This window comes from Neodiprion pinetum, chromosome 1 (assembly GCF_021155775.2).
Source record: "Neodiprion pinetum isolate iyNeoPine1 chromosome 1, iyNeoPine1.2, whole genome shotgun sequence".
Classification (NCBI taxonomy): Eukaryota; Metazoa; Arthropoda; class Insecta; order Hymenoptera; family Diprionidae; genus Neodiprion; species Neodiprion pinetum.
The window spans coordinates 2,338,013-2,443,423 of NC_060232.1; the positions used below are offsets into that span (position 1 = coordinate 2,338,013).

The 105,411-nt window shown below is 38.5% G+C and overlaps 10 protein-coding genes across 28 annotated transcripts; 5 read left to right on the top strand and 5 right to left on the bottom strand.

The window, feature by feature from the left end:
* Nucleotides 1-731: 731 nt before the first annotated feature.
* Nucleotides 732-3,891, bottom strand: Atac3 (Ada2a-containing complex component 3). 3 transcript variants are annotated; one of them, XM_046609147.2, is made up of 8 exons: nt 3,644-3,891; nt 3,077-3,176; nt 2,810-2,968; nt 2,511-2,708; nt 2,024-2,387; nt 1,674-1,946; nt 1,312-1,592; nt 732-1,224 (listed from the first exon to the last, which is right to left on the bottom strand). In XM_046609147.2, the coding sequence occupies exons 2-8, from the start codon at nt 3,137-3,139 to the stop codon at nt 964-966; spliced, it is 1,599 nt and encodes a 532-aa protein (XP_046465103.1). In that variant the 5' UTR covers nt 3,140-3,176; nt 3,644-3,891; the 3' UTR covers nt 732-963. The 3 variants fall into 3 exon arrangements, with proteins under 3 accessions (XP_046465103.1, XP_046465102.1, XP_046465104.1); XM_046609146.2 differs by having other exon boundaries at nt 3,564-3,891; XM_046609148.2 differs by lacking the exon at nt 3,644-3,891 and having other exon boundaries at nt 3,025-3,146.
* A 209-nt stretch (nt 3,892-4,100) lies between these two features.
* LOC124210790 (ADP-ribosylation factor-like protein 13B) lies at nt 4,101-6,549 on the bottom strand. Its single transcript, XM_046609150.2, has 8 exons — nt 6,360-6,549; nt 6,210-6,280; nt 6,007-6,140; nt 5,786-5,901; nt 5,206-5,382; nt 4,943-5,120; nt 4,824-4,857; nt 4,101-4,758 (listed from the first exon to the last, which is right to left on the bottom strand). The coding sequence occupies exons 1-8, from the start codon at nt 6,527-6,529 to the stop codon at nt 4,469-4,471; spliced, it is 1,170 nt and encodes a 389-aa protein (XP_046465106.1). The 5' UTR covers nt 6,530-6,549; the 3' UTR covers nt 4,101-4,468.
* A 182-nt stretch (nt 6,550-6,731) lies between these two features.
* CCHa1 (CCHamide-1) lies at nt 6,732-27,566 on the bottom strand. Of its 4 annotated transcripts, none has more exons than XM_046609155.2 (6): nt 27,548-27,566; nt 15,334-15,618; nt 9,324-9,359; nt 8,898-9,189; nt 7,961-8,201; nt 6,732-7,889 (listed from the first exon to the last, which is right to left on the bottom strand). In XM_046609155.2, exons 2-6 carry the CDS (start codon nt 15,449-15,451, stop codon nt 7,863-7,865), a joined length of 714 nt encoding a protein of 237 aa, XP_046465111.1. In that variant the 5' UTR covers nt 15,452-15,618; nt 27,548-27,566; the 3' UTR covers nt 6,732-7,862. The 4 variants fall into 4 exon arrangements, with proteins under 4 accessions (XP_046465111.1, XP_046465109.1, XP_046465110.1 ...); XM_046609153.2 differs by lacking the exon at nt 27,548-27,566 and adding an exon at nt 16,592-16,721; XM_046609154.2 differs by lacking the exon at nt 27,548-27,566 and adding an exon at nt 16,592-16,714 and having other exon boundaries at nt 15,334-15,728.
* On the top strand, nt 27,207-32,680 carry Mtl (Rac family small GTPase Mtl). The gene is made up of 4 exons (XM_046609158.2): nt 27,207-27,400; nt 27,605-27,755; nt 28,712-29,048; nt 29,180-32,680. Exons 2-4 carry the CDS (start codon nt 27,640-27,642, stop codon nt 29,312-29,314), a joined length of 588 nt encoding a protein of 195 aa, XP_046465114.1. The 5' UTR covers nt 27,207-27,400; nt 27,605-27,639; the 3' UTR covers nt 29,315-32,680.
* A 522-nt stretch (nt 32,681-33,202) lies between these two features.
* On the top strand, nt 33,203-40,723 carry EMC1 (ER membrane protein complex subunit 1). Of its 3 annotated transcripts, XM_046609131.2 has the most exons (15): nt 33,203-33,421; nt 33,586-33,701; nt 33,892-34,075; nt 34,580-34,633; nt 35,061-35,231; nt 35,336-35,672; nt 35,765-36,068; nt 36,316-36,336; nt 36,709-36,881; nt 36,955-37,116; nt 37,226-37,706; nt 37,793-37,990; nt 38,097-38,222; nt 38,308-38,535; nt 38,618-40,723. In XM_046609131.2, the coding sequence occupies exons 1-15, from the start codon at nt 33,279-33,281 to the stop codon at nt 38,776-38,778; spliced, it is 2,859 nt and encodes a 952-aa protein (XP_046465087.1). In that variant the 5' UTR covers nt 33,203-33,278; the 3' UTR covers nt 38,779-40,723. The 3 variants fall into 3 exon arrangements, with proteins under 3 accessions (XP_046465087.1, XP_046465088.1, XP_046465089.1); XM_046609132.2 differs by lacking the exon at nt 36,316-36,336 and having other exon boundaries at nt 33,204-33,421; XM_046609133.2 differs by lacking the exon at nt 34,580-34,633 and having other exon boundaries at nt 33,204-33,421.
* Tti1 (Telo2 interacting protein 1) lies at nt 39,652-45,289 on the bottom strand. The gene is made up of 14 exons (XM_046609124.2): nt 44,809-45,289; nt 44,597-44,733; nt 44,332-44,509; nt 44,064-44,241; nt 43,677-43,996; nt 43,373-43,587; nt 43,106-43,288; nt 42,803-43,018; nt 42,479-42,718; nt 41,806-42,342; nt 41,397-41,697; nt 41,069-41,297; nt 40,821-40,958; nt 39,652-40,694 (listed from the first exon to the last, which is right to left on the bottom strand). The coding sequence occupies exons 1-14, from the start codon at nt 45,000-45,002 to the stop codon at nt 40,608-40,610; spliced, it is 3,153 nt and encodes a 1,050-aa protein (XP_046465080.1). The 5' UTR covers nt 45,003-45,289; the 3' UTR covers nt 39,652-40,607.
* A 144-nt stretch (nt 45,290-45,433) lies between these two features.
* On the top strand, nt 45,434-54,727 carry AP-1sigma (AP-1 complex subunit sigma-2). 3 transcript variants are annotated; one of them, XM_046609159.2, is made up of 5 exons: nt 45,434-45,977; nt 46,082-46,260; nt 46,489-46,597; nt 46,909-47,046; nt 53,582-54,727. In XM_046609159.2, the coding sequence occupies exons 1-5, from the start codon at nt 45,975-45,977 to the stop codon at nt 53,645-53,647; spliced, it is 495 nt and encodes a 164-aa protein (XP_046465115.1). In that variant the 5' UTR covers nt 45,434-45,974; the 3' UTR covers nt 53,648-54,727. The 3 variants fall into 3 exon arrangements, with proteins under 3 accessions (XP_046465115.1, XP_046465117.1, XP_046465116.1); XM_046609161.2 differs by lacking the exon at nt 53,582-54,727 and adding an exon at nt 51,831-52,764 and having other exon boundaries at nt 45,440-45,977; XM_046609160.2 differs by having other exon boundaries at nt 45,446-45,977; nt 53,603-54,727.
* Nucleotides 54,728-55,947: 1,220 nt separating this feature from the next.
* On the top strand, nt 55,948-79,619 carry LOC124210784 (diacylglycerol kinase theta). Of its 6 annotated transcripts, none has more exons than XM_046609125.2 (18): nt 55,948-58,553; nt 66,021-66,100; nt 67,152-67,254; nt 67,536-67,756; nt 67,869-68,040; nt 70,112-70,255; nt 72,049-72,177; nt 72,271-72,405; nt 72,500-72,617; nt 72,694-72,881; nt 72,999-73,214; nt 73,306-73,440; nt 73,527-73,701; nt 73,830-74,152; nt 74,230-74,518; nt 74,608-74,764; nt 74,937-75,044; nt 76,340-79,619. In XM_046609125.2, exons 1-18 carry the CDS (start codon nt 58,418-58,420, stop codon nt 76,451-76,453), a joined length of 2,943 nt encoding a protein of 980 aa, XP_046465081.1. In that variant the 5' UTR covers nt 55,948-58,417; the 3' UTR covers nt 76,454-79,619. The 6 variants fall into 6 exon arrangements, with proteins under 6 accessions (XP_046465081.1, XP_046465083.1, XP_046465082.1 ...); XM_046609127.2 differs by having other exon boundaries at nt 55,949-58,553; nt 75,578-79,619; XM_046609126.2 differs by having other exon boundaries at nt 55,949-58,553; nt 73,002-73,214.
* Nucleotides 79,620-79,898: 279 nt separating this feature from the next.
* On the bottom strand, nt 79,899-99,724 carry Lerp (lysosomal enzyme receptor protein). 5 transcript variants are annotated; one of them, XM_046609137.2, is made up of 17 exons: nt 99,255-99,630; nt 98,926-99,133; nt 98,513-98,664; nt 98,145-98,428; nt 97,873-98,026; nt 97,644-97,780; nt 97,442-97,557; nt 97,079-97,320; nt 96,797-96,994; nt 96,482-96,628; nt 95,849-96,019; nt 95,460-95,637; nt 95,276-95,349; nt 82,066-82,219; nt 81,819-81,967; nt 80,842-80,891; nt 79,899-79,996 (listed from the first exon to the last, which is right to left on the bottom strand). In XM_046609137.2, exons 1-16 carry the CDS (start codon nt 99,324-99,326, stop codon nt 80,859-80,861), a joined length of 2,469 nt encoding a protein of 822 aa, XP_046465093.1. In that variant the 5' UTR covers nt 99,327-99,630; the 3' UTR covers nt 79,899-79,996; nt 80,842-80,858. The 5 variants fall into 5 exon arrangements, with proteins under 5 accessions (XP_046465093.1, XP_046465095.1, XP_046465091.1 ...); XM_046609139.2 differs by lacking the exons at nt 80,842-80,891; nt 99,255-99,630 and adding an exon at nt 99,687-99,724; XM_046609135.2 differs by lacking the exon at nt 80,842-80,891.
* On the top strand, nt 86,073-94,108 carry Tl (toll like receptor). The gene is made up of 5 exons (XM_046609119.2): nt 86,073-86,456; nt 89,201-90,454; nt 90,718-91,021; nt 91,481-92,074; nt 92,178-94,108. Exons 2-5 carry the CDS (start codon nt 89,247-89,249, stop codon nt 93,381-93,383), a joined length of 3,312 nt encoding a protein of 1,103 aa, XP_046465075.1. The 5' UTR covers nt 86,073-86,456; nt 89,201-89,246; the 3' UTR covers nt 93,384-94,108.
* Nucleotides 99,725-105,411: the final 5,687 nt, after the last annotated feature.

Here is a 105,411-nt window from a genome sequence, read left to right on the forward strand (position 1 = left end):
TCTGGTTTACCTCAAATTTTTTTTTTTCGTTTTTGTTTCTTTCACCGAGTGACAAACGACGTTACGTATATATTCCTCGGACGAATTTTTGCATAAGGCGAAATTGAAAGGGTTGACCTAGATCGAAGGGGCTGACAGACGCCAGTAAGCCTAGCGTGGAAAGTGAGTCTTGTGAGCCTGTGCTGGATGTTGGACGATAAAACTGATCCGTACACTCGCTGTATAGTCAAGCCTTCTGACGTATAAACGGAAGAATTTTCCGCGCGAAAAAAACTTCACCAGCCTTTGAAAGATCATTTATCATACCGGCAGAGACGCCAGTTTACTGCCCCGTTAAACCGGCGTTGATGGAAAAGCTTCCTTCGGTGATTTATTTAGTGTTTCCAGGGTTTTTAGTTACAAAAATATAACACTTTCGATTCACCAAGATGCAATACGATTTCTTCTATGAGAAATTTAACATTTCTAATACCAATCATTCGTGTTATTCGCACCGACTCCCACTTTCCGGTATGCGGTAAACATAGTTCGTAAAATAATCACCAGGGTGGCATTACTTACTAGATGATTACGTGAATCATTAGACAGTATCTAACGATCCACCGGTCGCATATGATAAGGCGCAATCGGTCGAGCAAATCTTGAATTTTTAATCTGGTCGCACTGTCTGACCTGCCGTGGATGAGGAATGGTTGAAAAGATTGAATAAATCTGATTACTTTTAGTATGAAATTAGTTTTTTTTTTTCTTCTTCTTCTCATTATTACATGTATCAACGTTTAGAGAAATAAAAAATATCGTAATCTATAACACACTTTGTTTCCCGACACGAGCACGATTTTATTTCGCGCCAATCACGATAATTGCGATTAAAATCTATTTCGGATGATCGGTCAGTGTGATCTTAGTACCACATCAGCGTGAATTTGTCGTTATAAAATCCATAGCGGACAATCAGGTGAATTATTTCGTCGCAGTTTGAGCAGTGATGGACTTTAGTTGTTGTTTATATTTTTCCGCCTCCTCCTCTTTCTTCATTAATTGCTTACGATATTCGGCAGCTTGTCGACGGGCCTCGGCCAGTTGTTTGTTGAGCAATGCGATATCCATGACTTGTTCGACAGCACTGTCGCCGGAATTATCCTCTTCCGTAATCTCCTCGATATCGTCGTTCAGTTGCAGTATCGTCGGCTCGACTGTTTTAACTGGCGACGCTACTTTACGCTGAAACAAACAGGAAACCTTCGTTTCAAATCTGATATGCGAAACTGTTTCACGTCAAATATTCTCATTGTAATGTAAACTCGTTACCTTAGGTGTGGAAATGATATTTTTTGCTTGCGTCAGGGTCGGTTTTGAGGAAGTTGTGTTGGCAAGAGAAGCGAAAAATAACTTCCCAGCCTTATTATCCATCGTGGTTCTCTTTAGTATATTCGGTCCCCGTGACGTGAGGCTAGAATTAGCTTGTCCTAATATTTGGTCCGCTCGAATGGCGATAACTTTCCGCGAAGATCCTCTTCTTCCCGTGACGTGTAATCGCTTCATCCCCATGTGTTGCGATCTCGTCAAATTAAGGGCCAATTTCCCAGCTTCTGTTGGAATGAAAGAAAAACCGGTAACGTGGCGAGTACTTACAATCGCTTGCTCATAAACATTCATTCCAGGCCACTTACCAGTCAATACTACAGTTTGCCCACTCTCCATAGCATTTTCTACTATAGTAGAATCATTATCTACCGGTATCATGGTAATACCGTGAGCTTGAAGTAACCTTAAGGGCTGTTCAACGCCGCTAATCATTTCAGCCCCCTCCTCCCCTTCCAAGTCTTCGTGACTCTGACTTTCGTTGTCATCCGTACCTATCATCTCTCGTTCTTGTTCCTCGTCGCTAGCTGACGGGACTCTGATTTGTTGAAATATCATTCTCTGTTTCTTTCCCGTTTGAGCTGAAAAAATAAAAGACAATTTTATATGCAGTGTCTTGACGGTTTTACAGTTTGATTTTTTGCAAAACTCATTTTACCTGTTTGTAGTTTTCTTTTCTGCTGTTGCTGCTGTTGTTGTTGTAGTTGCTGTTCTTCCTGCTGTTGTTGAAGTTCTAATTGTTGTTCCCGCTCTCTTTCTGCCTCAAGTTGCATTAAACTGTGCGTCGCAACCTCCAGTTCCGCGGTACTGGCTTGATTCTGATGCTGAGGATGTTCTCCTAATATTTCTCGCTCCTGTTGAAGTACATCGACTAAATCGAGCCTATTGTGCTCTAGAGCTAGGCTGATTGGCGTTTTGTCAAACTTGCTTGTCGCGTTTGCGTCAGCACCGTGTTCCAACAAAACATGCATAACTTCAGCATGTTCTCGTTCCACCGCCCAGTGGAGTGGCGTCATTCTCAGCTGGACAAAGAACATCGGGATACTGAACTTAATCTGGGTAGCAAATTCTTGAATATTTTTCCCCCAACTTCATTGACATGTACGAAGCTCTTGAGCAACGTGCCTTTTGAGAAATTTCCTTACCATATCTCTGCTGTCTACATCGGCGCCATAGTCAAGCAGCAGCTGCGCCATCTGATGATGTCCCTCGTATGCAGCCATGTGAAGCGGCGTACGATCAACCTTCGTTCTTGCATCTCTGGAGATTCCAGCTCTAAGCAATACTTCGGCTGTTTCTGTATGGTTATTTTGAGCTGCGAGGTGAAGGGCACTTGTACCGAGCTGCAAATCGGGAATCGATTACTTTACATAATAATGCAGTAAATCGTTGGAGCAAGAGCGTATTCTGGCTTTTGAAAGATGTCGATTCTAGCATAGCTTACCCAGTCCGTTGTGAACGGCGCGCCTCTACACATCAGGTCACGAACTGTTTCCGTATCGCCATTTCGTGCGCCAAGCAAAAGTTGCTTCCCTAGCTCGACTATCGACAACGCCTCCTGCGACCTTGTGCGTTGCGGCCCGTCGCATGAAACGATCTCAACCTGGAAAAAGATGGTCGCTGATAGAAGAAAGCTTATCGATAACATGTCTGCATTACTTTGTACCACAGATGAGACGACGGGGAATCTTGATGACCGATGGTAACTCACCGGAATGAGAGTATCCGCATCGAGTCCTTCAATTTCATTGCCACATATACTTTCAGATTGCATGGTTGTGACTTTGTCCTAATCGCTGGCTCCCCAAGCCCTAAAACCAAAGGGATTTAAGACTGTTGAAGAGATTTCCGTAACGTATTTTGAAAAATTCATCGCGATCCATTCCTCGGCATGAAATACATCCATGCGACCTTGTAATTTTCGTGTGTACGATAACCGGAGAATGGTAAGCGAAATAAGATTGTATCGGTGTTAATAGGAGCGATGACATGTCTGGTTATGACCCCCAAAAAATACTCGAGTTTATTTTTCGAAAATTTCATCTGTACAGGATGTTTTTATTTTGCCATCTGAGAAACAGAGATGAACTTCCTGTTCCTGTCCATTAAACGGAAGTCCCTTGTCATAGGCCCTGAGATAATCCACCGATTAACAGACAGGCGTTGCGATAAACTATCCTAGGACGATATTTACTTACAGGGGACACATTATTTTCGATTTATAAACAAGTTTACGACACTTTTCTAACAACCACACGCCGTTTATTGGGATTCTTACTTTCCACAGCCTTCTCAATTCACTCGCTTGCCACACATTCAGTGACATGGCGACCATTCCGCGGCCGTTTTACTCAACTTTAATCAAAATCCTTTTTTACTCTTCGTTTATCACATCTTCGCATTCATTATACGTCCAGAAATTAACCCTACTGCTGGGCAGATTTGCATTTTATTTCTATTTATATTTCGTTAAAATTATCATTGTTTATTGATATCGCCCAGCAGTCCCTGGACGTTCAGTGGCGCCGGGCTAACTCGATGCGACGAGAAAATAAGTTTGCCCCACTATCGCGATGCTGATTAGTCATTTACCGGTAACGTAGGATTTTGTACGGTCAGTTCAACGAGGATTTCAATTTCTCCTGAAGCGTAGAATGCGGCACCCGACGCGTGGTGATATTTCAAATCAGGTGTGGCAGTTTGATAAGTTACTCGTAAATAGATTAATGTCCACGTATAAAAGTATATTTATATTTCACTGTTTCACACATTACACTCATGTATACATCATAGTACTCATAAAATTATATTAAACTCAGATTCGGTTTGCTCTGAGCCTCCTTTACGACGTCAAAGTTTGGTACTATCTGTACCAACCAGTTAGAAAAATAGTTAAATAAATAGATGTGCAAGGCACGGAATGATTCTGACTTGAATAAACGTCTATACAATAATAACTCTTATTTTTTTCTTTCACAAAGTTTTCACTACTAATTCCAATGATACTGTAACAAAGATAAATTAGAACGCTGAAATTGTATACCAGTTGCTCAGCAGTATTCGACAATGCTTAGCTTGTATTCCTTGGACGTGGTAACGCCAACTACCGCTGGTCCTGAATTGTTGATATCGTTACCTCAGTTTTTATCCTAGAAAAGTTATCCGGAGCTGTGAATGGCCGCGTGTTGGTCACTCCGGGTTTCAATTTCAATGGGTTTAAAATAACTGTCTCCTGACGATTATTCTCAGCCACTTGAAAGATCGTAGAGTCGCAGTCTGTTCGCTGTAGAGCCAGGTCAGGCTCTTCCGCTCGATCTTCAATGGGCATAGGTGTTGTCTTATTTGTACACGTAGCAAGCAGTCTTCTCAGAGGTATTATTTTCCCATTTGTACCTGTTGGATTTTGTTCAGATTGTATCGGATTTCAAAAAACAACCGTCGCCATTTCCTGCACTTACCATTCTTTACGCAATTCGACGATCCCGATAGTTTCTGTATCATAGAAAAACAAATGGACATTTACAAGTGTATATTGAGTCAAGATGTTGCAGAATGCAAAGAATCGAATAACCCTTACATTTTGTTTTAACAAACTATGTATTGGTTTGAACGGGTCAGAGTTCATAGATTCAGTCTTTGACGGTGTTGGAGACGAGGTGATTGACCTCACTGAAAATCCGTTACGGATTGGTGGCTCGCTTTTCACTTGGCTGTTGAGCGTTTGATAATTCTTCATTATTGTGTTCAGCAACCATCTGCAATACAGATGAATATTAATCTCTTGATAACGGGAACAGGTTCAGTCCAATTTCGGTCAAGTTTGATTGAATGAAAACTGACTTGTAACCATTGATAATCCCCTCTGTACTTTTCTGTGACTTCGTCATGGCATAAAAACAGGAACAAGTTTCTACGCGAGTGGGACAACGCATCTCATTTGCCACACGCTCGACGTCTAAATTCTCAACCAGGTCTAACTCATCTAATGCTCCGTCTAAATCCTGCTTGTTAGCCAACCTGTTACAGCGATAAAAAAAACAGTGAGGATAGTAGTTTCTCTAGTATGCGACTGAAATACAGAGGAACATTTATTTGTCATGCATAGTGATAGAATTTTCAAAGAACGGCAGAAGCTGGTGAATTTATTTAACGAACGCAGGTGCTGAAATCAGATTTCGTTCAACTGTAGACCACTTGGGAAATATTCGCTTTTTTTGGTTCGAAGCTCCTAGCAATATGTAAGATTTGTTTGCCAACTGAAATCCGTTGTATTTGCCCATTTCAGTAAATAGAATTTGTGGAACTTGTGCAAAATACATAAATATGAAAAATTTGTCAAGCAAGGTTGATGAAAGTGCGTAGTAGATTAACAAGAGTGAATATATAATTGTATACTGATTTACGCATGTATTGTTCTCACAGTAATAACGGTTTGCCTGAAACATTTTCATGCGATATTAAATCTCCGAGAATAATTCGATTCTCTGTAAGACGGGACGTATCGCTAGCATCGACGACATAGACGAGGCCATGCACCTAGAATTGTTTAGAAAACAAGTAGTAGACTTTTGCTTGGAAATGCTTTGCATTTTCATCAGCTGAGAACGTGTTTGAATCAACAGTCGATATTGCTTGACTTACATCGTTGTAGTACCTCGGCCATATCGAACGAATTTGTGGGCTTCCCCCGAGGTCGTAAACCTTAACGTTGCACGATTTGTGTTTCAAGGATATCGTACGGAACCCCATCGTAGGTACAACGTTTTGCTCCAGATCTGAATAGAGAAAAAGACGTTAGCTCCGGTCAATTCTAAAACTGATCATTGACCGAACTGTGGATTTACCTCCTACTATACGATTCAAAATTAGCGATTTTCCCGCACCGTCGAGCCCGACGAAAAGTATGACAATGTTCCTGGAAGTAAAATTTCGTTAAATATCTGTCGCCTAGAATTCCAATTCTTGATGACGGAAAACCTCGTTTCAGTACTTGCTTTTCATTCCGCGGTTTTCTACGAAATTTTCTCAACACCGCACGAATGCAATTTCCCATATTAGACTGATCGCCTTTGTTCGTAGCGTCTATAACCTCATTACCATGCAATTTGTTCAACGATGTTTTTTGTTTTGACAGAATGAATTTGACGTGTGCCGTGCCGTGCATAGATTCGTACTCCCAGCCAAGGATGTTTGAACCAGAAGTCTTCCTCCACTGTTAGATGGTGCATCACGTCGATTCTGAACTCTGTCGGTAAGTTTGTCTGCTCACGTCAATTTTAAATTCTGTCGGTAAGTCGCGTGCGTCAAATAGCGGCAGGTTTTATTCGGTTCGAATAACAAGTGCAGGATCAACGTATAGATCTCTTCATTGTGTTTTATTTAAACAAGTTTAGTTAAAGTATACGGTAGCAAACAATTTTGCATATTATTATACAGTAGTTCATAACGTATATTCATGTGTATATATATATGTATATATATTTCGATTGAACAGTGCCACTGATTAAAGATACTTAGGCCCGATATATTTCGTTTCGTAAAGGCCAATTAATTCAACGACAGACTTCTCATTAAATGATTCGACACCTGATAAAGAAACAATCAATGTCATCAACTCTATATCTTTGCGTTTTATGTGATTTTTTGTTTCAAACAAAACTGCGACGCAAAAGGTCCAGCCTTTTACCTTTGGCGCTAGTTTAGAGCATCGGATTACTCACAGATCCATAAAATGGTGGGAAATTAAATTGTTCAAGTTTCGCATTTATCGAACCCTGTCTTCCAGAACGTTCTTGTTACTACGTTCGCTAACTTTTTCAACACAATTCGTGTTATTTGATTGCACGACCGCACTTTAATGCCCTCTCCATATTCGAACATCAGTTATTCAAGTGTTCACATAAATTTCCAGAAAAATTCTTTCAGACGCGTACGGTATAAACCAATCGATTTGGCGAATAACGTAGCTGGGGAATCATTGTGACATTATAGCAATGACATATGACGTATCGAATTTCAACATCCACAAATTTCAAATTAAGACCGAAATTCTGTTCTACAATATTTATCCATCAATATGAGCCAAGAATGAACTGTCACCGCGTGACAATAACACAGATGTGGTACACTGCATGTGTAGATATAGAATACTTCACTCCTCTTCCATTTTTGTAATACTTGAAATATTGTTTTGGTATTCGTGATTATCACCCATAATTTAGTAAATTATTAAATATCTTTTTAAAAGGAAAAACAGCAAACTCTACGTCATTCACGTGCAATATACAAGAATACAATCCGCTTTCATTTAATTAAATACAAATTACACATCTGCGGAGCACCTTGAAGTTGATAGAACGAATAACAATTCATAATAATAATAGTTCAATATAGCAACAATATTATAACTTGTCAATAAATAAATTTATAAATTTTCTTTTCTCGTAAATAAAATATGCCGTCAGTAGTCGCGTTGCGTTAGCCATTTCGCCATCTTCTTACTTCAATTTTCCAGCTGATCCGTTCTGAAGGAGAAAAAACATCAAGTATTAAAATAAGAATCTATGCTTTGATATTTTCATCCGGAAACACTCACCAAAATCTTGAATAATCTCAGCCTGTGCGATTGTCCGATCGGTTTGAAACGGCTGTTGGAGGGTGGCAAAAGTACCAGTTCATCGTCGTCCGAAATGTCTCGCGATTCCAAAACCTGCTCTCGTGTCTCCCGCGACATAACCCGGGGAACAACGACCTCCTCGTCGCGTATTTCCTCCTCCCCCTCCTCATCCTCCTCCTCGTCGTCGTCGTCGTCGTCGTTCTCGGCCTCCACTTCGTCTCTGTGAAAGAGAGAGAGAAAGAGAGAAAGAAAATCAGACGATAACGAACAAGGACAGAACTTTGCGGGTGTGTTCGGTGAAATATTGAAAATTAGAGGAATTACAAAAAAGGTGGCGGGATCGAGGTTCCAAATTTGAGATGTTCCGAAAGCATCCGATTCCGAATTATTCGATGGCAAAATTCGAAGTAAGGAAATTAAACTTTTACGATACAGCAAAGTTTCGAATGCTCGGAAACCCGGTGGCTCAAAGTTCCAAAATGCTAGATTCTGAAGATTGAAGTTACGATAGAGAAAAGTTCGGAAAAATAAAGTTTCGGTAGAGGAAAATTCCGAAAATAAAAATGTACTCATACAGCGTAGGTTACTCGACGAGTGGGTGGGAAAAATGAGAAAAACCGAAAATCCAAATGACCACGACTCCGAACGTAAGAATATCGAATATCGAAAGCAAAGATAGATCAAAGCGGTGAAATTTCACCAAGGCAGAAATTCACAGAACTGAAAGTTTTCGATGTTTCAGATTTATGAATTTTCACATTTTCGGAACTTTGAGCGCCGCGTTTCGGACCATTCGAAACTCGGATGTTTCTTGAAAGTTTTACTTCTTTGCTTCAAATTTCTCCCCGAAAAAATTCAGACTTTGGCGCTTCCGGAGCATTTGAAATTTGGAAATTCCACCCTGCCCCGTTATTACCGTCGTAGAGCTTTCACGCTTTCGACCGGTGAAGAGACGCCGACGTCGTTAGAGTCCCAGCTGCGACCGTGCCCTCGTCCTTTATTCGAGTTGTACCAATTTTCTTGGAATTCTTGCGCCCCTGCGGGGGCGGAAAGCTGGCGTGTAACGAGTCGCGAAAGCACCCACCGATCCTGCAGCGACTGACCAGCAGCTTCGTTTCCAGAACCTCCCGGAATCGCCGGACGCTCGTCGTTCTCCGGATGGTTACCACCGGCCGGGTAATTATGCTGGCCGCTTCTTTTCCCGTGAGCTGTACAATATTGCCGCAATAACATTTAGCCTCGCGTCGCGGATAAAAATTTTCTCAAAATAAGTTTCAAGCTCAGGCTCGCAAAGTGGTAAGTGAAAGTAGGGTAGATATAATGAATCTGAAGCAATGCGTACCGCCCCAACACGAGTGTCCGTAGCTGAGACAGGAGCCTGAAAATAAAGAAATAAGAAACGTGACGGAAGACAAGATTCAGCGAATATTTTACACCCATCGAAGAAATCAGACGTTGTAAGAGCAAGTGAAGTAAGCCACATTTCGCCTCAAAGGGCTTCGGAATTAAATAATGAAACGCAATAAAAAACCCTCGCGCCGCGATCCTGGTGCCCGAAAGTGGGTTTCGATATATATCTCGCGTCGTATTATTTCATACGGTGTATTACGGTGGCTGCAAATTTCGCGAAATATTTCAGACGGCCCATCGACGGCCGTCACGGTTCTACGATCGCTCAACCTTTCGTCACCTCGCGTCCTTTGCGGTTCCGCAAATTTCGCTGCATAATTTCTGACCCCGCTGGCGTAGCACACGGAGCGTATAAATTATAAATCCGGGTACAACGAAAGCTGTGGAAATATTATATCCTCGAGCCCAAAGCACGTAGGTCGCACGGTTAAACTAGGACTTAATTAATTCCCCGACAGTTGGCAAGCTCGGCGGGCAGAGCAATTAATAATTATGTACGTCCCTTTTTCAGCCCGGTATTTTCGCTTCGCATAGTTCGCAGAATAATAATTCCAATTCGTTATTTACGATCTTTCTTGCCACATTGTATATACACGAACAGGCATCCCGGTGTGTAATGTTGCGAGCGATCTCGAGAAAAACGAAAATTCTACGGCTGATTGTATAAAACACTTCGCGTTACGCAAGGCGCAAGATTAATTGGCCCAACGAGCCAATTATTATTTCTCAATAATGACATCATAGAGTACGAGGATCATTGATCGCTGTTTGCCTTACTGTATCCACCCTGGAAGAACCCTTCGCTATCACCGGATACATCTGCAAGCTCACGTAAGCTTTGTATACACAGAAGCCGTGAATTTGACTCGGCGCGCGGCTGTGTTGGCATTGAATCGCAAATATTTGCAGAATCTCATCGACTCAAACAGCGGCTGTCTCTCTCTCTCTCTCTCTCTCTCTCTCTCTCTCTCTCTCTCGCGTTTCCGCATGTACATGTGTGTATATACAATACATACCTGTATACGGTGTACCTAAACTGGCTATCCTACGGACAGTACGCGAACCAACAGGTGGTTGGGTTGCTAATTTATTGAGTGTGTTTGCAGTTTGGCCGTTGGTGCAAAACAACCTTACGTAGAATTTTTTACCGCGCACCTTTTCGCATTCCCTCCCTTGTCTTTCCCTCAGTTTTCTACGCTAATTGTCTCCTCCGGATTAAATTTCTCAGGTGAAACTTGTAAATTCTGGTCGGATCATGCGGCGCGTAACATGCGTCGTATATTACGTATAATTTTAACGTTGTTATACCTAGACTGCGCTGTAGACACTAAGAATGACCAAAAATAATGGATTTTCGGTTGAATTGACTATTTTTCATAACAATCGATTTTTGTATTTTACTCGCGCGAACGACGCAATGTAATGTCAATTTACTTGATTAAAGTGTTAATTAGTATCATTGTCTTACTTACTAAGTACCTATTTCGCGTAACGAGTGAAAGATGAATAAATATTTTTACCTGAAATTGAAAAACAGTTTGAAATGAAACTATAAATTATAAAAATAAACTTTTCCGCTACTGCGTATTGAAATTCACGCAACATTTGTTTCAAACGCACCGTTTAAAACAATACGAAATAATTGATTAATCGATCAATTTTTACCGATTCAATCGAATCGTGTTCGATTATTTTTTTCGACACAAATAAATAATATAAAATAGCTCGGTGACCATCCGTAGTAGACACCCGTGTGTGCAACGAATAGAAGCCGAATACACGTACATGGAGTCATATTATAAAAGTTTGCACTGCGTATAGTATATAAATATATACATGTGTATGAACCGTACTTATATACCTATATACAGGTATACATATATATACACCTATGTACAATACATATTGTATGTAAAGTAGCTGCAGCGATCCCGGAGGGTGACCGCATATTATGCATAAAAATATAGGAATAAATATCTTGTTACGAACTTGTAGTTACACGCCATTATTGCAGCCATTGGAAAATTGTGTAGGTAAACTTTTTACTTTACCGCAGTTAATGCTGCAGATAAAAGTTTAAGGTCTTAAACTCTCGTTCAAACGAATTGCATCTGCAGCCGCGAGGTCTTTAATTTAATTTTTCTCGTGAAAAGAAACCGCTGTAATTTCATTGCCCAATTGCGTATTAGAGACGTTTCGTAGTTAACGGATGAACGGAAACGATTGCCAAATGTTCGTTGACGTTCTTGTGTCCGCTGCTGATTTTCACATTATTTTCGCACCATCTTACGTTCGCGGTTATTAGAATTATACAAATGTATGAAGGAGATATTTATAAAACGATATCTGTATAAATGTAACGTAATTCATTCGTTAATTTTCACGCGGAGGCGGAATCGCGTTTGGATATTCGCAATCATCCTCTCTAGTTCGAAACCAGCGGACCGTAGAGTCGAGACTCGTGCATCCGTGCCTGTTTGAATGAGTTGATTTTTCATTAGCAGCTCTTGATAATTTTCTTCCAATTTTCTTCCTTACATATGTACGAATCATTCGTAGAAATTCACACCCTCACAATTTTTTTTGTTCTTCGCCATATATAACCCTGGACCATAAATTATCGTCTTACGGTTACACGTGTGTAAATGTGTAAATAGAGTAAAACTCAAATGTTTGATTTACCCTTGCGCGTGTGTGCGTATTTTCGTTTTCGACTGCACGATGTAATTTCTACTCTGCGATTCATATTTGCGCCAACGATTCGTTTCACGATCGAACGAAACTTTCCTTTACAGCTCTGAGCTCTGATTCCGACAGAATCTGTCAATTATTCTCATTATTATTATTATTATTATTATTATTATTATTATTATTATACGCAAATCGCGGTATTTCACATCGGTGGTAATTATTGTACCGCAGGTATGCCCGTAATATCGATGAGTAAGTATTCGAAATTTGAAGAGGGTTTTGATTTCGAAGCTCACATCGAGTCACTCGTTCAAAGCCTGAGGAGCGTTTGAAAATTAGACGTATTAATTAAACAGGCCATTAAGTAATTGGGCGAACGCAACATCCCGAGGGGCGGGCGAACCGTTATACGCACTTCAATTAGAAATGGAAATATCTGCCACTTCGTGTCACATGCGTTACACGTGAGGCGATGCTCCCACTGTACAATGACAATAAACGTTTCGCAATTTTTGTATTTCACGCCCGCGTACGGAAGAAGCGACGACTGTAGCAATAATCTGAGTTGGTATAAAAATGCGAGAGGAAATTCGCGCTGCGTTGCACTTTTTTAAAAAAGGAGAAGCGACGAAAACACATTGAAATGAAAAATAAGTGCAGGGATCGAAGAAATCTAAAATGAATCCTAGCCGTATTGTACACCGAGAAACGCGTATTATACGCTTAACCATTTTGCGCTATCGTCGATCCTTTTTTGCTAATTGCAACGCAAAATCAGTGTAGTTGTACGATTGTGATACGATATAGAATGAAATAACAAAGGTGCCGGTACGAGGCGTGCATACGTCACACGTCGCGCTTCAAACACCGGCTCGGATTAATGCTCTATTCTAATTATTTGTTTTATTTTTCAACGTTTGATCGAGTGGCCATCGCTATCCGTATACGCGCGTTTATTCGTGCACGCGGTATAAGTCAAGGTAAATATAAATTTTATGGCTCAAGTATTAATCTGAGGCTAAGCGGCGCTAGAATCCCGTTCTAAATCCCTGAGGATCATCCTTGCCGGTCCTGTTTATCAACCACAATCAGCGATCCTCTCCCCCGCGGGTCACGCTCAATATTCATATCTAATTTCACGGTAAAAACGGTGATCGTGTTTACAACTGCGACGACGAGTGATCGAAGCGTTTATCCGAAATTGTATGTATACGATAAGGTAAATAGATATACCGCGATATAAAACGCGCAATTTATGAAATTCGTCGTCGCGTGATTTCGCGGAGACAACCCTGTCGATACGCGGGTTTTAAATTGACTCTGCTATCAGGGTACGTTTCGTGTTACGGCGATGGCCACTGAACTGAAAATAATCGGTCCGTCGATTAACCGATTACAAAAAAATAATCCAACACGACTCGATCGAATCGGTAAAAATTAATCGATTGATCGTTTATTTCAGTTTTACTTTTTTTTTTTTGAAACGGTGGACACGAATCCAAAATGTCCTGAATATCAGTATGTAGTCTTATTAGCGGACAAATTTTGGGTAACTTGTAGTTTCATTCAAATTATTTTTAAATCTCAGGTGAAAATATTCATCTATCTTTTCTCTAATTATATCAAATAGGTATAATAGTAAGTAAGAAAATGATGATAATTAATACCGTGATCACATAAATAAATATCGTACATTGCGTTGTTCTTGGTAGTAAAATAACAAAAACCGATTGTTAGGAAGAATAATCGAGTTTGAAAATTTGATTATACTCGATAAATCGGGAAAATATAATCGATTTTATTTGGTCATTCCTATTTCGCGTACGTATAAGGTATACGTATGTGTTTGAATAAATTCGCGAAACTCTCTCGCGCATGCACTCTTGGAAATTTGAAATTAGCTTAATTACCCGCCTAACTTTGGCATACAGCGTACGATAACTGGTCACGGATATGAACGTACTGTTTTACTTTTTTTCCCCCCTCTTTTTCAACCATCCTCCTCGTTCGCGAAGCGCTAATCATTTTAATGATTTGAATTCGTCCAGCATGGCCGGTCGATTTTAACGAGATACCAAATTACACGTATTCTTTTCCTCTGAATCGTATTCTTGCAGGATTTCTTGAAAACCGCGCGTCGAGTTGTATCCGTGTATATACGTACATATGTATATATATATATATATATATGTATGCATATATATGTATTCTTCCTTCGTTAACAGCTCGCCGGGAGTCACAATTTAATTAACAACCGATAGACAAATGGATCAAGCTTATTAATCACGTTACGGAGCGAGATGTCGGTGTTATAAGTATAACGTATAGACACGTATACCGCACCTGTACAATATTAATACAATATCAGCGAAAGCCAAACCTACGTGAAACAATTTTGCGTGTTGATTATGAAAATCGCCCAGCGGGCTGGCCTCTGAAGAGATTATTACAGACGGTACGATGTTGTAACTGCGCGCGTATCATTGCGTGCTTTGATATCTACATTATACGCCTCGTCACATTTCATGATTATTAAAATAAGCCCGTCGCAGCGAAACAAGCGACACCGCATGCGTTGACCTCTTTTTCGCGATTATTAAAAAAGTATTAACGCGAATCAGCAATTATTCGAAAGTATTCATTTCTCGGTATTCGTTAAATCGATCGAATATTTTCAAAATACCGTTTCGCAGCGTGCTGCTGCAAATTCTCTGGTGAAGTAATTTGCCCATCCAAATTCCAAGTGTCAACTTATTTGCAAGCGCGTCGCGGGCGGTTTAGCCAAGTCAAGTTTTAATCAAATTATGTTCCCCAACCGTGCAACACCGCGCGAGGGAAAATCATGTTTACACGTACACAATAGACCTGATTGTTCCGATTTAATTCTTCGATACGTAAAGGACTTAGTTGGTACGAAACTTGGACGGTTTAACATCCCGCGACGTTTCAATTATAACTCATCGCATCACGACTTATCGGTGTGATTTAATAATCGTTCACGCGTACCTACATACATACACATAGACGTGCAGAACTTTGATCGAGCAAAAAAACGTCTGTAAAAATTGCACGAAGACAATTAAGTTATCAATCACGGATTGCGATAAACAAATTTTTCATCGGAACTCGAATTCATCCTAAAAATTGTATAAATTCGAGTAACAACACTCGGCAATTATCCGATTTCCGTTTTCGCGGTATTAATTAACACAATCGTTACACCTGCGGCAAGCGCATAATTAATTACTCACCAGCGGCGCATCCGGCGAAGCAGAAAACAAGCATGAACATTAACGATCTCGTGACCGCGTTGAGGGCAAAAGCGTGGCCTTTACTCGACGAGGAAACGTTCGCCCGATTTTCCTGCATCTCGTCTCTGACTCTATCGATATTACTTCTTCACTTTTCCTTCGCACAGGTACGACAGACCGATCCAGGCGTGAAAGTTCCGCGTGTCCGACCCTTTGAAGCCTTATCCGCGTCCCTCCAACTTCCACAGAGTTTTCCCTCGGCCTTCAGTGTCCAGCGCAGCTATGCTGCAGTTTATACACACGTATATATGTACGTATATTTACATGGTATATGATGGATTTACGATGGACTCTATCCCCCCGGATTCCTTCGTCCTTTCTGCCTTCCCGTTGTACTATCCGACATACCCAAGAACAAAATAGAGAAGAAAATTTCATCACTCGAACGGGGTCTCTACCAGTCACAACCGTATCGATGTCGATGTGTCGCTTTTACGCGCCTGTTGTACGTATATTCTGTGCCTAAGAATCGTATTTCACCGTTACGCCGATGATGGTGTGAGAACAAAATTACAAAAACGAAAAAACCAAAAATTTGTAACTGCGTTACAAGAAGAACAAAAAAAAAATAAAAAATAAATTAGAACAAACGGATGCCTTTCCACACGGTTCAAGAATGAAATACAACGAAAATATTTGTGCAACGAAAACGGTGATACGCGTCGTTTAAACGCGAGTATAATAACGCGTATAAGCGAGTTTTTTTTTTTCATATTCTTTCTTTACCGTGTAATTAAAACTCGGTTGATTAAATTCTTGTAACGTTTATTTATATATTTTTTTCCTCCTTTCCCTCTAACCGCGAGGTGAAAATCTGCAACAGGTTGACCCGCGGATACTCGTACATGTTACATACGTTGCAGAAAAGGGTTGGTCGGAAGTTGTTTTTTTTTTTATTTTTTCTTCTTTTTTTTTTTTTATTCCTTTTTTTGTACTCCGAGTAACAACGACGCGCGGCGCCGCGCCTGTTATGACAAATTTCACCGAAGAATACGTACCTTGGATTCAATTGTTGCAAGAAATTTAACGTGCTTCCGGCGGGGGACAGAGGAAAGAATTAAAGAAGAAAAAAAAAAAGCCGAAAAACATCCACCACCATCGGTAATTCTTTCCGCGAAATTTGAAAACAGCGTCAAGTGTAATACAACGAATAGAACGAAATCGAGTCAAACTTGAAATAATATACGTGTAACCGTACCTATAATTATACTTGAATTAAATTCCTCTTGCAGAAGATTCGCGGGATTAGTCGTACGAAAAAATGTCTAATCGTACGATATGCATACCTATACCTAAACACACGCGTTTGCACCTGAACTCGGGCTGCTCCCTCGTTCTGCCGATCCTTTTATAGAGGTGCCGACTGTCAGGTGCCTCTTTCTCTCTCTCTCTCTCTCTCTCTCTCTTTCTCTCCCTCTCTCTCTCTCTCTCTCTCTCTCTGTCCCACTCTCTCTCTCACTGCCGACCCGGGGGTCGTGGTGGGGTTGCGCGCCGACGACCGAGCAAGGGATGCCCTGCCTGCACCCTTCGCATGCGTGGCTACGTACGTATGTAGGTAATGTAAGCATGTAATATCGCATCCCACAGGTGAAACGTACGTGCGTCAGTATTAACTCCGGCACTTTATAGCACCTAGGCTATTTCACTTTTCGTTGCCCCGACTAGGCCTCGGTTTTTCCATCCTTCAATCGCGATCGATCCGCCGATCGCAACTCGACTCGTGAAAATCGACGTTGTCGTTGCATCGTGCAGTATTTTGAGAAAAAACTCATTTCACACGCACAAACTGCGGATGCAAAATATGAAGAAAAAAAAAATAAAAATAACACAATTTAAAGAACAACGCAAGTTCGTTGAAACATGTTGCAATCAACGTTGTAGATGTGGATTTATGCAGAGACGGTAAGTTGTTTTTCGTGTTTTTACCCTAATTGAAGGAAAAATTTTAAATATTGTCTTATACTAGACGTCTCGCATCTTTATGCCTCATGTGTTTGGATCGTAAACTTACGCATACCCGAGTCTTACGGGAAAAATTTTCAGCTAAAGAGTTTATACGATCTGCGCAGGGCGGAAAAAATCTACCTGTTTACCGAAAATCGTGTGAATTATGTAACCCAAATGCCTGAACAGCTGGAGAATAATTGAACGATATCGTTTTTCAAATTTGTGAAATTTATGATTACGTTGAATCGATGTCGTTACTTTATTTGGACACGTTATTATATTGCGAGGAAAATTTGTATGACGCGGTAATTGTTATGGGTTTTCTTATTTTTCATGAATTTTTAGAGATTGAACGTTTTCTGTGTTTCGGGATTTTCCAATATTTATTCTGAGTAGGTTTATACAACGAGTAAAAAAATTCTCGTTAAAAATAAAATCCTCAAATACGCCCGAGTGTCTCGGTTTATTTAATTAAACTATACAATACCTATACCTATACGTAATACCTACGTATATTACATATATATATATGTATATACGTTGTACATCCCCTAAGCCGATTATTATTATCTAAGCGAGATATGCGTGTGATAATTATCGGAGAGAAAAATGTTTAATATGGATAAAATGATACACGATGCACGTGCAGGTATATGTAAATATAACCTGCGTACGATCATTTTGCAATAAAAAAAAAAAATACGATGTATCGTTGTTAAAAATCAATCTGTAACTACTTAGCGGGTCAGATTTGAATGTCGTGCATTTGCAGATAAAAAATAAATTGCCTACATTTGATTAATTGTTTGATAATTATTTCCGCAGTGAAAAAATTATTACGTACCGATAGAAAATAATTTGCCTTAATTCTACGGTAAAAGAACTTGACTAAAATAAATTGTTCGTTACTGCTGTATCAAGCGACAATAGTTGATTCCTTGAAATTGAGACGGTTATTTTACAAAATGATACGAAATTAAAAGGCGTCCGAATAATGGTGACAAAAAATGAGTGAAAAAATAAATTCCCTATAAACGGCAAATAAACATGAAGAATTTCATTGAATCGTCGAATCACGTTTCATGAAATATTTTTCTTATACCGCGAGCGAGGAGAAAACAATTGTCGAAAGATAGTCACGTATGGTTTGAAATAAACGGAATATATTTTTCCTTGTTTTTCCGTCAGTCGTCTCTCGCGTGATATTGAAACGCGTACCTACGTATGCATGTACGGAGCCCCTGTAGATATTGCCCTTATCTCTCCGCGCCTTCAGCGATGCTTGGATAAATTCTGCAGACATTTCGAAAAAATACAAGTTTAAGGTAAACACGCGAATCTCGCCGCACGGTCCAACGGACAAAGTATTAGGGAAAGGGAGGTGAAAAAAGGAATATTCCAACCGCGCACTTTTCGCCTCACGAAATTGCAATCAATTATGAGTTACAACGGCGCTTTTCCCGGACCCTTGAACCAACAATGTAATCATTTAAAAGCCCGCTCTGTCCCATAACATTTGCACCCGCGGAAGCATTTCCACTTCTCGAATCGAGTCGTATATACGTACACGTACATATCGTTCTATATTACATATATATATATATATATATATATATATATATAGGTATAACATGTGGCGTCCCAGCCGCCGGTTAAAATCGCGCAAATTTTCGCAAGGAACTTAATAAAGGGCTGAGAAAACAGCGTCGAACGGAACGGGAATTGTCACGAGGCTTTTGAGAATAAAAATGACGGAGAAGGAGGTGAATTGAGAAAAGAAGAAAATGGGTTAAAAATAATAGAAATGAAAAAAAAAAGACGAGGAAACGTCGACAAGAGAGTGCCTGATAATTTTTTATTGAATCGGGGCCGATCGTGCGTTAATTAAGTCGTAGTTAATATTGTAGGGGAAACCGACAATAGCCGAATGTATCATGTTTCAATTAACGCGCGAATATCCCACGTCTCCTACCCTCGAACAATGGGCAACAATAACGGGCCTAACGTAGAAATGCCTGTTCGGGTCCGTGAGGCCGCCGTGTATATCCGAATTTTGACGGGTTTTACCCCATTCCGCGTGCATTAAGGTATACGGGGGGCTTACGGGGGCGGGGTTCGCGTGTCATCGAAAGAGTAGGCACGTAATTAAATTGCCGCCCCTGTAAAGACACGGGGTGGTCGTATTAGCACCGCGGTCGAGAAGCCAGAACCCGCTGTCTCGAGTCGTTTGACAATTTTGTCCGAATCCGCGATAATCCTTTGACTCAGCCGACGGCTTGAAAGCTTTTCGTATACACGGAGCGCGAGACGCGCGGTTAAAAAATTGCCACGTTTCGTTTCTCCTTTTCCCCATTATTTGCAATTATTCACGCGGTAAGCGTACGACAAAGAGGGCATCCATAAATTACGACATTTGAAGTTTGAGGTTTTTTTTTTTTTTTTTTTTATTCATTTTGTCATTTTCTGTCGGAGTTAAAGCCCCCCCCTCCCTTCAAATGATATAAGAAAAATTTCGACGCAACAATTTCCGTATCCCCTGAACGCCCCCCAAGCACGTTAGCTGTAATTGTGCAATAATACGGTGTAACCGCATGGTGTGGCGTTACGGGTATGCAGGTAATTACATAAGGCGAGTAGAACAGTGCTTCGCGTTTCGCGTTTCTCGGTATCTCATCCCGCAAACGCCTCAGCCATGTGGGATCCGAGCTTTACTCGCGGTTTGTCGTTTCTGATCCCCCGGCGCATATGCGGGAGGAAGTGCTTGCGGGTTGAACTAAGGTCGGCGGTTGCTCAGGTGTCGAGTTTCTCTTAATATTTGCCCTCTCTCTCTCTCTCTCTCTCCCTCTAATATTCGCGTCTTATTACGCCCCACCTGGCGCAGGTAGCCAGACAAAGCGGGAGCATACATTCAGGAAGGATCTTAACACCCCCGTTATAATATTTTTACCGCCTGCCTGTATCGCGTATATGTAATGCAAGCTGCAACGTTGCGAAATTAATCATCCCTCGTCCTGGATCCTGGCGAAAAATTTCTCACATCGCTTCTCCCGCGCAGTTGCGGCAGACCTGGAACCCGTTCCTTCGGGGCGCTAATTAAGCTTGATTTAACGAGTGACGGCACTCTCTCTTCCCCTCTCTCTCTCTCTCTCTCTCTCAGAGCACAGTAAAACGGCCGTTTCGCAAGTTTTCTCGACGTTTGTCACCCGACGAACGACGATCGCCATTCTTCGTAGAATCGCGCTGTCTACCCCGAACGAAACTCTTCCACCAATCATTGATTTATCGGGGAAAATTATTTCGCTGATGGGTCCCGCGGCGAACCGCTTCCGGTGTAATAGTTCCGCTAATTTATTACCGTATTTCTACCTGCACTCACTTCTATGTTATACGCCAAACTTGGAACCGCGTGGCGATGAGGCGGGAAAAACGTCAATCTATAATATAGGTAACACACGCATTGTTGTACGTTTTGGCATTTGGTACCTACCCTTTGTTTTTTTTTTTTTTTTTTTTTTTACAGCTATTTATATACCTGTAAATATATTTTTAGCAGCGGTTTTAACGATCAAACACAGGGTGTACGGTCAGGCCCGGATTAAGGGGGCACGCTCTACAAAAAAAGGCCGAATGTCGGTCCTGCAAGATGGGCCGATAGGTTGAATTAAAATATATTGTATTACGATATTGAGTAATTATATTTGATTTTTTTTTTCCCGCCTTAATGCGGGCATAATCATCTTTTACATTTTCAAAATCTAAATTACGAACGATATTACTCACTTTGCTCGACAGAGACAAATCGTTTAGATTTTCCTGTGATAATAGGGAAAAAATTAGCGGTTTACGATATTTTTTACACGTGTGTACATAAAGTTTACGAACTTTGTGCAGATCTTTTGTTGGTAAAGATCAATAAGAGTTCACGTTTCCTATTTTTTGAAAATCTTGGTACTATTGTAACAAATTGTGATTTTGAAAACTGAAGGGCCGAAAAGTTCTAGGGCCTAAAGCTATAAACTTTCCAGCCTTACGGTTAATTCGGGCCTGAGAATTTCTCCATAATATGAGAGGAAAAATCAAATCCGTTCTTTCGGATTTTCCATCCTTCGCGCATCGGGCATATTATTGATCATCGTGTTCGCGGAATAATTCGACTCCGGATTAAGCATCTGACTGCCGACGTATTGGATAAATTGTCGACAAGTTAGAGCTAGGAGCAGATTCAGTAATTCGCAGGCAGAGAGCGGAGCTCCGGGAATGCCAAAAGGATCAGTGGGTGAATTTTAAGGGGCGATGGAAGGATCAGGTGCAAACAACGACACGGATCGTAATTTAAGAATCTGTTGGCACGGTTTAATTCTTGCAGACCGTCCCGAAGCGTCTGTGTGCTTTGCGGGCCGACGCGACGTAGACGTCGTGCAACCTCGTGCGTCGAGGACGTCGGACTTTCGCTTTTGGAGAAAGTCGTAAAGCTCTCCCTCTGTCTCTCTCTCTCACTCACTCACTCACTCACTCACTCTCTCACTAGAGATCAGCGGGGTCGAAGGATGGTACTCGAGGATCGAGGATCGAGGCGACGCCGAGGGAGAGCTTGCGGAGACGCAAAATTAAGTTAACCGAGTACCGGGCAGTTAATCTTCCCACGGGACTATCAATAATGGTCTTGTCGTCGAGTTGACGCTAATACTGTTTACCCGAATGCATACGTATAGTCGAAAACACTGACCGTACAAGTTCACAGACCAAAAGGGCCCGGAAAGTGAAATTTCGTTAAACTCTCCTCGTTTTCAAAATCTTTCGTTGAACCTTCGTTCTCTTAACGAGAAAGAATTTAAAAGGTAATACGTTCTATATCCAAAAAAATAAATAAACAAGTAACACAAAAAAAAAAGAAAAATGAAAAATTCAAAAACGGAAAACAATGAAAAATGTAAAAAAGTAGCTAGAAAAACTTTGTACGTCGTAGTCGTTAGCTCTGGGTAAAGCTGAAGAAATGTCTTAAAAATTTGTTTACACGGGTTCGTTAATTTATATTCGCTTGAGTGGATCGGGCAGGAAGCTGATAATTCGTCCTTTTGGAAAGGGGGGTCACGTAATCTTGGCCCGGGGAGCCAGTGGCCAATGGTAAACCGGCACTGTTTCCAAACGTATAATATTTTTACAACACGCATCGAGTATCATTATAGACAGCGTCGATATCGTCTCGTATTTCCCCATGGCGTATTTCGCGCGTTGTTTCATTCGATCGGTTTTGAAAACGGATCAGTTTCACGCCGCCTGCGTTATTCCTCCCATTTGTATTATACATATACGTATAATGTACGTAGGTATATATTTAACCAGTAGGTGCGAATGTTTGAAGAAGCAACGCAACGCGTCGAGAATATATTAAATAAAAGCTGTGTAATTGTGTAATTGTTCGATTTCATTGATCTACGTCTGTTCTTTCCGTCCGCGGCTTCGAACTTCGCGAAATTTCGTAAATTTTTCACCGTCGTGTGAGAAATTGGAGGAATATCGACGTGGGTACGTCGCGTACGTCAGGCAGTTATTACTCTATTTCGAATTTAATTTGCACCCGCCGCTGCGGAGGCTGCGGCTTCTAAGTTTCGACTCGGAGATTCTCGGCCGAGTACGACTGACGAGTGTGTTGCTCGCGTAAAGTTTGCCAATCGAATTCACCACCTAGGCATCAATGTAGGGTACCTACAACGCGTTAATTACGCCCGCGGCAACGTTTCTCGATCCCCGAAGACCAGACAGCCAATCGAGTTACGGTCAACAATCGCCTCATCCAAGTTAATCGCAAAACGAACGGTTAAACCGCGTATCGTACGGGCGTTTGATTTTCCCCCAACTCCCGTCAGCTCTGAATAACTATTCGGGCACTTATCGATTCCGAATAAAAGAAAATTACACCCAATAATTGAGACTAGCCAGAGGGATAAATCGGAGATCTGGGGCACCGAATTTTTCAATCTTCGGGGTTCCTTTCTTCGCGATTTCTTTTCCTTCAATTCCCAAGCTACGCGAATTGACTCGTTTGCCGCGATAAACGTTCTAAATAATCGGTCAAATATTCGCTTCTGTTCAATTCTCGCTTCGTTTTTAAATTTACTCGTAATTTCTTTCGCGCAAATGTTCCGGATACACGCGCGTCGCTGCTGCGCCCACGCACTGCGATAAACGGTAATACAGAAGGTATAGGTATGTGTAGGTACAGTAGTGTAATAGTACCTGCGTAATTCGGATCTTTGACCTGCTATTTCGTGGGTGAAATTTCAAACTCTTGCAATAGAAAAGTGCATCCGGTATGCGAAAAAATTAATTCAAGATTGTAAAAATATAAAAATCGGTAACAAGTTTTTTAAAAAAAATTTTTTTCTTTTTTTCGTTCAGACAATTTGCAAGTACACAACTTGATCGCGTATAGAAGTCTCTTTTATTCCAATGGGTAACCGCTCTTCGTAATTACAGATCTCTTGATTCGTCGACGTTGGCGTATACGGCCATCCGTAAATGTATCCCACGGTTAATATAAAGGAAAAAAGGCCCGACTGGAAGGCCAGGGACGCGTTTGTGATCCGCCCGTTTTCACGGTTGCCGAGTAAGCGAGTTGATAGGCATGGTTTTATACCCCTTCTTGGAATTACGAGTCACCCTAATTTTTTCCTCTCAGGCAGGCTAACAATATTATTATACATATACGCCGTCGACAAGAGTGACTAATTTTTTATCTGTGTAATTTAGAAATGGACATCGCGTGTGCGTGCTGCATGCCTTATAGGTATAGGTTCATCCATATGTGTGTGTGTGTGTGTATTGTTATCGTTATTAAAATATCATAGGATAGAATTTTACCTCTAGAATAAGCCGGAAAATTTTACAAAGATTCAAAATCATCTGCATTATATTATTAATCACAGGCGTATAAATTCAAGTGAAAAAGAATTTTTATTCGAATTCTCGTCTATAAGCTATGAACACATGTACAGGAAGATTGATTTTTATCACGTCACAAATGAATGGCACCGCGTTACTTTAATGACTGGGATATTTTTTTTTCACCCTTTCCCCTCGCCCCTCTTTTTTTTCATTTTCCACAAAAGAATTAATTGCAAATAGAAAAAATTACACCATGGATGTCAACCCGGAAAAGTAATGTGGCATGGTTATACAAGCCATTTCCTGCCTAACGAACGATTTCCCAATAACGATGAACAAAACGAAAAATATATATATATATATATATATATATATATATATATATATATATATATATATATATATAAATAAATTTAAAAAAAAATGTAGACGAACGGCTTCCGTAAAATAAAATTCCGATTGATCCGCCGGACTATAACATCATGTATCATATATCTACGTTGTACCTACGCATCGCAGGTACCGCAATGATTTTTTTAGCAATAAAACTATAAAATGTCAACTATCCACACGCGTGCGCCTTCATACAAATTAAAATAATCAAAAACATTTGTACGATTTATGTGAAAAATCAGGCAACAACTATGTATCGAAAATATATATTTCCCAGTGCAATGCTAGTGACCCGTGTTTTTCTCAGTTTCAATTCCGTGTAAAAAGTGTTCTGTGGGAGGAAGTAGGGCTACGGTTAAGGGCGAGGAGCCTCATTATCGTTAGTGTGCAAAAAGTTCATAACGCCAAATTAAGAATTATGCGGTCATTATTTACCGGCTGGACAAGTTACACGCATCTACAATGACCATCCACGACAAACTGTCTGGTATTGGTAACTAAGTGATGATATTCTTCAAAGGATTCGAAACTTTCATATTTTCGGTACAATGATATTTTTACTTACCTATATACTCTCCGTTCATGACCGGGCTGTTTTAACATATCGTGATTGTTTGTACAGAAATGTCATTATCACAACAGCAATGTTTCTTGTGCCTGTACACGAAGTACCAGAAATTAGGTTTCAACCGAAATTTTTAAGCGTTGTATACGCATACGTATATGTAAATGGCTTCGGTGAAAAAAAAATTTATGGTCGACTGAAAATCGTTGTTGAATTTGTATACTGCAGCGAAATGAGATCGGCCAAATTGACCGTTACAGCAAAACGCGATACGATGAGAATGATATCCTTTAACCCCGCAGGACTCTGGACTATTGTATGTGCGGGTCACATTCCAAATTGACAGGCCGAACTTGTATAATGTGTCTCGAAAACTCCCAAACTTCCTCAATTACTGCAATGCCTGTGAAGGAGGGAGAATAGAAAACGAGTCTCTTCATCTTTGATCGATACAAAGCGAATCTTAGCACTGTCAAAACCAGAAAACAAGATCTCGAGGCCAACTCCTTCGGAAACACCTGTGTATAATTTGCGAAAAATTCAGCGTCTGGTTCGCTTTTGATTTCATTATTTCTACTCGCGAAAGTTGTTTTAATAATAACTGCCCCTGACATCCTTCCAGTGAATTTAGATTCTTCCATCAGGGTGGAGTCGGTAATCGATTCAGACGGAATTTGAAGTCCAGACTTTGCTCTACCGAAAGTGTTCCCAGCGTTTCTCTTCCCGCTCTCCGCTCTCTTACATTTTCTATTTTTCTCATCTCTCGGATCATTTCCGTACCTCGATATGTGCGCGGACTGATGCAAATCGCAGTTTAATAGCTTCGTGAATGCGAAGAGCGTCGATCGGTTGATCAACGAACGAATCAAACTCGTTATCAACATGTTTGTCGTCGTTTATATCCATGCAGTGCGCTTATACTCACGAACGTGTGTCAAGTTTTGTGCAAAATATTCTTGATCCTCGTCTCCGGCAGCGGCTTTTCTCAACACTTTTTTGCCAATCTATTTCTGACGTCGAATATCAAAATAGTCTTGACAAGGAGACGCCGGATTCCTTGCACCATTATAATAATACCTTTGGAAAGGGAAAACCGCTCCTACGCTCCCTTACAATAAGTTATTGCCAGAGATATCTAACCAATTGATTCGCACACGTGTTGCATTCACCGAAAGCTGTGCCTTCGAGATATGCGATGATTATATGGCTTACCTCGTATTTTTATGGTAACTGGAAATATATACTCGGATTATTCTACGTAGATTTCACAATTGCATAATAGAAATTGAAAGGATCTGTTATTACGTAAACAACGGATATTGGATGCAAAGAAAGTTCTCTTTGTAGACAGCTTATACGATCACGAAAAGTAACTGTAAAATATGAAGTTATTACGTTTTTGGATCTGTAGATACAAGTATACGTTTTGCGATGTACGATTTATTTTTCTGATTCAATGGATCGCTGCATTGCAGTGGAATAAAATTTGCATCAAAACGCATGAGAGAGTCTCGTTGTTGCATTGTCGTGCTGTTCGACGAATACCAAGCATGGTTTAGACTTCAGAAAATGTGCCTGAGAATCAAATATGCATAAAAAAAAAAAAAAAAAAAACTTTTCCATGTTACACGGTATCCATACATATCAGTCGTATATTATACCTTTGCCATTGTATTATTGTCGTAAGGTATTAACGATTTATTACATCGTCATCGGTAGAAAATTCAGTAATTTTCAGAGTAATAAAGAATCTGTTGTACTATTGAAAAAAAATTCGTCATTTTGCCAAACGAGAATGAACTTTTCAACAAATCATTGTTACAATTTTCATGACAACTGTTTAATCGAATGTGCGTGTCAGTACGCCTTGTTTTATGCAACTGGTCTTGCATACTGATCCTTGGGTATTATCGACGTCGTTGTTATCGGCCGAAGCTGCGAGTCGTAGTATTTTCCGAATTCCGAGAAGCGTCGCCTTCGGTAGTTTCCCCGTATAAAATGGCCGCCGACCCGATCGCAGCACCAATGACGTTAGAGAGCCTCTACGAGTATACACTATCAAAAACTATATGGATAGAACATTTTGTCATGGCTCTGGTTCCACCACTAATTTCATCTTGAGTGCAGGGAAAAAGAACCCGGAAATACCAGACTAAAGTTATTACCTCCTAAATCGTGCCATTTAAAAAAAAAATCCTCAATATTGTGAACAAATTGGTGAGTAGACGATGTGCCGCCGGATTGTACAACTCTTGAAATTAGCAAATTTTACTCTAGCCGCGTAGCTGCGTGTAGTGCCGAAGACAAGCCCCTTTTTAAGGGTTATAGCCGAGAGCATTGACAACTCAGTTATCGTATACTTACGTCCTTCCGGTTTTACGCATTTTCTTCCAGCATTTAATTACCCTTTTCTTACTGTAGGTCGTTTCACTATTCCTTAAGAAATTTAATATACCATGAGTTCTGGTCGGCCTATCAAATGTGTCGTAGTCGGCGATGGAACTGTTGGAAAGACCTGCAAACTCATTTCCTATACAACCGACAGTTTTCCCGGAGAATATGTACCCACTGTGTAAGTAATTCGTATTAAAATCACTCAGTCTGGTGCGGTGCAATTTTCACACCATCTCGTATAATTAAGCTTATCGCAAAAAAACTAATCACATACTTTTTCTCGTCACGCCTCAGTTCTACTAACGCAACCTTTTGACTTGTACGAACTTCATTTCCCAAATCGAGTCAAAAAATTATCTTGCGAGCGACATAGCTTTGTACTAATTTTTCAACGCCTTAACAGTAAATTGATGACTGCTGCTGGATTTGGTATTTTACCAAATCTTTTATTTTACGCATTATCAAAATATGAACCAATCAATCTGTTGATTACAATCTCAAATTAAAAAGCAGGAATAGAAACTAGCCTTTGCTGTTTGTGGTAAAATTTCTGATTTTTGTACTGTAGATTTGAAAATACCGAAATAAGAAAAAATCGTATTTGAAACTCTGGCAGTTTGTGAAACTATTTGTTAAATTGAATAAATACTAGATTAAAAGAGAAAGATCAATATTGAATTAAAGTCTTTTCTGTGATTCTCTCTCCCGACCGCGTACTCCCCCCATAAAGTGTGGAGTAGTAGGGTGGCTAATAATAGTTTAGGCATGGTTTCAAAATGTCCCACTATTCACAGGAAGCAATCTGTTTGTAATTATCCTACTGGAACTTCCCTTCTCCATAAAAGCGTATTATTAATCTCGAGTATAATTATCGATACAGAGAATAATGGCCTTGTCTCATCTCTTCAATAATAACATATTTTTTCATTTTCCCACATCTGATGATTCAATTTAGAAAGTGAATATTGAGTTGAAGAATTTGAAATTGCTTAATCATGTTTGTTCCCTATAAATTTTATCTGGACGATGTAAACTTGAACTAAAATATGTAGTCAATTATGTGAAATTAATTAATTGGCCAGAATAAATTTGAACAAACATCTCTGTGACATCTGTGTTGTAATGTATTTTTAGATTTGACAATTATTCTGCCCCAATGGTGGTAGATGGTATCCCAGTAAGCCTAGGACTCTGGGATACTGCTGGTCAAGAAGACTACGACAGACTGCGGCCCCTCTCTTATCCACAGACTGATGTATTTTTAATCTGCTTCTCCGTCACAAGCCCTTCGTCGTTTGAGAACGTTACGAGCAAGTGGTATCCTGAGATTAAACATCACTGCCCAGATGCACCGATGATTCTTGTCGGTACTAAAATTGATTTACGGGACGACAGAGAGACTCTCACTGCTCTGGCTGAGCAAGGACTTAGCGCTATTAAACGTGAACAAGGACAGAAATTGGCTAACAAGGTAAAGCTTGAATAGCATACACGACTTTCAGAACCTGCTCGCGCTCCTTAATTCTGACAAGAGGTAAAAAGGGACCAAAAGTAATCAGGCTTACGGTCAGTTATCTGTAATGATTTTTTACATAACTTCAGATACGGGCAGTCAAGTATATGGAGTGCTCAGCGTTGACACAACGTGGTTTGAAACAAGTATTTGATGAAGCTGTGCGTGCCGTTCTAAGACCGGAGCCACAGAAACGCCGACAACGAAGGTGCAGCATGCTATAAATTCGTAACAAAGGCCATTCAAAAAGAAGGAAAATATAGGAAATGCAGATGAGGATTGAACGGCGTGAAATTTCGTTTGCCGTTACGAGTCGGCTCTTCACTGTTGTTTTCCCAAGTTCAGGTGATGGGATACGAAATATCGATTGAGTAGCTAAAAAATTGGCTTATCTCAGGTACGGTGTTATATATTTGATTTTCTGATTTTACACACAGCGCGTCGTGTGCACGGAATCTCAAAATTTAGCAATTATCTTTTCTAAAATATCAAGCTGTAAAAGACTTAAGAAGTACCAATAATCTTCCTCCGACTGAATTTGAAAAATGGCGTGAAGACAGGTTCTGATATTTTGGCAAATTGCTAATTCGATTAACTTACTTCGAATTGTACTATTTTTGTTTCCAATTCGACCGCGCCCACTGAAAGAATTATTTGTTGATTTCTGAATTCGCATTTTCCGTTAGTCAAGCTATGGTATAAAAGATTGAAAGAAAATTAAAAATATGTATATTTATTTATTTTTTAAATCAGTTATTGATCCTTTTGCTAAAATACCATTACCTAAATGGATGTTTGTCAATAGCGGTCAATGACAAAGTTTTAGAATATTGCCCATATAATTCACGTGTTACAACATCTGTATTTTAACAATGAAACTGAAAGCATGTTACGTTTTCCCGAATGAAACAAAAGTAAAGTAAAATTACGGTAGCTATTCAATGTTAGCAGGTCTTCATGAGGAAATTTAGTTATATAATACAGAAAATAATGTTAAGTGTAGGTAGATGGTGCCATAGCAACGAAAAATCAAATAGTGCATACAATTCATGGATTGTTCGTTCAGATCTCAGACAATACGTTGCCGATTTAATGAAAAATGATCATGTAGCAAAACAAGCAACAATTTTCCCACTTCCTTCATCTGTTGTTTTTAAAAAAAATTCTTACGATTATACTTTATCTCATTAATACCACCGCCTCAAGCTCATTCTGTTATTGTTATTATCTTTGGTTACAGATATAATGCAAAAATAATATTGAAATAATCTTGATTCGTATCAGGTTGTCCAATAAACTGATTTTATCATGTTTTTTTTCTAGATTTTTCAGAATCATTGAAAGTATAAAACGACTTATATATTCCAGTATTTAACCTGATTTTAACTAAATATCACAAACAAGCTTGTCAGTATCGCGTTGCTGGCCCATGATTGTCATCACAAGAGTCTGAATATTATGTTTTATTGAAGTATAAGTTATAGGTAATATAGCTGTGGAGGTAGAATCTGACTCGAACAAATACTATCTTGCATTTGGCGCACAATTATTTACTCATTTTACAATTAGCAGTTTATTGATATTTGAAGGTCACTTTTTTATTACGTTCATCTTAAATATTTCAACAAATTTTTGATAAAACTTAGCATATTCTCAGAATTTCATGCTCTCTAAACCCCTACACCTCAAAGTAATATTACTAAATAAAACTTAAATAGTTTTTAAACATGATATTTTTTTATATTTATCTTAAAAACTCAAGAAAGGTATAAGGCCTATGAAAAACGTAGGACATATGTGCGATGTACGCACTTTGGTTAACGCAATGAACTGAATGTATGCCATATTAAACGAATATTCCCAATTAAAGTAATAAGAAAGAAAAAATAGATGAAGAAAAATTTTAACGCAAACCAAAAATAGATTAACACACATATTATATTCTAGTAGGTAAGGTTGAACTAACAAGGCAGAGCGCTGCTTGCTAGATGTATATAATGTAGCATAGGATGAACTTATTAAAAAAAAAGGCAGTCTGTAGTGATTTTTTTACTTGTCAAGTTCAATCGATATATTATGCTTAATCCTAACGATAACGTTGTATTAATCAGTTATTTGTAAATTACATTGAATTGTACCAGGCATAGTTACGGACTCATATCCAAAAATTGGCACATAGCGCATCGATTACCTTTCATTTATAAATGGAAATACTTTTTAATACCCGTTAACATAGTTTGGCATTACCGATTGCGTATTTTTTTTACAATTTTAATACTTTTATACTTTCATTATTAATGCAAGTCTCTTATGATAATTTTAAATGACGTTTGAATTTTATTGATCAGAGATGTCGTCGTTAAAGAATGCAGCAACCAATGTTTACAGGTGCTTGGAATGAGTTTGCTATATTCTGGTACTTGGAAAAATATTATTCTGTGTCTTTAACAATTGAGAGAGTGAAACGTTTGAAACTAATCATAGTTTTATATTCAGATGATTACTAAGTTATGCTTAACGTTAAAAGTGGATTGCATTCATTGTAAGTGGTGAATTTTCTCTTTATCACTGAAGTATCAGCTCTTTAAATTTCATTTGTTGAATCGAAATTATTAATCTGTAATTTTTTTATCTTATGACAAGGTTTGTGAAAAAGCTCGAAATATCATGTGTAGATTATAGGACTAATTTTATTTTTAAGATTGCCTAAGAAAATTTTAACTTATTTTTTTTTTAAAATTTTTTTTATTGAAATAGAATGTACAAAAGAAGAAAGAAAAAGAAATTTGCATTTTTAATGTGTTTAGAGTTAGTTTCTTATTCGAACGGCTGTTTATTCATTTTTTTTTCTTTTTATTTCCTTTACATAGTATTCTTTTATTCTAGTGTGCACGTTACTGTCATCCGATTTTTATAATCAATACATTCATTATTATTCCTTTCCACTGAAGTTTCATAAAATGCTTATATTTAGAATGTCAGCATGAAAATAAGCAGTTCAACTAATATGAGTCGTTACTTGATCGTATATACTAACGAAGTTTCCACGCGCGAAAATAACAGTATAAACAGATATTCTTCTATATGTGCCTTGCTTTTGGTGTGTCATACTGTTGAACATTTTTAGTTTTTAGCCAGGTAAATATGAAATGATTATGTCATTTCCAACACAGTCAATAAAATCCAAGCTGTAGTAACATACATAATATACATAACATATATATATATATATGCAAGTTACGCACACAATTAGGGAGCAGAAAATAATAGTACATTCCTGCATAACGATTTTGACGTATTATAATTTTTCAAAATAATATAAATAGCAACATGTTAAAATTATTCGATAACGAAACGAGAAAAAGAAAACGTGCGCAACGGAGAGAAAGAGAGAGAAGATACAAAGAAAGAGTAAACCAGAACAAATAAAATCAGTATTTAATTGAAAAATTTACAATTTGAACACGGAAAAATATACTACTTACAGATAATGCAATAAATGGAATTGCTTTAACAATAGATTTTGTATGACTTTACTCTGATACAGAGTGCTGTAAACCAAAGTTTAATAAACGATTTACTACAATCTATATTACAACATTTACAATCATTGCACGTTTAACGAATATAGTTGATAAATAATTTATAATATATTCTAGTCACCACGGATCTGCTTCTATAACAATATTTGTGAATACGAAATACATACTAAAATTAATACAAAAAGTGTATTTTCCATCTCTAGTTCACCCTATACCCCTATCACTGAATATCATAAATATTTCAATTTCCAATTATGTAATAGAAACGAATTAATTTTCACATAGTGCTTTACATCTCGTCGTTGGTTTTTTTTCTCTTACATTGAAATAATAATGTACATGTATGATAATATAACTGCAATGTTATATCGGATACTGGTATACATGTAATGTCTGATATTCTGTGTTTAGTTCGTTCGTTGCTCGACCCCAGAATACTCGACACTCTATTCAAATCGGGCGGTGCAGAGAGGAAACCCGGACACTGCCAGCGCCACCTGGGTGATGAAAAATCGAAGAATGATCGAAACAGTCGAAGTCGAAACTCGTAACTTTTCTGCTTGTGGTGTGAAATTTACAAATGGCTGCTCGACAGTCGCAGGCAGACCGTCTGTAAAGTACGAACACGTTCGCACTGCTCATCGTCATGGGACCGTTCGTGCCAGATTTAAGGGGAAAATTCAACCGGTTTCTATCTGATATACAGCTGTTACAATATTTGATCGTATTCTTTGGACTGTTTAATTTATCTCTGTGCCTCTACGAAGATCAAGTTGGGAAATTCGACTGGTAAGTGTTTACTACTTTAATATAATTGAATCGTCACCGCAGTGCCGAACCTCCTTAATAATGCATGATACCTCACTGCACACCACTTTTCACCCCGATTGACAGCTACGGCAGTGACTGTGCGTTATTTCGATCACCGGTTCAATTAATCGTTCAAATTACAGGCGACAGAATTACGTGGGAAAAATTAAATTCGCCAGTTTCGATACCGTATCGGCGGCTAAAAAGATTATTGTTGCCACTGAAGAAAATGTTGTTGCTGCTTTGAATCTCAAGTCAGGTAAGTCTTCCTTATTTATATTGATAATACCTGCTTTACTTTGTTTTGTCCATGAGATAGTGCTACTTGTTCTTTTTTTTATAAAAAGAAATTGTCAATTCAATTTCGTGGTATTTTATTCAAATATGTACTCATCATTAATCGATTCAACCTCATGTTAACCTGAAATTTCAATTTCAATTTTTCTCAGGCCAGATACTATGGCGACGAGTATTAGAACAAGGATGTGCGGGTCATGTTCGAGCTCTGGGAGGTGTGTCCGATGGAGATCTCATTACAGTAAGCGGTGGAGTTCCGGCTATTGTTCGTGCCTGGGACCTGGCCACTGGTCATATCCTAAATGAATGGCCATTAGCCGAACAGAACCCTGAAAGGTTCGTATTTACATAGAGAAAATTGTGCTTTGGATTGTTGTTAACTAGCATTATTAACCAGATCGGAGTTAGTAACGTTAACGTAGCGAAATATTAAAAGATCACTGTTCTGAAAACTTAGAATGACTTTGAAGGAGTTCAGTTCCAAAAAAATCTGAATACATGCTTTACTTCTTACAAATATATATTACTCAATTCCAGGCAATTATGACCTTCAATCTCGTCATTATTACGTGACATAGTGGATATACTTGAATATTTTCAAAGACAATGTACGATATCTTTTTACGTGATACCCGAAACAAGAATATTATTTGATGCAGTTCTATAATCTTTTACCCCCTTGAGTAGTCAATAATTACAAGTTAATTTAAGTAAACATTACACTAATTTGTACACATTACACTAATTTGTACACATTACACTAATTTGTACAAATAATTTCCAATAACATGGCTATGTATAGACTACCGGTTTGTACTTAAATGAACTTTTTTTTTTCAGGCTTGACTCTCCACTAATATCATTTAACACAACAGGATTGTATGACCCTGAAAGGTTTTTTAATACACAAGTTTTGTGCACAGTATGCAATACACATAATTGTCACAATATTCAGTGTCATAGTAGAATCCACGTATTAATAATTCCAAGTCCAATTTGTAGTACATGCCTTCTTCGCACAACAATATCTGAGAGGCTACCTAAATTAAGTCAATGAGAACTCAATTTTGCGAAAAATTCTCCTATTAATCTTCAGTGAGGCTTGTTCTGTCCTACACTTTGTACATAAATGTGAAAAGGAACTTTATACTGTAGATTGCATTTAATTTTTCAAGCAGGTCATCACAAGCACCTGTTGTATCACAGAACACAACGTCCTTGAATTATCAAATAGAATCGATTGCAATGTTTCATCTACTGAATAAATAGATGTCAATGATCAATAGTCACCAATAATAAAGAAATTATTCTTATTTTATAGAATAGAAGATGTAATGTGGCACATAAAAGATGGAACCCTGCACCATATTTTACCAACATATAATGGTGATGCGCATAAAACAGAGGTTGAAGTTACTTCATATGATAGTAAAACTGGAGAAAAACTCAAGTCTAGAAAGATTGACGCAGCATTTATAAGCAAAGAGAGCACGTGAGTTATTAAACTTTACGTTAGAATGAAGCATGTAGAGTTCTTGGGTTCAAACAGTAATCATATCCAAGAAATTCTACAATTACTATAAATTTTATTTTCAGATGTGTCTTGGCTGTGCCATACATAGCCTGCATTGATCAGCCAGATTTAGCAGATAAGGTTTATATTCAGCATTTGTATGCAACAGATTCAGATTTTCAGGCCATTCCAGTAATACAAATCTTTGGCTCCGAGACTGGCCACTTGAGCAATTTGGAGTCCGTACCTGGTGACGAGCCTGTAGTATCGGTCAGCCGAGATAATGGCCAAACGAAGAGAATTATTGTAATCAACACAGAATCGGCACCTATTCCTAATGATTTAAGCAAAGATACTGCACTTTACATAACTACAGCTGACGAGGGCAAGGTTTTGCTTCAAACTTCGTTTGAAAATCAGGTGATAGATTCTTGAAGAATTAGCTATTTTATTAACAGATGTATCAAAGGTGAACATATAAGCGATAATAAAAGTTTTTGAATTGTTTGCAGGTTGCAAATGTCGCAGCAGTAGAGTTGTCAACTTTTTCTCCAATTCCAAATTTATCCGTATCTTTATCTCACAACTCCATACAAGCTCCTACAATTGTGGCATCTATCTGTCCTCGTCAGCCAAAGGGTACAGGTTGCCGACACCTTTTATCATCCGAGGATCACAGTGTTGCTTTATTACAACACAGTCGTCTTGTTTGGCTGAGAGAAGAAGCTCTGGCCAATATAGTCGCTGTAGAAATGATGGAGTTACCTATGTCAGATCGGGAACAGGCAATCGAAACGGAGTTTGACCAAAAAGAGAGTGAGTTTTTTAAAATTTATCTCAAAACGCTGTTGACACTACTAATAATCAACAAGTTTTAGAAGCATGTTTCTCAGAATCAAAGAAGCTGATGAATGTTGTTATATCAATATATAAGGTTATAAGTCGGTAAAAAGTTTCACTCGAATCTTCAAATTGGCGTTTATTTACTTTAATGACTCATTAATTTCAACAATTCATTCTGAAATGTATTAATAATATTTTATTTTACGAATGCTGCTGACAGATTTTGATGTAGATGGTTCATGTAAGTAGTTTTATGAAACAGACTGGTTGAAATTTAATTGTGAATTATTTTTTTTCTTGTGTGTAATAACAGTGCATGACTTCAAGGGAAAAAATTAATTACTTCTGTAGTTTGTGTCGCTGAACGAATGAGTATATACCGATTGACTGCCTCATTCGTAAACTGTAACTCAGAACTGTAACAGAGCAAATCGAGTTCTTGAGTCAATATTATTAGTGTGTTGTTGGAGTTTACTAGAAATTCTGAATGATTTTATTTTAGAAGCTGTTTTTCTGACCAAAAAACCATGTTTAAAGTTTTCTGTTTTTTATTGTTATTTTGTGATAAATAGTTAACTTATGTAGATAATGAACTTGATTGATAATTCTGTAGGGGATGTTGTAAGTATGATGGTACGAAGAATATGTTCACAAGCCAACCAATTAAAGGGTCTACTTCAAGCTGTGATGGGTTTTTCGCCTCCGCAGTCCACGCAGAGGGCTGATTTAGTGCGAGATGAATTTGGATTGCATAAAATGATCGTTGCTGTCACTAGTGCTGGAAAGGTACGAATAAACATATTTATAGGAATTTTTCTTTGTCTGTTATTTACGTGCTTTATATCAGTGTATTTTTTAGATATATGGTATTGAATCAAAACGGGGAGAAATCATTTGGCAATTAAGAGTGAAAAATATTACTGGTTTTTCAAAGGCATCAAAGAAAATGGTTTTGTACGTACAGAGAGGTAGCAGACATTTTCCTCATCCTCCTCAATGCGCCCTTCTCGCAGCAGATAAGGTGAACCTAACGTTCTACAATACAGTATCACACGTATCTGAGTATGAGAAGAAAAAATTTTTCTACAAAGTTCTAACAGTTGAGTACATCTTGTGTATTCTTTACACAGGAAACTGGCAATGGAGTAATTTACACGTTTAACCCAATGACGGGTCAGCCTCTGGGTGAAGTCACCAGACTGGGATACAAAATTAAGCAATCTATGTTGCTTCATGTATCAACAGACGATTTTCTTCGCCCAATTATCCTTTTTGATACCGAGGACTTTGTGCATGCATTTCCTGAGAGCGCCAAAGCAACTGCTGCTTCCGTTGCCAAGAGTGTTTACATTTTTACAGCTGACCAAGAAACAGGGGTGCTAAGCGGATTTTCACTTGCATATAGCACACCTGAGGAATTGATAGCACACATGGTCTGGCAAGTCATTCTGCCTACAAAAACCCAACAAATAGTAGATGTCGTTTCAAAGAGTACAATAGAGCGTGTCCATTCCCAAGGGCGAGTTCTGGGTGATCGATCTGTACTTTACAAGTACATAAATCCGAATTTAGTTGCTATAGTGGTACAAGGTGTTGGCAGCACTCATAAAAGTATGAAATATAGGTATTTTATTTAGAAAGTTTGTTTTATCTTCGGAGCTCAGATTTCTGACAGCAATTATCTTTTTTGTTTCCAGACACGCTTACTTTATACCTATTGGATGTGGTTTCTGGTGCGATGGTATTTTCTGTTGTTCACAAGAGAGTTCGAGGACCTTTCCACGTTGTACATTCAGAAAATTGGCTTGTGTATAGTTACTTCAACGAAAAAAGTCGTAGAACAGAGATAGCTACAATGGAACTCTACGAAGGAAAAACTCAGAGTAATACCACAGGTGTGTGCGCGTACATGTGTGTGTATCTATGTGTGTGTATGTACAGAAAAATTGTCAAATAACATAAAAGTTTAGCATAGTTTCTAATATTTAATTACATTTTCAGCTTTCTCTTCGCTGACTACAACCGTTTTGCCGATTGTAGAGCGACAAGCATTTATATTCCCTGCATCAATCGAGTTTCTGCGAGAAACTATTACTGAGAAAGGAATAACAAGCAAACATATTATGGGTAAGTTGCATGAAAGCATGGTTGCTCAAAATTATGTCTGGAAACATTTCATCGTCATGCTATGGTTCAAAATTATATTCTGCAGTTGCGTTAGCCAATGGAGGCATCTTAGAATTACCGTGGATGCTTGTTGATCCAAGGAGACCGATTAATCCAGAGATGAGAGAGGAGGGAGTTATACCGTATATGCCGGAAATTCCAATTCAGATGGATGCAATTGTTAATTACAATCAGAGCATAGCTAGGGTTTCTGGAATTCACACGAGCCCTAGTGGCCTTGAAAGTACTTGTCTAGTATTTGTTTATGGTCTGGGTAAGTAGACGGAAATTTCGATGCATAATTTATTTCGGGTTTTATCCACTGATTAATCCATCGATCATTATCATTTTCATAGACTTGTTCTACACACGAGTTGCCCCATCAAAAACTTTCGACGTACTAAAGGAAGACTTCGACTATTACCTTATAACAATAGTTCTTTTAGCATTAACGGTTTCGTCTTATGTTACAAAGAAGTTAGCATCACGAAAGGCACAAAAACAAGCATGGAAATGATGTATCGAGATTGGACTGAATCTAGTACTGTTTTCATCTGGTTTTTGTTCACAATAGAGAATGCTGATAGTTGAAGGTAATATTGCAAAATACAACATTTTATAAATAGCTATCAAAGGTACAAAACAATATCTAGTAAGTGGTTAATGTACCCAAAGATGATCTTAAAATAGATTATATAGATTTATTTAACTCTTTTACTGGTACGTGGTGGATATTGTCTTGTAAAAAAATAAATTGTGCCGGATATAATTTCTAAAAGAAGTATTGGTTAACAACGATTTAAGAAAATGTCTGTTATTTAATTTAGATGCAGATATTATATATCTTTCCAAGTTTTCAATTCAATTCAATTGTATCAAAGTAAATATATGTATCGAGTACTATTGATAGCACTACGTCAGATTTCCTGTTTTTATTTCCTTATTATTTATTTTGTGATGGATAAATTTTCAATTAGCGGTAAATTCTAAATTAATGTATACAAACGACAAAGTAATAGAACTATTCCATTTCATTCCATGTGTCTTATGTGCTGAAGTACTAAAACTAGAGCACAGGTATACAATACATAAACCTAGGTATGATTCTTAGTAAACGTGCATACTTTGGGACGTATTTAATTCACAGTTTCAGGTTGAATTCGTCATTCTAGTAAAAGAGTTAAAGCTTTCCAAAGATATGAGTGAATTTTGTAGACAAGTTTTATACATAATTCTCGATAACTAATTCGCCGCAGTAAAAATTAAAAGAATAAAAGAATGTTGAAGTGTTAGCATTTTCTCTCAATCATACAATGCTTGCTGTTAGTGTCACACTGCCTAAAATACGTTCACTATTATTTTTATTGAAGTAAAGTTTTTCAAACCGTCAATATTTCGAAAATTGGAATGTTGCTTTTAACCGGATTTAAATGGTTATCGTATTGGGCACGATACAAAATAAAATTCTTTACACATACCCATCCCTTACGAAATTCTTTCGTTGGTTGGGCATTGGATAGTATGCTTGTTTGATACGAGTGCCATATTTCTTTTTACAGTGTTAGTTACAATGTTACAGTGTTAAACAATTATGGATTGGTTTTGCAAATTAGCCAATCAACTATTTATTCAAAACTAGCGACCCACAGGTGGGGTCTAATTAGTGTCTTTTTTGTCTTTTAAAGTGAAATAAAATATACGTGAAACGGAAACAAAAGTATTGTTGTTTACAGCATTTGTGAACATATATATAATTTTAGTTGCCGTTTAGTAATCTGACACTGCGACGTTAATACAAATATTTTAACTTTGATTTGTTGAAATTATCAATCAGTATTTAAAATGATTGGTGGTGTCGGTTAGGGTATTTAAATGATGATGAAATGTATTGAATAAAATAATAATAAAATTGAGAATAAAAGTAGCCAATTGGGAGATTGTACTAAACTATTGTACAGACATTCTTCTATTGATGGCATTTTTTGTATCGTTTAGATAGTCATATAAGAATACATTATTACTAGACACCTGAATTAAAAAATATATATAAACAATTACAAGTTTTTAAGTAAAACACATATTGAGAACTCATTTGACATCCGAGCTTTTGAACCGGAGTGTGGTAGACGAAATTGTAACAGTAAATCAAACCTCTCTAAATGAAACATAGAAGGTTGTATCTCTGGTTGATAATGATAACTACTAACAAATAACAAAAGGAATGTAAGTAAACAATTTATTCAATGAAACATCTTAAGAAAACATATGTAATTCTAAAAATATAACGTACATAGTTGCATAGGTGCATTGAACATAGTTTTGTACATAATTACATCAATATTATATTTACATATTGAACGTTTTATCTTGAATGTAAGTTACGATCGTTTCTATATTCACCTGATATTCGTTTTGTATATTGAAATTTGCCACCTGGAATACAATAAATCGAAATTTATAAAGACACCAAAATGTTCGTTGGTCTGAGGTACTAAATTTATAAATCATCAACTCATCATTAATTAAATTTATAAATGATTCATCGTCATTAAAATGTACCTTTTCGATACCCGAAGAACACGTTGGTTCAGTTGTACTGGCAGATTTGTTGGGTGAACTTATAATACTGAGACATTTTATCCAAACAATATCCTCATTGTAATCAGCAATTTTTTTATACAATTCCACGCACTTGACCTAAATTTGCAACCAAAGAGCAGAATGACGTTTGGTATGTAAAGATCAATTCGTATAGTGCCTAGTCGGCACGATTCGCGGTAAATTTTTGTATTAAACTATCAGGTTACCTGTAAATCACGATGTTGATATTTGCTGAGATAAGGCTTTGCTGCTTCTAATACATTCCATAATTCTCGTTCGTGAATTTTTAAACAGTCGACAATGTCTCCTAACTGAGAAAGTAATTCTCTCTGCAGTTTAAATATTTGAGTATACTTGTATACACTACCAGAATCCTTTTTATAACTTTCCTTTGCTGTTTTTGTCAAGAAATCTGCAAGAGCTGGCAACACTTCTCTGTAAAAGTAAATAGTAGTGGTAGTTAGAAATTATAGTAATTACCAGTTAAGGTATTGTGTGACATATTCAATAAGGCTTCACCAAGGAATAACGTACTTCAGCGTTCTCGATCTTATGAAGTCCTTTGATACTTTGGCAAGAGTGCAGAGTAGACCCCATGCACGATTAATGATTATTGGACTGGAATCTCGGAATCTGTGGACCAACGGATGCCAAAGTTGGTGCACAATGGGTAACAATTCATTTTCCCAATCACTCAAAATAATAAGACCTTCCTGTAGTGTTTCTATTGTGAGTAGCTTTACTGCAACATCTTTGGAAGGCAAGAAATGGATGCATCGGTTCATTATTGCCACGGTCATTTTTATGTGTAACGGTATGACTCGCTTCTCTTCATCTGAAATAGAGCAATGATTAATACACAAAACATATTACTTTCTATTTGTGATAGTATACATATTTAGGATTAGATAAAAAAAATTTAACATCAAATCACACTGTTTACCTTCGTAATTGTTGTAGTCCTGCAAGTCATGATTTTCTTCTTCCTTTAGATCCGAAATTTCTTCTTCAATTTCATCACCTTCTAGTTGATCAGAAACCGTTTTTGCTTCCGAGTATTCTAATAATATTTTAATTACCGTTTCTGCTTTATCTGTTAAAACTGTTGTGTTTTCATTGTATATAGTTTCGTCTGGGTTACTTCCTAGTAATCTTCTTACACAAGTAACAAAAGTATGAAAAACTTTTAAAAATGAGTAAGTGTTTCTTTCTTGGAAGTTTGAATTACTCTGCGAAAGTACATCTTGAACGATTTTTTCTAGGGGTGGCAGTACATCCATTGTACATTGCTTGACGACTACACCAACAACGTCTAACACACCAGAATTACGCTCAACTCTACGCAGCTTCAACATGATGTGATAAGACAAATAATCAACGTTAGCCTGAAGAAGGTTCCCTATCGCTGCATATTGCATCGCCTCGGCAAATGATGACAGAGTATGAAAACCGGCAATACTGATTAACGTTTGCCTGCTTCCTGAAATTATAATAACAAGCGTCTTTTATACTCAATTATATTGATTTGTTTTCGAAATTACAGGTTCTGCTTTACTTGAGCTTGTTGCGAGTATTCCTGAATATTGGCATTGCCGAAGATAAATTGAGATACTTGCCAGCTTTTTCAATGACGAGGTAAAGTGTGTGTAAAAGAAATCTTTGGAATTCTTCTTTGAGGGTTCGAGCAATGATTCCCAAACCTTCCAGCAGTAGGCAAGACTGTGCAACATTGCTTTGTGCTTCTCGAAGAGTTACGTCTGATGATATGCAAAGAGGTAGGTTCCAAGTACTTTCTGTTACATAGTATTGAACAACGGACTGATACTCTGATAAATCGGTTGAATTTGTTACTGGTACTGTAAACAAATTAGACCATTGTCTATTAGGTAATAGAGTATTGAAATGTCAGGGGTCTGAAAATGCTTGCTTTCATCACGTACCACCTATAATCCAATTTAATAACAGCGTTAACTCTTTCCTATATTGCGTCATGTTTGACATCATGTCAAGAATCGTATCTACTAATATTTTCATGTCCCCGTTCTCGCCAAGAAGTCTGCAAACAGTTATAACCTTTGTTTCTGCAATTGAATCACGAAGAAATTTGAAATGTCTCCACGAATCAAAACCGTGATGATGAACTATGTTGTCAAAATCTGAAACGCGATCAACAGTGAAGTAAGTAATTTTTTGTCTTGCAGCACCTGTGATTTTATTATTGTTAATCACTGGCGCATACTTGCCTTTAATAGCTACATCTTCCAAAAGTGAAACATCACCGCAATCTAGTTCAATGGTGTAAACAAGAGCCAACAGTAATCTCTGAAGATGCGCTACTGACGACATAATTTGGGGTAGCTGCTCTATCCCAAGGATTTTAATGTATCCTCCTAATTGATTAAGGCAAGACATCTGTTCAGAGTGATCTAAAAATTTGAGGATCTGTATTACAAAAAGAACTGGCCATATACTTTGTGTACCGTAATTCGTTACAGATCAAACCAACTTACCACCTGTTCGCATGATTCTTGGTAGTTTCGTGAGTAAAGTGTAGAAAGATTCTTCTAACTCCTCTAGAATAGGTCTGGCTGTGTTACTTCCTTCGGCATATTTTGTCCTGATTTTATCCAATGCTGTGATTGCTGCTGTCCTAACTTCGTCAGTGTCATCTTCAGACAGAGTGATCAATATCTTTGTTAATTCCTTGTGATTTGGCTTCATGTTTCTGAAATAATCAAAAACTGTATTTACCACTTGGTTATTTGATGTTTCAGGAAACAAGGAGCGAGGATTGAAACAATATGGGTTCAATACCTTGGACAGTTGAGCAGCAACGCGCCTGCGAATTCAGCCAATTCCATTCTCACCTTTGAATGAGAATGTTTCACTAATCCTGCCAATGCTTGTATGCAAATGTTAAGTTTTGCCGAAGCAGCATCTAGCCATTGCTGGGTTCGACTCGCTGTTTCCATGAATTTCATCATTCCATCTTTGGTTCTTGACGATAGACCCAAGGGATCAGTAGATGGCTTAGTATCGCATGTGGAAAGCGAAATTAACTGAGTTACTGTATCAGATTCCGGCAAATCTTCCATTATTAGACAAAGTATTCTATTTAATGCTCGAAGGGCCATCTGAAAGTAAGTTTGGACCATTACTTTTCTTTATAGAACATCAATTTATTTCTAAATCTGTTATTACCATTGGAATCTTATGTCCTTGTATTTCAGATCCCTGAGCTGTTTCTTGAAGTCCAGTTATGATACCAGGAGACAGCAGCATAATTAAATTTGCTGCTTGAGCACGAAGCACTGCATCAATTGTATCTGAATTATTGTGGACTAGTGACAAGGTTATTATCGTCTCGATTGCTGCCAATCTGGAGACAAAATTACAGGGAGAATATAATTTCTGAGAAGAAAAAAGTGTCAGTGGATAATACAGCAGTAAAACCTCTCGACAAACTCACCTCAATGATTGCGATCTTTCCGTCTTAGCAATGGATACGCAACAATATATGGCCTGGCTAAATTTTCCAATGTTTTTGCGAACGTAAAATGCTTCAATTACATCGGTACAACTTCGGCATATCAAATCGCTTATACACAACAGTACGCTCTCTTTTAACTCTTCGTGATATTGTATAACTGCGGAATAATGAAGAAATTGATGCTGATATTGCTAATGTTTCAAGTACCAATCACACAAGCTGTTTTGCCAAAGCTTGTTCTTACCCATCGTTTTCTGTTCTTTGTCGAAAATTTGGTAAACAAGGGTTGTGAATAATCGTGTTACTACATCCACCTTTGCCATCCGTGTCTTTAGAAGTACAGCTCGCAGACAATTGACTAAATGTAATTTTATCTCCTTGCTATAAGAATTTCAGTCAACTTCAATAGTTTTATTCACATACAAATCTTAAATAATTGAAGCAAGGTTTGCTCACCTCACATCGTCTTTTAACAAATTAGTTACAAGAGGCAGCAAGATGTGCTCTTGAAGATCTTGTATTATCGCAGGTGATATTTGCTGAACATGATCTCTCAGTTGATCAGTGTCAATAATATTTGGATTTTTTCTCAAACTGTCACAAAGTGGTGTGAGTTTTGTAAAACCTTCGAATATTTTAAACCGCTCCATTGCGACAGCCAGTGTTGTGAATGCAGTTTTATATCAGTGTACAAATCTTAAAGTACATTTTTCACGAGTGTTTGATCAATTTGATAAAATCAAAATATTATCTTAAAAATAAACTTGCTCATAAAATATTTCAGGGCATAACATAACCTCGAGACACCAAACCGTGCCACATGCGACAGGCGTCGAATGAAACGTCAATTTACATAGGTATATGGGTACAATACCCGAAATCAAACTAAGTTCAGTCATATGGTTTTATCACTTTTTAACCAATGACGTAGCAGTGAACCATGTGATTCATTAGTTCCATTACGGCTGTTAAAGCGCTGGTGTCGATTTTCGTCTGCTTCTAACCGACTCTGCCGAGAATGCTAATCACTAGTCAGCCATCCAGTTAGAATAGAGATCAGTGATCACTGCTGAATCCTAATGCTCGCGTGCGTGATTGGATCGCCTTAAGTAGCAGCGCCCTCTAACACGAAATAAGTTTTAAGAGCTCATGTCGACAATCGATCTATGTATGTTTGGTTTATACTGGCAGTGGATAAGACTACTGATGCACGACACGAGGGATATGTAAAACACTTATATCGTGTCAGAAAGCGTTACGATATTGGGGACACGAAAAATTCGAGGCTGGGTCCACCTGGCTCCTCTTTGTCCGATGTTACCTGGAAAATGGTAGGATCATTGACGAATTTCATCAGGGTCGTGTACGTCAATTGAGGTTTTTAGTCTTTGGGTCCGCCGTATGAGAGCGTACATGCATACGTACGATAGCACGAAAAAAAACGGAACAGGTGAAAAAAGATAAGAAGAGAGTCTTCAAAGTGCGTACGGTGTGTCTGTGGTAGTGATAGTGCTGATGTATTGAAGATAAAAACGGAGTCGTGGCGTTAAATGGTGTTTGTTAACCAGGATTAACGTACTTGAATAATTTCCGGCCTCGAGACTAAAGATTCGCTTTAAAATATGGTAAGTAGTCGTTGCAAAGTTCTGTATTTAACACCCATTGTTCTCAACAATTATGACGCTGAATTTTCGTATTCTAATTGTCGGTTATATTTTCTTTCTCTCAGATGCAGTTCATGCTACTATTCAGTCGTCAGGGTAAGCTACGACTACAAAAATGGTACGTGGCTCATCCCGACAAATTGAAAAAGAAGATAACTCGCGAATTGATCACAACGATATTGGCCCGAAAACCTAAAATGTCTAGTTTTCTTGAATGGAAGGATGTCAAGGTTGTGTACAAAAGGTACGTTGAACGATGGAACTGTAGTTAATTCTGCCTCCCACTTTTCACAGTTTATCTAGCGATTGGATGAATCTTTAAAAAAAAAATTATCGTTCGCTATTACTAAAAGCCACGGAATTTAACATAAAGATAACTTTATTAGAATACTAACGTAAATAATATAAAATTACTTGTCGTTTTCAAATCCATTCACCATTTCAGTACAATTTTATCTCTCTTCGGTTTCAGATATGCCAGCCTCTATTTTTGCTGTGCCATTGAACAAAACGATAATGAATTGCTGACGCTTGAAATTATTCATCGATACGTTGAACTGTTGGACAAATACTTTGGCAGTGTAAGTAGTATCGATGTTCTTCAAAAATTAGATCAGTTTTATTGTTTGTTGTACATCTCAACGATCAGCACAGCTGCAAGTTGAAATATTCAAACATTACAAAGGTTAGAGACTTTCTTTCAAGAAAGGCACAGTTATGCTGACTTGTATTTTGCGTAATGTACTACGTATACATCAATTCACCAATCATATTTTACCATCTGCTATCGATAATTACAAAATGTGTAAAACTGCCAGCACAAAAGCTGAGGCATTAAATATTGACCTTATAACCAAAGCGGTAGAGATTAATGGTTATTGATAATGCGCAGGTATGCGAGTTGGACATAATCTTCAATTTCGAAAAGGCCTATTTCATATTGGACGAGCTTTTGGTCGGTGGGGAGATACAGGAGACGAGCAAAAAGAATGTACTGAAGGCTATCGCTGCCCAGGATCTACTGCAGGAGGTTAGTCACGGGGATGTACCCATTGAGTTGTGACCTGTCTTATTTATTACCATTGTTGCAAGATAATGTTTCCTTATGTTCACATCCATTTTCATGGATTGTTCTAGAAAGTATATGTAAATGCAGATTTATGAACCGCTAAAAAAGATTATGAACATTCGCCGTGGTTAGCTAAACAAATTTTTATTTTTATTTCAACAATTCGGCAAATACTTGTGTATTAATTTCATTGAAATTTAATATTCATTGCATAACCAAAATAGTACAAACATATTTTATTCCTATTTCTGCAGTGTAGAAGCATTATGTAGTCAAGTTGCGTGTTGCCGATATGTAATAACTGACCTAGAACAATCCATTATATCCGCCTAATCCTATGGTAGTTGTGTGTTGCGTTTCTAACAGCAAGATTATTAACATACGAATTTACAGCACGTCCGAGGTATAGACTATTATTATAATAACATTGTGTACAGAGCTTAACAAATATTGATCAAATAGAGAGAAAGAGAAGGAAACAAAACTGTTAGCTTCCAGATCTATGCGTACCATATGTGAAGTTTTAAGCATAATATCAGAACGTATTGTAATATACGATACAAAACCATTAGAACAAAGAAATAACAAAAGATGTCACGTTTTACACGTGCTTATTATATCTATATTTATGGGATTAATAACTCTCTTGACGTGCCAATAATGATGCAATGTATTCCTTTTTTTGTATCTTTTTTTTGGCTCTCAGTCAAACACGGTCATATTGTAGTTGTAATGCACAAGCATGGGTAAAATTTATTCAAAGTGCATCGAGCACATCGGATCTCAAATAGGGTTCGTGACTGTATATTACGATTGGAGAAGATAAGCCAATTCTTGCACTATTATGTTAACAATTTACAAGTTTTTCCGGAAGCCATAACATTTACAGTGTGCTATAGTTTAATGTGTTTATAAGAATATGTGACGTCATATTTTACGTGCATGTCCATTAAATACCTGTAATCGTTACTCTGTGATTGAAATATATAATATAGTTTTTATTATCGCGCGTAGAGGGCATGCCAAAATGTAAAATTACTCGTTTAAACTAAACATATATATGTATACAGATACATTATATTTGATCTAATTTAATTTGTATTTAGTATTTTATGTATAGAGAGCTTGTACATTTTCTCCTATTAATTTAAACGGGTTTTTATTTACTGATGCACTAAAACATTGCTGTCTACAGTACTGAATATTATATTTCATATTTTTAAAGTGGCATTTCTATGGTTTTCAGTGTAATATTTGTACAGAAGTCTTTGTCGAATCGAGTAAGAACAATGCGTAAATAAATGAATGCAGGAAATGCGTAAAAATTTAGATAACGAATTCAGGTATAGCTTTTTTCACGATGAGAGAAGGGCAGTGAACAAAAGATAAGATACTGAGAAAACTGAAGTTCCAGTTCACACTTGAAATACTTTTAATATAAGTTTATCATATTCGAATCAGGTTCGAATACTTTGTTATGAATCAGATTGTTGACGATTCATTGAAGGAATCTTGAAAACCAATAACAATATCATCTTTCATTCGTAATAGCGGTTCTGTTTGGTAAAATTGTATTTATATATGCTGTTTTTATAAGTTATATAAAGTTTTCGTAATGATAAGGTATTTTTCATGGTCATAACGACAGGCAAAGGTATTTATGATCGTAAATTTTTTTTCTTTTTGGCAAAAAAATGAAGCAATAATCATCCCATGGAATGAAGCAGACAAATTATGTTCATGTAAAAAATATTTCTGCTGCATAATAGGAGAAATAAGCAAAAAAGTGAAGGTCTAGAACAGAAAATGTTCAGGCGATGAAAATGTCTTCGAAATTAATGGCAATATCCATTCGAAGAAAATTATCTTCAGCTACTTATCGTACATAAGTAACATAAATTGAGTGTTATATATATTTCTTGTACACAGCATCTTGAGACTGTTGTCCTGAAACGGTTTAAATGCAGTTTGCCATTATTATCCAGTAATTTTTTTATAATCCACATTGTCGGACAATGATTAAGTACTGACACAAGTTGAAAAAAAAGTAATGACTATATGATGTACAATCGGCCTGTCTTCTTTTTAAAAACGCGTCGAGCATTCGCTTACGTAACACATCACACTGTATACACGGTATGAAACAGTATTAAGGGTGCAAGCGAAAATGTTGTTTGATAGTAGACGGTGTATATCGTATAATGCACTGCCCTCGGTCAAATGATTATCTAACTCTTTGGCGAGTAATAGTCAACTTTCATCATATTAAATGAAAGTCCAAATTACTTAACGTCAATACAACAATTATTGTATGTTTTGAATTCTCTATATTTGCTTTGCATGTAACGCGAGTAGATGTTTTTCACTTTCGTTATTTTTATTTTTTGCAAAATCTTTTATATCTCCAAAAAATATTTTTATGATGCAATACTTTATCGTTTCCTAGCATAATAATTTTCATTAATGCCTTAATAATATATTGCACATTTGTTTTATAATTATTTATTTATACATTTTTCTAGATATACGTTGCTAGTTATTATGATTCTCATCTTGCCACTACTTGCGAGCTTAATACTTATTGCGCATTTTATTTATTCTTGTTTATTATAGTGCCATAGGTTGTGGAGATTCTTTTATTTTTAAGTATATATTTGCAAAGATTGAGCGCCTTGGATTTGCCATCTTTGAATTATCAATTCCATCCAAGCTCCAAGTTCTAGTCGATCGAATTCGTCTCTCCGTATTATATCAATATTTTTTTGCTCACATCTCGTTAGTCGCCTTCGCCACATTTCGCGGTACGTGAATCTCCCAAAGAATTCGCCGTCTTGTCATTGTAGCTTAAACAGTTAGTAATGGAAATGTATGTCTACGTTTATGCATGTCTGTGCCCGCGCAAATTAGACCAATTTGACAATAACGCGTAGATCACATCCTATAGCTTTAATATTCAATTATCAGCCGTGAAATATTTGGTTGATAAGATTTTGTATATTGGCATGCACGCCCTTAATTTGCCCTTAGAAATATTGAACTGAAATTAAACTGATCGTACATGCTTCTATTTTCTAGTTACACAATACATATTATTACAATCATCTTCGGCAATATATTTTGACTTTTTATTTTCCTTAAATATTTTGGCGTGTTAAAGTGCAACTGAAATTTCTACTTAAAACGCTAACTATTACCACATGCACTTTTAGTGGTTGTAAAACGAGTGAACAAATAATTACAAAAACGAATGATAACATTGCCGGAATGCGTAATACATATTTAATACATTTGTACTGACCGACTTGAGAATAATATCCGTGTGAGCGTTTAAAAAAAAAAACAAAAAAAAAAAAAAACCGAAATTATATTAAATAAACTGGTATATTTGACGGTGAAACAAGTCACATTCAACTACGAATTTCAATTTAATTAGAATGTTTTGATTTTCTGGCCATAGAAATGCTGCTGTATATACAATACGTTAATGGGATGTTTTACGATGTAATAATCCTTTGTTTCTAATTTTTAATAAATGAATATTTACCAATCGTGCGTATGCTTTGATATATTTACAATTTACACAATCTCACGGTATTGATAAGTAACGTATATAGGATGCGTATTGAATTTGTTTATTAGAAATCATGCATCTAAAACATACGTTTAATTACGTATATAAGAAATTTTAGATGAATATATTGAGTAAATAATTCGAAAGTAAATTATAAATTTATATCCGTTACTCCCGTTTCGTAAACAGTACGATCAAACCTTGGATTTCCTTGAAAAAACGCATATCGTCCTACTTATTTCGTAACAAAATACAGAGAATATGTCGTCATTCAGACATCTGCACGATTTCTTATACGAAATAACCAAGAAAAACCGCAAGAATAACAATTTGCCTGTTGGTTTCCAATAATAAACATTACGCGTGACGTATATTGGGAAACAATATGCCGCGTTGCAACATAAAGATGAATGATATGAAAATTCTATAAGAATTATCCTTGTATGTAAATGATTAAAGTGTCTTTTATATTTGAATATTATACATGTAACATACTTTTATATATACCGCTATCGCACAAAATTGAGCTTCGCCGTTGTTTTTTGCATTTTTATATGATTATTGTTATTGTGATTCGTTACTATTTTATTGTTGTTCTTGTTCTTGTTATTGTTATTGTTATTGTTATTATTATTATTATTATTATTATTATTATTACTATTACTACTAATGTTATTATGGTTATTAAACAATGTACATAAACATTCGGCCATTCGCATCAAAAAGGTGTTTCGAACACTAGGGATATTAATATTTGCAGTTGAACTACAATTTTAACGTTAAAATCCTACAGCATTATCTCATCAACTTATTACGAATACTTAATACATAATCCACAATATATATTCTGCATTTTAAATTAATGCATAACCTGAATTAAATCAATGAATAGTATCTTTGAACCACTATATATCACTCAACTAATTCCAAAACAAGTTGTTGATCTACATGCTCGTTCCTTGATTTATTTAAAAATTATATTTTTTCGAAAGTTCGACGACTTTGTTTCCATATTGACATTTTTCTCTGTCCAACGATTATCGCCATGTGTGTAGATCTTGGATAAGAATAGAAAGAAAGAAAGAAAAAAAAAAAAAAATAACACACTTACCTAAGGATATGGTCAAACCGCGCATATATAGAAATTAGTTAGGTGTTTGTTTGTTTGTGGAAGGATGAAGCTGTTGAAGGTGCTCTGCGGGAAATAGGGCTTTTATAGGCGAAGTCTACTCTTGTGTGTTCTTCATTGCCAAAAAAAAGTGGAAGTGACGACCGTCAAAACAGCCAGCCGAAACTTCGCCTGCGTGATGCGCCATCGTTCATCTCGATTTATATGATATATAATACAACACTTGAGATTTCTTGTTACCTTTGCCGACTAACGTCGATTTATCATCTGTAATTTGCTATATTTTTTTTCTTTTATTGTTTTTTTTTTCTTTTGTTTTTTCTTTTAATAATAATATGTACTTAATAATAATAATATAATAATTACAATTTCTATTATTATGAAGCGATTGTATCGAAATAAGAGTTATAAAAGACCTGTCGTGAAAAGGATCACGTATTAATTGTTACAAGTGAAAATAGATTTAGTATTTTTATCGATCTATAATGTATACTGAGTGTTTTTTTTCTTTTTTTTTTGAAACGAACAATATACCGTGTGTATAGATTCGTTATTAATTAACGCACTTATAACTGTAAACTTCTCTGCTACTGTAGCAGAGCATCGAAACGTACACAAGTTATCGTGAAAAATCTTACATTTTTAACTCAGACACAAGATGAGGGCTAATTTTTAATTCGTACAATAAAATCTTCGCAATTGCCATATTTACAAACGGCGTACGATATAAGTTTTTTTATAATAATGATAAGAACAGAAGAAAGAGAAAAAGAAAGAAAGAGAAAATGCCACTAATCGACGTTGTCATTCGGAACTACTGATAGCTGTGTACAGTGAGGAGAAAGTTTTATAAAATACTATATCGATGTACCCTAAAATTAGATAAATACCCATGTCAATTTTTAATGTTAAACAAGAGCAAGAAAAAAAATAACACTTTTCAGTATATATACTAAATAAAGGTATATCTCATATCTTATTTGTTTGTACAATGTACTCTGTGTAACCAAATAACGAAGCAATGATGCTAACATTCTTTATTATATAACATACTGTTCATATATGCACGCTCTCTGAGTTCTTCTTTAAATATATAAATATGAAATGTTTTTAAACAAGTTGTGTAAGAGAATGTTAACAAAAATTGGTTCTGTGTTCGACTAACCCTGTGTATTTTCTTCATAATTGTCGCTAACTGAAAATTTATCAATTTTCACTCAACGAATCGAACAGTGTGAATTATTTTTTGTGTGTAAAGGCGACGGATTTAAGGCGGAAAATAATATCGAGACTACCGTTCATGCCGATAGAATGTAATAAAAATCAACAACATATTTACAACACGTATTTGCGCTTGTAAAGAAAACAACTGTACGAATGTAGATCTGTAAATTCTTGATCCTTAATTGTGTATGCTGGTTCGAAACGATGAAGCAACGATTGAAAGAAATGAGATATCCGATAGGTGCACTGTATGTTACATTATATATGAACGATAATGACGTTTAAAAATTAAAATTAAAAAATGTTTTCTGTGTACGCTTGGTGAAATTGCGCGTGTACGATAACAAAATACCTATGTCTGATTATATGAAAAGGGTTCAGTTCATCATTTGAAGCTGCATCGAGAAGATAACTTGTTACAAACTAGGTACGTGTATGTTTATTAATATATCTTGTACTCCATACTAGTTGATCGCTTGTGTCATGATCTGCAGCATCAAAATAATTGATCCCTATTCATATTTCGTATAGTATCGTAACGACGTCACGGGTTTATCATAATGTTCATCCAGCCTTTTATTATTCTGTTCCAGGAGGAGACACCGCAAGGATTTTTCGAAGATCATGGACTGGGATAATTTCACTCTCCGTAACCCGCAAAGACGAAGAGATCATGTACGCCAACGGTGCGTCGATTTTAACACCATTTCAAAACTACATTCCATTTATTCTTATTTCAACATTGGTTACTTTTTAATTTAATGCGGTTTTACTAGCTATAGGAATTATACACGTGCGATTATACAGCTTTTCCATGATTGTACTCGAGAATGTCACGATTTCAGTGCGTCAGTAGATCGCGTATTACTGTCCAAACATTTACACTTTACATACGTTTCTCATTCAAGAATCGTTACACGCGATGTAAGATAAGATAACACAAATAAGATCACTTTTTTTTGTTTTCTTTTCCCTAAATAGTTTTCATTACTTGTCACCGGCTCAGGGCTGAGTCTGTGGTAAATTTTTAGTGCCTAAAGTCGCGTGAATTTAATTCTACACAGTTTTAATCAATCAATTCATACTCATTTATAGTCTAATTACAATTGAACTCTTTACCGGAGCAATATTTCGCATGTAGTGAAAATGATTGTTTAAAAAATTATTATCTCTCAAAAGATGTACAATCAAGATATTTATAATCAGCTAAGTTTGTGTTGTTTTAAAACTTTTACATTCGCACACTCGTAACTTAATTTTTCCATTTCAGCTAAAATTTTGTTGGGATATGAGACCAACAATTCGATAGTCGAATAATTAATCAAACACTTATTGGTAATGTCTCGGATGTGGAGCAATATACGTGAAATAGTAATGCAAAATTCACCAAATATTAACGCACAGTATGTGAATTTTACTTTAGTGCGTAAGATTCGATAGGTGTTGTAGATAACTCGTTACATCAATGTATTATTGTTTTTAATTCATTTAAAATTCCTTTAAATTAATTTCAACGTTTATAAAACGTTTGTCGCCTGACAACAAGTAGAAAATATATTATTCGGATGGTGACGGAATTAAAGACGAATTGATTTACGGTCGCTCAGTTATTACAGCAGCGCTTAAATAAACATTTGCAAGAAAAAAGAAAAAAAAAAAAAAACAAAAGAAAAATTGAAAGAAAAATAAAGTAATGTCACATCTTATTGTTAACTAACGTGGACCAGGATGTTTTTAAAATTACTTTGACTGCAGCTCGCGTAGGCTTTTTTGCTTTTTAGTACCGCGGTAAATTATAGCAGCTCCCTATTTTTATTTACCGTCCGGCATATCGGTGTATAATGTTTTATTTTTGTTTTAAGGTCATGGTTTTTAGACGAACCAGCGCTTCATGATACTTGATTTTAAGCTCAATTAACAATCCATGAGTATATCGTTCCTTTAATTTTTCTTTATTGTAATTCTCATTGTCACATTATACAATCATAGTATTCCATAAATTGAAGCTCGGATATATATACTCTGCATCTAATTATACATACACTATAGAGGTATATGCGACGTGGTATTATTTATGTAATAATTAGTAGTTTAATAATATCGTGCAATACGCATTATGAAAATCAAGTATTATTCCTTTATAATAGAACGTGCTTTTATGCTCCGTCCACAATCAACTATAAAAATAAAAAAATAAAAAAAATAATGATAATAATAACGATACATATGATGATGATAATAATGATAATAATAAATTGTTATGGCCTAATTACTGGCTGCCTGTTTACTCGGTATATCCTTTCTATTATACTGTCTCAGAGGAGAAAAAGAAACACTAACATTGCAGTTTCTCTGCCGTGTGGAATAAATGGAATGCAAATCAAAGAAAAATTCATGTATGAATGTACGAAACGTAATTTATCTGTAAAACAGTTTGGTCAATAACCTTCACTGTACAATTCGTTGTGTTTTTCATCTACGACGCAAAACGTGGCAAAATGTGAAGTTTTCGATTCCTCGATAAGATTGTCGTATAATATGTCGCGCAAAGAGGCAGTGCGGGGTTGGAGAGGAAAAGGATCGATTAATCAAAGAATATTGAAACACTGCGGATGATAAAAAGGAAAACTGTGACTCCGCACATATCTGAACATCCTCTCGGGAACAGTTTGCGAAAGTGGATCTGCAGTTGTGCAAGGAGTAGAGATCCCGTTGGTGATCGACGCGTCGCAGCTCGGGATGAGGATCGTTCCTTCCGGCGGCGGGAGCGAAACAACCCTCAAATTGAACCCTCGAACCTTTCCACCTGCCGAAAGGAAATTTACCGCGATTCCTGTCAGCGCTTCGCGGTGGCGCAACCCGTCCGTTTCTACGACGGGCTCCGGTAAGCGTCGGTTAGCGTCGCGCATGCGGGTTTTCCGGAACCAGTCGTCGGGTCATTCGCGAGCGAGAACTCGACGTCGACGGACGGAGCTTGGCGTGGTTATCGCGCTTTGCGTTTAAGCTGCGGTAAGACGGCTTATACATCGTAGGGCGCAGTGTCCGTCGCCGGGACTGAGGAGAATACGTCTCGACACGCCTGGAGGAGTCGATACCGGTGGTCGTGATAAACGGACGCTGGAAGTGCGTGCCGATGTGTGCGGTGTGCGTGCGTGCGTGCCTCTGTGCGGTATAGATTACAAGAGGCGCACTGCAGGAGGAACCGGAACCTGCGGAAGCACCGCGAGCGGAATAAGAAGAGGAGGAGGTGGAGGGGGAGGAGGAAAAGCCTACGAAGGGCCGGAGGAGGGCGAGTCCTGTTTGTCACCCAGGGGTGAAAAGGCTCGGCTGACTTTTCCCCGGCGTTGAAAAAATTACATCGGGAAATAGCGAAAGAAGGGATAAAGAAAAAGGGGCGAAGATGATCACCGGAGAACAACCGCAGCCCGAAGAGGATATCGGGATCGCTGCGGCATCACGCTAGAGCTTGCAGCGGCGATAATCGACTCGCGCGTCCGCGGCGGGTTGCGGTTTAAAATATGATCCCGACTTACGACGGTTGGAGGAGCTTTTTACTTTTCGCGCGAGCATTAACTCCCGTCATCACCGCGTCGCACGGATCCGCAGGCGTTAACGGAATCCCGAGAGCTTTACTCGCTCGGCGAACAGAGAGGGGGTCACCAGCGATCGGTCCGAGAGCTTTTACATCCTCGACTTCGTCCTGCACCGGCGGCCACTCTATCCGTCTGACGGCGTTTAACGGAGCTGCTGCGATGCTCTGGGTCGCCGATGCGATTCGCGTCTTTCTATTGTGACGCGGCGATAAATCATCATCACCGTCATCTTCATCCCGAAATGTACACCTCTGCGGCGGACGCCGACATCGTCATCGTCATCGACACCAGACCTTCTTCCGTTCGCTTCCTGGGCTGAGCTGATAGTGCGCCTGTGCAGCGGCTTGCGCGATTCCAGGATAGCCGCGATTCTTTCCCCGTCACACCGGGGAGACCCTGACTTTGAATAAACGCGCGCCGAACTCTCGAACTACGTTACACGGTTATTGCGCTATCGCCGAGTGACTAACGTCCAGGAGTAGTTACGCGGGTGAAAATTAAAAAAAAAAAAAAAACAAAAAAAAAAGCATCGACTCCGTAAAGTGCATCGAGTTTCTCGCCCGGCGTCGAATCCTCGCCGACTGGTTTTATATCCGAATCATTCGACTATCACGGATGATTTACCGCAAAGTCAAGAACCCCGAGAGGGCGTGAATCGGACCTTTACTCGCGCAGTAATAAAGGCAGTGCCCTAGTTCTACTTGCGGAGCGCGTGTTTTCCCGCAGGCATCATTACTCAGTGCGCGAAGAACGAGCGAGCTGGCGAGCCAGATGTCTAAGTTGTGTATAGTTATCTCATAGATCGCGCACCGCTCTACGGGAAGATAATAACAACACGTCGGATAGGCGTAAGATAAGAAGATAAGTAGATGAATAGATGGTCGGCGAGGTGAAGGGGGAGTCGAGAGTTGCCGGGATGTCGTCGCGTTGCGCGGATGTCATGGTGCAGAGGCGCGTCGGCGCGTGAGTGTGTGACGTCGTCGTTCCGACGTCGAGACGCTGATCCGTCGGTCCGTCGGTCCGTCGGGTTGATAGGACGGATAGGACGGGAACGGCTCGAGTCCGGGTTGGGGTGGCGTACGTGGCGTGCGCCGTCCCTGCTTGCGGGGCTGAAAAGCAAGTGCAGTGTGCCGAAAACGCGAGGTGGTTTCGTCGTCGGTCCCTGCACCTCGTACTCATAACGGGCGACAGAGAAGGTGAGAGAAGGCGAGAAAGAGAGAAAGAGAAGGAGAGAGCTCGAAAAAGCTCGCCGGTCGTTGCGGTGCCGAGCGGCGAGGAATCGGAGCGGAGAGCGACGCAGATCGGCCGGATCACCGGAGGAAGAGAGTTGGGGAGAAGAAACGCAGGAGAAAACCGTCACGCCAGCGAAACGATTGTTCTCCTTCGTCTCCGGAGGAGCAACGAAGAATCCGCTGATTATCCATTTTTTTTTTTTTTTTTTTTTTTTCCTCCGCACGCATCTTCTCTCATCCCTTGTCGCGACCCCCTTCGGCGTTACTAATTTCAATATTTGCAACGCACGCACACCTACGCACACCCGCAAATGCACACGCACGCGTACGCAGCAGTGCGTTGATATGGTCAGCTGTGTGCGGACCGCGGTGTTGAAGATACGCCGCTGTGAAATATCAGGAAATGCGCCCTAGGCACAACGCGACGTTTATCGACAGGGACACCCTACGGCATCGAAATGTTCGCGTACGGTTTCGAGATCACATAGGCATGTAATACATTATAATCAAATGTGCGGCGTGTGCCTTGTGTAATTTCACGGTGAAAATCTGGCGTAAACGGTGCCGCGGTGGGTCAGGGATCATGGCGTCGGTCTCGGCCGAGACACCAGCCAGCCATGGGCACAGCTTCAGTAAGAAAACGTTTCACAAACCCACCTACTGTCATCACTGCACGGACATGCTCTGGGGCCTCTTACAGCAGGGGTACACCTGCGAAGGTACGCATAGACATCCTTTCTTATCTCAGATCTTTCTCACAAACCTGATATCTACGACACGTACACGATCCTACACTGTCTGTCTGTTCGACGCGTGTGCGTGTCTCTTACACCCGTCTTCAAGGTCTTCGTCGTCTTTTCGTTCGTTCTAACGAGAACAACCCTTGAATCGAAGAACCGTACCCACTGGTACCTGATCTGCCGGATATTTACCTAATTTATTGTACACCTTTTTGTTTTTTAACTCGGAGTACCTTGAGAACTTACGTCCTAAGGATATAGTTTTGCTCTACGAGGAGATCAGCCAGGTTTCGAGAGCACTATAGGCTAATTACTTCTTGCACGGGATTTGTGATACGTGACGTTCCCCGAATCCGATTGGTACCTACTTCGCACCAACGCAGGGATAGTTTCTGGTTTTGGTTTTTATTTCTGACGTAACTGTTTTGCATTACACGTATCGTCGACACCTTGATATTTCATTGACCGGAGTGAACACCGGATCGCCGGTTTCTCTTACTACCACCAAAGCAGGATTCATTGAACAGAGAAGAAATTGGATCATGATCAATTTGTGCCGTGATAAAAGGGCCGGAAGAGTGCACCGATGTTTACACTAATCTCGTTCATGCTCGGTGCAGTACATACATTCGGTGATCGATAACGGGTATAATAGAGTCCTCGGTCGAGTAACGATATTCATGATAACCGAAAGCAGGTCGATCCTGGGGATAATCGTCACCGCGATGCCTTCGGAGGGAGAGGGAGAGAGAGACAGAGGGAGAGAGAGAGAGAGAGAGAGAGAGAGAGAGAGAGAGAGAGAGAGAGAGAGAGAGAGAGAGAGAGAGAGAGAGAGAGAGAGAAGTTGAGCAGAGTGGGGGAGTATGGGAGTATGGGGGGGGTGGTTGGGTAGGATTTTAAAGCAGTGAAATGAAGTCGGAAGGAGGACAAGCGGGGTGTGAATATCTGGCTGACCTCCAACGGCGATGAATGGATGTTTGAAGCCGACATGAATGGATTCGAATGCCAAAGCGTTCGAGGCCCTCTCCGTTCGGTTCGGGGTCGGCCGATTAATCGAGCTTGCAGCAGGCGGACCGGACCGGACCGGACCTCGTCGTTTCCGCCTCTCCTGTACCTGACGAGTACAACTTTTTGGCGGGCTGGAGGATTGCGCCCTGCAAGGGGGACCCTGGAAGGAACAGGGAAACGTGGCGGTCTCCTCGCACCTGCACCCGCGGTATGTCCATGCAACCACCCCGTATTTCTACAGGGTGTTTCAGGGAGGCAGGATACGTAATCGGGCTTTCAGCCTCTCGACGTCGCTGCCCGGAGCACCGAAGCGTCGTAGCGCGAAGAACGACGCGGATCGAGGAGGACGAGGCGGGGGTCGAGGACGCGCGCATCGCGGCTCGCACGAGCATTGATCGCGGGAGGGAGGGAGGGAGGGAGGTACGGGGAGGAGGGTGAGGGGTCGCTGGGGGTGGCAGCGCTATGGCGACTATGGAAGCGGGCTATGGAAGCTGTGCCGAGGAGGCTATGTGGACGCTATGGCGGCACTCCCGCTGGTTGCCCTGCCCGCTTCCACCACCCGCAACCAGCCGCCTGCCCGCCAGTCCCTGTGACGTCAACGTCCCTGCCCCCCACACAGAACCTAGATACATTCACATAAACACGGGCAGAAAACCCGAGCGATGGGTTTCGTTCGGAGAGGAGTAACCAACGACCGAATAACCGAACGCTTACTATTTTACCAGAACTGGGTTACTCTTTCCTCTATTACCAGCTCCTCACCCTCCGATATGCGCATACACACACACACACACACGTATTACACGTATGTACAATGTATAGATATTTTTTTATTTCTTCACGTCTTTCGTCTTATTCTACCACAGCTTGAAGCTGCAGTCGATAATAATTCGACGTTGCTTCGTCTCGTATGTTACACGCAAACTTACCCTTGTAATTCACTTCAGGGTTGTTGCAAAATTATCATACATTTGCAAATTTCTTTACGATTGATTACATATTCTTTGGAATTGAAGTATATCGTCGCCGTTAGACTGGATGTTTTATTGCTGTATCGTTATAATAATGTGGTAACAGCTTATTTCTTCGGTTACAGTGCTGCGAGTTAAATTCTATTCACGAACGATATCTATAAGAATTTACGTGTGTGTCTCAGATTGAAGAGAAAACAAAAAAAAATTATGGCATTTTCAAGTAATCAAGCTTATATTATCAATCGAACTCCGTGCAACTTTTGTCGATTGTTGGACTTATCAGTTTTGTCGACAACCCTGCGTTACTTCTACGTCGACGCATGTGTGGGAGAAAATGTTGTAGGAGACCGGAGAGTTCGTTGAGACAATACACCGTGTAACGTCGAATAATATAATGTACACATATATCCTTCGTTTGGAAGGTTTGAATATGCGTCAGAACCCCAGTTGTAGGCCGTCAAGAGATATTCCACTGCGATAAATTTAGAGGAGAGTAGACTAAAGTGCGTAGGGTGCCAAGTATAAGGCAACACGCTCTGACCTGCGATAATTTCCGTACGTAATGTCTCCGCATATAGGCAGATTATCCAGGTGTATTTTACTCATCGATTTTATTCAGGCTGCATGATGTGCCGTGCGTGTCACGCGTTTCATAGACGTACGTGTCTCGGTATATTTTATATTATATATTAACGGAGGGAAACTCCATCGAGGGTGCGTGTACAATACGCAAGTATGACGTGTACTCCAAGAAGATAATATACTACGCAATTTCCGGTGTAATTAATTGATGAATAATAGTCATCCGCGTATATACTGTTATTTCAATTATGCGTAACTTGATAGTAAAACTGTTTTTTTTTTTTTTTTTGTTCATTGCTTTCTGAACACGGTCAACGAATTTTACACACGGTAATACATCGCCGCGTATTTTTAGCGTACCTATACCCATATAAGTATGTAATTATAGACCCAGAGATCAGTTACGGTACGAGAAAATCAACATTTTATTTATTATACTTGGAACTTGCGGTTGAACCCATTAGACTGTATGCTGAAATCATAATACCAGCTAGGCAACCTCGAGTGATGTATCATTTGCGAGAACGACCACATTGCAAACGTTGTGTACCAAGAAACGGATCGTTTTCTACTTGCAAGACCACCACTGTTACGGCGTTTGTATGAAAAGTTTGCGTTGTAATTTTCACCGCGAAAGCATATCGTCGTAGAATTTTTCACAGGGTAAATTGGTTATAGAAAAAAATGAAACAAAGAGTCACAGCAGGTACCTGTTGGAAACGAGACCGTGAACACGCACGCGTTAGTCGTTACTCCCGGTCAAGTTCAGTAATCGTTGTGCGACATACAGCGGCGACGTTATAGCTACAGGGCCGTTGAATTACGTAAGTATACGAAGAAAGACGCATGCACTTAATTATAACTCAATCTAATCAGACTTCCGCAACCGCAATTGACGACGACAAGAGTTGAGACTCAACCAACTTGCGAGTGCCAACGGTCACTTAGAAATTTATCAAAGCATGTGTAACGGTTTGTGGTATTGATTCTAAGCTGCGGAAGGAATGTTTGGTGAATATCTGCCAATTTTTAGGGAAATAATCTGTGACCGATATCGCTGAGACTTTTTTTCGCATCGTCATATTCTGACTATGCATTTGAAACTAGATGGGAAAACTGGCTACTTGATCGAACACATCGCGTGGGCAACAGAAGATACCTAGCTGTAACTTTGTGATAAATTATAATGGGTTGAAAATTATTATTTTATGTAATTATTAGCATATATACACTTATACAGTGAAAATCACAGCACATATTCGTAACTCCCGTGAGCATCAGTGACCCTTTGTCTCATCGCGGGAAATCCTGCGTCCGATTTTACAGCGATGTCTGCAGCGCTTATTCGCGGCATTTTCGTCGTTCGTGTTTTTTCGACATTTCCCCTTTTATTAGATCGGCAAACCGCAAACAGCGTTAATTCTTCGTTGTTGTAGAACGTGTCTGCCGAAAGGTGATTTTCCGGGGAATCCATCCTTTCCTCGATTAATACGTCGCACATGCGTGTAATGATCGTACGGATAGTACGCCGAGTATTCTCTCTCACTTCCAAGTACAATCGGGGAGTTATAAACCGTTAGCTCACGTCGCGCCAAGTGTTAGTACGCGAAATCTGCTCTCTGGTGCTTAAAATAGACACCCGACATGTGTGTACATTTTATACCTTCTCCAACACTTTTTCCTTCTTCTCCTTACTTCTATTTTCTTCCTACATTGCATCCACGAGTCGGACTTTGATGTTGTAATTTTCGACGCCTCGTCCTACCATTTGTCAATTTGATCCGTTTTCCGGTTTCGTTGCATATGCCGTGTGTCGACGTAAGTCGATTTCGTGTTTGTCCGAAAATTGCTTAAATTCGTGGGGTATATATATATATATATATATATATGTATATACACTGGCGGTAATAGCAGAATATTTCAAAAATCTGAACACCTCAATTTCGAGACTGCGTTTTGAATACTTTCATTCTTTTCTCTGTATTACTGAAAAATTGGTAAAATTATGTTTTTGTACGCGTTGTGATACTTGTCCATTTCAGGTTCAAACCTACATACCTACATACACGTCTGTGTTTACTAAAGTGTACATGTTCGTTTGGACATTGTGTTTGAAAAGATAGTGTATACGTTTAACGATCAGTCTTCGGTCCTAGGGTTAGAGTATAATGTATAAGGCGGAAAAAAATAATTTCCCAGCAGCTTTGGTACAGGGGCTCGTATATAAACGCATCTTTATTCGGTAGGCACATGTCTAGATCGACCCCATCCTGTACCTATATACGTATGTATAAATAATGGAGTTGTTTTCATCGGGCGGCATGGAATAGCTTTCGCCTGAAAAAAGGGTGATGCTGCTGCCTCCGTTCTAATAACTTGGATGTTGGCAATTTTTTTCCCTCCTTCTCCACGTTTTAATTCCACCCGGTTCGATTTCTTCGAAAACAACCGAATCTTATCCGGCCACTGAGAATGGAATGATCGGGGTGGCCCTGCAGGGGCGACCCAAGCAGAAACCGAGTTTGGCACGAATTGCGCGAGGACATGCCGGCGACCTCCTTCGCCCATGTCGAGGTTCGATCTCGAGGGGCGAAGGGGAGGGTAAAAAAGTAAAGGTAAAAGTAGAAGAGAGGCGGAATTGGTCCCGGGACGAACCGTCCGTGCAGCGTTACACAGCGAATTCGATATCGGAGTGTCTGTGTGTGCGTGTGTGTGAGTGCGTGTGTGTGGCAGTTTGAAGCTTGTGTATAGACCTAGGAGCCCAACCCGATAGAGAAGCGCGCAACTCGTCCCAAGGGCACTTTATTTTAGAGGTTTGGCGGTCCTATCAGCAGAAAATAGACACTGTCGACGCAAACGGATTACGCAATTAACAACCCGCGGTTTTAATAAACTGAGATTTTCTTTTTTTCGCCTGCGAATGGCCGTTTTTACGGTTTACAACTTGTGAACCCACAAAGCGATGATACTGTACCGCCTTTGGTCGGTTATACATTTACAGGCAGCACAACACCTCGGCTTAAGGGTCAGATAAATTTTATTCTCTGATGCACGCAAGCTGTATACATGTATACAACATGTCTCAATCGGCTCTTCTTCCTGCAGCGTGAGCTCTTTCTCTCTCTCTCTCCTCTCTCTCTCTCTCTCTCTCTCTCTCTCTCTCTCTCTCTCTCTCTCTTGCTCGTTCGCTCTCTCGCTCTTCCTCTTAGGCTGACTCTTGAGATTATCGATTGGTTAATCGACGGCTTGATTACCCGAGGAAAGGTGCCGGCGGTGCTGCTGGTGCTTCTCCCCAGATCGATACTGTATTACACATCTCAAGCACTGCCCCCGGAGTGTCGTAGGTATATGAATTGCAAATTGCATCTAAGTAAGTGGGTACCTATGTGCTGCTCATGTTTTTGTCTCGCCCTTCTCCTTCTTATGCCGCATTCTCCGATATAACGTCACCGCCTGTTTCTTCTCTCGCTCTCTCAGTTATACGGCCTTCTCTCCTTCTAGCTGCGACTCATTTACGCCCTGTAACATCCAGACGCGGATGTCTCGAGAAATTTTTTTTTCTTCACGCGTGTTACACACGTTCACATGATCCGTGTATTAAGCTTCGAAGATGAATTGTCTTTGTACTTTGGTATTTAGCCAACTCCTAATAAAGCATTAAATTTTTATAGACTTATAAACTCGGTGAAAGGCTAGGGAATTTTTAAACATATGTACAGTGGGAACATTTTTGGACTCGATCGAATAGTCAAATCTAACGTACTAAATTATGATTTCTATTAGGAATGGTATCGATAGCTAAAAGTTTTCGTGATAGATTCTTGTTAAATCAAAATGATACATGTTTTTTGATAAATTGTATCGAATGACCATATCTTGATACGTTTTTTTTTCCAATAGAAAATCCGCAGTTTTACTTTCACCGAAACGTGCGAATATTACGGTAACTTTTTTTTGGCGTTTGTGTCATTGCTGCAGGCGATATCAACCTAGGGGTCAAAATACATTTGGATGATCTGCAGTGTGTATAAATGTTCATCTTGGACGTTAATCGAAGTTGATGGATTTACTTTGTCGATCAATCCACGATCTGGTGTATAGTTTCGCCGGTAAATCCGCAGATTTTTTTCACGTATAATACGCAAGAGTGAAAATATCCAATTTCTGGATTACCGTTCAATAAACATAAAAGTTGCCGTAGGTGACTCAAGGCGGGTTATATTATATTTACAAGTTAAAAAAATACGTGTGCGCATGTTTACATAGTCGAATTAAAAATGTATAAAATATTGTCGGGCTGCAGCGAAGGTTTGAGACCCTCGCAGAGGATCGTACCTTTATCCGTATCGCGGCAAGTGTAGGTATGTCTGGATTGGCGCAGCAGCAGTAGCTGCGTAAGCTACTTGTCAAAGAATAAAAATCTTCCACTCGGTGTTTGACATTTCCTCTTGGAAGTTCTCGCGCAAACACTCGTGTTGAGGGATGACGGCTGCTGGAGGAAACTGACAAGTACACACTCGGCAGGATGAATTTCTCATTTATTTTATCCGGCGCAAGAGGCTGTGTCTCTTGCAGCGTTTGTGTATACAAGGATAAGGAGGATGAAAAAAACCTACACAGTCTCGCGGATACACGGATATCCCTTAATTGTTATACAGTTGCAACTCGTTTCGTTATTAAATTTCTTACACGTCATCGTGCGCGTGTCGGGAAATTTGCGTTTTCATTTTCTCTCTCCCTCTCTCTCTTGAACTCCACGTCTTTTAACAGATTTATATTTTGTTTCCAGCTAAATAAAACTCAATATACACATATGCGCATTACATACACGCTATCCTCGAGCCAGTTTCTTAAAATATATTTTCAAACATTTCTGTTACAGTCTGCAACTTCGTGGTGCACGACCGCTGTCTCAAGACCGTCGTCTCTCCCTGCTCCAGCATCGCGGCAAGCCTGATCAAGGTAAGATTAATAATTGAATAAACTTTACACATGTCTTCCTATTGTATACACAACAGGCTGAACTATCGTTTCACTCATCTTCGATTTTACTTCTCTCGTGTCAATTCCTGTCTTTCCGTGTACGAAATTCGACAAATTGCACGGAAACTACGCATTAATTTTGGCACGCGGTGATTGCTTTAATCTAAATTTCTCAATCCACGGATGGAAAAAAATCGGCGACGCGAACAACCGTTCAGGCTTTCTGAAAAACGCTGTTCAATGCATTGATCAACAGTGATTGATCATGGTTTGATTTGAAGTGGACAAATGAAATGAGAATACAGATTCTAAGAACTGAAATCAGACCATTACCGATCTTGCAACCTCGTGGTATTTCTATCCTCAATTGCCGATGACGAATAAACATATAAAATAAATTATTTTTCCCCCTTTTAGTCGAGAAAAGTGGTTATTTTTATATTTTTAGTGTAACGACAGCAGCGAGATGCGTCAATTTTTGAAAATTCAGAAATTCCGCTACAGCGGGTCGCATTTAACATTATCTTAACGCCAATATTGTGCCTCTATCCGCGACTCGAATCGTCGGGCAATTCGGACAGCCCGACGATCAATAACAGAGAGCCCGCCGGCTCTCTTTGGCCGTTGCCTCCGGTCGCTGCCTCTCCGCTGTGAAACTCCTCGTCAAAGTAGATACGCTCCCGCGTTGGTCAGACCGAAACTCACCCGTCTTATTCTCACCTGTCCGACTATGACGGGACTCGACGCTCTTTCTACGCCGCCGGACGACCGTACACTCGATAACCTGCTACTACTTAAATTATGACGTCACCACAACGGGTCGCGTACATACGGTCATCCACCACGCGTGTCCGACTACCAACTCGCACGTGCTACTTGACAATTTCATCGTTCGCGTTTCTTTCAGCCTTTTTTTTTTTTATTTATTCTCATTAATTTCGATATTTTATGTTATGTTTTGCAATTATGTAAGCTGCTGACGTTTGAATTTTGCGTTTTTTCACGTTGTCTTTAATTTTTTTTTTTGCAGAACCCGGTTGCACATTGTTGGTCGGAACAAGTGCACCACAAAAGAAAATTCTGCAATGTATGTCGTAAACGCCTCGAGGATAGCCCATCGATTCACTGTGAGAGTAAGTATAATTTATACGCAAAAACTAACAATTCATAATTTATTGACGGTTGGGTAAATTTTGCTTTTCAAATTCTTAACAAACGTGTAGCGAATAACAAGGTTGACGATGAACAAAAAAAAAAAAAAAAACTCAGATTAGAAAGTTAAGCCTTGACATCAAACCCCCATAATTTTCGTGATCCTTGTCAGTTCCAAGACAGAAACGATTTACATGTGTCGGTAAAAATTTTCACCAAAGAGCGAAGAAGAGTATTGATACCTGTTTGTTTCGATGCACAGTATGCGAGTACTATGTGCACACGGATTGCCAGGATTTTGCGGTTGCCGATTGCAAGGAGAACGCGACTTACCTGCCAGGGAAGGATTTAGCTTCGGTGCGTCACACCCATCATTGGCGGGAAGGGAATCTTCCCAGCAATTCGAAATGCGTGGTATGCAAGAAGACTTGCTGGTCGGCGGAATGTCTTTCTGGATATCGGTGCGAGTGGTGTGGCATGACGGTAATTAATCCCGATCGTTCCTTAACCAGGATACGCTACTTTTATTCGTTTGAATGGTAACACCACCAAGGTTCGTCTACATTGATCGTTGAAACGTCGAATCTGATTACAGTCGCATGCCTACTGCCACAAGAACATACCGCCGGAGTGCACGTTTGGAAATTTGGAGCCAATATACCTGCCTCCGCATGCAATCAGTATACCTCGCACCGAGGTCCCTATGGAGGCGATCATTGGGGTCCAGGTGCGTCGCAAGGAAGTTCTCGCGCGTGAGTATTCTTGCCGTAAGTGTCTGCTTCACTACCATTATTCTACCGAAAGTGTATCGTACAAAATGGACGATAATCGAGCTAACGATAAATATTACTCGGCCTTCTTTTATCTGGTTTTATTGTATCGATACATCATCGGTTTATACAGAATGTCAAGAATTCGAACGATGTTCAGATATATACGTATATATTTGGGTGTGTCGAAAAACAAAACAAAGAAAAAAAAAAATTTTTTTTTCTCGGAGACAAGTTCAAAAGTTTCATGTAGGTATAAAAATACGCTTGTTAAAATTTGAGGTCTTAATATTAACATTAAAAGGTTGCGCATCCTAACGATGCGTCGTACAGGAAATTCACAGACATATGTTTGTAGGGAATTGAACGTTCTACAAAAAAGGTCTGACATAATTTTATGATAAATCTACTTTTTCAAAAGTTATTTGACGTCTTTAAATAATTTTGCAACTCAAATAACTTTTGAAAGATTAGATTTATCATAAAATGATACCAGACCTGTTTTGTAGAACCTTCAATCCCCTACAAGAATCTGTGAGTGAATTTTCTGTACGACGCATCGTTAGCTAGTTATAAAGATCAGAAGGAGCAACAACTATTTTTCCGTGTTATTCTTGTGGAAAATAGAAAAGTGGCACGCGCAAACTCTCAATGTTAATATTAAGAGCTCAAATTTTAACAGGTGTATTTTTATACCTAAATGAAACTTATGATCTTGTTTCAAAGAGAAAAAATTTTTTTTTCTTGATGCACCCTAATATATATGCATACATATCACACGTTAAACTTACATTTGAATTTAATTCTGGTCAATGTTTCCGTGTCTTGAGTATTCAAATATCATTGCTCGTCTTTTTCTATTTTTGCATCAAGGTACGATCATTAACACCGCAGTTTGCCTCTTGCTTAGCATAAGGCCTAATATTTTTCTAACTATTTGAATCTTGTTGAAAAATCGAATTATACATAACTACATCATTTTGCTTATGGAAGATCTGGATTAGAAGTATAGTAAAATCTCAAATACAGTTTATTACTCCGAATACTCTGATCTCGAATAAAATTCTCGCGTCATACTTAAATATTCTTTAAATGTATGCGGTTCCAATAACATATATTATTTTTCACATTATATCGATCAAGCACTATCGCACAATATCCTGGTATCTGTAATCTATTTACTCAAAAACATTATCCAGTTTTTCTCCAAGTCAATTAATTCCGTTTCTGTAATAATCTCACGCCATGTATACAACCTTGAACATTGACAGGGTAGGTACATAAATTATTACGCATATCTATACGTTTATGATCAAAATAAAATTCACACCTTGTCACCGTAGGATTGAACGTATAATAATTATAATTCATAATGCTTCGTATTTGCAGCTGTAATAGTTGCAGTAATGTAGAATCAATTTTTAATCATTCTAGAGTAGGATGTAAAGCTTGGAAAGAGAGCCGACAGAAATAAATATTTACAATTCGTAATTACTACGTACTAAAAGTTTGTGAGACGAACTTCTAGGTAAATTGAATTTCTTCACAGTGTCCTGCAGTCGAATTATACTTGAAGATAATCATAAGAATAGAATTCATTTAGCATCCAATCCATACCCGCAAGATGTTTTTAGATAACGTCTCACGCCTAACATCGCACTCCTGCTGTTCATCGACCACTAATGTACACACATTTATAGTTACCCACGTGCATATTAACGCCCCCTTCAAAGTATCCTTTGTATTATCACAACCATTGTAAAGAGATTCACAAGTTGTTGAGGGTGACGTAGATTCTTAAAAAAAAAAAAAAAATACACAAGTAAGCAAAGTCAGTAATACAGAATTACGCTAGTTTGGTAAAACTTGCTACGATTCAATTTGTCACGGACAGTAGGTATCACGTATCGGGATGATATAATAACGTAACAGCTTCTGAATATTAATGTGTATCGATGCAGTCGGGTGTTTGGGAGAGCAGGAATCGAGTACAGCTCGTTTTCTTTGAATAGTTTTTAAAAGGTGAAGGATAAAGAAAATTCGGACTATTGTTTGCTTCTCTTTGAAGATTACACTGGAGAGCAATTCGATTTCGCTGAGAGTGAACAAATTGGGGGCGAAGGCCACCTTGCCGCAGCTTTGAGGCGCCTTTCACTAGTTTTGCATCGTAGCTGCCATGGAAATTGTCATGCTTCCCCTCCTTATGTTCGAGGTACCTAGATTATTAATCCATCCTCTGCCATGCGAACCATGTATGTGTGCATACCGAATAGTCAACTACACTTACGCTCAAGGGTGGAAAGCTCTGACCCATACTTTACTTTTCATCGTCCCGCCTACAAGCATAAGCGATTGTGTGCATACTTCGTACTCTTTATCTTGCAGACCAATTTTATCATTCGCGGAATCGTAAGTGTTTTAGCTTCGTATGGCTGATATATCCTCACTGTTGTTTCGTGCCGGCTTGACATGAACATTAATGAAAATGTCCTATCGAACAGTCGATATTCATTTTGTACAGCTATTGACAGTTGTGAAAAGCTAGATAAACGTAAATTTCGCATTGCCATGCTTCGATAATCAACCATGAAAATATGCAGTTTTTCATTCAATCACTTTTCACTAGTTTCTTTCACGTAAACAGTATTGGAAAGTGTGCTGAAAAATAGAAGAGAATCGTGGAAATTGGAGATAAAAAAAGAAAAACATCAAATGCAAAGGACTGGTGAAGTCGCAAAATAGGATCGTTTCAAATGAAGTTTCATCACTGAAATACCGCGTCACTTAAAACCTCTTGCCAGTTTGTATATTCTGAGATTTATTGATATTGCTAGAATAACGATTATAATTTTATGTTGCCTGCTGTAGGTTCCAAATGTACTCTTTGTATAGCGAAGGGAATATCTCTTTAGTTTAATGGTAGTGAAGTAGCGAATTTGTAGACTCTGCGTGTATTCTCGTAAATCCGTTAGTTTTGATAGGGAAATTTATATTTTGAAAAAATTTCAATTTCCCATTCATAATTTATTGTTAGCCCCCCCCAAAAAAGCCTCGCCAAGAAAAAGAAAAATAATTTGCTACACGCTGATCGATATTGCAAATAATGAATATAAAAATTAGTCGTTCGTGGTTCAGCCTTGTACAAGTACTTGTGATTACGGATTACGCTTTTAATTGGCAGTTTTCGCATGTTCGTGTTTCACTTGACTGCATGTACTCACGGTCACTCTTTATACCTATAACGCTGGCTGGATATCGCGTGAAGATTCTACAATGCTTGTGATCAATCCTCAGCAATCGAGCATCACGACGGATTGCGACAATCGGCATAATCCTTGTACCGCTGTATCCTTATGCGCTTAAAAAGCCATCGTGTACGTTTAGTTGTAAGAAGTGTTGTAGCCAATTAAGAGGGAAGACAGAAAACTAAAATTATGTAGAAGAGGCTGGTAATATTTTCTTGCATATCGGTGGAACGTGTGCTGCATCTATAATTATGAAAATAATTAGGACTCAGGCCTCGCCAAATATTTAATTTCAACCATCCTCATGGATAATTAATTACAAAAATTCTGAGGCGAAAGAATAACGAAAGTAAAAAAAATTTCAATCATTCCAACGATATCTGTGGTCTCGAAAAATCTGCCCACATTTTCAGCCTCTGAAAAATGGGATTTATCATTTATCAACGAGTTTGAAAGGCGGGCTTTTGCATTGATCTTTAAGTATGTTACGACCGTTGGTAATATATGCTCGATATATGCCTTAAAGGTGAAGGCAAAGATGCAGCGTAACGCAAGACTGGACTGTTTGAAATATTTCAGTCTTTCGTCTATCTTCCGAGTTTTCGAGTCCTTGCGTTGTGTATCGCTGCGAATTTAGGTAGAATAAAAAAAAAGAAAAAAAAAAATTCAAATCAGCCTACCGAGAGTGAGTTTTGAAAATTGTTCCGCAGTTACCGAGATTGAATGTTGACTATATTTTATCGTTTGTTTATTTTTACAGCACGTAATATTTCAGAGGAATTCAGCAGCGGAGACGCTCGGAATCGAGACAATGATGAACCGGCGCAGCAAAGCGGTGCTCACAGCCGGGATTCCAGGCCCCAGAAAGAAAAGGACGACAGAGACGAAGGTATTTCAAGTTATCCAATGTCTGCATGCGTAGGCTCCTTCAAGAAGCACCTTTTCACCTCCCTGGTCATACATCTACCATGTGCCATTACAGAGATGATCAAAGTTTACGATGGCAATATTTCTGCGAGGCGTCGGATATTTCGAGTTATCAACGTGCCTCGTCAAGCCAGTATCGACCAGGTCCTCACCATAGCTCTAAGAGCATTCCACATAACGAAAGATCTGAGTACGTTGAACGTCGTCCTATATTTCGTCTACCGATCAACTTGACGCAATTTCTTGTTGTCCTCTTACCCGTGAATTCTCTTCTTCTATCACAGAAAACTTTTACCTAACTGACTTGTACGCCGCCGACGAAGCTCGTTTGTGTGATCCAACACCCATTAATAACTTACAGCGGAAGGAAGGCAAGCGTCCGGCTGTCTTTTTGCGTTTTAAGTAAGCGTTTTACGATTTTTACCAAGAGTTCGAAGGGCACGTGACCATTAACTTTTGTTCATGCTTATGCGCACAGGGACAACGAGTGTGGCGAGGTACGAGTCTACCCAGGTAAACTTCAGGTGTCTGAGGCATTCTGCAACGTCCCTGTTGACGAAGGAAGTACCGTCACCGATCTTATTCGGGAAGCTCTTCTTCGGTTTGGACTTGAAAATTTCAAATGCGAGGAATATCGCTGCAGCGAGATTTTACTGGATCGTGGTGGTGAGTTTCGAATATTTTGTCGAACGATATTATAAGGTAATATAATGTAACGCACGGCTGACAATTGACTGAGAATTTAACGGAAATAAACAACGATAAATAAACTATAATTTCAAGTAGTTACGGAACGGGTGCTGTCCTGGAACGAAAAACCTTGGGACATCGTAAAGCTACTTGGAAAGGACTCGATCCGTCAAATGGAATTGATGAGGTTTTACCTTCAGTTGAAACAAGATCCTCACGGGCCGAATCTGGCGTTATTTGTCGGCAATCTTCCACCCAATCTTTCAGAACGTAATTATGAGAATATGTTGACGGAGTTCTTGGGTAAAGGTTCGTTTCTCTCTGGTCAATTAAGCGTCATATTTTGTCGAATCGTATGCAATTATATTCGACGGTAACCATTGTCGTTGAAAATTTACAGAAAATAAATTTTCATCCATTGGCCCAATTTATTACGAGTATGGATCAATGGTGATTATATACGAGGATTCAAACAAGGCCGTAAAGGCATTGTACACATTGCGCGAATCAAAATACGAAGACAAACACCTTTTAGGTAAAAATTTATGCAACAGGATTTACAAATCGACTTTTATTGTTAAAAATAACTCCATTAACCGGCTTACATGTTACTTTTCACAGTAATGCTTCTGCCCAGCATCGAGCCGAGTATGGTACCGCCTGGTGTTCAGCCTCTACTTGTATTTGTAAATGTCAAGTCTGGTGGATGTCAGGGTCTGGAATTAATTTCCAGTTTTCGAAAGCTTTTGAATCCATACCAAGTGTTCGATCTGGATAACGGAGGCCCCCTTCCCGGGTGAGTGAAACATCTCGTGATAAAAATTTGGTGAAATTGTGGCGATTGGAAGTATATTCTGTGACGCTCTCGTTTGACCTTATACTCAAGAATCATGCGAGCGGTAAATCATTGACATTGTCTTACAGACTGTACGTTTTTCGGCATATAAGAAATTACAAGATTCTTGTGTGCGGAGGCGACGGAACAATAGGCTGGGTATTGCAATGCCTTGATAACGTTGGCCAAGATAGCGAGTGTTCTTCGCCGGCATGCGCAATTGTTCCTTTGGGAACTGGCAACGATTTGGCAAGAGTTTTGCGCTGGGGTTCCGGGTACACGGGTGGAGAAGATCCGCTGAGTTTATTGCGGGACATCATCGATGCCGAGGAAATAAAGTTGGATCGATGGACGGTGGTTTTCCACCCGGAAGATAAGGAGGATAAATCTCAGCAAGTTCCCAATGCCGCAGGTACGGATGTAACGACGATTTCTACCCAATGAAAAGTGAACCGTGATTATAAAGAAAAAACTATCATCAAATTACAGTTGCTGGTTCAACGAGCGAAGATAATACCCAAATATTTGTAATGAACAATTACTTTGGTATCGGAATCGACGCCGATCTGTGTTTGGCCTTTCACAATGCGAGGGAAGAAAATCCAAACAAGTTCAACAGTCGATTCCACAACAAGGGAGTATACGTTAGAATGGGATTGCGCAAGATGGTCGGTCAGAAACTCTGTAAAGACTTGCACAAGCAAATACGATTAGAAGTCGACGGAAAACTAGTAGAATTACCGCAGGTCGAAGGCATCATTATACTGAATATTTTGAGGTATCGCACAGGCTGTATCGGTTACTTATTCATTATTCATTTGGCAAAACTAATTCCTCGTACTCACGAAACTTGTAAAATAAATATAGTTGGGGCTCTGGCGCTAATCCGTGGGGTCCGGAGAAAGAGGATCAGTTCAACAAACCGAATCACTGGGACGGGGTGTTGGAAGTAGTTGGAGTTACAGGTGTGGTACACCTGGGACAAATACAGTCTGGTCTTCGCTCCGCTATGAGAATAGCTCAAGTAAGATGAATTTATGAATTAACGCTATCGCAATCGTGAACCTGTCGAGAATGATCAATCGAGTTTCTCGAACGTTGACAGTGCCGCAAAACAAGTTTTCTACGATTACCTTGACATAGCTGACTGACGTAGTGTCGGTATGGTTTTAAAAATTTCATAATGTTATGCTCAGGGTGGACATATAAAAATTCATCTACACTCAGACTTGCCAGTTCAGGTAGACGGAGAACCCTGGGTTCAGAGTCCAGGCGATGTTGTAGTCCTGAAGTCTGCGTTGAAGGTAAACTGAATTAAGATTCATTGCAGCCTCAACATTCCACGAATGAACAGTACAAAATGAACATCATTGGCAAGCAAGGATCGCGAGACTTTGGCGCATTCGTACCGTATACGGCTTAAATTATTATCCGAGCATTAATTGGTTGTCGGTTCGGCAGTTCGTTTTGTAGGGTTCATAAAGTGAAATGGTATGCTGGGGTGATGTACCGTCATCATCTACATCTACGTCTACATCATCATCATCACCACCATCATAATCATCATCATCGTCATTCGACGTATTAAGTACTTGTGGCACGTGAATTTTGAATATTATCATAGGTATTCTGTCTGTATTTAGCCAGTAGTTTTGTTATTTGTATGTATCTGTATATATATATGTATATATGTATATATATACATATATATCGTGTTACGCTATCATGCTCATGACCTCCGCGATAAGCATTAGCTAACTGCTGATGTCCGTCAGCGCATGCATTCCTCCCCTAATCGCACTCTACTAATGTCTCCTTGTTCCTTTGTTCACTTCAGGCAACCATGTTGAAGAAAAATAAGATCAAGCGTCGGAATACCGAACCGTCGATTCTACCTGCTAATGGGGAGGGGGGCAAGAGCACGGACGAGTAAATCAACCATTCTGCAGCTTGCAACTAGTCAGTTGTTTGATCATTCGTTGTAAGGTGCGCGATCCCTACCTAGACTCCTCCGTGCGTATATAAAATATACATGTATATATACATATATATATATATATATACACATACCTAATACATACATATATGTATATTAATAATACGCGCAATGCACGGGAGGGGAGTTTCGGAGTGATCCCACTGATAAAAACGTCAGACAGACCTCTCGTACGAAGATTGTTCCTCGGCGCATGCAACCCTTTCACTCCACGTCCGAATCTTACCAATTGCCCAACGCAGTTTATGCTTTCCGTATTTTATCGATTAGCCATGCATTCTTCCAATTAGTAAATATTTTAGCTTTAACTATGTAAATTTATTTCATTTTTTCTCGATACGTCGTTTACATATTTGTCGAATTATTATTATTATCATCATTATTTGAAAGAAAAAAAAAAAAAAAAAAAAAGAGCAAACTCATATTATTATTATTATTATTATTATTATTATCATCACTATCATTATTATTGCATATAATTATCAGTTCTGGTGTTGTGAACGAAACCGCTATTTTCTTCGACATTCGCATTGACAATTGTTATCGATCGATCGTTCGTTCGTTCGTTCCTTTGTGCATCCTCCTGATCCTATCCCTTCCTAGGCCACGATGCTGAAGAAGGTGAAGAGTAAAATGAAGAGGCGAAATACAGAGCCCAGCATGCAGTTAGCGCTTCAAGCTGGACCCTCGAACGATCCGGATATCGAGAACTTCTGAATCAACGCTTCTTATCGTACGCACGGAGCTGGATCGCCGACGAGTATTATTTCGCTACGTTAACATACATATACATTAATAAAATCGATCACAGATTCAATTGTGATTTGAACGGCCTCGATACGTGCTGTCGTCAAAAAACGGTTACGCTATTGTTAAACTACACGCATAAGTACTTAATAATATATATATATATATATATATATATATATATATATATATATATATATATATATATATATATAAATATATATATATGTGTGTATACATACACATGCATATATACGTATACATATATTTATAAACGCAGTTCCGAACACATCTTTGATGCTGCAAGAAGGAGACATGAAATAGATAAGAATTTTCAAGTGAAGACGCCACACAAAAACTTGACGAAAATTCAGTGCTAGTTAATTTCTGTTCACGCGTTATTAGAAGTGAAATAGATCTCATTTTTAAATGTTAAATCATAGTGCCGTATGTATTTTATCGATAAATATTTTTTTAGTAAGATTACGAATAGATCGTACTTAATAATGTTATTACAAAATGTTAACCAGTATTCAATTGAGAAGCGTCACAATGCTTACCGCTTACAACATTAATTTGCATTTATGTTTATACATATATATATATATACATACATACATGTATATATATATATATATATATAGTTTGTTAGTTGAAAAAAAAAAAAGTAAACTGTAATGTATATTACGTTTCGTATGGTATTTTACCAAGCTATCGCAATGTGAAGGCCCGCAAATTCGTGTGTCGGGATGCAGCAAACACATAAAAATGGAGAAAAAAGAGTCAGTTGTTATTAATATATTATTATATGAAATATTTACAAAATAAATATTAATATATATATATATACATATATACATATATATGTATACATATATATATATATACATATATATATATATATATATATATATATATATATATTTACATCATATTGTATTAGTATTACGATTTTAATTTTGTGATTGTTGTCAATCTGACTGCCGGGCAGTCTGGAATTTATATATAAAACCAGTTGCAGTCAGAGTTTCCTAGAAAACGTGAATAATAAATTTGAAAGAAAAAAAAAAGTTAATTTTAAATAAGTAAATTAAATGAAAATTATGTAATTTCGGTAGAGCTGAATACGGGCACAGCTTCTTTTTGCCAATTCGTCTCTTAAAATTTACATTAACTCAGCGTACAAACTATCTAAACGAGGATGTTGACGAGGCGTCTTGGCAATGTCGAAATATCTGACTCTTGCAAATTACTATAAGTATAATTATTGAGAAGTTCGCGCGAGTCTCTATGGTAGATAACACATTCCACTATAATGTGGCAAAACCACCATGTACATTTATAAAACCTATGCCAAAGAAAGAAAGGAAGAAAGAAAAAAAAAACAAAGTAAAGAAAAAATAATTCAATAATTAATAATCTTATCTTACCGTTGAAAAAAAACCTGGTTACGGTATTATATCTATTCAATTATTACAAATTACTACGGTAATATGAATACGACAACGTTTTATGCCCCTGAGCAAGTTCTGCAGCACAGGTATAGTGGATCAATTTAAAGAGAGAGTACCAATGGGACTATAAATTCAGTGACTTGTTGAGATGGGCGAAAGCAATCGAAACAAAAAGGCCGATGTGTTGGCAGGATTCGTTTGAAGTGGATGTGTGTTGGCATCATCCAGATCGGAAGGACAATTCTGGTGCCAAACAGATGTATATAATATATAAAGATAGTGGATAGACGATTTTGAGTTAGCGGTATAATTGATTGGCAAAGAAATAGACGGAATAAAATATATATATATATATATATACATATGTATACACAGAAATACATGTATATGTATATATATTAAGTATGTGGGTGAAGGACAGTGAAAGTTTCAACGTAACCGTAATTAATAAAGTAGAAGGGACTCACTTGAACTGTGCTGCGACGCTCGGGCCGGCAATGAAATGCTTTCGATGAACGACGGCGTACATCAAAGCTGAAAAAAATTTCGAAATGAATATGATGGGGGGGGGGGAGAGAGAAACGAAAGCAGAAGAGAGAGAGAGAGAGAGAGAGAAAAGAAAACAAACTAAAAGTAAAATAAAACCGAACGACATCCAGAACCTAGTCCGTGTTACCGAAGCGCTTGTAGAAACGCGCTCTTGCATCTAGTCAACTAATCCCGTAGACTCGAATCCCTGCTGGATGTCTTGAGATATAAGTGAAAGGAAAGAAAAGAAAAGAAAAGAGGGAAAAAAATAGACGACAAAAAAAATCCTAAAAAAATTAAAAAAAGGCAGAAAAACAAAAAAAAAAAAAAAATTATCATTGAAAACTAATCACTAAAGATGAAAAAGTTTAAAGGGAGACCCTCATATCCGGATGATGAACGGTCTCCCTTCCCTAATCTGCCGAATATGGGGCTCAGTTGTTCATGCATCGTGTCCGGGCTGGAGCATGAATGATACATGGCCGGCAGATTGGCGAAAATGCATTTGTTAATTGGATCAAAAACTGTAATGATTAAATATTTCTTTTTCGTTGCGAACAGAATAAACTTAAAAAAAATAATATTAAATTAAAAATTAAAAAAAAAAAAAGAAAAAAAAAATTTAAGATAACGACGAGATAGAAAACAAAAAAAAAAAAATAGAAGAATATTAATAAGCTATGAACAATCTAAGTATAATAAATGAATGTATGTGCTACACAAAGTTAGCAAAATGGTACTCTGTAATACCTACTAAATACCTCTTCCCCAATTATGTTGATATTTTTTCTTTTGTTAATTATTGTTGATAATGGTATAGAAATTTTTTATTAGTATTGAAAATATCGAATGCACGGAAAACTTTATATGGTACATTGCACATTTCGTCAATGAATATTATATTTATTTTACACAAGCGCATTTTTGTACATTTATTATAAAATTATCAGCTTACATAAATTTAATATAATACAACACATTTACATATTGCATATGCCATTAAGCTGTATGTAGTATATAAATGTAGAATTTCACTCTAACGTACAAAAGTTGATAATATTTTTAGTGAATTTTCTCGTCAGTACAGATTCGCGGTATTGCAACATGTCCGCACATAAAGGTAATATAAAGAAATAAATATTGTCTAAACCACAGTTTTCAGTTGTACATTTACGTTTCTTAAATAACATTCATTTTACATTATTTTATTGTTCGTAATGCTATAAAAATTATGACATCTACAAAAGTATCATACAAGTAAGGTTCAAATTATTATACATAAATACAAGTTTCAAAATATAATGATTTTTTTTTTTTAACAAACGAAAGACAACGAATCGTTTCATGTATATATACACAAAATATCCTCGGTTATTTGGTAATCCTAAGTGAACTATAAAATATTACATTTTTTTTTTTTCATTCAGTAATAGGACTAGACACCCAATAGCTCGTCGTCGCTATCAATTTCCCCATCTCCGCAGGGATCTGACGTATCCAATAATAAATGAGCTTCTTCTGTTGTATTCACCTACAATGGAAGATCACATGTTTCAATCTTTGCGGTAAGAATATTTCAGGCTTATTTATCGTCTCAATTCTTCGGTTTCAAATTTATTTTCTCATTTCAATGTTTTAATAATATAGTGTAATGATATTAATGAAAAAATGTTAAAGAAAATTAATACTGGTTCTTAGCGATCGATGAATCTTGAACTGTTGAAAGAAAAAGAAAAAAAGGAAAAAAAAATGTGCGGGGTTGTCCCGTTTATAAAATTCTAAGTAATAAAAAAAAAAAAAAAAAAACTGTTCAAATTTTTCTTCAAACGAATAGGGTTTTAATAAATACACATAACCATTATACTTGTTAGATTTATTTCGTTACTTCAAGTGTCTAACAAAAGTGGGGATAAAAAAAAATCTAAAGTAACAACAATACTTATTTATCATACTAACAAATGTTACATTACTCTTGCTTCATCGATGTAAAGAATAAGAGGCCAATGCAAATTATTACCGCAATGCATAAAATAATGACAAGCAAGTGGAAAGTTCATTGGCATCTAGTGATAGATAATACTGGATATGGTGAACAGACCATTATTCTCTCAGTACACTTATATATTCTACGAAGAGGTACAAAGTTGAAGAAGTGCAGAAACAATAATAAAAAATTAAAAAAATAGTAATAAATGAAGAATGAATAATTTATCGGTTAACATTTCATGTTAGAAAAATACGGTAATGAGGAACAAAATACCCGAGTATCGAATAGTAAGTATACATATATATAACACTAATAACACATGAAGATTTTGCAGTTATTTAACAAAATAATGTGTCTCGCGTGAAAAAAAAAAAAAAACAAATTTCAACCTTTTCGTGTTTTTAGATCAATATTCATTCTCTTGGGGATCCGGAAGCACCTGTTAATGAAAAGCCAATCGATTTAGAGAGTTTCGAAAAGTAAAAAACTTATTACAAATAAAATAGTAAACAAAATGCTTCAGAATTCCATCACCGCTACCAAGCTTCCTCCTGTAAACAAAAATTATTGCAGAATGAAAGTCTATCCAAACCGCATGCCGAGGGGTCGATGAAATTTTCATTATATCTTTATCCCGAGTTTCCCTGTCATTGATAATTATAATCGAAATGTAACGTGTATGTACATAGTATATGTATATAAGAGGAAAATTTACCACAGTTTTAATCTGTTCGTACTAACGAATTTACCGTTTATTCTCAGAAGGAGTTTAGAATGCCAGTTCGTCCCGGTTTCTGACCGTCGATAAAACCTCGCACGTTTATGGCTTTGGATAATGGAACTACTGGTAATTAGGGCCATTACTTCCAAGTACCGACAATGTCAGCTGGGGCGAACAGGAAAACCCAGAGGAATGAATCAAAGCCAAAGTACCCAGTGAGTTAGAGCAACACGATTGCGCTCTGCACTTTAAGCAGGATTAAAATCTAATCTTTTGGGCCTGCCCAGGGTATGCGGAAATGTCAATTGTGTAGTAGGTACACGGTAACGTTTTTGGAATTTAACCAAATGCGATGCCTCCCCGGAAGCGATTGTAAATCGCGTTACAAAAAAGACGATTACCGACACGGCTTGGTAAAAATCGAGCAAACCCCCGGTTTTTCTAATCATAAACGAAAAGAATCACACGTGATAGGTTCCCCCGATGATAATGGAATTTCGACGCAACGATTGTTTGTACCAGGCACAACACAATTATAACGTACAACACAGAATATCTACGATGAAGAGAAAATAATGATAAGAACTGTAAGAATAACTAGATACACTTTTCGTGTATGATATTATTGTCTATGGGGTTACGAACCCTCGAATATTGTACGGTGCTGTGGTTCCGTGAAGCAGTGATCGCACTTATACGGTATCTGAGGTCGGAACACCTTTGAGGATTTCGCATGCAGAACCACGCGATCAGGACGACAGCGACCAGGAGCAACGCGGATACGATTGCCCATGCTGAAAAATTGATCGTGGGTAGATTAGTTTCTTCCATTTAGACCAAAGCTGATTTGCCAACAGCATCGGCATTCGTAAATCGGCATATTTCCCCTTACTCTGAACAGCTGCGTCGTTTTTCTGTAACGATTCGCGGGCTGGGGTCGTCTCAGTTGTATAAACAGGATAGGTCGAAGTCCTCGAGTCGAGCATTACTTTTTCAGGACAGGCGATTTTCGTATGCCACTCAAAGGAGGCCATGCAATAGCCGTGCTGCAACATAATTACAAGATAAGATCATTTCGTTAGGTTCAATTTTTATCACGATATTAATGAAAATTTTAGCAAGTCATTTATAATAGCAACACTCATTTCTTCATTTAGCAGCTCAATTTATATTCAGCTAATACGCGACTTGTTCGAAACCGATTTCGCAATACGTGCCTATACTATTCGCTTTTGCCGGTTTTCACAGATCGATCCAAACACAGTCGTTAATCGTTGTGTAAGTCACGTAAACGTTAAAGGGGAAACCCAGACCACATAGTTTTAAAAACAAATCCCGTGGGTCATCCGACTCGATGAGATATTGGAGGTATTCGACCCTGCAGAGATTCTGTGTCGCACACGTGCCACGGTAATTGATACATCGAATCTGCTGAAAGTTTGCGTGGGATTCCACATGCGTGAGTACAATGAATATGATAATAATTATTGCATAAGTGAATTGATTGTTAAATGCAGTAAAATAATGTCCTCGAATAGTTATCGAGAAATACTCTTATTGTTAGATTCAAGCGCGATCTTCTGCTGCTAGCTGCTTCTGAATATATGCGACACACGCGTGTGTGTATATACATATCGTAAACTGTGATACGTATGGAATAACGCGATACGAAAATTGTGTGCGAAACCTGTTGCGGCGCCCGTCTCGCATTGCAATAATAATCATTAACGCGAGGAATAAAAAAGATGCCACTGGGAATACCGGAATTTTCAACACTATATTAAGGATTCTTCGGTTTTACCGACGCGAGGTTGAGTCTTCGTTTTTACCGATATCCACAATTTTACGTGACGTAATAAAACACATATCACGACGATGCAGATAACGAGCTTCGTATTTATGTTTCTCAAACTTGGCGAGAAATAATTCCCTAATATACATTTAGACGAGTGACGGTTTATATAACGCCAGGATGTCGGCAAACTCGGCTGATTACAATTTTACGACATCAGTTCAAGACAGATGTAGGGACGGAAATATTAACATCGAGTCTGTATATTTATATTGCACATTTTGAATAACATTAAAGCATGAGTCTTGCATCAGAGGTTCGTCGAATGGTGATGATTTTTCTAGGCCAGGTTTTATTAAAAAAAAAAAAAATACAAATTGGTTATTAGCGATAAAAATTCTGAGAAAATATGTAATAGCATGTTATAGTTGTGATTCCAATAAAGATTGACCGTGTCCACGACAGGGTCAAATAATTACGCGCGATTTCAGTTTCTCGCAATCGCAGCAGCCGTAACAGAAATAATCTGGCAAACACGTCCTTATCAAAGAAAATCGGGTAAAAGCTTGGATATTGCATAGTTATAGGCAAAGATTACGTGCGGCGTACACAGAGAGTTGATTTCTAAAAGTCGTTTAATTGTCTGGTAAGATGAATTTTTTTTAATTACTATTATTAAGTATCCTGGCAATTAACTGCGCGTTCTCATTAAGATTGTACATATTGATAATCGTTATCCTACATTTCTCACATCCTGTTTGCTTCGCTGTATGGTTTATGCTGATAAGAGGCTAACCGAAGTGCAGAAGAGACAAACATATCGTTGGAGGGAGGAAAAAACTTTGTCTAAAACAAAAATTTTTTTTTTAAATAATGAGATACGTAATTATAAACATCCCGGTTTAAAGTCAGACCAATATTTCCTGGGCCATTTGTTGCTTCGTGTCCACACCATAAGCCTAGACTCAATTACTCGCGTCAAAAGCATAAGTTTCCATTGATATTTGTTTGTCAGATTCCACTGATTCATTTTACCACTAGGAAAAAAAAAAAAAAACACAAAGATATTACTTTTCTCACTACTCGATACGCCATATAATGCGCAATTGAGAACTGTTGATACGCAGCTCCGGAAGGATGCGGTTTTTAGATAATACCAGATTTGCATCTTTATAAAATAATGTTTACGGAGATGATAAACATTCTTATATTTAGCTTAATAAAATAGATAATCTAACGAAAATATACTATTGAAGCTATTTTACGAAAAGTTCAAATGAATGAGCTATGAAACATTCAGGAATTCACATGTTTCATGCAAATGTAAATCTTCGGATCATCGTAGCGAGAATCGTTTGCGGTAAATGTCGGAAGTGACGAATATGTGATTACCCTATTCTCAGTTACACGTATCCAATTACTAATTAGTAATATTCGTTCTTCAGGTTCTCAAAAAAAAAAACATGAAAAAAAATCTCACGTTCCGAGTAATTGAAGCGTGTAGCAAATAAATATCCTTGAAAATGCAGAGGAACGAAGCTTACTAATTTGCTAGGTAAGATGTTTCGAATAAAATTATTACTTGAATAATTTTTTTTCCAACTTCAATTCTGAAAATCATTCGTGTGGAGAATGCGCGTTAAATAAAAACGAGGAATTTTAAGATTGGAAGTCGTTTATCGGTATTTAGCGGTAATTCTTCTCCGTGAGACAATGTCTTCGGAGCGGAAAATTTTCCGCAAAAGAGAATGCATGTGTAGTAAGAAAAATACAGACGCAGTCGGCGTGACGTGACATTTTCTTGCTCTCCGCAAATCGCACCGTTATAAAATCCCGATGAAATCACCAGATCTATCACTGGCCGATTTATTTCTATCCATCTGCCCATTCAAGCGGTGAAAATTCGGTTTCGCAGTTCGCTCATGGCGTTCAAACGTTGCTGACTCCCAAAAGTTGGCTCACGCGATTTGCAAAGTGCCATCACTTTACGTGGGCAAACTACTTAAACAAACTGTTTGCAGGTCACGTATATAACACATGGCGAAACACTGGAATTCGAATAGCTTATTACACACACTCTGACGAGTAAATACGTGTTCTCACCTTTTCCCTCGCCTTATCGATACATGCCCGAAACGTGGATGCCTCATTTCCTTTTTTGCACTACAATGATGAGCATCTTTATATTTTTCGGGGATTTAGTAGTTTCAAAATTCTCTATGTATTATGCGCTGTACGCTTGTACCCTGTAAATTTTCTTGGAGTGAATAAAATGATTTCTAAATTTCACAAGATTTGGAGTTTCGCTGTTTTCACTGTAGCTTATCAGTGATTTTTCAATCAAAGACATTAAGAGAGTGGGTAAACAGCGATACAACACGTACGTTTCGTCGACATTGCAAAGTGTTTGAAATTCTTGAAATACGTCAACAACGCACGCGTCTTTTCCCATTAGCCAAGTGATTAGCAGATACGAAGATTTCAAAACCTTCACGAATGAAATTTAGATAATCATTTCGATCACCTTCCGACTCGCGTGAGAGATGAGCTATAAATTTGTTTAAAAAAATGCGTACGCTGAATTCATAAGTTACTTTCAATATGCTGCTGTGGGATTTAAAATCGAGACCCCGAGTCACAGGCGGTGATTGAGGAAATTTATCCAAGAAGACGCAGTTGGCATGTGACAACGCAACGATTCGAAGAAAACGGAGCAGCCAATTGTCAATTCAACAATTAGGCAGCCGATGCGGACACGTATGCACAAAAATTGTACCTACGTATCACACGCATGTATCGTGATGCATATATATATAAATTTAGAAGACGATGATCGACATTTTCGCCGGCATCGCGGCAGAGAGATGTGTACAGTGGCATAAACGTATCTTCATACAAGTATGCAAACTTGATTCCGTCGACTCTTCCTCGGTTCAAGGATTTACACCGCGATTCTCTCTCTCTCCCCACCCTTTGTTTTCAATTGCTCTCTCTTTCCCCTCAAGCCGAAGCTCGACGAGGTCTCGGCAAGCCAATGAAACGTCACGGTTTACTGGAATGAAGTACGTATAGAGGAGAGAGGGGAGAGAAGGAACGAGGAAATAGCTATTCGGTCAGTTTGCCATGAGCCGTTATAGAAAGTACCCAACTGCAGAGAGCGTCAAGCTGTTTGTGACAATAATTCCTAATCAGCGCGTACTTGACCGTTGGATCATCGGCGAGATCCACGGTTCCGCGAATCTCCTTATCCTGTTTCAACTTCCTACCGTAATTTCGCGACAAGAACTAGTCGATTAATAAAATAATTAAAAAGAGTACGTATCGTAATTGAAAACTACGTACCGAAACGATTGCGCAGTGACTGTGATTCGCCCGATTTATAATTCGAGAAGTGATCGAGGATCGAGGATCGAGGAACAAGGATCGATCCCCGCAATACTCACGGGATTCCAATGCCTGCGGGACTTAGGCCCCACCCTTTTTAACTCCAGGTAAGCAATAATCCGTATACTTCGCGCCACGCTTTCATCCACGCGCAATATGTGTATAAGAGAGATCTATGGGTAATTCGATTGTCGTAGAACAACACTCGGGATGATCTAACAAAGCGATATTGCGGCAATGGTTGCGTTACGTGTGACGTCATCAAAGCTCGGTATAACGCGACGTACAGCCGGCATGCTCACATTCCGTTTCCACTTTGCGCTAATCGTAACGCTGCGTCTCTATTTATTCCCATCTATCTCTGTCATTTAAGGCGCGAAGTATCCACGATTATCCTATCGTAAGCTGTACACAAAGATAATAAAAATAAAAAAAAGGTGTTTTTCTTCGTCAATCTATTGGGAGAAACACGCGAATGCTGTGCTGATTTGAACCGCGGCGTAATTTTTTCTCCTCATTTAATTTACAGTCTTGTGTTCGGTTTGGTTTTATTTTTTGTTTTTGTCTCGCGATATTTTTTTTTTTTTTTTCCTTGTATTTACGAAAGATTGACCAACGTTTCGAAATACGCGGTGTCGGACTGGTTGCCGCAGCTCAGGCGATCCGAATACCGCGATGGCCACTAAGCTGAAAATAATCGATGCGTCGATTAATCAAGTCCAAAAAAATAATGGAACACGACTCGATTGAATCGGTGAAAATGAATCGCTTAATCGATCCTGTCGTATTTTTATGAAACAGTGCATTTGAAACCAAAATTTCGTAAATTTCAGTATGTAGTCTTAATAGCGGGAAAGTTTTTCGATAATTTATAGTTTCGTTCAAAATATTTTTCAATCTCAGGTGAAAATATTTATAAATCTTTCGCTTATTATATCAGACAGGTACTTAGTGAGCAAGAAAATAATAATAATAATTGATAATCTAATTACAAAAAGTGATATTCTATTGCGGTCTTTAATGGGAGCAAAATACAGAAACCGATTGCGAGGAAGAATAATCGAGTTTGAAAAATAATCTATTATACTCGATTATCGGGATGATCATTTTTAGATTTGAACGTACGATCAGCAGGCATCGCAACTGAGACTCCGATTAGCACTCTTCTCCCAATTTGAATGGGCTTGTTTCAAGGTGATTTAACGGCATTACTATAACCGGTTGATTTAGTACCTTCTTTAACGTAGACAAATCCGTGCTAACATGTGCACGAAAATAAAAAATCCCGTCGTAACTCCTGAGCTTGTTTATTCCCCCCATATTCTTTATCGTCGTTCGTTATACTCGGGAGTCAAATTACCGAATGGAAAAATTCCAAATGCAGAAGATAAAAGAAAAGCTAGACACAACGCGTACAGGCACTCGGGCACTCTAACCCAGCTGTGAAAAAATTCTCGAAGCACGAAGCGGAATATTATTTTAACGCATCGCTTCGTCCTCGCAAGCGAGGAACGAGTTTGGCTCGTTTTTGTGGCAGTTGCCGACGCCATTGCTGTAGGTTATTTTTAACATCATATTTGTTAACTGGTATTATCGGATGCATGGATTTTGTACGCTATACGCGAATTATCGCTGAACATATATCGTGGAATTTTGTTTGCACGTTATTTTTTCTTTTCAAAGCCGAGAGATACGACTGAAGTCCAAATTTTTAACGATATTCTCATCGTCAGTGATGTGAGTTCGGCTAATGGCCGGTACGGTATTTATATTCGAGATCGAACTATGGATGAAATTGAACTGAAAAGCAAATCGTTAAGAAAAACTGCGTGTTAGGGCAGTGACTATTCAAATGGCTGCTTAATGTCTAGGAAATTCTTAATATGGAATCTTGTGAAAACTAGTTAACGATGTTTACAGAAACTGGGGCTTGGATTGTATTATTTTAAAAATCAGGGATTGAATTCAACGGAATAATTGAACGATGGAATTCGTTTTATATCCTGTAGCATGTTATTCCACGATTATCTTATTACACGTTGCTAAAAGGTCACGATGCTTCAGGATCATGAAAACAGCATTTGGATAAACGCCTCGAGGTTGAAAAAACCTTCCAGATTAGTCTCGTTATTCATTGTTTCTCTTTTTTTGTCGCACAAAAACAAGTTGGAGGTACAAAATTTGTGAGCTTATGTAGTTAAGTGAAGATAGGTGTGACATTTTAGAACGAAACGATAACGACAACAAGATCAAAGCCGGGAATGTCCAAAATTTCGTTCACCTTTTACGGGTCGACGGGTCATTTCATTAAATAAGGTAAGCGTACCAGTTATTGACCTTTTTTCGTTGTTTATCAGTTTGATCCTTAGTTCCGAAAATTGCAAAAACTAAATTTGTAGACTTCAACCATCTAGCAGTTGGTTTTCGGCATCGACAAATATACAATTTGTGCCGTCAATTTATAATTTTGGAAAATAAGATGGTCAATAATTGGTACACTTACCTTATTCGAATACAAAATTCTTTCACATATCTGTGAATACAGATCCGTATACAACCATCTTTTATAATATACAGGTATTTACAATGCGGGTGTGAAGTTGGAGCAACGATTTTGCAGTTGATATGACATACGTTAATGGGCCCACAGTTTAGAAATTACAAGACGGATCTCTTGCGGCTGTTTAAAAAACGTATTATCGATAGAAAACTATCACAGAGAATTTTGTGTGTAATTTGCCTAACTTTGCTTTATGAGTACAGTATATTTTGTACTTGATCAATTTATTCCAGATGCAGAAAAATGGATCACGATCCGGAGTTGTACCTATGCTCTGTTTTCTTTCTACAGGAACACGCGAGGCGAGAGAGTCTAGAGTAGAACCGAAATACAAAAAATGAAGAAGAAGATGGAGAAGAGTGGACTAACGTGGTCGTTGCTGTTGCTACTAGTCTGCATTGATCAAAGCTTGCAACAACCATGCGAATATACCGGGCTGGACTGTGATTTTAATAAAAGGAATGTCGATGAATGCGAGTTCACTTGTCCGTCATTCCTCGCGGATTCCAGATTTGATATTACAATCTGGCCGAGAAAAGTTGCCAAAATACAATGCAACATGGATCCACCCTGGTCAGATTTCAAATTAAATTCAACTGGTGAAGTTGAGGATGTGGAAGAGGTTCGAATCCAGTATTGTTCTTTACCTGACGTACCGCTGCACGAAATAACTGAAAGGCTTGGCGTTCAGCCGATACAGAAGCTGAAATTTGAATCGTACAAAAATCTGAGTTCTATTTTGAAGCGTCGTCATTTGTCAGGATTTCCGAAAATAGAAGAATTGAGTTTGCATTCGAATTATTTGCGTCGGGTTCCGGATGATTTATTGGATGATTTCCCGGAGTTGATAGCTTTGGGGTTACGAGAAAATGAGCTAGAAGACTTGCCCGAAAATTTTTTCAGGAACTTATCAAAGTTGCAGGTGCTTGAACTTGGGAATAATAAGATGACGCATATAAGTCCGTCGCTATTCTCTGGCCTTAATGATCTCACTTTCTTGAATCTCTGGAGTAATCAGTTGACTGAAATTGAAGCACACACGTTTGTCGGTCTGACTGCTCTAAAAAGCCTCGGTTTGCAGACTAACAAGCTAACCACCATTCACCCGGAAGGCTTCAAGCCTCTGATAAATCTGAACGAATTGAGCATTTCGGGAAATTATTTTACTTCGCTACCTGAGGATTTATTATCTGAAAACCGCAATTTGAAAATGTTTACTTTGAAATACAATCGAGTTGATTTGACCACGTTACCCAAGAGATTTCTAAGCAGCTTGCCTCGACTAGAAGAAGTATATTTGGGATACAATAAACTGACGCGTTTACCGGAAGATTTACTTTCAAATAGCACGTCAATAAAAATTCTTGATTTAAGTCACAATTCGTTGTCTACTCTTCCGAAAAGCATATTCAAGGATGCAATCAATCTCACAAGTCTAAACTTGAGTTGGAACAAGATAACAAGTCTTCCCGGTCGCATATTCCAGTCAATGGCAAAACTTCAGAAGATGGAGTTGCAGAATAATAACATATTCCAAATTACTCAGTGAGTAATAATTGTTTACATATACATATACATATATATATATATATATATATCTAACGTTCATATTTTTCAATCAATTGCTAGTAAATATACAACCGATGAAAAGCTACGCCATGATTAGAAACAAATTTATCAGACTTTACTACTATTAATGGTTCTAATTTCATACGTTATGTAGTGCAAAGAAAAAAAAAATACCTTCATGCTGTCCGGCACTCATTACGGTGTTATAAAGTAATCAAGTATATTTTCGATCATTACAGGGATTTGTTTTCGGGGCTGAACGCTTTGGAAGACTTGAACTTGGAATCAAACGGAATGCGGATCATTGAACCAAACAGCTTTGATCCGCTGATGTCGTTGAAATTTGCACGGTTATCGCTAAATAATATCACTCTAAATGATAACCTTTCAGCAGCGGAGGCTTCACCTTTCGAGAAATGCGAAAATTTAGTTGAACTACATTTGGCTAATAACAGTATTACGCACATTTTCCAAGACTGGTGTACCATACTATCGAAGCTTAGAATGATAGACTTGAAATATAATCAAATATCCAAAATAGACGTGAGTGAAAATATATACATGTAACGTATATGTATTTAATACATATATGTTAAAATATTTTACGAGTTTTACCTCATGCGAACAGTAAGCAGATCCCACGAAAAATTATTTACGAAATGGAGACTGATCATAATTTTCATTTTTCAATAATTGGTATAGGTTTATTGACGAGAATAATTTCTCATACAAAACCATTACGGTACGTTCACAGTAACTGCAAACATATTTCTGGACTGTAGAACAGCTGTTTAATTCAGTGGTCCTAATTTATTGAATTATTGTACTCTGAAGTCGATAGTAATTTTTCGTGGAGGAGGGGGTTCACGTTTAAAAAAATGAATAAATAAATGTACATTTACGATTACTGTATTGTTGGAACAGCTTGTCGAGCCATTGATGAATGATATTATAACTGTATTGAAAATTATTAATTTAATTTTGGGTTTCTTATCTTTTCAGACGTTCGACTTGAATTTTATTCCGAATCACCTGACAGTTGACATCAGGCATAACAATATCAAAGAAATCAACTTAGTCTGGGCTGAATCGCTCGTCGATGATCCAAAAATAAAATTGGCCGCCGACAGAACTGTAATTATATCGGTGGATGAAAATCCAATTGTCTGTGACTGCGGCTTGAACAGTTTTCTCAAATATTTGAACGGACAGATGCATCCGAACGTTCAAAAACTGTTCCACATAAAACCTGACCAGCTGAAGTGCAGTGGCCCGCAATTTATGGCAGGAACACGCGTCTCCGATTTGAAATATAAATCTTTCGAATGCTACAAAGGGACGTGCGGAGAGAAATGCGATTGTTGGTTACGGGAAAATGCTAATACTATCATCGCAAATTGCTCCCACAGACTGCTGCGTGAAGCACCAGAAAGATTTAATCTGGAAGGTTACAACGTCGAACTTGATCTGAGCGGCAACCTTTTGACCGAGATGCCATTGGTCAATAAATTAGGATACGGGAACGTCACGGCGCTTTTGCTTTCGCACAACAACATATCCAGTTTTTCGGCCAATGCCGTACCTCCAACACTCAAGGTAAATTCCGAGCCGGAATAAGCAATTCTATCGATCAATGCACAAAGTGTATTCGAATAATGAATTCTCGGCACGTATTAATTTCTCGACGTTTATCTTCCAGGTATTGGAGCTCGACGGAAACAATATGAAACGAATGAATACGACAGCCCTGGAAATCGTTGAAAATTCGACGCCTCTGCAAAGGTTGACGCTCGATCGAAACCCGTGGACTTGCGACTGCGAGGCAAACGGTTTTAGAAAATTCATCCAGGAAAACGGGAGGAAACTACCAGAGATACTGAATACGTCTTGCGGGGGCGAAACTCACAAGGGGAAGAAGTTCTCGACGTTGACGGCTGACGAGTTGTGCCCGTCGGCGACCAGAGAGATCATAGTAGGCAGTCTCATTGTGGCGGCGATCGGTTTGTTGATCGGCGTTGTCGCAACTTTTTGCTGCAAGTACCAATTCCAAATTGAAATATGGTTGTACAATCATCCAATGTTCGGGAAGCTCTTCGCGGAGGAGACGGTGGACAAGAATAAAATGTACGACGCGTTTGTAAGCCATGCCCACCAGGATCAAAAATTCGTAGACGAAGAGCTGATCCCTAAGCTCGAAAACGGTGCCGACGAATTCAAACTGTGCGTTCATTACCGCGACTGGAATGTCGGCGAAGTTATTCCGGAACAGATCGCAAGAAGCGTCGAAGAATCGAGGCGCACGATTCTCGTCGTCTCCCCAGATTTTATAAAAAGTATGTGGGGGAAATTGGAGTTCCAAGCAGCTCATCGTCAGGCTCTCAACGACCGCAGGAGGAGGGTGATCATCATAATTTACGGAGAAATCGGCCCCACTGACAAGCTGGACGAAGAACTACGGGCCTATTTGAAAATGAACACGTACGTAAAGTGGGGGGATCCTTGGTTTTGGGAGAAGCTGATCTACGCCATGCCTCATCGTGGACGAGGAAAACCGCGCGGAGAAAACGCACGAAGGGGAAGGTCGCAGAGAGAAAAAAACATATTGAGGAACCACCAGCAACTCCTCCAACTGAATCCTGACAGAAACGGGCTCGTTAATTCACCCGGAGCACCGGACACACCACCTCCACTTACCACTCCTCCGGCGAACTCGCTCAACACTTTTATGTCCAATGACAGTGCCAAAAGTGAAGTTGTAATAACGGACTGTCTCGAGAAGGAAATGGCCAATATCAACGCTTTCAATAATCCGATGGACTTGTCACGGAAAAGTCAGCGTTCAGAACGGAAAATAACCGATGGAAAGGACACGATTCTTTTGAATCACGTGAATGCGGTGGCATAATCAAAAGTCGTATACAGTGATCAACCGAATCACGTATGGATAGTCAACCCTTATGGTCGTCAAATTTGTTCAACTATTCCAACGACGTGTGCGTGTGTGTCAAAACCATAAACTGATATTATTTTCAGACGCAAATGATAATGTGGTGCATCACGTTAACCATATTCACCGTCTCGTGTATGACGTGTAATAGTGTGATAACATTTCTGTATAGCCGGTACCTACGATTTGTGGCAGAACATTTATTTTCTTTGCTCAAGAATGAACGACCTCGCATCACTGCATTGGAACGAAAATTTTCAATCGCCATTGTAAATATTTAATTTAAGACTGAATGGTTGTAATACCAATTTCAAAAATAATTATAAAAATATTCTTTACTTGATACACGCCAGCAAATATAAGATAATTTTATACTCGTGACAGGCGTATCCTAAATATATCAGCGCGGAGCCGTGTAATAAGGAAGGAAAACTATGATTCGTTTGATATCGATGATCAGTTGTGACATCAAAGAAAATATATGGAGATACGTTGTAAATGTTAATTATTTCAGATTATAGTATATAGAATTAATTTTAAGTTTATATGGAACTGAATTATTGGGTGACAAAGTTATCGTTTTTATTGGGAAGAATTTTATACGCACACCTAAATTTGTACTCGTGAATTCAATAGTTGTTGAATAAACTAAACTGTCTCACGATGATCAGTATAAACAATAACTCGTAAAATTATTTTCGCAGTATTGTCGATCACGTACTACGCTCAAAGTATTACTCGTTTCTCTGACAATGAATGTGATGAAAAAATCAATTCCTCATAAAACTTGTTCGCATAGTTATGGATGCTATTAATATTTGTGTGAATGCGCGGTTTCATCATTCGCTTTTCATCTCGGCTTGACATCTTGTAGCTTGTGCATTTGAGTAATTTTGGAGGATTTTAGCAATAACCGAAGTGATCAAGTTATCATTGAAGTGGAACTGGCATGGCCGCTAAAAAACTATAACTAATTAAGGAGTAGATTGCTGTAAACCGTACTCTTCGCGTCTGCTGGGGATTGAACACAGTGTTGAAAACCGTCAATTCTACCTCTGGATTTGACCCATTTCGACTAGACACAGCTGACCATGATATTGCGGATATCTTAACGATATGTTTCCTCGAAATGACCGCAGCAACTTCTTGCGGTCATTTGAGGATAGAGATAGTGTGTGTTCTGTTTACAGTGCCATCGTCGAGCCAAATGTTGCCTAAGATTAGCGGACTGTGTTCTTGACCTTTTCTATCTCGAGCCAACTGCCATTTTGTTGATTATAGTACGAACGCTTTCGAAGAATGCCCATACTAAATTACCAAATTGGGTATCCCTAGTTTCGCCGCTTCGTTGTTTTCGGTCATTTTTTATCGCTTCTATTAGTTCTCAATTAACGATCCATCGATCGTCGAGTACGAGTTTACAATAGCATAAGTATCACGTTGTAATCAGTAAATTGCATTTTCTATCATCAGAGATAAACTCAACGATGTCGGCTCTTCGTTTTTCGGGTTGTGGCCAGTTCATTGAATGCACGCACTGGCTGTTCAAACCCAAAATGCGGCCCTTTATCCGGTGGTTAATAATAGTTTTACTCGCGGAGAATATAAAATCGAAAATAAAAAACGAGTATTACGAGTGGTGGAAACTAATCGGGGCACGATATGCGGCATATTCGTCAAAATTTCGATTGGATGCACTAAAGTAGCGTGCATGAGCAGCTCTTCCCAGCCAGATATACATTTAACGACAGAAAATAGGTCCATATTACGAATGTTTTTTTTTTTTTTTGATGAAAGATCTTCATGTACTCTAGTACTAATAACGGTTATTCAATAATTGATTCACTCACCAAAATCAGCTTTGGCCCACTGTCAATTCCAACGCTATCATTGCAGATCAATGATAATTCGGATGTATAGGAGTCTGGAACTCGGTAAAAGGTATGTAATCAAATGCATTATGATATTATTTCAATATTCATGAAGCAAATTCTGCCCGCTTTGAAATATTCAACGAACGTTTATTTCACTTACCACCGGAACATGTCGAACCATTTCCGTACACGAGTTTTATCGCCTTACTGTTGTAGTCAAACATTACACTTGTAATAGTACCATATCCATTTGTACCCTGACAAATTGCCGACCCATTGCAATGTTCCTTTCCGCCACAAATGTTTATGCTGTAGTTTTTTCCTGTGCCGGTCACTATCTGTGAAATCATTGAATTTTGCGAAATATTAGTCTAGCGATCGAGCCTTTGTTGTTAGAATATAAACAGTGAGTGCTGTTACCATTGAATGTTAAGCTGTTTCAATTCAAATTATACGTAAATAGACTTTTTCGCATATTATTCATAAAGTTGGATAGAGAAATCGCTTTTTTTTGGTCAAACGTTCAATCGAGTGAACTACTTTACTCACACGTGGGACTGGTTTCGGATATAGCAGAGATAGATCTGCTTTGTTCGCGTGAGTTGTATCTTTGACTGTACATGGTGGAACCCAAACACCAACCAACGTAGCGCATACAATATTGGTCTTCCATGTAAAACTGAAGTGACAATTTGAGTAGTTTTCAAATTCTGGTGATCCCTGTAACATGACATATTTTGCTTACTCATTTTTCTAGTTACAACTGATCATATTTGGGTAATTATATTTCTTTGGCAGTATAATAATAATAATAATTCTTTATTAATCGCAATTATATTTGCAATCGGTGGGAGGAAGTCGGGAGCAAGCAGAGGTTTGGCAGTGGTAGTAGAAACATTCGCATTTGCACTAGGGACGAGGGAAACTGCCGTAAACCTTGTCCAGGTGTAGCTAGACCCAAGTCCAAAGCCCAACCAGCAACCCGGCGCCTAAACGGCGTGACCCTTCTTCCATTTTGCAACTTGCCGTTCAGGACCAAATCGTCAGGTCAGGGGATTGAACCCAGGTCCTTCCGTTCCTCAGCCACAAGTGCTACCACCTCAGTTACTACGGTCGGTATGTACGAGGAGAGTCGAACTATGAGCGAAAGCCGAAGTGAATAAATTACTGTTTTAGACTTACGTGATCTCCGTAGTAGTTGCAAGAAAATTTGAAAGATGAGGATAAATTTTTCAGAGGATTTTCGGGGCACGGCGAGCCCTGACTATAGTTCAAAATAACATTTTGTTTGTCAAGGAGAATTGTGGTTTCATCAGGATAACCCAGACTCTGTAAAATATGTTAATTGTTAAATCTAATGTTGACAATTATTACAATATATGATCTGACATCTTGTATACTTTCCAAGTATGTGCCGAATATTTCACATTATCTAACCAATGAATTATGATTGTTAAATATTCATACACATTTGTTTACTGCATTTCCGATACTCACGGTTTCATTGGTATATTGGCCTTCGGAAGTACGCGCAGCCTGACAAACAGCACTACCAGGTGGACAGGCCAACCCTGGAGTCGGAATTACACCTAGACATATATTTATGTGAAACTCCGTACCCATCCCCTTGGCCACATAATTTTTCGAAGTTCGCACCAATGGAAGTAAGTTTGTTTCTTTTTCACCACATCTCAGCTGCATCGGAGTAATAGGTCAGTTGTCAGAAGGTATTTTGTGACACTACGCATTGAAATAAATCCTTCTACATCTGTTACTCACCCTTTTTTCACACGCCCGGTTAGTGTACCAGTATATAATCAAAGAACACGAATCATTTTTTACTATTATTGGTAAACCAGTTGATTCTTCAGGCCCGCAAAAGAATGAGATAATAGTATAATGGTTTCGACCATTCTCACATTTCACGCCGTTCGTATAATTGAGATAAGGACCGCCATGCCGCCACATAAGATTAGCATTGGCCATACCAGCTGATACAAAGTCTTTGGTGTTACAAACCCCTGTGTGCCAGTGAAAGAAGTGAAGGCAAGTTATATCATAAATTATTCTGCGGACCAAATATTGAGTAGCTTGAATTATTTCATTCAAAACATTTTTCATGATTGATTGTGTGCTAATTACCTGTTCCTTGCGGACATTTACTGTTACGAAGTGGGCCACATATTTGAAGTTGATATTGAGTACCATCAGACGTGTTTGTCATAACATAACCGAAAGACAACGCTTTCATGTTGTAACTGAAGAAAAGTTTAAGGTAAGAGTTTGTTTATATTGAACAACAATAACATAATCAATAAAACAAGGAAATGGAAATTGGGCATACATATATTTTGTCCGAGGATTTGTTACTTTGCACTTTTTAGCATATTCATTTAGGTACGTTTTGTTGCAGGCAAGAGATGTTTTCCATACAAATTCATAGTTGCAGGATGTATTGTTTTTATACATTGGTCGAGTATACTGTAACAAACGTATATTATTCTAGTGTTGTTCGAATAATCATTTTACTATGTATCGTATCACGTAGAAAATAAAATTTTATCCAAACATACCTCTGTAGCTTCAGGATCACAGATGAATGTTATATTTGTCCAAAGGTAACTGTGTTCTGTTTCATCATTGCATAAATGGCCGTGTGTGTATAGAATTTCCAAATTACCATTGTTAATGGTGAGCGCTTGATTTACTTCACCGTAATTAATGTACCTATTAGAATATATAGTTAAGGTAATTAACAAGTAGATTTCATACAATAAGTCTCTGAATTGAGAGGTTGAATAAAAATATGCTTCACCGACGTTGACTAAGAGTGCCTTTTACTTACTCGTGATTACTCGAGTCATTTGAATATACTGCTAAGCATGCTCCAGCTGTTCCATAACACGCTGATCCATATTCGTGTATTACCGAGTGACATACATTGATATTCATTACCAAGTTTCCCTTGTCATCAATGTAAACGACGTAATTATTCTTATATGCTGTTAACGGACTAAGATCATATAGATTGTTACGTTCATCGACAACTGTGCAATTTGAGTTTTTTGGTTTGTTACAAGCCCATTTAGTATACCATATAAAGTATGTTGAGCAATGATCATATTTTGCCTGTAAATTATCTCTGGTTTATAACGACACATCTTTCAGACAGGGTAGACTAATTTTATTATTTTAATGCGATGGCAGAATTACTTTTGGAATTAGTTGAGGAATTGTAGTGTCGATAGCGTTCTCCTGGCATTTCATAATAATCAAAACTGTATAATTTTTAGAATTGCTGCACAGATCACCCGTAAAAGTGAACATTGAAGTATGATTGTTCTGCAGCAAAGGTGGAAATTTTCCTGTAAACATGTAACCGATTAAAAATTCCTTCAATCGTAGAAGCCTAATGAGATACCAGATTTAAACTGTTTAAAGTTCACTTTGAAGCGTTTTACTGTCTTTCGTAGATCTTGTGGTAATTTTTAAACACCTTAGAGTCAAAAAATGAGCTAAATTTATGTCGTTATACTAAATGCATTGAAAATTTTCAATATCTTCAAGCACGTGAACAGTGTAAACAGAAGAGAATAGACTTACATACATTTAAAACAATTCCTTACCCAGTCCTATTTCTGTCCCATGCTTGCGCAAACAAATACTGTAGTCACTACTTCCAGCGCATGTTTGTGACAGAGGCGAACAAAGACGCAGAGTTATATTTCCATCCGCAGATTCATCATAGATTGTTATATCCGAGCTCGATAGCTCGGTGAAGTTATGCTTATGCAAATGTTCTGAATCTGTGACGTGGCAGGTGAAATTCTGTTTCTGTAAATAGAAAATTTTAAAAATGTGTCAACTGCGAGGAGTTTTCGACAGTTCAATTGAACACCATGAAATTTGGGTTTCAGTGAATTATAATAACTGCAGGTAGTAATGAATTCCTTGCCTGACTGAAGACGAGCTGCGTGAGTATCGCAATAAGTATTGAAAGGGAAACATACAATCGGCATTCTGGCATATTCTATTTTTTTGTTTCAATGGAAATTATTTCAACGATGCAACACGCGCCCGAATATCAACGAGAATTGTAGCGTTGCTGCTCGTTCAAACAGGTTGAGTATCGTGATAGGAAACGAAAAATTATTGGTTAAGCACTGAACGGGGTCCGAAAATTAATTTATCGTAACTGTTAAGTGCATTGACTAATTGATCAGACTTCACAGAACGCGGTACAAGGTTCTATTTTCGAGATTGACGGAACATAAATCCTACCAGCGACATAGCCTCACTTACATTCGGCACATACAGGCATGGAATACGGATTACTCTCGGAGGCTAACGGGGGGTGGAAACACGAATTTCGATAAAGGGGAATTACCAGCTTTCACGCATTCTTCGACGCATACCGCTTACCGGAAACCGATACATGTTACTGACCTTACCAACTGCCGGTAGGTTCGACGTTCACATGTTTTTTCATCCCTGTGCTGCGGGCTATGGTCTTTACTAGTCAAGTGGGCGACATTCTCGGCGTACTATCATGTACTTTACACTGTCATTGTGGGCTCGGATTTTCTCAATATGCCCGTAGAACGGGTCGAATGGAAACTCATTCAGAATGCGAGGTTTCGTGCACGGGGTTCGTTTCCACTACTAGTTACTACATGCGTAAATGAGTATAAAGATATGCAGCTGATTGCGGTATACGAATATATTAGGGAACTTTTCGAAAAAAAGCGGTTTATGAAATACTTTTTGTGGTGAATCGATTGAACTTTATGCCTGTGGAGTCGGATTTACAAAAATAAGAAATGCAATCGTTGGAAAACGTGGTTGAAGTTACCCGTGCTCAGCGCTATTTAGGTACAAAAAAAAATATTTCAGGTCCAAAAGACGGTGTGTGCAGACGCAGGGTTGAAGTTGCGAAGACCACTGTGCCAGGTTTGTGTGATTTAGGATTACGATTTTACTTTATGATTGGTTTATCCCGAGTTAACCTTCCTTTTTTTTACCAAAAAATTGTTCCACTCAGAATTGATTCGCATGACTCTTTTCCGACGAATTGGACCCCCAGAAACTCAGAAAACGCAGCAAAAGCAGCGTGGGATCAACGTGAGAGAAGATACGAGGAAAAAAGTACCTGCTGAAAAATGTCGAAAATTCAGGTTTTCGTTTTTTGGCTGTAACTTTCGATGCGTTGATCGCAGCGTATTGGGACTGCGCCTAATCGATTTCTCTCGCAAAATTACGTCGGAATAGTGCCACAATTAATTTATTCCAGCACTTTTGAAATTCGCGAAAATTTTCGCCAAAAATACAAAGGGGTTAACCTTCCTTTTTTTTTGACCAAAAAATTTTTCGTCTCAGAATTGATTCGTATGACTCTTTTCCGACCAATTGGACCCCCAGGTACTCAGAAAACGCAGCAAAAGCAGCGTGGGATCAACGGGAAAGAAGATACGAGGAAAAAAGCACCCGCTGAAAAATGTCGAAAATTCAAGTTTTCGTTTTTTGGCTGTAACTTCCAACGCGTTAATCGCAGCGTATTGGGACTGCGCCCCATCGATTTCTCTCGCAGAAGTACGTCGCAACAGTGCCTGAAAGAATTGATTTCAGCACTTTTCAAAATCGCGAAAATTTTCGCCAAAAATACAAAGGGGTTGACCTTCCTTTTTTTTTGACCAAAAAATTTTTCGTCTCAGAATTGATTCGTATGACTCTTTTCCGACCAATTGGACCCCCAGGAACTCAGAAAACGCAGCAAAAGCAGCGTGGGATCAACGGGAGAGAAGATACGAGGAAAAAAGCACCTGCTGAAAAATGTCGAAAATTCAGGTTTTCGTTTTTTGGCTGTCGCTTTTGATGCGTCGATCGCAGCGTATTGGGATTGCGCCCAATCGATTTCTCTCGCAAAATTACGTCGGAATAGTGCCACAATTAATTTATTCCAGCACTTTTGAAATTCGCGAAAATTTTCGCCAAAAATACAAAGGGGTTAGCCTTCCTTTTTTTTTGACCAAAAAATTTTTCGTCTCAAAATTGATTCCTATGACTCTTTTCCGACCAATTGGACCCCCAGGAACTCAGAAAACGCAGCAAAAGCAGCGTGGGATCAACGAAAGAGAAGATACGAGGAAAAAAGCACCTGCTGAAAAATGTCGAAAATTCAGGTTTTCGTTTTTTGGCTGTAACTTTCGATGCGTTGATCGCAGCGTATTGGGACTGCGCTCAATCGATTTCTCTCGCAAAATTACGTCAAAATGAGTGCCACAATTAATCTATTCCAGCACTTTTCAAAATCGCGAAAATTTTCGCTAAAAGTACAAAGGGGTTTTTTGGCTGTAACTTCCGATGCGTTGATCGCAGCGTATTGGGACTGCGCCCAATCGATTTCTCTCGCAAAAGTACGTCGGAACAGTGCCTGAAAGAATTGATTTCAGCACTTTTGAAAATCGCGAAAATTTTCGCCAAAAATACAGAGGGGTTAGCCTTCCTTTTTTTTTGACCAAAAAATTTTTCGTCTCAGAATTGATTCATATGACTCTTTTCCGACCAATTGGACCCCCAGGAACTCAGAAAACGCAGCAAAAGCAGCGTGGGATCAACGAAAGAGGAGATACGAGGAAAAAAGCACCTGCTGAAAAATGTCGAAAATTCAGGTTTTCGTTTTTTGGCTGTAACTTTCGATGCGTTGATCGCAGCGTATTCGGACTGCGCTCAATCGATTTCTCTCGCAAAATTACGTCTAAATAGTGCCACAATTAATCTATTCCAGCACTTTTGAAAATCGCGAAAATTTTCGCCAAAAATACAAAGGGGTTAACCTTCCTTTTTTTTTGACCAAAAAATTTTTCGTCTCAGAATTGATTCGTATGACTCTTTTCCGACCAATTGGACCCCCAGGAACTCAGAAAACGCAGCAAAAGCAGCGTGGGATCAACGGGAGAGAAGATACGAGGAAAAAAGCACCCGCTGAAAAATGTCGAAAATTCAGGTTTTCGTTGTTCGGCTGTAACTTCCGATGCGTTGATCGCAGCGTATTGGGACTGCGCTCAATCGATTTCTCTCGCAAAATTACGTCGGAATTGTGCCACAATTAGATTATTTCAGCACTTTCGAAAATCGCAAAAATTTTCGCCAAAAATACAAAGGGGTTAACCTTCCTTTTTTTTTGACCAAAAAATTTTTTGTCTCAGAATTGATTCATATGACTCTTTTCCGACCAATTGGACCCCCAGGAACTCAGAAAACGCAGCAAAAGCAGCGTGGGATCAACGGGAGAGAAGATACGAGGAAAAAAGCACCCGTTGAAAAATGTCGAAAATTCAGGTTTTCGTTTTTCGGCTGTAACTTCCGATGCGTTGATCGCAGCGTATTGGGACTGCGCCCAATCGATTTCTCTCGCAAAATTACGTCGGAATAATGCCTGAACGAATCGATTTCAGCACTTTTCAAAATCGCGAAAATTTTCGCTGGAAATGCAAAGGGGTTAACCTTCCTTTTTTTTTGACCAAAAAATTTTTCGTCTCAGAATTGATTCGTATGACTCTTTTCCGACCAATTGGACCCCCAGGAACTCAGAAAACGCAGCAAAAGCAGCGTGGGATCAGCGGGAGAGGAGATACGAGGAAAAAAGCACCTGCTGAAAAATGTCGGAAATTCAGGTTTTCGTTTTTCGGCTGTAACTTTTGATGCGTCGATCGCAGCGTATTTGGATTGCGCCCAATCGATTTCTCTCGCATAATTACGTCGGAATAGTGCCACAATTAATTTATTCCAGCACTTTTGAAAATCGCGAAAATTTTCGCCAAAAATACAGAGGGGTTAGCCTTCCTTTTTTTTTGACCAGAAAATTTTTCGTCTCAGAATTGATTCATATGACTCTTTTCCGACCAATTGGACCCCCAGGAACTCAGAAAACGCAGCAAAAGCAGCGTGGGATCAACGAAAGAGAAGATACGAGGAAAAAAGCACCTGCTGAAAAATGTCGAAAATTCAGGTTTTCGTTTTTTGGCTGTAACTTTCGATGCGTTGATCGCAGCGTATTGGGACTGCGCTCAATCGATTTCTCTCGCAAAATTACGTCAAAATAGTGCCACAATTAATCTATTCCAGCACTTTCGAAATTCGCGAAAATTTTCGACAAAAATACAAAGGGGTTAGCCTTCCTTTTTTTTTGACCAAAAAATTTTTCGTCTCAGAATCGATTCGTGTGACTCTTTTCCGACCAATTGGACCCCCAGGAACTCAGAAAACGCAGCAAAAGCAGCGTGGGATCAACGAAAGAGAAGATACGAGGAAAAAAGCACCTGCTGAAAAATGTCGAAAATTCAGGTTTTCGTTTTTTGGCTGTAACTTTCGATGCGTTGATCGCAGCGTATTGGGACTGCGCTCAATCGATTTCTCTCGCAAAATTACGTCGGAATTGTGCCACAATTAGATTATTTCAGCACTTTCGAAAATCGCAAAAATTTTCGCCAAAAATACAAAGGGGTTAGCCTTCCTTTTTTTTTGACCAAAAAATTTTTCGTCTCAGAATTGATTCATATGACTCTTTTCCGACCAATTGGACCCCCAGGAACACAGAAAACGCAGCAAAAGCAGCGTGGGATCAGCGGGAGAGGAGATACGAGGAAAAAAGCACCTGCTGAAAAATGTCGAAAATTCAGGTTTTCGTTTTTTGGCTGTAACTTTTGATGCGTCGATCGCAGCGTATTTGGATTGCGCCCAATCGATTTCTCTCGCAAAATTACGTCGGAATAGTGCCACAATTAATTTATTCCAGCACTTTCGAAATTCGCGAAAATTTTCGCCAAAAATACAAAGAGGTTAGCCTTCCTTTTTTTTTGACCAAAAAATTTTTCGTCTCAGAATTGATTCATATGACTCTTTTCCGACCAATTGGACCCCCAGGAACACAGAAAACGCAGCAAAAGCAGCGTGGGATCAACGGGAGAGAAGATACGAGGAAAAAAGCACCCGCTGAAAAATGTCGAAAATTCAGGTTTTCGTTTTTCGGCTGTAACTTCCGATGCGTTGATCGCAGCGTATTGGGACTGCGCCCAATCGATTTCTCTCGCAAAATTACGTCGGAATAATGCCTGAACGAATCGATTTCAGCACTTTTCAAAATCGCAAAAATTTTCGCTGGAAATGCAAAGGGGTTAACCTTCCTTTTTTTTTGACGAAAAAATTTTTCGTCTCAGAATTGATTCGTATGACTCTTTTCCGACCAATTGGACCCCCAGGAACTCAGAAAACGCAGCAAAAGCAGCGTGGGATCAGCGGGAGAGGAGATACGAGGAAAAAAGCACCTGCTGAAAAATGTCGAAAATTCAGGTTTTCGTTTTTTGGCTGTAACTTTCGATGCGTTGATCGCAGCGTATTGGGATTGCGCTCAATCGATTTCTCTCGCAAAATTACGTCAAAATAGTGCCACAATTAATCTATTCCAGCACTTTTCAAAATCGCGAATATTTTCGCTAAAAATACAAAGGGGTTAACCTTCCTTTTTTTTTGACTCAAAAATTTTTCGTCTCAGAATTGATTCGTATGACTCTTTACCGACCAATTGGACCCCCAGGAACTCAGAAAACGCAGCAAAAGCAGCGTGGGATCAGCGGGAGAGGAGATACGAGGAAAAAAGCACCTGCTGAAAAATGTCGAAAATTCAGGTTTTCGGTTTTCGGCTGTAACTTTTGATGCGTCGATCGCAGCGTATTTGGATTGCGCCCAATCGATTTCTCTCGCAAAATTACGTCGGAATAGTGCCACAATTAATTTATTCCAGCACTTTTGAAATTCGCGAAAATTTTCGCCAAAAATACAAAGGGGTTAGCCTTCCTTTTTTTTTGACCAAAAAATTTTTCGTCTCAGAATTGATTCATATGACTCTTTTCCGACCAATTGGACCCCCAGGAACTCAGAAAACGCAGCGAAAGCAGCGTGGGATCAGCGGGAGAGGAGATACGAGGAAAAAAGCACCTGCTGAAAAATGTCGAAAATTCAGGTTTTCGTTTTTTGGCTGTAACTTTCGATGCGTTGATCGCAGCGTATTGGGACTGCGCCCCATCGATTTCTCTCGCAGAAGTACGTCGCAACAG

What these genes read in the sequence shown, in the direction of transcription:
- CCHa1 (XM_046609155.2), bottom strand. Translation starts at nt 15,451, where the DNA reads ATGCAGGAAAATCGGGCGAACGTTTCCTCGTCGAGTAAAGGCCACGCT. An exon ending in CTTCGCCGGATGCGCCGCTG is followed by an intron (nt 9,360 to 15,333) that starts GTGAGTAATTAA and finishes CTTTATTTTCAG; the next exon opens with GCTCCTGTCTCAGCTACGGA. An exon ending in CGGACACTCGTGTTGGGGCG is followed by an intron (nt 9,190 to 9,323) that starts GTACGCATTGCT and finishes AATATTGTACAG; the next exon opens with CTCACGGGAAAAGAAGCGGC.
- Tti1 (XM_046609124.2), bottom strand. Translation starts at nt 45,002, where the DNA reads ATGGAGCGGTTTAAAATATTCGAAGGTTTTACAAAACTCACACCACTT. An exon ending in TTGTTAAAAGACGATGTGAG is followed by an intron (nt 44,734 to 44,808) that starts GTGAGCAAACCT and finishes AAATTCTTATAG; the next exon opens with CAAGGAGATAAAATTACATT. An exon ending in CAAAGAACAGAAAACGATGG is followed by an intron (nt 44,510 to 44,596) that starts GTAAGAACAAGC and finishes ATTATTCCGCAG; the next exon opens with TTATACAATATCACGAAGAG.
- Mtl (XM_046609158.2), top strand. Translation starts at nt 27,640, where the DNA reads ATGAGTTCTGGTCGGCCTATCAAATGTGTCGTAGTCGGCGATGGAACT. An exon ending in GGAGAATATGTACCCACTGT is followed by an intron (nt 27,756 to 28,711) that starts GTAAGTAATTCG and finishes ATGTATTTTTAG; the next exon opens with ATTTGACAATTATTCTGCCC. An exon ending in GACAGAAATTGGCTAACAAG is followed by an intron (nt 29,049 to 29,179) that starts GTAAAGCTTGAA and finishes ACATAACTTCAG; the next exon opens with ATACGGGCAGTCAAGTATAT.
- LOC124210784 (XM_046609125.2), top strand. Translation starts at nt 58,418, where the DNA reads ATGGCGTCGGTCTCGGCCGAGACACCAGCCAGCCATGGGCACAGCTTC. An exon ending in GCAGGGGTACACCTGCGAAG is followed by an intron (nt 58,554 to 66,020) that starts GTACGCATAGAC and finishes TTTCTGTTACAG; the next exon opens with TCTGCAACTTCGTGGTGCAC. An exon ending in AACGGAGGCCCCCTTCCCGG is followed by an intron (nt 73,702 to 73,829) that starts GTGAGTGAAACA and finishes ATTGTCTTACAG; the next exon opens with ACTGTACGTTTTTCGGCATA.
- Atac3 (XM_046609147.2), bottom strand. Translation starts at nt 3,139, where the DNA reads ATGCAATCTGAAAGTATATGTGGCAATGAAATTGAAGGACTCGATGCG. An exon ending in ATGCGGATACTCTCATTCCG is followed by an intron (nt 2,969 to 3,076) that starts GTGAGTTACCAT and finishes ATCTTTTTCCAG; the next exon opens with GTTGAGATCGTTTCATGCGA. An exon ending in CGCCGTTCACAACGGACTGG is followed by an intron (nt 2,709 to 2,809) that starts GTAAGCTATGCT and finishes CCCGATTTGCAG; the next exon opens with CTCGGTACAAGTGCCCTTCA.
- AP-1sigma (XM_046609159.2), top strand. An exon ending in GTCAAGGTTGTGTACAAAAG is followed by an intron (nt 46,261 to 46,488) that starts GTACGTTGAACG and finishes CTTCGGTTTCAG; the next exon opens with ATATGCCAGCCTCTATTTTT. An exon ending in CCCAGGATCTACTGCAGGAG is followed by an intron (nt 47,047 to 53,581) that starts GTTAGTCACGGG and finishes ATGTTCATCCAG; the next exon opens with CCTTTTATTATTCTGTTCCA.
- EMC1 (XM_046609131.2), top strand. Translation starts at nt 33,279, where the DNA reads ATGGGACCGTTCGTGCCAGATTTAAGGGGAAAATTCAACCGGTTTCTA. An exon ending in CAAGTTGGGAAATTCGACTG is followed by an intron (nt 33,422 to 33,585) that starts GTAAGTGTTTAC and finishes TTCAAATTACAG; the next exon opens with GCGACAGAATTACGTGGGAA. An exon ending in TTTATAAGCAAAGAGAGCAC is followed by an intron (nt 35,232 to 35,335) that starts GTGAGTTATTAA and finishes TTTTATTTTCAG; the next exon opens with ATGTGTCTTGGCTGTGCCAT.
- Lerp (XM_046609135.2), bottom strand. Translation starts at nt 99,326, where the DNA reads ATGCCAGAATGCCGATTGTATGTTTCCCTTTCAATACTTATTGCGATA. An exon ending in CGCAGCTCGTCTTCAGTCAG is followed by an intron (nt 99,134 to 99,254) that starts GCAAGGAATTCA and finishes TTCTATTTACAG; the next exon opens with AAACAGAATTTCACCTGCCA. An exon ending in TGGTTCGACATGTTCCGGTG is followed by an intron (nt 95,350 to 95,459) that starts GTAAGTGAAATA and finishes ACCGAGTTCCAG; the next exon opens with ACTCCTATACATCCGAATTA.
- LOC124210790 (XM_046609150.2), bottom strand. Translation starts at nt 6,529, where the DNA reads ATGCACGGCACGGCACACGTCAAATTCATTCTGTCAAAACAAAAAACA. An exon ending in GGCCGAGGTACTACAACGAT is followed by an intron (nt 5,902 to 6,006) that starts GTAAGTCAAGCA and finishes AAACAATTCTAG; the next exon opens with GTGCATGGCCTCGTCTATGT. An exon ending in GTCGAATTGCGTAAAGAATG is followed by an intron (nt 4,759 to 4,823) that starts GTAAGTGCAGGA and finishes AAAATCCAACAG; the next exon opens with GTACAAATGGGAAAATAATA.
- Tl (XM_046609119.2), top strand. Translation starts at nt 89,247, where the DNA reads ATGAAGAAGAAGATGGAGAAGAGTGGACTAACGTGGTCGTTGCTGTTG. An exon ending in AACATATTCCAAATTACTCA is followed by an intron (nt 90,455 to 90,717) that starts GTGAGTAATAAT and finishes CGATCATTACAG; the next exon opens with GGATTTGTTTTCGGGGCTGA. An exon ending in ATCAAATATCCAAAATAGAC is followed by an intron (nt 91,022 to 91,480) that starts GTGAGTGAAAAT and finishes TTATCTTTTCAG; the next exon opens with ACGTTCGACTTGAATTTTAT.